We start from the raw sequence: 133670 nt of genomic DNA on the forward strand, positions 1-133670 counted from the left end.
AACACCCCCCCCCCCCCCCCTCAATGTACACAACCGAAGTACCCTCGCGAAAAGACCCCTTGGGCTCGAGCGCGAAAGACAGATAAGAGTTCATCGACGAAAGTGAATGAAATGTAAAAACGTTTGCAATCGTATGATCATCTTCATTACGGTGCTGACCGAGGGTATCTCTCAAACCATGTCTAACTAGCAAATAGAAAACCACCTACGACGAGTTACTGTTGTCCGCGCACGAGAAAGCCGAATCAATCGACCCATCCTTGTACGCGTCCATGATCTGGACGATGACACCGTACGTGCCGCCGATCGTCAGGAAGACCGAAATGCCGATCAAGATAACATGCAGCGCATACATGATCTTCTGCCACCAGTTCCCCTTCCAGTAGCTCTGATGATCGTAAATCCACAGCCACCCAGGCAAGCCCAACGCCAGCGGCGCAAACGCCACACTACCCGCCAGACTGAGCAGATAGTTGAAGATCGGCACGCCGGATGCGATGAGGAAGCTGACAATCGTCATACCCGTAACGCATCCCAGCCACGTCCCCCAGTGAACCGGCGAATTCGCCTGAAGATGTTTCGAGTTCCTCAGTATGCGGACGAAGATATACTTCGCACTAACATGCACATACAAAGCGCCACTAACACAGAGTCCAATAAGACCAATGCCGTACGCGACTTTCTTCACCATGGGTCCTGCGCTGCCGAGAGAAGGCGATGCAACCCATTTCCCGCACCACTTGTACACGACAAGGCTGAAGGAGAGGTACGCGGCGGTGACAAGACCCATGCACCAGTTCACTGCTTTGCTGAATTCGCGTGGGTTGCGCATCTCGGACATGACGGGGAGGAAGGCGGAGGTGCCGGCGCCGGAACAGAAGATCGTGCTGGCGGCTGTGATGCCTGCGGCGAAGGTCGGGTGGCCGATTACGTGGTAGCCGAATTCGTAGGGCCCGGATTGGGGGGCTGCGGCGGGGCGGTCGAGGGTTGTTACTCCGACGCTGTTGGGATGGGTTAGATATGTGGTTTTGAGGGCTGGAGGAGGGTTGTTGTAGAGAAGACTTACACAACGATGAAGACAGCGACGAACACAGATATGAAACCCGCCCACGTAACCCACGCGATCTTCTCAAACTTGCGTACGCTCGCACATGTTCCCACCATAATCGCCGCGATGATGGAGAAGTAGTTTGTGCAGAGGGAGTGGTTGGATAGCGCGTTGAGTGCAGTCGATACGCCCACTATACCCGATGCCGCGACGATGATGAACGCGACGAGGAAAAGGACGCCGGTGATTTCTTTGACAATACGGCCACCGACTAATTGACCCATGTCGGCAATGGAATGACAGCCTGGATGGTTGTTCCGGAATTGGCCTTGCACGAGGGCGCACCAGGTGTTGAGGGCTTGCCAGCCGAGCACGTTGATGGCACCGGGGAAGGCGCCGAGCGTGTACATTGCGCTGGGAATTGTGAGGACTCCTGTCGCGAAGATGACTATACAGTGATAATCGTCAGCGGAACGTTCATGAACTGGATAAGAACGTTACTTACGCTTCAAGAAGATGACTGCGGTGTGAACCCAGGACACCGTTCGGAAGTCCTCGTATCCTTCTCCTCGCTTGAAGATCTCGCCATCGTTCTCGAGGTCAACCTTCCCGTTGATGCTCTCGGAGCTGGTGCTAGAAGCGGGCGCAATGACATCGTCTTGCTTTTCAGCCGACATGATGGCGATGTCGTCAGGTAGTTGTGCTGTCGACCCGGAATGAGTAACGAACAGTTGTTCAACACTTCAAGCATCGGTACTTGGGTCACTGTATATATATCCGTTCATGTACGCATGCCACGCAACGGCCCTATCCTTGCCAGATGCAGGTGCCCTGGTAGAACGTTGATAACCCGCGTGGTAATCAGCACGCCAACGCGGTATCTCTCAGAATCCGGGGCAGGTGTGGATCTTGCCAGCCCGCTCTGCCCCGTTGTTTTGGAGGTTGATAGTGGCGAGAGAGCGGTGCGAGCGTCTCCATCGGCTACGCGATTCAGGCGCAGGGGTGCCTCCAATGGTTACCCCGGTTGGAGGGAAGGGTCGCCTGGGGATCATCATTACTCCAACTGATTGCGGAGATGAGCAGCGAGGGCTTGGTGCGGTGCGTGGATGCTGCACGGCTTGGGAGCTGGGAGGGGGTTGGAGGCGGTGGATATGCCCGATTGCTGGGTGGGGTGTTGTTAGCGTTCACCCTGCAGTGGCTCGTTTGGCAGTTGCCGGTGGCTGCGTATGACGGCGGTTCCTGCGCGGGGCTGGCTTCTAGAACGGCGTTCATGCGGAGCTAGGTGGCGCATGTTCGTGATCTGACCGTACTGTAGATGCCACGTACTAGTGGTGATGTTGTCTCTGGCGTGCTAGTGACAGCTAGCTCGTAGTTCGCATTAGGCACTGCTGCGTTGCGTCTTCGCTACCATCTGCAATGGACGATCTGCGGAAAAAGCAAAGTCGGAAAATCAAAAATGACATCAAATTGTTTAGTTAATCGGGGACTCCTTCAACTTGAGTCCCGCTTCAGATGGCATGAGCGCTCCTTCGGGCGGCGGGTTCTTCTTTCTGAACTCATCCGCCATCTCCTCCATCGTCACAAACTCAACGCCTTCATGCTTCTTGAAGTGCTCGATCAACCTCTCATGCATCAGCAGCAGATGTGGTCGTCCAGATACATCAGGGTGAATTGTGATGGGCTGTGGGAGGATTAGACGAGCCTCTCTGCCGGTTTTGGGATACTTACAAAGATGAACTCGTCGTATTCGCGGTAGAAGTAGTCGAAATGGTCCCTCCATAGGTCCTCGGTATCTCGCGCATTCACGAAGCCATGGCTGTTCTTCGAAGCCTTAATGAACATGTGAGGTGGCAAGTCCTAACATTCAGTGTGAGCGATGTATCAGGGCGTAGTAGAAGTCGTACTTACGTCAAGATACCAGTTTGCTGGGATTTCGACTAGACCAGTCTGTTGGCCTGCGACGAGTGGCTTCATCCAGTCCTTGGCCTTCTTCTTGTAGTCAATTTTGGTCCAGGTATCTCCGGTTCTCAAATAGTAAGGTTGACAGTCGTGGTGGCTCATGCTGTGATCGTACTCAATGCCGTAAGAGAGCAGCAGTTCGGCACCTTCGCGGCTTGTTTCCCACCTACCGAGATAGTCAGCATATCGTCTCCAGCGGTGGTTTTCGGAATATTACCATGGCGCAACGCTTCCTCGGGGAGGCTTGCCAGCAAACTCAGTCAACATGCGGTACGTCTTGTCCAGCACGTGGTGTTGCTGTTCCATGCTCATATCGGAGGGGTTCTCGTGACTGTAACCGTGGAGGCCTATTTCATGTCCTGCATCGCGTACTGCTGCCATGTCTTCCGGAAATGTCTCCAGACTATGACCAGGAATGAACCATGTAGTCTTGACGTCGTATTTCTTGAACATCTTCAAGAGGCGCTGCGTACCAACCGTGCCAGCGAACAGACCACGCGATATGTCGCTGGTGCTGTCTTCTCCGCCATACGACCCAAGCCATCCACATACCGCATCTACATCAACACCGTACGAGATGAGAACGCGCTTCTTGCCCATGATAGCTGTATTGTATGGGAGATGATGAGTTGATGAGGTTGTCAATTGGATCAAACGAGGAGCTATCAGTCGGACGGATTCGTGTGGGAACAGTCAGACCAAACTGCCCGCACGGGACTACTTCCTCTTAATGCCATGATGCCGAACCTGAGAGCTATGGCGGGGTAAGTGGGATGGAATGATGCTGGACCGACGGCGCGCTTGTCAATTTCGTCATGGGATGCGCCAGCTGCCAGCTGCCCCTGCCTCCGCAGCTGCCCCTCGCTTGGCCTTATCGTCGACCCCAACCACCTCCAACTCTCTCAAGCTCATCTCCAACAACACCCGAAAACGGTCCTACGCTCTCCAAGACGCGTTCGCATGAAGTTACGATGACGATAACCAGGGTGTTGAGTGTAATAACGCGGCGCGCACCCTTGAGTACATCCATGGTCAATTACGAACATGTCCGATAAGATGCGCGCAGCACAGATCGTAGAGGTATGATGACGTCATGACACACATGGAATCATATCTAACAAACTCCATCAGTATGAGAAACCGTATCAGCTATGTGAGCGCGCTGTACCTCAATGCGGAGACAATGACCTTCTCGTCGAAGTTTACGCAGCCGGCTTCTGTCACTCGGACCTTCAAGTCTGGAGTGGTCAATTTCCGGCGGCCCTTCCCATGATACCATCGCACGAGCCGGCTGGAAAGATTGTACGGATTGGCGCGAAAGTGCAAGGCTCATGGAAGGTTGGAGATCGCGTTGGTGTTCTCAACTACAAGAATGCTTGTGGACAATGCGCAGGATGTCGACAGCATGGAAGACGAGCGAAACGTCCTGATCCTCGCTTCTGTCAGAACAGGATTGTAGCTGGCTTCAAACACGACGGCGCATTCGCAGACTACATGCTGGCCGATCCAAACACCACTGTGCATCTTCCCGAGGGAGTTTCCTTCGAACAGGGAGCGCCTTTGATGTGCGCTGGCGTAGGTCCACCTTTTGTCAAGATCGTTTGCGAGACATCGTTGCTAATAGCATGAAAGGCGACAGTATGGGGCGCATTGCGAAAGCTTAGTCCCCAGGTTCAACCAGGCGATGCCGTAGCCATAGTAGGTATTGGAGGGCTTGGGCAGCTTGGAATACAATTTGCCAAAGCCCTTGGTTACCGGACGATAGCCATGGACAACCGTGAACAAGGCCGTCGGCTTGCGCTCGACTTGCCCGACCACTTGAGACCTGATCTAGTCATGGACTCAAGCGCTAAGAACGCCGAAGAGAAGATACTAGAGTTTACTTCAGGCGAAGGTCTCGCGGGCATCATAGTATGCACAGATTCGATACCAGCCAACGCGTGGTGTCTTCAGCAACTGGGCAACGGCGGTGTTATGATTCCGCTCGGCTTACCAAAAGACAGTTGGAAGTTCGACTCGGAAGCTATGGTATTCCATGAGCTCACCATAAAAGGCAGCTATGTCGCTAGTGCGGACGAAGTTGAGTCCATGCTCAAGGTCGTAGCCAAGCACGGCATCTCGTCTCATTTGACCGTTTTGAGCTTTACGGAGATACCCAGCCTCATAGAAAGATACCAGCATGCATCTATGAAAGGCCGACTAGTAATCAAGATGAAAGGATAAGCCTCCGTTCGGCCGGGAATGAGCTTGTTTTTACGAGCAGACTTGGAATCTTACGTGTCTTTTACGTGTCTTTTGGACTTTGGTCTGACATTATGAAACTTAGCAATGCAGACCCTCAAAAACGCGAGGTTCTGGGTACTTTCTGGTACGTTATCGAATCGAGTTCGCCACGAGTTGGGGTCATTTGGAGAGCCTCAGGCGTGATCTCTTAGTTTGTTTTGTGGGACCGTCGACCCACTTGCTCACCATTGGTCAAACGGTACGTAAGGACATCCCATCTACCTGAATATGGTCAAAGTCTTGCGGCAGAGTATACCGTTCAGCAAATTCTTATATTGACTTTAGCTATCGTAGTATCCAACTCACACAGCCGCACCTACGTAACCATCATGTCTGTCTTTTTCGACTCGCCTCTAAGGTCAGTACCAAATACTTTACTGTTCAAATGGAGTGTGCGCATATTGACGGTATTACAGTGAGGATCTTGTACGGGTTGGGGACGCAGAATCAGTACTACAAAGCATTGGCATCAGTAATGGCATACCAGCACACGAGTCTCGGGACTACCACCAATTGCTAGCGGCGGTCCACGATGTGGCAGAACACGTACTCCAACTTCCCGACTATACAGCACCTACCGATACCGAAAGATATCCGCGAGGACGAATTCACCGACCATCAGCAGAAGAGCAGGATTTCGGCAATGCTTGGGCTCATAAGTTCCAAATACGTGGTAACCCACAAGGACACCTCCTCCAAGGAAAGACTGTATGTCTCAAAGACAACATCGCAGTGGCCGGAGTACCGCAGTTCTTCGGAACAGATGCCATCCCTGCATGGACACCCGATTCCGACGCCACAGTAGTTATCCGCACATTAGATGCTGGTGCTGACATTGTGGGTACGACCATATGCGAAAACTTCTGCAACTCCACATCGTCATTCACTTCAGCGCAAGGTACCGTTCACAACCCGTATGCGAGAGGGTACTCCGCTGGTGGCAGTACGTCTGGTGGCTGTGCAGTAGTCGGTGGCGGTTTGGTAGATATCGCAATTGGTGCCGATCAAGGCGGCAGTATTCGAGTTCCATCGTCATTCTGTGGGTGTAAGTACACCATGACTATTACGAAGCACATCATGATGTAGTGCAAAGCTGACGATATACACCAGGTGTTGGACTAAAACCAACGCATGGCCTTGTTCCCTACACTGGTATATCCAGTGGCGACGCTGTCAGTGATCATGCTGGGCCCATAGCAAGATCAGTTCGCGACGTAGCTTTATGTCTCGATGCCATCGGCGGAAGAGATGACTATGATGATCGTACACTTGGTGCACCAACTCATGGGTCAAAGCATTACGCAGAACGTCTTCAAAGCTCGGTCGCAGGAATGAAGATTGGCGTTCTTAAAGAAGGCTTCGAGCACCGTCTCGTAAACCAAGACGTCAAATCAACCGTGAGAAAAGCCGTTCAGTCCTTTGAAGAACTGGGTGCTACCGTCGAAGAGGTCTCATTACCCCTTCACCTAGAAGGGCCAGCTATTTGGACTATCCAACAGCGGATCGCAGGTACCTTCAGCATGTTGGGATACGCGCACGGTCGGAGAGGACTATTCTCAACAGCCTACGAAGCGGCGCGACAACCATGGACGAACGAAACATTCCAAAAGCTCTTTCCATCTACGAAGAATACTATGATCAACGGCCTCTCGCTGATGCAGAATTACCCGGGCCTTTACGCGAAAACCATGAATGTGGCCCAACAGCTCCGCGACGCGTATGAGAAGCTGTTTCAGGAGTACGACCTTATCATTATGCCGACAACGCCTTTTGTAGCACCGCCCAACATAGACTGGAAGCGCGGGGAGGATGCGCCGATAGACGCGCTGAAGCCAAGTATGGGCATTACCATCAACACCGCTATTTTCGATGTAACGGGGCATCCGGCCATGTCACTTCCCGTAGGTTTTGCTCCTTCGGGCGTTGATTGTGAGGTCAGCTTGCCAGTTGGTATGCAGTTGGTCGGTGGCCTTTGGCAGGAACAAAAAATACTAGATGCGGCTTTTGCCTGGGAGTCGGCAAACGACTGGAAACAAATCGGCGTGCGACAAGATCAAGAGTCGAAGCATGCTACGAAGCTGTAGAATATGTCGTCATTAAAAATATCCGAAAATGGGCTTCGCTGTTTCAAGCAATATGTCTTGTCATCGCGATATCTTTCTGATCAATTTATCGTGTAGCCACCGTCCACAACCAATGCATGCCCTTGGATGAACGATGATTGTGCCGAACATAAGAAAAGCACTGCATCAGCGACTTCTTCCGGTGTGCCCATCCTCTTCATAGGCGCTATCTCAATAGCCGGTTTCAAGGCTTCCACCATAGCTGGCGATGTGGTAGTCATGGGTGTCTCAATGACACCAGGACAAACGCAGTTTACGCGTATGTCCTCATCGGAGTAGTCGATAGCGTTCGCTCTTGTCATATTGATGATAGCACCCTTTGAAGCGCAGTATGCCGCTGTACATGCTCATTAGCAGATATTTCGCGTTTTACGAAACGGTCAACGTACCAGCACCCGGCCTCGCTACAATGCCGAGCTGACTAGCAATATTGACAATAGAGCCTCTCTGCTTGGGATGCTGATCAAGAGGCTGCTGCTTCAACATGTTTCTAAGCTGCGCACGGCAACTAAGCCATGACCCCTTATAGTTGATAGCATTGAGTCGATCGAAATGTTCGGTCGTCATCTCTACAGCTTTGATAACATCGCCACCGAGCACGCCAGCGCAATTGACTCCATAGTCGAGCCTCTTGAACTTGGAAAAAGTCTCATCGTTGAATGAGTCGATAAACTTCTCATCAGCGATGTCGCCAGCTCGCTGGAAGACCTGAGCGGAAGGGTTGATGCTCAGGATAGAGTCCCTGGTCTGCTCGAGCGTCTTCGGGTTGATGTCGGTGATGGCGATTCGCGAACAGCCTGAACGGGCGAAACCCTTAGCTACGGCCGCACCAATGCCTGATCATCATGAGCATGGCAATTCAACGTCGCATAAGATAACCACCTACCAGTTCCTCCAGCGCCTGTGATGACGGCTACACCTGGGAGCAATCTTGCAAGCGATGCCATACTGCTATCATGTGGCGGTGAAAGCGTGATCTACCGAGATACGCGCCCACTGATTGATTTGATGCACGCATGAATGCACTCAAGAATGGTTAAGGGATAGCGTACCGACACGACGTTCTGCCGGCGAGACGTTCGGCGGCCATCCCGTCGAGTTCCGCTATCTTGGAGTAAGCGTTCCACCTACTCCGAAGATACGCCTTGCGCTAACCACGGCGCTATTTACCCCGCAGACATAATTGGCCGAGGGCAAAACCTTGAAGTAAAGACCAAGACCCACCTCGCTCCAATTCACCTCCAACTCCAACAATTCTCACACCACATGCACGGACTCGCTCACGTTTGTACCCATTGCTCCAGAAGCTTCAAGCGAGCAGAGCATCTGATTCGCCATACTCGTACACGTTCGTGCCTTCAACTAAGTGACTCCACGATGAAGGCGTCGTCAGAACTGATGTCAGCATAGATACCAGAGAAAAGCCGTACTCGTGTCGATGCGGACAAGCGTTTACACGCCGTGACCTGCTTACTAGACATTGGCGCATCACGCACCATGCTGGCAACCCTGATGCAGAGTCGACCACGTCGACTGAAACTGCAACGACAATAGACGCACCCGCTTTGAACGTCCCCAGCGCTGGGGCCGTCGAAGCGCACCTCGTCCCGCAGGTTCACACGAGCCAGCTTGATTTGCAACATCCACCTCCCACCTATCAAGAACTCCAGCCGGCGCCGCCATATCGCGACGAAGGGTTTGAAGATTTCCGTGACTTTGTAAACTTCATCGATGGTGTTGGACTATCCGCCCAATGGACGCCTGAGTACGACTTTGACTGGATGCGACTAGGAGAACCTCGTCAGGAATCTCGGCGGCACTCCCGAGAACCAGAAAATCAGCCTTCCTCCCCAGGTGCAGAGGATATTGGCACACCTTTCAGCACGTGGTTACCATCAGCTCCAGCTGACGATGAGGTCCATTTGCGGTCCAATACGCAGGATGGCGAAAAGAGAACGAGGAACGGGACATACAATGTAACGGATGAGCACCGCAACTTCCTGGTATCGCTGCTCGAGAGCTTTGCTCCTCCCATCGCCGACTTCCAGATCCCTTCCCGACATACCCTTACCAGGTATATTACCGCGTTCTTTGGTGGCTTTCATTCGCACTTCCCGTTCATACATGCGCCAACTTACAAACCGTCATGTTCGCCTCTGGAGCTGACACTGGCCATGTGCGCTGCTGGAGCGCAGTACTGCTTCGAGCGAAGAAGCTCCGAACGTCTCTTTCGTGTCTCGAAAGCCATTGTATTCGAACGCCTACGACAGGAAGAGTCGCATTTCGGGCCACAAACTCTTTCCTTCATCGCTTCTACGAACATATGCTCGCCAGAAGCGCATTTCATTAGCAGACGCACAGGACCGTGGTCGCCTTTGGACATGGCGAAGACCCTACTGATCCTGGTAGGGTTTGCGACATGGGAAAGGAAAGACCTACTTCAGCAAGCGTTCGCACTTCGAGGCCTTCTAGTGCAGTCACTTCGAGATATTGGTCTCAAAGAAGAGGAGCCGCCCAGGAATATATCAACCTCTAGAGCAGCAATGTGGGATAATTGGGTACAGCGCGAGTCATCCAGACGTACAAAGCTCGTGGCGTTTTGTTACATCAACGTGCATAGTATCGCATACAACATCCATCCTCTGCTTTGGAGCAGCGAACTTCATCTGCGACTCCCTTGCTGTACACCGGATTGGCAGGCTAGTAGTGCCGCACAATGGGCTGCGCTACAACGCGACGGACGCGAGGATCACATGCCCTTTCAGCAAGCGTTGTCGATACTTTTGCAGGGAACGACAAATGAGGGTAAGCTACTATCGGAAGAGCTATCGAATGTGAATTAACATACTTCAGAACTAGTCCATCCTATTCCGAGCCCAATCGGCAACTACATCCTTCTCCATGCACTGCTTCAGCGGATCCATGTAGTCAGGGAGCTCTCCTTCCCCGCCACATCACCGGCAACAATATCAGCTGCAGAGCTACAAGTCATTGGTCGCGCACTCCGCGCATGGACCTCTCTCTGGCAACAAACCCCGGAATCAATGCTTGACCCCAACAACGAGAGCGGCCCTATCCCATTCACATCAAGCGCTCTGTTGGTGGTAGCTTACGTGCGGCTTTCTCTCGATATAGGACCATACCGCCATCTGGAGTCGCGCGACACCGACATCATAGCTAACGGCCTAGCAAACCTCCCAGACATTGAGCGCAACGACAACATACTATCAGCCCTGTTGTACTCTACACACGCGCTCAGTATACCCGTCAGATTGGGTATCGACAGGGTCGCGCGCAGCCAAGCATTCTTCTGGAGCGTTCAGCATGCCATCTCAAGCTTCGAGTGTGCCATCTTCCTTGGTAAATGGCTGTGCTCTATTCCTCGTCCATTCCGCGAAGAGTCGCTGTCGCGATCTGAGCATCGAATCCTTCACTGGGTGAGATGTATCATCAAGGAAGCGTATGCGGTGATTGACTTTGAGGATGCTGAAGAGACTGATGGTTTCTTGACTGTACCCAGCGAGCCGTTTGCGCTTGGTCTGGCTGTGCTGAATATTTGGTCAAGGTTCTTTCGCGGTAACACGCAGTGGCAGTTTGTTGTGAATCTCGGGTTGAGCTTAGAGAAATACATCGCCAAACTGGCTTGAACTATATATTTGTTCGAAACCCACAGCCCCTCAGACCTTGTCATTATGCGTCTTCTCATCATGAGCCTTGACACTCTCCATAACCTCACCATCCCCATCAGCAAAAGCCCTATCTCCGAATGCAATCGCGATCTCCTCAAGCGAATGATTCGCCGTCTCAACATAGTAGAAGTGCGCCAGGCCTGCGGAGAAGAGACAGAACCCTGCGATGACAAGGTAAAAGTACCCACCAATACCTGCAAAAGCGTCCGGCGAAACCATGCCGATGATGAAGTTGAAGACCCAGTTTGACGTCGTCGCAAGCGCCATGCCCTTACTGCGGCTGCGCAGCGGGAAGATCTCCGCAGGTAACAACCATGGCATTGGACCCCAGGTGAAACCGTAGACGATGTTGTAGAGCATGATGAAAGCGAATTGTCCGTTTGCGCGGGTCATAATGGGCATGGAAGCTTCTGTGAAGGCGCACACGATGCCGAGAAGAGCGGCCATGAGGACACCGCCAAGGATGAGAAGCGGCTTGCGGCCCCAGCGATCGGCTAGCCACCAGGTTGCGACAGTGGCTGCGGTGTAAGGGAGTGCGTTCGCGGCGGTGTAGAGAAGGGATTTCTCGTCCGAGAAGCCGGCGCTGGAGAGGGTGGAGGGAAGGTAGAAGGAGATGATGTTTATGCCGTTGAGTTGAGCGAACATTTGCACTGTGACGCCGACGATTGTGCGTTTGCGGTAGCGGGTGAACATTTCCATCCATCCAGCTTTGCCGAGCTCAGCTTCGTAGACGACGGCCTCCTGGATTTCGAGAAACACCTTTTGCACGTGCGGGGCGTCGGTATCGCCGCTGGAGTGCAGGTCTGCGACTGTTTGAAGGCTTTCTTGCATGAACCCGTTGTTTGCTAGCCATCTTGGAGTTTCCGGGAGGAAGAATGACATGACCACCAAGATGAACGAGAGGATGATCTGGATGATGAATGGCCCCTGCCAAGATAGCGCGTCTGGAAGCATGAAGTGGAAGCCATAGTCAACCCAGCAGGACAACATATATCCTGCGATCAGGCATGTGTATTCGATGCCGACCATGAGGCCTCGAGCATGGGGTGCTGCAATCTCGGTTTGGATGATAGGAACTGTCATGGACAGGAAGCCGACTCCGAAGCCCTGGATCGTACGTCCGACGACGAAAGTTGCGAAACCTGGAGCGAAAATCTGGATGAAAGCTGAGAGGAAGTATATCAGACCACCGAGACGGACAGTGCGTTTGCGACCGATCATGTCTCCGAGACGCCCGGCGATGAGAGCACCGACAGCGGCGGAGGCTTGTAGGCAAGCAACAGATATTCCTGTGATGGAGGGATTCACAGCTGCTGTGCTACCATCTGCGCCACCGTAGTCGCTGAAGAAACGCCTGACGAATACTGGATTAACCAGTAGGCCAGACATGATACCTAGCGGAATCAGTATTGTTGATCAACATGCAAGTACCCGAACACACCTGAGTTGTAACCAAACAAGGCATCACCAAGACTGCCAAAGCCACATGTTGCAAACAACAAGGTCTTGCCCTTGATAGGGTACCTGGCCGTGATCTTCTTCGGCTTTAGCTTGCTTTCAAGCCATCCCTGCTCAGCAGCGACCTGTCCAGCTATTTGCGAGGCACGCTGCTGAATGTTGGCGCTCTGACTGGCGACTGAGTTACTGCGGGCAGCCATATTCTCAGCCAGTGTAGAGCAAGATAAGAGTAGAGAAGTAGTGCGTGCTATGGATCACACGGAAGGAGATGCGGTGGGATGATGGAGAAATCTGGGGAAGCCTGGCAGCTTTATCGTCCCCAGATCTCCGCAGTGGAGCGCATTCGGCATCATCGCGTGTAGTCAGGTCATGTTACGGTTCCGGTCCTAACGTTGGCCCTGCAGCGACGAAATTTGGTCGGCATATGCTAGTGTGTTTCTCGAGAAGTTGATCAACGCTGTAGCGCTAAGGGATGCTTTGCCAGCCAATCAGAAGCGCTCTTCTCGAAAGCCGCGGAACCGGTGCTGGGGCAGAAAATTCCGGGCTGGCGGCTCCGACTCGTGAGCATCGGAAGGTCAGCAGCCTGCATGAGCCGCCGGAACCGTGCTGCTCTCGCTCTCGCACTCGGGCAAGAACACCTGGCCGGTAATATAGTCAGAGCATCAAGATGGACACACCAACTCTAATCATTGCCGTACCATGTGTTTCGCAGTAATGTTTTCTCCAGCTGATGTTCGCGAAGCGAATAACTCCTCCGGGTCTTTGACGCTGTCAGAGGACCAATGCAAAGCACCGATCAACACGTCCTTCGTCCTGAGCCCATCCAGGGTATTCTCATACGAGCATGGTCCAGTTCCAAGTCTTCCAACTCCCAGGCACATTCGCGTGAGGATTGTGGCTACCGGTCTTTGTGGTTCTGACGTACGTATCGCCCGCTGTGGTCTGTAGTGTGTTCATCAACGTTGACGGCGATCTAGGTACATTACTGGCAACATGGGCAAATCGGAAGATATGTGGTCGAGAACCCGATCACTCTCGGCCATGAATCTGCTGGTATCGTCGATGCTTGTGGATCATCCGTCACAGGGCTGTCGGTGGGTGACCGCGTCGCATTGGAACCTGGCGTAGGATGCAACACCTGCGAGACATGTCGCAGCGGCCGATACAACCTGTGCGAGTCGATGCAGTTTGCTGCCACCCCTCCCTACAATGGCACGTTGTCGACCTTCTACTGTCTACCCGAAGAATGCTGCTACAAGCTGCCGTCACACATATCCTTCCGTGAAGGTGCCCTCGTGGAGCCGCTAAGCATAGCTGTGCATTGTTGCGGACTGGCCGGAAATCTTCAGGGCAAGTCTGTGGCGGTCTTCGGGGCCGGGCCCATAGGCTTGTTGTGTTGCGCTGTGGCACAGGCTTTCGGCGCTGGGAATGTCGTGGTTATTGACGCAGTGGCCCCCAGGCTGAGCTTTGCGACCGACTTCGGTGCCGATGACGTATACATGATGGAAGCTGGGTTTCCAGAAACGAACGCTCAGAAAGTTTGGGAGAAGGCTGGGCTGGCTACAGGGTTCGATGTTGTGATTGATGCAACAGGAGCAGAGCCATGCATCAACTGTGGTGTAGCTGCATTGAAACGCGGTGGAGTCTTCGTTCAAGCTGGGCTGGGCTCTCCCAAGATCGCATTTCCAATCGGCCAGATTTGCGACAAAGAAGCTACGCTCAAAGGAAGCTTTCGATACGGGCCAGGAGACTACAAGCTTGCCATCCAGCTACTAGAGTCCAATCGTGTTCAACTAGATAGTCTTATTACTCATGAATTCGCGTTCTCAGATGCGGAACAGGCTTTTCAGAATGTTGCGGATAGAGTCGGCATCAAGTCGCTCATATATGGACCAGGCATCGATAGGGCGTTCGCAGAGGGTCGCACCGAGCAGCACAGGCGTGTGTCTGATCTCCCGAGGCTCTAGTGTATGATGCGCTGAACACATATCGCAATAATGAGATTGCTCGAATTGAGACGCGTGCCCACCAAAGGATGGTTGTGATGCGACAGCTAGAATTGTGGCTCGTTCCAGACAGAATCCCAGAACCAGTATAGGCCGTTGCCAGTAACATCAACACCATTTTCATCGCTGATCCAGTCCAGCTCGCCTTCGAGGTTGAAGTCTCCGGCGCTAGCATTTGTCCAGTCATTGTGTTCGCTAGGCAGGTGATTCATGCCACCGTCGTTCGTGCCCCATTGCGGGACATAAGCTGTGTCGTCACGGGAGACGTTGTCGAGGGCGGCGGGAAACACTGTGAGAGGTAGGTGATTAGATTGGTACGCAGCTTCGGGAATGCATCAGTCTTACCTCTCTGCACTGATGCCATGCTCTCGTGAACGCGCTGCATGCTGTCTACTGTACTCTGTTGCTGTCTGTTGTGTCCACTCGATGGCAGTTGCGTCGGCAGACGAAGGGTGTCTTCGACAGACATCTGCGCCGTCCCGGTGTGCGATCTTGTCACATCGCTCTCGCCAAAGATGGCATCTGCTTCTCTGCGCAGCAGCATCTGGATGACGTCTTTGAGGACCGCATTACTCTGCATCGAGAGCTGTGTCTTTTTGCCGAGTAGCTCTTGCAAGCGAAAGATGCGTGTGATGGTCCTTTTCACTTCCTGTGCTCTGTCCGAGAGTGGATCAGACAGCGCCAACACAGCCATGACGATGGCAGAGTTGAACAGATTGATAGCCAAGAAAGCTACCAGGTGACTATCAGTGGCTAGCTGAGAAAGCCGTGGTAGTTCGGTCACCTTCGATGTTCTCAACGCGGCATCCCACCATTGCTCCGTGCTCGACATATGGCTTCTGTTGAGCGGGCTGGACCCATGAACCGCATGAAATGGAGATTCGGTGTTCGTAAGACTTGCCGGGGATAGTGCGTTGCCATGCCCGCTTTCCGGTTGCGTCCTGATGAGGTGGTCCACTTGTTTTGCGATTAACGGGCGATTGAAGATGATGAGAAGGTTGTCGAATGTAAGCTGGAGGGACAACGCTTGCAGCTGGTGTACCCGTGCGGTGCGGGATTGATCCATACTGCAGTCAGCAGCCATGTCTAGTAGAAGATGAGGCGGCAGACGTCGGCGCCACGCCCAAAGCTTTTCCGTCACGTCCGTGATCTGATCTGTGTATTGTGGTCCGCTCGGCCGTTCGTTGGGTCCCACCGCCCGCATCCCGAAGATGGTCTCGATGATGGGTGACGCGATAAGGTAGAGTTTGTTGAGCTCTCGTTGGTAGGACGAGTAACATATTGTTAAGTCGGCTTCTGGGGGGTTCGTCCCTCTGAAGTAGGGCGACTCGCATACGTCGATCGGGTGGTGTGTATTGCAGTCCTTCTCGTTGATGCCGATGGGTCGTCCGTACGTGATGGAAGCAAACCTGGTCAAGTTAGCTAATGATGCTACAGTATACGAGGAGGCTCAGACTCTGTACTGAGGTCCTTCGTATCTTCAGGGAGGGGCGCATTACCGGTCCCACGTGTAGATAGTCCACCAGACTCTTTTCCTCTCCTCGACATAGTGAGGGTCGCCTCGTAGCGGCTGGCGGTGGAGGCCGATGGCTTGTGCCGTTCGAATGGTTGCGCCTAGTAACGCAAATGATAGATTAGGCTTCCCATGGTAAACATAGTAGGAGCCGAGCAAGATACACGTCTGAACAGACGAGATGGTACTCTGGTCCATCAGTTCAGCCAATTGGGAACCCGCGCCTTGAACGAGGGACTGCGACCAGGCGTGCCAATCCTCGTCTGGAAAATCCGGATCCACGTCCTTCCTGTGAGACTTGTACCATGCTCCCATTCCCACAACTGTGGACAGGAGGAGGAGGAATGACTTCTGCGACGGATAAGCGAGGCCATCCTTCATAGAGTCGAGTTTTGGCCGGAATCTTGGCTCATAGATGACCAAGCTAAACCAATGCACCGAGTCGAAGTACTCTTCTAAAAGTACTCGCATCATGTGGATTGGTGGCAGAAGATGACCAAGGACTATCGCTATAGGGCGTCTCTGAGTACGATCTAAGCGAGATGTTGGGGCTCTGCCATAGACATTGCCGCCCGGTATAGCTGATGTTGTCCGGCTCAATGTTGGCTGACTTCCCAGTCGGTAGATCTGGTGCGCAATATCCATGGCTGAGTTGGCTTCACCTTCCGCGATACTGGCACGTCTACTCTCATCGCGACTGTTGTTCTCCGGGTCTGTCGCTTGATGCGTGTCATGATGCTCAACCGGTGCCTGTGGTTGCTCATGTGAAGCTTCGCTGGAGGGGCCTTGGGTGCGTCTCCTCTTCGGTGCGCGTGAAACTTCGACATTGCTTACAATGCATTCGACGTTTGCTCGAATGCAGAGCGCGCAAGGGCGCGATGTGTCGCACTTGGATACTCAGTCGGCGGCGCGCGTGACAGGCGGTGGGAGGGCGTGACTGACTCGGCTCTTGTTGCGACGACACCTCTCACACGCCTTGCTGACCCTGGTGGGTAGCGGACGCCCGGCAGCGGCATCAAGGGTTGCCGATGACATTATTTGGGTAGTGCCATGGATGATGTTGTGATGGAACGGGTGAGGGCGCGCACGCGTCAGGCACGCCAAGTCAGCTGCGGAGCTCGCCGAGGTTTGCACGGTCGCCGTCGATGCCGCTGCCACTGCACTCTCGCGTCGTTTCCGCCCACCAATGGCATTTTCATCGCTGTGCGTGTCGCCGAATGCGCTTCACAGGTGATTAAATACGCAGTATTAGACAGCTCGCGCGCCTGATTCCCTCCGTCATTCCGTCTCGATGTTACAGATCCAGCGCTTTCACCAACCTCATTAGGTCAGCAGCAACAACCATCGGATATAGCACTATATCGCTTTCTGACATCACCGAGCGTGATCGCGGTTATGGAACGTGGTCAAGATGGAGACGCGCCATCCGAGGATTTCGTGGACGAACAGCCGCCTGCAAAGCGACGGCGAACATCAGAACAACCTGCTCGGGAGGTGGGCTTGATGCGAAGCGTCCCTGGTGACAAGTTCACGGGTTTCGTGGGCAGTGCCAGCGGCATCTTCTTCATTAGGTCAGTCTATGGTGCGATCCGACGCTCTGCAGTGCCTACAGACGGCGAAACGCCCGGCAGCGACATCGTGCCAGGCGAGGACGACCATCTCTCTCTAGTGCAACCGAATTCCTCCGGACGCTTATGGCGAGAAGCTGAGATCTCTCACGGGCAGACCTCTCACATAACGTTTCGCGACCTGGTCGCTTTTTCTGGGAGCTATTTTGCCAATTGGCACCCGTTCTACCCCTTCGTACACGCCACAACCGTCCTAGAGTACTTCGATTGCTGTGCAAGAAATGGCTTTCCCGATCATGGTGCTTCGGAAGACCTACAGCTGGTGATAGTGCGTTCGATCATGTCCATCTCGCTTGCAGACCATCGACAATCGCCAGGGCTACCGAGTACTCGACATCCTGCCTGTATCGTCTTTCCATCGTATGATGCTGCTGTAGATAGTCTCCGGACGATACTTTCTCGTCCCACGACAATACTCACGCTACAAGCCGCACTCAGTGTGCAGCTCTTCCTAGTCTCTATGCTTCGCTTGAACGCCGCTTCCCGTCTTGGAGGGCTGATTATGCGGATGGCTGTGCAGCTAGGGCTTCATCGTTGCCCAGCCAGGTTTTCGACCTTCACATCAAGCACAAAAGAGCTTCGGCAACGCGTCTTCTGGTCACTTTATGCTGTTGATCGGCTTCTTGCCCAATCCATGGGCCTCCCACTCGGCCTACCTGACGACGATATCGACGTCTGCTTTCCCCTCGCGGAACACCATCTGCAGACGCGCGTCGAGCCTCGTAAGTTAGGTAATGTCTCTTTTGTGCCATATCTCACAACCTGTAGGTCGTGAACTCCACCTGCTGCACCTGGTTGCCCAACAAGCCAGGCTGCGTGGCGAAATCATCGAATTGCGCAACAAGTCGCTACACTACGTCCAGCATGATCCTGACCGAGCGACATCAATCATAGCTAAGCTTGGCCAATGGTGGAACGATGTTGAGGACTACATCGACCCGGATAGCCGATGTGGCGCTTCTCCCTACGCGACTGTAGTGTTGACACTACTTAGACACGAGTTGATTATCTCGCTGTATCGTCCCGTCTTAGCTACCGGTAGTAAAGATGTCGCTTATAATGCCGCCTTACAACAGTGCATCAGTTCTGCGCGTAGCATCATCACTACCTTGCACACCGCTATCCAGGGCAAAGACGGGTCTGAAATGTATCATTACCAATTGGCTCTCCTTTGGCCCTCCTGCACCTGGGCTGTGTGGATCAGCACATTCATCATGTTCTACGCCGCCCACGAGGGCCGCATTGATCACAGCATCGTCATCAGGTAATCAATATCTCGAAATTGTATTACCACTACTAACATGTACAACCAAGATTCGCAGATAAAAGTCTTGACATACTTCAACACCTCACGCTACGCGGCAGTGCTTGGCCTGAAGCAAGCTCGGCGGCCATTCGCGACTTACGGGCTCGAATGCTGCAGAAGTCTGCTCATATGGTTTCTCGATACGACTCAGAGTTCGCTGGAGATGCAGCCCTTTCTCAGAAAGATGGATTGGACATACGTTCAAGCCTGCACGAGCAATCACTACCTACCCGCAACGACCATCCAGATCAAGTCGGAAGCCAAGGGAGGAATGACATCGATCCTCATCATGACGCGCAGTATCCACCATGTAATGCAGCATTCGATTCCAGTGCGACGGGCGACCTGAACCACAATGCTACTTTTCTCGAGCACAACAGCTACTGGAACATATTCGTTGGAACGGAGGGTGCCAACGCTTCATCAACAGAGTACTCCAACGGCCTAGACCCTTTCTCTGGCTTCGACATCCCCTTCTGGTTCGATCAAGAGCAGCATTGGGATTTCACATAGTTTCAAGCGCCAGGATAAATTCGAAGTGCTGGGTGTGGTGGCATGGTTTGAAAGCGGCGGACTTTGTTTGTCCGCGTTCCCCCGCACTTACCCTTATCCAGCGCACCAGTGGCGAGCTCGGCAACACTCCCATCGTCTACGAAGTGTGAATATGGGGTTTCTTAGTCCGGACTATGAGGCTTAAAAGATACTGCGCATAGAACCTCAAGAGATATCAACTCAAGTGCTTACCGCTGTTACGATCGCTCATTAGCCGTTACTCCCTGTCCCAACCCAGCATTCCATCAGCCACCAACATGCGCACACACTCTATTGCGACTATGGGCGCCGATGGCATTGGCCCTGAAGTCGTCAATGCCGGCGTACAAGTATTGAAGAAGCTGGCACAACTTGACGGCACATTCGGACTGCAATTTGAAGACTACGACTGGAGTTCTGAGACCTACAAGAAAACAGGCCAATATATCCCCGATGGAGGATTAGAGAAGCTCAAGAAGCATGATGCAATCCTGTTCGGTGCTGTAGGTGCCCCGGGTACGTATCATATGCTAAGTCTTACGCAATGGTGGTACTGAACTCCTGACAGATGTACCTGACCACATCTCTCTCTGGGGCTTGCGGCTCGCGATTTGCCAGACCTTCCAGCAATATGCCAACGTGCGACCCACCAAGATCTTCCGGGGAACATCATCGCCTTTGCGGAACGCAGAGCATGGCGACCTAGACTGGGTGATTGTGCGAGAGAATTCCGAAGGTGAATATGCAGGACAAGGAGGCCGGTCGCACAGAGGCCAGAAGTGGGAGACTGCTACGGAGGTGTCGATCTTCACCCGGCATGGTGTGGAACGACTTATACGCTTCGCCTTCGAAACAGCCCAAAGCAGGCCGAGGAAACAGATCACAGTCGTTACTAAGAGTAACGCGCAGCGCAACGGCATGGTTATGTGGGATGAGATTGCCGCTGAAGTTGCGAAAGACTTTCCTGATGTCAAGTGCGACAAGATGCTCGTCGACGCCATGACGTGCCGGATGGTACTTGATCCGAAATCTTTGGATACGATAGTTGCAACAAACTTGGTGGGTAACACTCAATGTACAGAGTATTCACCTCGGCTTTAGCTGACTCGTCCAGCATGCGGATATTCTTTCCGATCTCGCAGCCGCACTTGCAGGCTCCATTGGCATCGCGCCCACCAGCAACCGTACGTATTCTTCATTTCCACATGGTTGCATTCGTTGCCCATGCTAAGTGTTACCAGTGGACCCCACACGCCAACATCCGTCCATGTTCGAACCGATTCATGGCTCGGCTTTCGACATTACCGGCAAGGGTGTCGCGAACCCAGTCGGAACCTTTTGGACAGCGTCTGAGATGCTAGCATGGCTAGGCGAGGAGCAAGCGGCAAAGAGATTGATGGACAGCGTGGAGGCTATCACGGAGCGAGGCATTGCCACGCGCGACCTGGGAGGCAAGGCGTCGACAAAGGAGGTTACTGACGCGGTCTGCGCTGAGCTAGAAAGCATCTACGGTAAGAGTCAGTAGAAGCCAGGGTCGTGATGGGGTGGGCCTGATGATGCGGCAACGTTAGCCGCTGGCTCCAACCTGGTGGAGCGGACGTTGTCCGGTGCAAAACCTGACTCGTAGCCGATGCGATTGTCCTTTAGGCCTACAACGCCATGTGCGAGCCATCACGATAGCTTGAAACCGCCATATTGTTAAGTTCAGAGATCAGCAACACCCGTCCACATCCGCGCATGTCGATCGTGGCTACGTTACCTCTCATGAAGCCACCACTGCCACGAAGCCATTGTTGGGACCTTATGTGAAGTTTAAAGCAGAGCCTCTGCCGATCTCTTGTTTCCCCTATGCGGTCGCACACCCAAAAGAGGCGACGATTGACAGCATCTCCATCGGTCGCATTAACCCGAGGCATGCTGGCATCACTAGCCGTCTGCAACATGAAGCAGTGGATACCTGAGCGACCAACCCAGAGCTAGCCCCCGCATCCTACCCATCCTTCCCCGCACACCACCGAATCATCATTCCCTGTATGCAGTCGCCCAAGCTCAACTGCCGTGGGATTAAGGCATCCCCCACCACCACCACATTATAGTGTCCGTTGCATCTTCGACAATTTAGGATTGCTTCCACGCTTCTTCCATCCATCTGCTGTGCGATCTAGATTGCGTCTTTGCATATCGTTTATCCTTCCACGTGTGCTCCCTTGCGCTACCATTCCAATCACACCGCGGACATAGAGTTACCATGCCTCTGGGTATACTCCAAGACTACAAGCTCGAACATGTCCCTGGGACAGCTCCGTTAAGCGAGCTTGGTCGCATTGATCTCGAGATCACGAACGATGTTGATCGTGGGCTGCTGAAGCATGATCCTACTGGGCAGATTGTGCTGGTGCCGCAGCCTTCTGATTCGCCGAACGACCCCTACAATTGGCCAAGATGGAAGAAGGAGATGTTCACCGTCGTCATCGCATACGGATGCGGTGCTGTAGGAGGTAGGCTCGCGACATCCAAACACCAGATACTGAACTAATCGCATGTCTTGTAGCTGTCGGTCCGCTGCTCACACCAGCTTTCGTGCCCCTGGCAGAACAATTCAATGTCCCATTACAGAGGTTCACTCTGGGTTGCAATGGATCCTGCATCGTCGCCATCGCAGTGGGCAGTCTCATCTGCAACACCTTAGCCGTCAAAATCGGGAGACGACCAATCTACCTCGCAACCACAGTTGGCCTGGCGGTGTCCTGTTTCTGGGCTGCGGAAGCTACCAGCTTTCCCTCTCTGGCGGCAGCCCGAGCGGTCCAAGGTCTTTGCATGGCACCGTTTGAGGCACTCATCCCAGCATCCGTCGGAGACATCTGGCACGTTCATGAGCGCGGATTCCGAATGGCCATCTTCAACCTTGGTGTCCTCGGTGGTATCAACCTAGCGAGTCCAATCGCTGGATCCGTCATCCAATACGGCTCTCATCGCATCGCATTGCACGCAATGGGCGGTGCTTTTGTCATCATGCTCATCCTCATCATCTTCTTCATGCCCGAGTCCGCCTACCACCGCCACGACGTCATCAACATCGACACGAGCTCCAAGAATGTGGAAAGTGACGCGGTTGAGAAGGAGAAGTCCGCCGAGCGCGTCGAAGACTATGCGGTCCAGTCGTCCGTCTCTTCCGAGGCCCCATACCCTTACGTCAAGACTCTCATGCCATGGTCCGGTTACTGGGATCATGTCTCTTTCTGGCGCACATTCCTACGCCCCTTTGTGGTGATCGTGAGCCCGGTAGTCATGTGGGCGACTTTGCTCTTCACCATTTGCGTATCCTGGCTTGTCTTGATCTCAATCACGTTGTCGCAGATCTTCTCTGCTCCGCCATACAGTTTCTCAGTGAGCGCGGTTGGCGCAACGAATCTGTCCTCATTCGTGGCGTCGTTGTTAGCCACGCTGGTAGCCGGTCCGATCATCGATGGTGTGGCGAAGTGGATGTCGACACGCAACAAGGGCACTTTCGGTAAGTGCAAACGATCCAAGCTGTGATTTTCAACAACTAACAATGCTTTAGAACCTGAGTTCCGCCTCCCTGTTATGATAACCTACCTGATCTTTACCGCAACCGGCTTCTTTGCTTGGGGCCAATCACTCCACAACCGCGATCCGTGGCCCATCCCAGTCATCGTCTGCATGGGTCTGATTAACCTGGGTGTTCAGTTAGGAACTACCGCCGTCGTAACCTACGTCTCCGACTGCCATCGCGAGCAGGCCGCCGAAGCCTTTGCCATCATGAACTTCGTCAAGAACCTTTTCGCATTCGGCCTGACGTTCTACGCCAATGACTGGATCGCAGTACAGGGTGTGAGGGACGCGTTCTATGTTATTGGTGGAACCACTGTTGCTGTTACGCTTTGCACGATTCCGATGTACATTTACGGCAAGCGCGCAAGGAGTTGGGTGAAGAGGTGCGGAGTGCTCGATAGTGTTCTGAAATCCGAGTAGAGGATCAATCGTGCCACGAGAAGAGCCCACGTGTCTCGTGAGCGTTTCCCGGTGTATTCCAAACTCTAGAATGTATTACCGTAGCAATATTTTCCCAAGTTTTCGATCGTGTCATACGTCCAGTGCCGACCACAGCGTGATGAATGGCCAGCATCGCCTTTTGAGCGTGTGCTGGTCCTGCGGCTGCCGACGATCGGCAATTTTGGTGGCTGACTCGTGTGACTGAGGACGAGCCGCCTACCTGACTCAGCCTCACTGGCATCGCAGCAGCATCTGCCAGGCACTCCTCCCGAGTTCTAGAAGTAGTTTTCTTGCCATCTTGCTGGATCAGTGGGTGCTCGCTGCATGTTCGGTGCTATAGGCATTTCGCAGTCTTTCAGTTGCTGCAGGACTGACACCGGTGGGGATGTATCGCTGGGTATCTGGCGAGAGGGGCGCGCACCACTTTTCGGTCGACCTTCGGCTGCCCTGGATGTCTTGCGCGCTCCGTCGTTATCAGGGACGGAATTGCTGTGTCTCGACGGTAATACTTCCGGGGCTGCCGTCTCGGAATACTGTGCTTGTAGCCAAGCTGTCAACTGCTCGGTCGTCCGCAAAGGCAGGCGCTTCCATTCTTCAAGCTTTTCTGCTTTTGAACCTTGTCGCTTTGGTGCGTGCGATGATGGATCTGAAAGCCCAACGTCGTTCAACCGTATTAAGTCTTGGTTTTGGACGACAGTGAGTGTTGCGGAGAGTGCAGCCTCGGTGTCTGCCAGCCGCTTCTCAAGAGCAGTGATGTATGCGGCTGGAAGACCTCGCTTACCACCCTCTTGATAGTGGCATGGCAGCGATGATGTCTGGCATTGAGAACAGCATGGGCTGTGTTGGTTAGATGAAGTTCTGCAGCTGGCATGCGGATTACCCACAGCTTCCGATCGCACTTGCACTTCTTCGATCTGCAATTCTCGCATGCAATGGCGTTCAGCTGAACCTCCAGATCGCAATGTCAGTGTATTTACCACAGTGCTGGACGAATTCGCGCACCGCTTCAGTCATAGTGGGATGACGATGGAAAGTGTTGGAGTTTGAGGAGGCTGGAGCTATCCGGAAGGTGTGGCTTGGTGATCTGTGCGCCACGAGGGGCAGGCGCGTCAAGCCCTTCACGTCATCTCTCCGACGCGACAGCATCTACTTCAGAGTTTGAAACGGCATACATTACGAAGAGCAATGCTGCTGAGCAAAATGCGCATCGTGGATTGGTGTAAGCTCCTGTTGAGACCCGCCTGCGAATCGATTGCCGTTGCGGCACTACCGCACAATGTTTTCCGCCTGAAGAATGCCCGGATTTTTGGCCCGCCAGTCCAGCCTCTTTCGCACTTTGTCGCCCAGATCAGTCGAGAAGTTGGCGACACTGTGCGAAAGAACTTGTGGAGGGGCAGGAGAATTTCCCCCGCATTCAACCTTACCTGTTGTACCACGGACCGCGCCATACACGGCTAGTGCTGAGGTCCATGTCGGGCATCGGGTCATTTGAGTCCAGCCCTGCATACACATCCACGGACCTGAGTACACGGTTTTGATATTGAAGCTGACGGTATTGAGTAAGGCAGACTATCATAACACGGCATTTATCCGCACGGCAGAGAGAATTAGCCTCATATTTCCAGGTATGGAGCAATGAGACTTGGTGGTGGTTGTATCGTCGCAAGACAGGCATTCGTATTTCCTTTGATCAACGGTCATGCTTCATGATGAAGGATGCGTCAACCGTACCACCGGGCACAAACCCCGCAAAGCCAAGAAGAAAGCGAGGCAGATCCAGCATCCCTTTGTCGGTTCGACGGTTTCTTGAACCGGTGAAGTGCTTGGCTTCGAGTATGTAAGTTGAGGAAGTGCCATCCTGACGCTACACTGAGTACCTATTTCAACCGGAAAAATCATGGCACCAGCAGTTGCAGGCCCTGGCGACGGTATCATCGAGCGCCTCGTCGCCGCCGATACGGTACGATGGTGGAACAAGCCAAACCTCCGACGTCTCTACCTATTATTGGTACCTTTCTGCTTCTTCATTGAGTCTACTTCTGGATTTGATAGCTCCATGATGAATGGAAGTAAGTAGATACTACTACGGAGTTCCTTGAGATGTGATACTGATCAAGTATGACGCTTTCAGTGCAAGCTCTTCACTACTGGCAAGAATACTTCAATCATCCAAAAGGAGGCCAACTCGGATTGCTTGTCGCCTGCTACAACCTCGGCGCTATATCGAGTATTCCGTTCGTTTCCATCGTGTCTGATCATCTTGGGAGGCGGAAGAGTATCGTCTTGGGGTCCACGATTATGATCATCGGAGCAGTAATGCAGGGCTTGTCGCAGAACCGTGAGTACCTTCAGCATGCTTATCGCATTCAGAGATTCTCGCAACTGACATACATGTAGTTGCAATGTTCATCTTCAGTCGAATCTTTCTTGGCCATGGTATTGTCTATGCCATCATCTCCGGTGCAGCTCTTCTCGGTGAACTAGGTCATCCCAAAGAGCGACAGTTCTTAGGTAGTCTCTTCAACGCATTCTTTGGAGTAGGCTCAGTTCTCGGAGCGGGTATAGGTGAGCAATTTCCCTCCATGAAAGGTAGATGAATGCATACTAATCTCGGCCCCGATGTATAGTCGTGCGTACGCTGCTCATCCCAAGCGATTGGTCTTGGCGCCTCCCCTCTATCCTCCAAGCAGGCCCTTCTGTTATCCAGATCATCTTTGCTTTCACGGTCCCGGAAAGCCCTCGATGGCTGGTTTCGAAAGATCGCAGCGAAGAAGCTCTTGAGATCTTGATCAAGTACCATGCGGAAGGCGATGCATCGGCTGAGCTACCTCACCTTGAGATTGCCGAGATCAGGAAAGCCCTGGAGTTGGAGAACGAATCGCGACAACGTGGCTGGGCCGAGCTCTTTCAATCCAAAGGCATGCGACACCGTGCTCTTGTCGCCGCCGGCCTTGGCATCTTCGTCCAGTACAGCGGCAACAACCTCATCAGCCAATACCTTGTGCCTATCCTGGAAAAGATCGGCATTGAAGATAGTCATACCCAAGTGCGCTACAACGTCGGATCAGAAGCATGGGGCTTCCTCATGGCGCTTGTCATGGCAACTGTCACACCCCGATACCCACGTCGCAGGATGTATCTGCTGTGTGCGAGTTGCTTATTGTGCGTGTATACCGCCTGGACCATTGCTCAGGCTCGTAATCGCCAGACTGGATCTAAAGAGACAGGCTATGCGGTTCTGGTCATGATCTTTCTCTACAAGCCCGCCTACAACATCGCCTACAATGCCCTCACATATGTCTACATGGTCGAAATCTTCCCCTACTACGTCCGAACCAAGGGTCTCTCATGGTTTCAACTCTTCAATCGTTGCTCCGTCATGCTTGGATCCTTCACCAATCCCATCGGACTGGAAGACCTTGACTGGAAGTTCCTCTTCGTATACATCGCTTTGCTGTGTTGCGAGATTGTGTTCATCTACTTCTTGTTCCCGGAAACTTACGGAAAAACATTAGAAGAGCTTACTTTCTTGTTTGAAAGTGAAAAGGATGATGCCGATGCGCTTGCTGCAACCACCGCCAAGGTCATGGGTCAGGATAGCAACGCCATCGAGCTTCATGAAGCGCCAGACAAGAAGGCCTAAGCCGCAAGTAAAGTGGTGGCTGGGACTGAGGTCGATGGATCTTGCAAATGACGTTGCATTTGGCGCTCACAAGGCGGGTTTTGAGGCCGCTTGGAAGTGAGCCGCATTCCTTCGAGCGGGTATGAAACGGTCGTGAATGAAAATAGTGGAGATGGAGATGCATAATTTGTGGCTGTTCAGCACAAGTCAGTATTGCTCGCGGTCGTCTCCGGTAATGAATCATAAACTAGTCCTCCCTTTCTCGGTGTAAGATTTTGCATCGCTCATTGTGGCTCGCAATGAACATTTCGGGGTTGTGCAATATTAATGAAGCCATGGCTGACATCAGCTCAACACCTTTGTAACGTTGCCCGTCTGCGCGTTCAACGTTCCGAAGTAGTATGCGGCGCAGCAACATATCAAACCAAAGCTTGCATACAACGCCTGAAGAGGCTGGAAATTGCGCGGATCTCCACTTCCATCCATAAGTTTGTTTGGACAACACAACGCACCAATGACTCGCTCTTCTATGCGACCATGACACCGATCAAGCGACAGCGGCTACAGAAGACAGATCTCCGACTGATCGGGACCTGTGGGGTATCTTCCGAACGAATGGGAATCTGGCGGCTTTGAAACAACAACAGATGGGCATAAGCTTGGCCAGTGAGGGTACGCAACGATCGCAATGCAGCCTTGATAGCCGCGACCCGGCAGACTGGATTTAGCGTACGCTGGTGTTAGTACACGTGTCAGTACTAGAGAACACCGAATCGCATGTTCAGTCTCAAGCCACCGTAGTATCAAGTCAGTAAGCGAAGTGTTGGATGTAGAGGGAGGGCTACCTAGGTAGCTAAGAGGTGTCAGACGGTGGTCCATCATAACACACCTGATATGCCTCGGCTACTCCAGAGGATGGCAGTTGTCAACTCCTGCTTATCACTGGGAGAAGCCGTCACGTGAAGCCTGCTTCATGCATGCATGCGTTGTTTGCTTTGCACCGAGATGCCAAATGCACGATAGACGCGACGTGGAATATTCGAAAAATAGACGCATGGCTAAATATTCCGCGGCGCTGATAGGTGGCTATTAATAAGTGGGGTTATCGGCCCCGCGCTTAACGATAGCGCGACCCCGCTATCTGAACCCCCAAAAATTCGTCGAAACATCCCGAGGCCGTCGTTCCCACCACCTCCACAACCACCCACGTCGCGCGAGTTCACGCGATACCTCCGAGGCTGGAACGCGACATCACCATTCGCTCACCGAGCGAAACCAACATGTTTCCCCAATCCCGCGCTCCTTACATTGGCTGCAGCGTCCGATGAGGCTCGAAGCGCTTATACGACTGTGCCTCGTTGATGCATCGTCATCGAAACGTGACCTCATGGAGGGGCCAAAAGCTAAGAATACGCCTAGCTGCATATGTTTTAATACCACAGCGGCAACGAAAGTACGCTAGCCTAGCCATGCGGCCATCCCAGCGGTTATACACATGCTCTGTACGGCTACACTCACAGCGGTGACCCGGCTTGACAGCTCCCGACGCCCGCGCCGCACGTAGGTGTCGTGGAAACGGCCTTCAGCCGCCTTTCTTGGCATGCTTTTCTGGAGGTTGGGTCTGGTCCTTGCGGCTAGCTCGTGCCGTGAATGGTGCGTTTGCTCGGTAATGCACCAGTTTCCAGAACGAAGGCATAGTTTGCATGTACGCCGCAGTAACAGTGCTGTTTGATGTTTCGAGCAGGCTCCAATCATGGAAATGGCTTGTGGAGGCTTATACTGCAGCTCGATGTTGTTATAGTATGGTGATAGACACCGATGGTAAGTACCTGGTATCAGTCTACTGCTTCTCTCCAGTCTGGCACTGCTCTACTATCTTGTACGAAGCAACACCTTTCCATCTTTCTCAACTATCTTCGTACCCTAATTCGTATTCACGTATTCTTTTAATGCCTTACCCGATATCCACATCCGGCTACTACCCCAACATGTCTCGTTCTCCACGTAGTCCCATGCGTTCGCCTGCTTTTCCTGATATCCCAATTTATCTGGATACCGGCGATGAACGCATGACAGCGAAGACATATGGCACAACACCTACGACCCCAACTACACCAGACATCATTCCTCCTCAACGCCCGACACACCTGAGCCCGTCACATATCAATGCGCCACCCATCAGCCCGGCCGAGCCGAGTCCTACAACCACTATCGAGACTTCTAGTTGTCGGTCAATAATCTGGCCAATTCCTGAGCCACCACCCGAGATTCAGCAGCAACAAGACTCACGTCGACCAACCCTTCGCTTCTTTCCTACACAACGCCCAAGAGTCCGCCTCGACAATGTTCACTCGCTCCAGATTCCACCACTTGACGAGAAGACACCCATCAGCGGTCTTCACCCGGGGCTTGGTATCATGAACGGGCCACCAAAGCCACCTTCTATTGAGATATCAGCACCAAAAGAAGAGGATATTGAAGAGGTCCCCAATATCGCCGAACGCATCGAGAAGCGACTATACCAATACAGCATCTCTGGTAACATCATCAAGAGATGGCTATTCGAACTCATCAGCTGGGCTTTTAGCGCTCTCTGTATGGCCGCCGTCATCGGTGTCCTTATCTCTTACAAGGATGACAAGCTCTCCAATTGGTCCTTGGCCGACAAGACTGGCTTGACTCTCAACGCGTACATCTCAATTCTTTCGAAAATGGCCGGTGCAGCCCTGATCCTTCCAGTATCCGAAGCTCTTGGTCAATTGAAGTGGAGCTGGTTCCAGCAGAACTCCAAACAAATGTGGGACTTCGAAATCTTCGACAATGCCTCTCGAGGACCGTGGGGCTCTCTTCTCTTGCTCATGCGTACTAAAGGCAAGGCACTCGCAGCACTTGGAGCTATGATAACGCTATGCATGATGGCTCTGGACCCCTTCTTCCAACAAGTCGTTAGCTTCCCCGACCGTTGGGCTTTGGAAAAAGAGCTTACAAGCAAGATACCAAAGACTGTGAGGTATGACCCTGGCGTCGGCATAGAATACCTAAACGGCGTCGAAAACATGTCGAATGACCCCGATCTATATCATCTCACGGAGAAGTTCGCGTACAGCAACGGGACGCAGCCTGTCCCTTATGCGAACGGCACCAGGCCTGATATCCCGCTGGTAAGTTTAGCCCGTCTTGTTCAATATCCCAGTGCTACCGACGCACTCGGTTGAAACATAAGTATGTCTTATGCTGCAAGCTTCAGTCTGCTGACATCTGGTACCAGTCTTGTCCCACTAGCAGATGTACTTGGCCACTATATGAGACCTTAGGGGTCTGTAGCCAGTGTGCGGATGTATCTAGTCACCTCACCTACGCCTGCCTCGAAACTACGGTAGACTGGACCCACGAGCTGCATGGAATATTCAACCTGCAGGAGCCTTACCCAAACGCAACCATGTGCGGCTACTTCCTTAACGCCACGAGCGATACACCAACAATGATGTCAGGTTATCTTTTCAACCCAAACGACTCCACCAAGGGCGAGGCGCTTCTCACTCGCATCCTACCCTTAACAACACTCGACACACGCGAACCTCTGTACGGAAATGGTTCCATCATGTTCAAGCACTTACGCAACACGCTTGCGGATGTGCTGATAGTATCAGCCGACGGAGGAACTCCGGATACGGTGTACCAGAATCGACGACCGCTTGCACAGGAGTGTGCTCTGTCATGGTGCGTGAAGACTATCAATTCTTCGTACGACATGGGTCAATACAGCGAAGAGGTCGTTGCGACATATCTCAACACTTCCTCAGGGTCTTTTCCGTTCGAGCAATTCCCCGCGCAAGACGAATTTGGCAACTACACCGACGTCTTCTACATGCAAGATATCAACATAGACAACGGCACGACTCCCGATGGACACAAGATCTCTGGATACGGAACTTCGAATCGTACCACTTCCTACATCATGACAGGGTTTGCCGACATCTTCCCATCGTACACCACGGTAGTCGATGAGTCTGCTGTGCCAATCTTGCGATACAAGACTTGGAGAACTGGGCCGGCTTGGAACAGGATGCTCGATTACAACCCCTGGCTTCAGCCGAATGTGTCAAAGCACATGGACAGGTTCGCAACCGCGATGACGAACGTAATTCGGTCCGCCCCGAGCAAGGAGATGGTTTCTGGAGAGGCGTTCAGCAGAGAGGCCTACGTTTCAGTTCGCTGGGAATGGCTTACACTGCCTATTGGCCTCTTGTTCATGAGTTTCATCTTTCTTTCTGCTACAATTTTCAAATCTGCCCTGGAGAAAGAGCAACTTGGCGTTTTGAAGAACTCCGCAATTCTGACTCTGTTATACGGCGTACCCGACAACATGAGGACACAACTCACTAGATCCTCGAGTAGGGGAACACCACGTGCCAAAGCCAAAGAGCTGAAGGTCAAGTTGAACCCCAACATGGGTTGGAGAGTATCAGGAAACCTCTTCTCTCCTCTCACTCCAAGGCCGCCACAACCTCCACCGGGCTGGATTTGAGGAGCAACAGATTTTATTAAAGAGAAATATGTTAGGGTAATACTACAAAGTCGACATGTCTGCAACAAAGAAATTACTTGCCTCCTTCGGGTTCTGTGAACTGAAACCTGCAGAACAGAACCAACTCAAGATAGGCTTTCAGGAACTTCCACCCCACCTCCCTGGTACGGCTTCGCGACGGCTGCTACCACCCCATCTGCCCGGCGCAGCATCGCGACGCACGCTACTACCACCGAATCTCGCTGGCTCGGCTTCACGGCGACTGCTGCCACCCCACCTCCCCGGAGCAGCATCGCGACGCACGCTACCACCACCGAATCTCGCTGGCTCAGCTTCACGGCGACTGCCACCACCCCATCTTGCTGGTTCAGCTTCGCGACGGCTGCTGCCACCCCATCTGCCCGGCGAGGCATCGCGACGAACGCCACCACTACCGAATCTCACTGGTTCAGCTTCACGACGACTGCTTCCGCCCCATCTACCTCGCGTCTCAATGGGCTTGGTCTCGATACCGGTGTCAACAACGCTTCGGCTAGTGCCACCCCATCTCCCTCGTTTGTCGATAACATCATGGAGTTCTTCGGGTTCAGCATCGCGTCGACTACTGCCGCTCCACCGTGTTCGTGCTTCGATCAAGGGTTCGATATGGCGACGAGGGCCAGCGAGTGTGAAGGTTGCCACATGCTTATCCTGAGAAGACAATAAGTCAGTCTGCCATAGGTCGGAACAAGTATCAGCGTTACTCACTTGTGTGGTCGGCAAGGGTGCAGCCAGAAGAGACAGAGCAAGAGACAGGATGACAAGAGCAAAGCGTGCATGCATCTTGCCGGAGATGTTGCAAGTTGCGTGGGCGGATTTGTTACGACGACAACCGAGTGCAGGTCAAGCTTGTATGGTTGTTGCTGTTGAAGAGTTTATGTCGACTGTTGATGCTGGGTTATCTTGCTGATGAAACACGGAGCATGGAGGGGGAAGGACAAGGCATTTATCCACAACAGCGATGCAAGACGACGACATCCGATAGAGCAGCATACGACAAGCTCATTTCCACCGTACGCCCACGGCGCTTCAGCCCGCTATCACCCTTCCAAGGTCTCGAAGATAACCGCCTTTGAAGCCACCCACGCGACGCAGGATGCATGGGATGAGCGCACATGCTGCCCATGCTATGCGGAGGTCGCACAGTCATTGGGGGAAGGCCTGGAGAGGCATAATCGTCGGGCTACACACCCGGCGACCTGAAACGCAAAATTCGCAATGACTGGAACACAAGGCGTTAGGCTGGACCTCGTAGATGCCCGGCAACGCGACGTGACGAATTCCAAGGTGCCTGGCAACTTCGTCACACGAGCTATCACACCCCAAGCGCTGGAAGGGCGTTCAGCGAGGCGATCTGTCAACATACGATTTCTGTAAGTCTGAATGTTTACCAGCATTTTCTGCTGCCCGCTTCATTGCTAGAACGATTTCTGACCAATCGAAAGGTTTTTTCGATGTGATGTGGCTTGGCGGCGTTTTGGACTTACCCCTGGGGTCGAAGCGATTGGCTCTACATCTTCTGTACCTTGCGCCATTGAACCGGCCTCGCGGCCGTATCACACCTCACCCGCACACGTGACGTCTACCGGCGTTACGCCTTCTGCGACTTTTCACGATTTCTGTAGATATTCAATAAAGTCTGATTCAAGAGAGAGAAAGCCACGTAAAAAGAAAGTGTTCTAGAGTGCTCTTCGTTCCGAAGCAGCATCCATCCATAATGCAACTGACACTGTGTAGCGACGCAGCCCAGCGAATTGCGATCGAATGCGCAGGGGATTGGTTTTTCTTGCGATTGTCGCAATGTCGGTTTTGCGACTGCCCAGGTGCGATGAAAGTCTGGGCAAAGCGCTGAATCGCTCATTGTAGTGAGCTACTAGATACGGGTAGTACACATCCAGGAACTTTGCGACTGTGTAAGGACATCAGACACTCGATTCATGCCTAGGTTGAGTAAACAAAGCAAGTTCCCGGAGGACGAGAAAGCGACGCAAGTCTTTGTGGCCAATAGCAAGTACTTGTTAGCCGCCCAGAGCCAGCATTGACGTCAAACCACTCACCCTGGCACTCTTCAGTAACCTTGGAAGGGTCTCGGCGCCACCTACCACACGCATTCAAACCTTATCGGAAATACCTAGGTACTGATGCTTTCGCCATGCCAGCTTCGCCAGGGCATGCGCCAACCCGGCACACTTTCACTTGCATCAAGACTATGCATGCAGCCAGATCACAACCCGGACGCCTCTCGCTCACCGATGCCTCATCTCATCTTGAACTCAGACAACACCGCTGCAGTAAGATATTCAGGCCAGCTCAAGATACAGGTACATTGAGCCTGTGCCTTTGTTTGCCGGCCTCCTTGCGACGGTCTATGGTGTTCTATGTGATCGTATCTTTGTTGAGAAGTCGCAACATTTCCATGATTGTTGATCAGACCGGCCGGCTAGACATCGCGACGTACTTTCCTCATGCGCTCACCCTAAAACGTGACATGCAACTTTGGAAGAACACGCGTCGAGGACTCTCAATTTGTAGTCTTGACCTTACAGCGACGGAAGTAGATCATCCCGAGCCCATGTTGAGTCTCAGGCATGGGATACTGTGGATGCAAACTGCGACTAAGCTGACGTTATTAGCTTTAGTACACATACTTGGGTATAGAGCATTGTAGCTCCGGGATGAGACTACCTAGGAGGTCTAATCTCTAAGTTACTAACAGTCAGAGAGCTGGGTATTCATGTCAAATGCCGTATGACTGAGACCGTCTGTTCAAGGTCACTGAATCTTCAAAGCTTCCAAGGTTGTGTACGAAGCGGCTTCCCATTGATTCTGCTCTCGCCTGCATAGTGGACTAACTGCATCTTGAACTTGCTCGCACTCTTCTAGGTATTAACGTCTGGATGTATGAGCCAAATATTGTTCAAAGTTCGACGTATAGAATAAGGGGTTCTTCTCATGGTCTGGGGATCGGTGACGTCATGGTTCTTCGCGTATGAGATGAGATGGCTAGTGCTGCGAGTGGCCGCCCCATCGCATCAGCTACGCCACGCGAGCGCGACCTTCCCACCCTCAACGACACACCAACCCCCACTTCACGAGTTATCTTCGAAGCACCCGCTTTGTCCGACAAAGGCACCGGGAGTATGCGAGATATTCAGCATCGCGCGCCGTACATCACGAGCTTGACCGCTGGACTCCGGACCCGTGCCGCAGCGCTAAACAGGAGTCGCTGTTCCTGCTGGCGCTAAACCATGGCTACCCAGAGGCTCAAGAGGCTGCTATCTGACAAGTCTCCATGCTGGTGCTGATAAGCTCGCGACCTGTAGCATCTGGAATAGCTGAGCGACTCATTGTCAAGTCGAGCTTTAGCCGCCCAATCTTTGTGGGAAAGCTTTAATCCCGAGCACACGATGTAGAACATCAGTCGAACTCCCTCCGAGCCCGTAAGAAACACAAGCCAGCGGCTGTCTCCACAATCGAAACCATAACGGGAAGCCATCCAAATGTCAGCCGTCGCCAGACTCGCACCGTCCTACATCCCCAACCCTCATAACAGGGACACCACTCCGCCTCCTTCGTACCGTGCGTCGACTCAACACAAGCCGTCGCTAGACTTATCGCAACGCTTCGAGAGGAAGCTCGCTGAATACAATGCATCTCAGAACATCCTAAAGCGCTGGTTATTTGAGATTGTCAGCTTAGCCATCAGCGCCATCTGCATGGTATGTAGTGCCCTCGACATACAAGGCATGGAGCATGTTCAGATCAGCACTGACAATTCGCTTTTAGGGCTTCATAATCGGCATATGCATCTACACAAAGGATCAGCCACTCCGCGACTGGCCACGAGCCTCGACCATCCAAAACGTACTATCCAAAATTGCCTCGGCCGCCCTTATACTCCCAATCTCGGAAGCCATAGGTCAGCTGAAATGGATTTGGTTTCACGGAAAGAAGTCTAAAGATGCTTTCGATTTTGAAATATTCGACAAAGCCTCTCGAGGTGCTTGGGGTTCGTTTATGCTACTTTGCCGCACGAAGGGCAGGTCGCTTGCTGCATTAGGCGCTCTTTTGACGGTCTTGTTACTCGCGGTTGATACTTTCTTCCAGCAGGTGACTGACCTTCAGGATCGTTGGAAGCTTCAGGGCAACAGCTCAATTCCGCGCAGTTTCCAATATACTCCTTCTGTGGTGCTTGCGTACGACAGCACTTGGGACAATACACCCGCGGCCATGATGAACGAAGACCTTCAAAAAGCCCTAGATCCGTTCTTCTATGACCAGAATGGGACGCATCCCTTCCTCACCGAGAACGGTCCCCAAGCCGAGATACCACTTGTGTGCCCAACCAGTAAATGTGAATGGCCAGCCTACCAGACTTTAGGGGTCTGCAGTGCTTGCGAGGACGTGTCGTATCTTCTTGAGTATGATTGCCTTGCTATGAGGATGGACTGGATCAGGAACTCCACTGGTCCCGGCACGGAGAATACGTATCCCAATGGTGAGTCAACCCTCCCGTCAACCACTATCAGTCTCGGCCATGCCAGGCCATGCTGTCGGCCGATCGTCTTCCAGCGATTTCTATCTAAACAGCACTAACGATTCGTCGGTTCAGGCACTGCTTGTGGATACTTTCTGAACGTGACGAGTATAGAACCGGTCCTTGTGTCTGGCTATCGGGTCGAGAACAATACAAACTCACCTTACGGAGAAACCCTGCTCATGCGCACGCTGCCTCTTGTCACAAACCCTCTCAGGCAGGCACTATACGGAGGGTCTATAAACTTCAAGAGCATCAACTATCCCATCCTGAACGCGCTCATTGTAAGCGCGGCAGACGGGTCTGCAGAAAGCGTATACCGCAAAGACCTCCCAGTTGCTCATGAATGTATGTTATCTTGGTGTGTCAAAACTCTTCGCTCCTCATATGCAGGAGGTGGTTACGAAGAGCAGGTGATCGAGACTTACACAAATACAACGCCGACCGACAACCCCTGGTTCAGTGAGCAATTGCCGAATGGTTCCACCGACCAGACCTTCGACGAGGACATCATAATAACAGTCCCATCAAACGACCGCAATCCGACCACTTTCGGCGTCTCCAATGAAACGTTCATGAGGACCGTCTTTGTTCTGGATGAGGTATTCCCCTCCCTAATCACTGTCTCGAACCCGTCAGCAGAGCCATATCTCAAGATCAAAACCAGCTTCACCGACCAGGTCAAGTTTCGAGAAGTACGCTTCAATCCATGGCTTGCTCCCAACAATGTCACTCATCATATGGAGAGAATCGCACAGGCTATGACCAACGTCGTCAGGTCGGATCCTAGCAGCAATGAGTTCATCGTTGGTAGCGCCTCATCACCAGAGACCTACATGATAGTTCATTGGGGTTGGCTTACGTTCCCTTGTGTCCTGCTTCTCCTGAGCATTCTTTTTTTGGTGGCCACCATGATCAAGACCTCAAGACACACATACGACGATATCGGCAACTGGAAAACTTCCGCTATGCCAGCTTTGCTATATAGTCTGCCCAAAGACTTTCAGCATGGGCTTGGAGCGCCGGGCACATCAAGGCGTGGCTCGACTAGAAGGTCGAAGAAGATTAGGATCAGACTAATGCCACAACAAGGCTGGAGGGTATCTGGTGCCGTTCAGCCTACACCGACTGCGCCACCCGGCTTTATATAGCTGCAAAGTCTGGCTCGTTGTACGCACATGATAACGATGAAGATTGTCAAAATGTGCGCCAAACTCTGTCTGTGATTTAGTCGTGAGCAACAGCAATGTGAGGCTCGGCACTAATCCCTCATGCAGCCGATATATTCGATTAACAGGGTAACAGCGCAACCTGACAACGAGCCTGGCATGAGCGCGTCTGTGTCGCGACGTCAACTTCGCATGCGCAGTCGGCGTCAAATCGAGCGGTAAATCACCCGGTGTCATTGGCTCACACCGCCAAGCCGCACGCGGGATCAACATGATTAGACATACAAGTCTGCACGACCATGGACTCGCAGCTACCCAGCGCCAAATCAGCGCTCTAACGGCTTTTTCACTCCGCTGGCAGCTTCAGCTTGCACTCCGCGGCTGGATATCTCTAGATTTTTAGTGCGTGCGATCGCCGCATCGAGGAATTGCCGAACCAAACCCCATCCCCGCTGAAAGCTCGGACGGTATGGGGGGTTTATACAAGAGTATGCCACCAATGCGACCATACGTTGTATTCATTTACTGGCCGGCAGTTACTCCTACCACATGTTCCCAATGAGTGAACCATCTAGTTACACATCCGCAATTTCAGAGCACCCGCACAATCACAAAATCACCTGCACGCTTCCCCAACACCAGTTCTCGAGACACCCGCCACAAAATGTCCACACCTTTACACGCAACACACCGCCATCGGTCGATTCCGAAGAGAACGAGAAGAGGCCACTAGATCTTATACAACGCTTGGAGAAGAAACTGGCGGAATACAACGCGTCCCAGAATGTATTCAAGAGATGGCTTTTCGAGATGGTCAGTTGGGTGGTGAGCGCATCTTGCATGGGTGCCATCATTGGTATCTATATATCAATCAGCGGAGAGGAGATGACCAAGAGCGAACAATTCCTCACCATGGCCAACATCTTAGGCAAGGTGGCATCCGCTGCCCTTATCGTACCGACCTCTGAGGCACTCGGACAGCTGAAGTGGCATTGGTTTCACGAGTCCAAGGCGATGTGGGACTTCGAGATCTTTGACAAGGCATCCCGCGGCGCCTGGGGTGCTGCGCTACTCCTATTCCGAACGAAAGGAAGATCACTTGCTGCGTTGGGGGCACTTCTCATCGTGCTACTACTTGCCATCGACACATTCTTCCAGCAAGTGGTAACTTATCCGGATCATTGGGCTATGCAGAACTCTTCCGCTTCGATCCCAGTCGTCAAGCAGTACCGTCCACCTCAACTCAAGCTATACCTCAAAGGTCAAGAACTGTTGACGTACGATGAGTTGACTGCTGCTACCGTTAAGAAGTACTTCTATGGGAACGGCACGCGATCTACACAGCTGGGGCGAGGCATTCGTCCTGAAATTCCCTTGTCGTGCCCTACTAGCAATTGTATTTTCCCAGAGTACGACACTCTTGCAACGTGCAGCAGCTGCGCGGAGGTCTCTCGCAGTCTAAACATTACTCACGCATGTCTCAACACTACGATCGACTGGAGTGCCAACTACCAAGGCCCGATAGATAGTGTTCCATATCCAAACGGGACCGTGTGTGGGTATTTCCTCAACATCACATCGAGTACACCGCTCCTTCTCTCGGGATACGTGGTACAAGAAAATGGAACGACAAACACTACTGGCGAGGCTCTGTTGATGCGCACAGTTCCTCTTAGCGACTTCTGGACTCGAGACCCCTACTACGGTTCGGGTTCCGTCGCCTTTAAAGACATCCGTTATCCGATATATGACGGTCTTATCTCTTCCGCGGCGAATGGTCTTGACAGTGTGTTCCAGCACGAGCCTCCTGTAGTTCACGAATGCGTATTATCGTGGTGTGTTCAACGTATGCGGTCATCTTATGAATCGGGCATATACAGTGAGAGCATTCTCTCAACGCATCTGAACTTAGCGACCGGCCCAGCACCATGGCCTTGGATCGTCACGAAAATGGAGGCTGGTACGGATTTTGTTTACGCACTCAACGTAACTCTCGAGGTGCCATCGCAAAGCTTGCCAGGTTCGACTTTGCCAGGCCCCAACGTTACATATTCAGTCTGGAACGAAACCATCTCCAATGTCAACGCTATCTGGGACGACTTCTTTCCGGCGTCTTACACAACCAATGATTCAGCGACGCAACCTGTACTTAGATTTCAGAATTACGAAGCAGGCCCCTATACCCGGATTCTGGAATTTAATCCCTGGCTAGCACCTAACAACGTCACCCACCATATGGAGAGGCTAGCAACAGACATGACTAACATGATTCGGTCCAACGCTAATAGTAACGAGATGATAGCCGGAAAAGCATACAGTATGGAGAAGTTTGTCCATATTAACTGGCTGTGGCTCATCTTTCCGCTTCTACTACTCTTACTTAGCTTGGTGTTCTTGGTTGCTACTATCGTCAAAACGTCCAAGGACACCGAGACGGGTATATGGAAGACTTCGGCGATGCCAGCATTGATATACAGCCTCCCCAAGGAGACACAGAATAAGCTCAGCCCGGAATCAAAGTGGAACGACGCCCACGAGAGCAGCAGGAAGGTTCGGATCAAACTGCAACCGAACAGGGGCTGGAGAGTCTCTGGCATCAGCCACGTGAGCACTTCACCACAGTTACCACGGCCAGCTGTCCAGGCACCGCGCGGTTGGATATGAAGCGGGGTGTGTATGATATATGACATTGAAATCACTTTAGCGACAGAGCGGAGTTTCCCTGCTGAATGCATGTCGTGAACTCTAGGCGTATGTCAATGTATACTAACCGATCTGAGGCGTGAAGCAAAATGTAATGAATTTATCCAGACGTACCGGATAAGTCGGTGCGGCGAAACCCGGAAAAATCTCTTGATCTATTGCGGCGCGGTCGCAAACCACCACAAACCTACGGCCTGACACCTTGTGTTCCGACGCTTCAGTCTTTGCGTTTCAGCTTGTCTCTTTCATCCTCTAGCCATCATGCTCTGTGTTCTTCCTCCCAATGACCCCACATCTGCGCGTGATGAGCACCTCGTGCGTGCTTGTTCCTTGCATTTCGCGGCGCGTCCACGGCTACAGGGCGGCTATCATCATGATGGTGGCAGTAGTTTGAAGCGCCGCGGGGGGGTAAACCAAAATGAGTACGTTGTGCGAGACCTTGGAAGTCATTGTGGCGTGGGTGTCAGGATCGAGAATATATGTCATGCTGCAATTACCACACTCAGGCTGCATACCGAAAGTACACCACTGTCCAACTTCTCTTTCCATAAGCACGTCGACCTTGAAGAGCATCAATACTTTCTTCGTAGCCATCACGCTGCATATCCTCGACTGCCACCATGTACGGGCACAAGATCCTCCTCTTTACGTCCCTCGTGCTCCCCATCTTCGCCGTACCCCTTCAAGGCTCTACCGTACGTCTCAACCTCCAGTCGCTTATGGAATATACACTAACACCCGTACGAGATTCTGCAGGAGAACGCCGTAGTCGAACGAAGCCATGACCCTGTCGGAGACGCTATCCTTCCCAGCCTACCAAAGCGAGAGCCTGTCATTGACCTGGTGGAGCGGGAAAAGCGTCCTGGTGGTGGTGGCTTTGGTCCTCAAAACAGGTCAATTGAGGAAGTCGAGAAGCGAAAGAATCGTTTCAATGGTGTTGGTTTTGGCGACCCTAGAAGGCGTTCAGACAGCTTCGAGACTAGCATGGAAGATGACGAAGATGAAGCTCGCCCCAAAATTGGAGGCAACAAGAGAGGATTGCAGCGTCCTGATAATGGAGGAGGTGGCTAGAGAAGCTTGACTTCTGGCCGTGCAGAAAGTAAGTGAGCGCACGAGCATCGTTGCTTGTCGGGTAGTAAATGAGTAGTTGCAGTTCCCTTCAGTGTTTTGTTCACGTTACTCCCGAAGCAAAACTGGATGTTCTTAGTTTCTGCTGGAGGAGGCTGGTCTGGCCCTAAGTTAGATATGCGAAGGACGAGAAGAGGTTGTCTGACATTCTACACCCTTGATTTCCTTGTGATGTGGCCTTCAATGCCTTAGCAGTTGCTCTTCATTTGCTACGACTATTCATATGAACGAGATCTATTAAGCTAAGGTGCTTGCCTTAAATCACTTCCTCTTCTGTCGAAGAACAGTAGGTCGTGGAACAATGACTGGCTAACTATAACCCACGATCAATGTTAGACCTTTGAGAGGAGCGCATATTTCTTAGCCAGGCGATACGCATGGAAACCAGATCTACAGAAATACTTTCTAGCAAGCCCTCGGGGCGCTTGAAGTGTGATGAATTGGTGTGATCAAAGTTACTAGGAGCGATGGGATGCATTTCGGTGCGTTCTCGGTCTCGTGTGCCATGCCGCTAAGCGCCATACGTTCCCACTTATGTTGGTGACTGGGTTTCAGCCTGCCGAATTTGGACCAACCATTATGCTCGCTTAGCTCTCTTCCAATCGTTGTATGGATTACCCAAAACAACATGGTATTGCATGCCTAGACATTGCAATATAGCCCGCATCAGCGGCCTCCAATGCGATTATCAGGGTGAGGCGTAGTCGCGATTTGAGGCGCCAATATCCTGGATACACTTATACTTTGTAAGCCTGATTCATAGATAAAGTCATAGGCAACTCCGTTCGCTCTGGCAATAGCTTCATCAACAGCTTCATCAACAGCAGGGCCTCCAAATCTCCTGGGCGTCTAAGTCTCAGATCGATCATCTTCATCCACGCATATATCAACACAAGCATCCAAGATGCGCGTACTCGCAGTCACCGCTTTTCTTTCCTTTTCTCTTGCTGTTCTCGCGGTGCCTGTCGCGAACGCTGAGGTATGTCATCCTGCAGTCATATCACCAAATATTTGCTTACAGTGGTATAGGCAACTCTCATCGAGCCCTTGGAAGCACGCAGCCAGCAAGTTAACCCCGACGTTGGTCCTGTAGGACGGTCGGTAGTTGATGAAGAGGCGCCTATCAAAGCTCGGGGTAGAGTCAATACCAGTACAGGACGACCGAAACGAGAGGCCGAAGCCGTGGCTGAGGCTGGAGTCCTTGAAGCACGCGTGAGGATCGGGAGTAAAACGGGTAACAGTGTACGGGACGCAGATGAAGAACCCATCAAGCGAGATATCGGGTTTCCAGAAGGTGGCTCGACATCAGACTCATCAGACTCAGGTGGCTCGACCGGGATCAAGTTCAACAGCCCTGGTGGTCATCGACGAGATGCGGATGCAGACACCGGCAGCGTCGCTATACCGAAAGAGGCACTGGCCGAACGTGGTAGACTTGTGCTATTGGACCCGACAGACGACTTGGTCGAGCGAGAACGCGGCTCGAACTGGGGTGGAAGCAAGCGCGGCCTTACCCCAAGTCCCGGCGGCAGCTACCGACGTGAAGCTGAGCCGATCAGGATCAGTGGCTCTCGTGGTAGTCACCGACGTGAAGCTGAGCCGATCAGGATTGGTGGTGGTCACCGACGTGAAGCTGAGCCAATCAGGATTGGTGGTGGTCACCGACGTGAAGCTGAGCCAATCAGGATCAGTGGCTCTCGTGGCAGTCACCGACGTGAAGCTGAGCCGATTAGAATCAGCGGCTCTCGTGGTGGTCACCGACGAGAGGCCAAGACCGTTGATCAATCTATGAAGAATGCAGGAGGGGGGCCCAAACGCCGCGATGCTGCTGCCCAGCCTAACAGAATCGGTGGGGGTATAAGTGGCGGTCGACGAGATGCCGATGCAAAGGCCATCGAGGCCCGCCAGAGGATGAGCTCTAGCACTGGTCGCGGCCGCCGAGACGCCATCCCAGGATTCGTTCGTCCAGGTGGAGGGACCCGCCCAAGAGATGTCACCGCAGAGACAGTCGAGGCTCGTACGAGGCTCAGAGGCAACAGCCATCGTGTTTGACCGATGGTGGCTAGAGGGTTTGATCGGAAAACTTCCATTTATTTTGTTGTTGTGAGCTCTTTTTGTACGACAAGATCGGCTCGGATATCTCAAGGACCTGCTGGACATCAGGCGGAAGGTATCCAGCTATCCTGTATCTCTTTTCAACAAAATATACATACCACAATCTACAATGCCTCATCGCTGAACTCAGCACGGTGGCGGTTATTCCCGCGGTTGTCGTGATGTCAGAGGCAAGTAAGACGTTTCCAGAAACCATGCAGCTCATCTTAGGGTTGAGTGTTACATTGTGCTCTTTCACTCTTACTTTGGAGTGGTGGTGCTGCCCGATAGTATTCTCCAACACATGGCTAGTTTGTTCGCATTTACGTCACGGGAGAAGGTTGAATGGGTACATATTGTTTCGAGATTGTTCAGAGACGAGCTATGAGTACATGAAACCGGCATACACCAGTAGTATCAAAGACCAGCGCGCAGCTGATATGGGTTATCGCAGCAGCGATATGAATAGACCACACGAATGCAGTATCGTAGACCAGCAGAGCCAGTATGGTGACCAGCAGAGCCAGTATGGTGACCAGCAGAGCCAGTATGGTGACCAGCAGAGCCAGTATGGTGACCAGCAGAGCCAGTATGGTGACCAGCAGAGCTAGTATCGGGGACTAGACGAATCTAGTATTGTGACTGGTCCGAGACCAGTATCAGACCACTACCAGCGGCAGAACCTCGCTTATTGATGCTGACGCGAGCTTAGCTCCGAGCAGCAGCACCATTCAGAGTATCGAAGGATCCATTGCCCAATTCCTTCGTGGGGTCAAATGTCTTCGCCGAACTATCTGTGCGTTCGAAGGCGTCGAAGTGGAGTCGAATTGTCGGATTCGACATATTCTGTGCTAAAGCTTGGTGTCTTTGGTCGATGGAGCCGTCCTATAGGCGCCGGCTGGCAGCCTAGCAGCTTCATACTGCGACTTCAATTGAACATCTCGGGAAAGCGGATCGACCAGGGACGGATCAAGGTTCCGGCTTGATGAATTGGCTATTGGATGGAACTTTTGTCGAAGTCTGGCCAGGTTGCGTACTGCTCTGCTGCAGAGGCGAAGTCTGGTTGTGCTCATTCGCAGGCATGTTCGCACGATTGCCGATCAAAATAGAAGCTGACGCTTGCTGTAAGATCTCTGCGATCTGCTCACGCACTATCGAGGTGATCAGGGCTCGGAGTTCTGGCGTATCGAGGGGAGTGCCAGTAGTCGTATTCGAAACAGGTCCGCTGGCTTGTTGTGCAAGGTACTCGTTCACCTTTCGCTCGGCTTCCATATAGATGTTGTGCGAATCCTCGAATTCGTTGACTTGATCGACTTGCAAAGAATACAAAGGAATAAGCTCTTCACCATTTCTGATTATCTCAAAGGTTGTGTCACGATAGTCGCGCGCGAGTTCCATAGCCATATCGTAGTCAATCTTGTTGAGTGCATTGGGAGTGTAAACTATCTGAATTAGTATTCCGTTTTTACTGAAAGAACGAGCTGACTGACATTTCCTCTTCTTTCGCGACTCCGTCCCCATTGAGTCCTGCGCATTGTACGCTCCGTATCGCGTATTACTGCTGGTTTGGTGAGAGTAGGAATAAGCTCCGCCACGTTGCGAATTGTTGGCGAATTGGCTCGGATTGGCATGTTGGTTCGGATTGGCGTATTGGTTCGAATTGGCGTGTTGGTTCGAATTGGCATATTGGTTCGGATTGTTTTGATAAGGGCTATTGTGGCCCCGGTTGGGATAGTTGTTTTGGAAACCGAAGTTTCCGCGACCGGCCATTTCACTATACAGGTCAGCGCTCGTCTGCGAAAACGGAATGTGGGGGTTGCTTACGTTTTGTGTGAAAAGACAGGGAGTTGGAGAGGACGAGGAAGTTGCGATGAGATATACAGCTCTGCCTGCGCTAGTGCTAGCGTAGGCAGTCGTGCCAAGGCCAGGCGTGGACGCTCGTGGAAAGAGGTGAAGGAGCGGAAGGAGCGACCTGATGAAATCTATGAGAGAAAAAACACGTCTCTGCGATATTGATACTGATGCGAGGCTTACACAGATAAAACTGTTTAGCCCTTTCGCCCATGCGGTCTTTGGACGGGGTCGGTATCTGGAAGAAGACAGTGGGAGACACGAAAAGTCGCTTACAATCGTGAGCCGCATCCTTGAATAGGATACGGTACGTGTTGGGCACTCGTTTAGCATAAGGGTACAAAATTAGTTTCAACTGTATACTAGTTCGAAAGGACTTCCACGATATTGTCCCAGAAACCCAAGTCATACACGTTTTCCACTGCCGCGAGGTTCCACACCCGCTCAAAGCTATCTTCTCTAGCTACTGACTGTATGCGGCTCGGGAGTGTTTTGGGCGGTTGTCCAGTTCGCGTGCGGATGAGAATGTGTCTGCTTTCCAGCGGCCAGGTCGTTAGCGGCTCTTCGTCTTCTGGCGGGGTTTCCGGAGGAGTCGGGAAGGGTGACGTTGACGAAGAAGAATGTGCGGAGGCATGTATGTGTTGCCGTATAGGTGCTGCTGAGCGATATTCCTGCATGGTATCCTCCCGCCTATGGCCTAGGAAAACGACGCCATCGGCCATGTCGTCTCGCCAGTCCGCCCACTTGGCGCTCTCGTTCGTAGTCATGCCGGCCCAGATCAGGTAGACGTGGTATGCGAGCAGACCCAACGGAAGCGGCCATGTGAGAAGAGCCAGTAGTCCAACTCCAGATCCGCGCACACCGCCCATGTCGAGGTAGATGGTTGCGTAGATGAGAAAGTAGTGGGTCTTCCTGTCAAAGTATCCAAACCAGCTCTTTGCGTTTACGCCTTGCTTGGGGCTGTATCTGTACCATCCTTCGTACTTCAGGTAGTGTCTGTGGACCAACGGCGAAAGGCTGTAGTAAGCCAGGTATGCGCCGTACGCGATCAGTATGCCCGTGGATAGCAGCAGGGCTAAGAACCACTTGTAGTTGCCCCGCCCTAGGCAATTGTTGACCCATATGCAATGATGGTCCATCCTCGACACGCATGTCTTGCATATGCTGCAATGCTTGCTCCGCGCTGGCTTTAGGAACTTGCACGTCCGGCATGGCGTGCCTGGATAGTACAGCACCCTGTCGTATGGGTAGTGTCGCATCTGCTGGGCATGATTGAGCGTGGTGATGTATGTCTGGCTGTTGCTTTTCGCGCTGAGATATAGGAAGATGTACGGCTGCGGCAGCAGAACGAAGGCTAAGAGCTTGTGATGCGGTCGGATGAGGTGCCAAACGGTGGGCAGGAACAACGTCGCGCATGCGGTTACGAGGCCGAGGAAGAAGATGACGACCAGCGGGTGCTTGTCGTGCATGAGGTAGTTGCCCAAGCGAGCGCCGCCATTGGTGATGCGGCCATTGGTGAGGGCGAGGTCGAGCTTTCGGAAGGTGGAAGGGATGTGGATGAGGAAGAGGCGGTTAAGGAAGCCTATGGGAGTGTTTCTGGGAATGTTAGAATGGATGATGCGAGCAGGAGGAACGTAGATACCTGAAAGCCGGCAGTCGTCCGAAGAAAGCTACAAAAGTCACCAGCGACACTGTGATGGTGAAGATGATGATGGTGCGGGCGACGGTCATGGTGAAAGAGACCAGCAGGCTGCGACACTACGCATGGCGGAACAGAATGAAGACGCGGATCGAAGCTCTATGGCATCACGTCGCGCTCTGTCTGTCAGTTCACAGAGGTGACAGCGCAAGCGTCGGATAGGGCTGAGCAGCCGCGGAGGCTAAGCGACCCCGCGTGAATCATGCGTCCCATGTGAGCACGCGTCGCGCCTGAGCCAACGCGTCATTCACCACCACCATAACCCGACAACACCACCCCACCATGGCTGGGCCGACCGTATACACCGACGTCGCCGAGGATTTTGATTTCGCATCGGGCGGCCAATTATTCGCCGGCAAAAAGTTCTGGGTCGCGCAGCGCGTGGCGTCGCGCAAACGGCTGCTGGACGACATCAAGGCCAACGGTGGAGAGATCGTTGCATTGGAGAAGAAGGCGGACTACCTCATCGTCGACCACGCTCGGAGAGACTGCCCTCCCGGATCAACATCGTATGAATTCATAGAAAAGTCCATCAAGGAGGGAGAACTCCAAGATCCCGAAGACTACACAGCCGGACCGCCGTCAGGTGAGGCGCGAGAGGCTGGTTCCATCCACCAGCCCACGAAGAGCGGAAGGACAGCGTACACAGCAGAGGAAGATAGGACACTCTCCAAATGGGTGCGAGACGCCCAATCAAAAGGCGCTTCCGTCAGTGGGAACGAGCTATACAAGCAGCTCGAAGCCAAGGTATGCGCCAACAAAGAAAACGCGCGTGGGAGTGGTCGCTAACGAACGACAGTACCCACGGCATACATGGCAGTCATGGCGCGACCGATGGGTCAAGACACTTAGCAAACGTCCGCTCTCGGCCTTCACAATACCTGATAACGCTCCTCCGTCTCCTCCTTCCGATCAGTCGAACGAACGTATGCCCCCAGTTCCAGCCCCCTCCAAGCCTACAGAACAGCAAACACCTAAAACAGAACAGGCTCCGAGTGCGACCAATCTCGATAACAAGGGCAAAGCAAAAGCAAACCGCGACTATAGTGTGGAAGAGTTAGAAGTTATGTTCAGCACAGACGACTGGCTGGAGTGCTATGCTTTTGTACCGATCATCGATGGCGTGGAAGGACAAGACGACTGGATCTCAGCTTGGGATGGGTGGGCTGAGAATCAGGGGAACCAAACTGCCGAGCAGTGGCGGCAGTATTACGAGAAGGTAGTCCGTCCACAGTGGTTGCGCGATCCGGTATCAAAAAGGGACAAGATCAGGAAGAAGATGGAACAAAAGCACGATGCCGCAAACGCAAGGCGGAGTCAGGCGCTCAGTCAGCATCCAGCAGAGATCGAGAAACCAGACGAAATACTGTCACAACCTTCTCCAACAACACGAAATAGAGTGGAGCCGGTACAGCGGTCAGCCTCTGAGGGAGCGAACTCTGAGGAATTACCGCAACCCCGAAACCCACCCAAAATCGCGTCAGAGCCTAAGATGCCGTCATCATCCACCGCTCGCCAAGAATCTCCGAACTTTTATGATGAGCAGCTTGCCAGGTACACTAAGCGATTACGCGAAGACAACTTTGTGAAGCAGGAAGATGAGGAAGAACTCGCTCCTCCCACCAAACGTCGGAAGAGCGGAAGCGCGACGCCTATCCAGGAAGAGCCAATGCAACCGATCAAAGCCGAGGGCACGCAGAACCAGCCCGTGGAGATTTCTTCCGCTGCGAGTTCCCAGACTAATTCGACGTCAGAAGATGCCGAGGAGCTGATGCAAGAGCAAATCCTGTCTCAAGAACCCGACGCACTGGATGAAGATGCTGCCATCGTGAACATCGACGAAGATCTAAAAGAAGAAGAGGTGAGAAGCATAGAGTCAGATGATTTCCCTGACATTGATGAGCTACATCCACTCTCACCGCCACGAGAACAAGACTCGGTATCTGGCGATGATCTTCCCTCAAATACATCTACACCGCGTGCCACCCGACAAAAGATTTCTAATTTCGACACTCAAGCCATCCTCTCGTCACCGACACAAGACGGGTTCTCAAGACCACAAGACTTTGTTCCCAACATGGCTCCTCGACAACCGCAACGATTCTCATCGCCACCCGAACAACCAGCATCCGACGCATCAACCACCCAATCCATGGAGGAGTTCCGCCGCTCCCTTCAAGAAGAAGGCGAAGAAGAAGACCCCGACCAAACCCTCTACTCACAGCATCCCCCTCAACCCCTCGTCATATCCTCATCCCCAGCCCCTTCCACCTCATCCACAGGCGAAGAAGACCCCGACCCACCTCTCACCGGCGACGAAATCGTCGATTTCTACACCGAGCTGAACGAACAAAAATGGTCCGACGAGTTCATCAGCAGTGCATTGAAACGCACCGGTCTGCGTCCGGACTTGGCAGAAAAAGTGCTCGATGCATGGAAGGTTGGCAAGCCTTTACCGATGGAAAGGGGGATTTGGAGTAAAGAAGATGATGACGCTGTTGAGGGTGGTGATGGGTATCAGTTGGCATTGTTGGAGAAGAAACATACGTTGGATGGGTGGGGTGGGATTGTGGAACGGTTGAAGTTTTTGGACACGTATCGGAGTCGGTAGTGAAGGTTGGTTAGGGGGTTTGGTGTGGTTATTTCTATCAGTACTTTCGGGTTTGAAGAGCACAAAGTTGGCTCTTGGAATGGCGTTTCGCAAGATTGGATTGGACGTTCGTATATACCCTCAGCGCGGTCTTCATGGCCTCCCTGTTTACGAAGAAAGCTGGAACGATCATCTCGTAATCTACGCGTAGAAGAAGCTCATCTCATCACCTCCCCCAAGCCTCAATGCCCAACCCAAGCCCGGTGCGCCTCCCCATACCTCTCCCCCTCCGGCTTCGCCTGATCAACAATCCTCCTCATCTCCGCCATCTCCTCCGCCGTCAACTCCACACCCCTACTCCCCCAATTCTCCTCCAACCGCCCCACCTTCGTCGTCCCAGGAATCGGCATCATCCCCTGACCACTTACCCAAGCCAGCGCAATCTGACTCGTCGAACACCCCTTCTTCTTCGCCAACTTCTTAATTTCCTCCACAATCGCTTTATTGCGATAGAAATTCTCGCCTTGGAATTTCGGGACAGTACGCCGGAAGTCGTCAGGCGCAAAGTCGTCGGGCGACGCGTAATCGAAGTTGTCGACGAGCCAGCCGTGGCCGAGGGGTGAGTACGCGATGTATGATATGGACAGTTCGGCGGCGGTGGCGATGAGGGAGTCGGTTTCGTGGAGGGTTTCGAAAGCGGAGTATTCGGCTTGGATGGCGTGGATTTTGGCGATGGAGTTTGCTTTTCGGAGTGTTTTGGCCGAGCACTCTGAAAGACCGATGTACTTGGTTTTGCCTGCCTTGCGGCATTCGTCGAGTGCGGGAATAGATTCCTCTAGCGGCGTTTTGGGGTCGATGCGGTGGAGGTAGTAAAGGTCAGGTGTAAACCCCAGCCTCTCAATGGTACCATCGATGTATTTCTTGATATGAGCTGGGCTGTTGGTTACGCCTGACTCGCCATCGAAGCATGCGACGCCGCACTTTGAGGCAACTGAACATAGGCTGTCAGTGATACTGCCAGTACGAGATCTTGATCTCTAATCAGGAGAACTTACTGAACACCTTGTCGCGGACGTTGTGCTTCCGGATGAAGTCTCCTAGAAGCTTTTCGTTCACACCAGCCTGGTACACGACGGCAGTGTCCCAGAAAGTGCAACCGAGTTCAATGGCTTTGAGGAGAACGGGCTCGGCTTGTTCAAGGCTGAGGTTGCTACCCAGTCCATGACTGAGGCCCATGCAACCAAAACCTGGAGATGGGACTTGGATGTCCTGGAACTGGAATGTCTTGACCATCTTGATGAAGTTGGACGTGTCGAGATTGGACGGTTTGAGGTAGAACTGAAAGCTGTCGAGCTGGTTTGATAATGCAGAACTTGCCCACAGAGACCTCTCTTATAGGTTCATCCATAGGAACTTGGAATATGTTCGGTGATACAGACTTTGCGAGTGTCAGCCAGTTGCATTAGCGGACCCATGCAACTTCGTGGATAAGTGATGTTGAGTCGAGTATCTCCGCTAAAGCCGCGTTACCCTCATGTCTCACGTACTCCTGATCCTCACGTGCTCCTAACAAGAACAGAATTTTGTCGGTGAAGAATCTGACGTGATGTCCACATGGTTGTTTCAATTGGCGTACTCAGAGGCGTTATGTCCGTTACCGCCAATGTTGCGACTCACATTCACAGCGAGAGTTTGAAGTATCGACATCTCGTCTATGCCAATTTCACAGGTAAATCTTACCATAAAATAGCTTACGAAATTATTTGTTAGTATTACGGCAAGTGCATCTGAGCAGTGTGAGCTGCATCGTCTAGGTAGAGGTGAGATATGTGGGAAGATCGCAGCTAGCACGTCGATGTTGATGAGGACGTTCAGCCACGCAGCCACAGCTTCAAGCCACTCATTACCAGCAATGACGTCGCCCAAGATGTGGATGCTGGAACCCTGCTTGTCGCGTGTGCCTCCTGAGATCTGTTGAAGTGTCGACACAACTACGTCTTCGCGTCTCCGTGTATTACGCCGCGATCCGACCCCCCCGGCCATTGCATCATCCCTGTGCCGACAATGAGGCACCGACTGTCAGCGCTGGCCTCGCTCCCACGCGCCTCAACATTCCCGACCGCTCGATGCGCGCCACTTTTCACACGCACTTCTCCACGCATATCAATACAGCTTAGGGCAACCTCCCAATTCAGATGCTACGCGACCAAGCCCAGAGGCCTGGACAAGGAGACTGACAAGTATGGAGACTACAGCAACTCCAATGCGCGGCCTGCGGCAGACCTCAATGAGAACATCACACAGGAAGAGAAGGACCACTTCGCAAAGAAACTGAAGGAAGATAAGGGCAAGCAAATACGAACACCATGGCACAGGGAAGGAAGCGACCTGCCGCCTGTCGCGCGACAGAGGAGCGCTGGAGCCATGACCAAGGGTATGCCTCTCTTATTGTATGAGGACTTGATCACTAACAAGAGACAGGTAAACTTCTCACTACCCCGTCGCGGATGCTTAAGATCATTCTGCCACTTACGACGAGCGATATGAACACCGATCGCAAGGATGTCGAACCGCTAGCACTCCTCGTCCACCCACAACAACCCATCTCCTACCTCGAACGCCTGATACAAGCCGAGCTACCCACAATCAAGGACAAGGAGGGCCGTGATCGCCAGCCGAATGTCTACTTCCGCGCCGAGGACTCAATGCAGCACGATGCCGAGCCGGAGGAAGTGGAAAGTACACCAGTCAGTAACGAAAGCGAGAGTCTCAGTGAGAAAGACGGCGAGGAGGACTTTGAACAGGTCGACGAGATCCGTATCGATGGAAAGGTTCAGAAAACAGGGAAGCTCAACAGCCAAGATCGGAAGACACCTGAGCAAGCTGAGCAGCTGCGAGGTGGGCCTGGAAAGGGAGGTGTCGAGTCGTACTCCGGACAGGGCCAGGAAGCACCAGCAGACAAGCAGGGCGAACGCAAGTTTGTGCGATGGTCTTCGTCAACCGAGATTGGCGACTTTATCCGCGATGCTGCTCGGGGGCAGGAATTCGCGATTGAGATTGAAGGTGCGCCAGAGGAGATCCGTGTCGGTGTGCCCAGCTTCAACGACAGGACCTACTATCTACGAATGCGTCTGCGCAAGACGTCGAAGAAGATCAGCGAGATGGCGAGCGTAAAGAAGGAATGCGACGACCTGGCGCAGGCGGCGGCAAAGAACGTTGCCAGGGCTGGTTTCGTCGGAATCGCTGGATGGTGGTGCGTTGTCTACTACCTTACCTTCCAAACGGAGTTGGGTTGGGATGTCATGGAGCCCGTCACGGTAAGTTTGATCAGTCTCAATTCTGAATCCATCTAACAGTTTCACAGTATCTGGTGGGTCTCTCCACTCTTATCGGAGGTTACGTATGGTTCCTCTACCACAACCGCGAAGTCAGCTACCGGTCTGCCATGAACTTCACCGTATCTCGCCGACAGCAGAAGTTGTACGCGCAACATAATTTCGATTTGCGCAAATGGGAGGTCCTGATCGAGGACGGAAATGCCCTTCGCAAGGAGATCAAGGCTGTTGCCAACGAGTACGATGTTGAGTGGGATGAACTACAGGAAGAGAAGGACGAGAAAGTCCAGGAAGCACTCAAGAAGGACCGCAAGAAGAAGGAGGAAAAGAAGAAGTCCAAGGACGACGAGGATGACCCGGCACCGGAACCGAAGAAGGACGACTAAGCCACGTGAGCGGTAGTTTGTTGGACCAGCTCATACATGTTTTGTAGGTTGAGCACTTGAGCGAGGCGTTCATGGGCATTTTCGGTAGACAGCGCTTGCAGCATGGTACATATTGCTGCCACATGTGGTCCTGCACCACATATACATATTTGCCATTGAGCGTCACTTCTGATCATCTGATGGCGCGCCGGCTGATTTAATATGATAAAGCATCATCAGCCGGGTTTGGACGCGGAGAACGCCCTGCTGTCATCTATAACGTGGTACTGTGCCGCCACTATACATGACCGCGTCTGGGGCTAACGCGCTGTCAGACCTGGGTCTAGGAATGCACGATTGCCGAAAGCCGTACTACGGCCATCAGCATGCAAGCAATCGCTTCCTCCCACGGTCATCTGTGTGCCTTTTGTCTCACACCTCAGTCCATGATAGGATTGCGACAGCACCACCAACTCATGAAGGAATGTGCATCATCATGTATAATCGGTAGCAATGTCCACGTATGCGATGTCTGCGACAAATGTTGTGTTGCGTTATAATTGGACTTGTTGCCTCCTCGGCCAGCGAAAAGCAACTCAGCACCAAGACACTTCGAGATGGCGGTGCATGGTGGTGTAGAGATTTAGGGCCCGGGTTGGGGTGGGCCGTTGCGCGTGTTGGAGTGGGCCCACAGCGACTATTTATATCGCCCCGTGTGGGGATTTCTTCTTGGATACCAAGACGAACACCCCAACGGTCGCATGTCGGACAGGACGATAAACGTGTCACGAGGCTGTCCGAACTTCGCCCGGAATACCTCGGCGGTTTGCAGCACATCTGGGATTGATAGTGCTTGTTCCGAGAGGTGCTAGACGGGCGCAGATATGGCCTGAGGATGGCGACCGTGTGGTGCCTGTTCTTTACTTAGCCGCCGACGTCTGGTCGCGGGCAGGGATGGTGCATAAGGTGCATGTGGGCGTATGCATGAGGCGGCGCCCATTCGCTGGACAAGCAAAAGTCAAGCCTCGCTACCTTGCCAAACCTCCGTCGTCGACGCTGCATCGAGTCTAGACGTGCAAGCCGCGTGCCCGACATGATCGACGTCTGCTTGCCCGGCGTCGAATTGGCCGCCTTCCCTTCCATCCTCATCGTTGACCGACACACAGCATGACCCAGCATCCTTGCGCGCCTCGGCCTCTGCGTTCGCGTGCTAGGTGACAACGTCGAGAGTGGTGCAGCGACCAACGCCGCCCCATCGCGTCTCCGCTGCTGGATTCGCCCGTACCACTTGGGAGCCGCCAGCCCTAATTGACATCAAAGTTGATAGTGGCAGCCATGGAGCACGCCTACAGTCCCGCGCCGCCGTCGCCCCGACTGCCTCCACCACCGCCCTCACCGCATCCCGCCCACCTCCAGGCTCCGCAGATATCTCCCCGGCGCTTCGCTGTGCAACCTCCCCTCCTCAACACCACCCTCGCCCCGCCCCATCACTCCCCCCACGCGTACCTGCATGGCTCCTCGTCTACGCCGGGGACTTCCTCATCTCTGAGCCTGCCCTTCACGCCTTCCCCGACGCCCTCGACCTATGCGCCTTCCCCCAGCGCCGCTGCTTCTCCCATGGCCATGAGGGGCTCGGGTTCAGCCGTGCCATACAATCCCCAGCAATGGACGCGGGGAGGGAACGTCAGCGGGCAGCATGTCCAGCATAGCCAGACCTCGGTGCCTACGAGGCTCCAGGATGTGACGGGCATGGAAGGTATATATCACTTCCTACTTCTTCCTCATCTCATATCATACGTAGTAGATTGGATAGACTTCCTTTTCGTCTTCGCAAAGCATGAATCTCTGTGTGCCGAAGCCTTGTATCAATTGCGCAAACCCTCGTGGAGATATCCCGCGCATAATGAGATGTGATGCTAATGGCAACAGCGTCGATGCCCTCTCCACCGCCTCCGTACTCCCCCGGCCAGAATCCGAACGTGTCGCAATCCCTGAGCAGCCATAGCAACACCTCGTCGCCTCAGATGTCGGCCGGCGCGTTTCCCCATCCCCCACCTCCCCCACCGCCGAGTAGCACCCCATCGTCGGCGCGACCCATCTCTGGGTACCATAGCCGACCCGGATCTATGGTCATACCCTCTAGCGCGACGAGCATAACATCGAATCCGCTATTCCCTCCTCCACCGCCCAGAAACGGGCCCGGTCGGTCGGTATCGCGCGACAAGTTGGCTTCCAAATTTAGTCTGTCGTCGTTTAGGAATCGGAACAATGACCATAGTCCTGGCCCGAGCAACATCGACTCGCTTCATATCAGCACTTCCGATGCAATCCAGCGGGCGCCAGCTTCTCCTGGGCTGGTCGCACAGAGGGCTACTTCCAAGTATGTCAATGTACACTGTAGCACGATCCGATACTGACTTCGTTACAGTTACATTGCAAATACGTTAGAACGGCGGTACAGCCCCGACACACAGTCGCCTATTCGAGCACCAACCTCTCGCAGAGCTGCATCTGCTGGCGTACCAGGCTACGAGACCCGAACGCCTATTGACGAGTCGCCCATAGTCCCACCAGGAGGGAGCTGGAGTAGAAATGCGCCATTACCCCCGCCTCCGCCGGGCCCGCCGCCCAGCAGCTCAAGATCGCAAAGTATGGGCCCTGGAACAGAACCGCCAACAAATCGTGCGCCTACGTTACCCTCAGCACCTCCAACGAGGAGACCGGGGCAAACAACACTGACACCGATTCCACCTACACCTCAGGGCTGGCAGGAGGAGCAGGCGAATGTGCGATCGAGGTCCCCCGCGGCACACGGTCTACACATCGATACAAGTCCTCGCGCTGTTCATTTGTCAGATCCTGCGCCAACGTCAGAAAGCGGAAGCGTTTCGATATCTTCAGGGCCAACAACGATCACATCGGGTTCCGGCAGCACTCTCTACCGCGCAAACAAACGGGAGACGAGTACCAGAGGCATCCGTGAGCGAAGGAGCGAGAGTCGTGCTGCTCGAGAGCTACGGATCGAGCCCAGCAACAACCCTTGGGCGCAAGATTTGGAAGCAGAGTCAGCAAAGCCTGCCAATCTCGACTTGGGAACGCCTGAAGGAGGCTTGACCCGTCGTGGTGCCATCACCAAAGGTACACCGAGGAGTGGTGGCGCCCTACGATCGCCCAGGAGCGGACACCTCTTTGAAGACCCTGGGTCGTCCCATTCCACGCCTCGGATGGACGTGAACGGAAAGGCGGCATCTTTGTCCGTCGCAACGCCACCTTTCTCGCCAGGTATGGAACATCTCAGTCGTTCAGCACAAAAAGCACCCGTCTCCATTCCCTCGAAAGCGCTACCCACTCCACCGTTGCGTATCTATGGTGATGATGGAGAAGCGGATCTGACGCGACACTCAGAAGCTGCAAACGAATCGGCTACGCAAACACCCAACACGTCGAAAATGGGTGTACAAAGCTCAACGCTGAGCACCCCGAAGCCAGCAAACGTCCACGCTTTTGCGACTGCCTCTATGGAGCGACATCGACAGTTCATTGAAAAAGAGATGGCTGCGGAAACGGACCAAGACAGGCTGGAGTTGTTTGCCGAGTTCATTGTCACTGAGTCGCGACTCCGCCGTGATCGGTACTCCGGAGCTTTCGACGCAATGGCCGGAGACATTATGGATCTGACAAGAGACTTATGGCGCTCGTACGGCAATTCTGGACGCAGATCAGCTACACCTAACACTCAGGCCACGCCTGTAGGTCATAGTAGCAGGAGATCTCAAGGTTCTGTAGCCGGTGAATCCCCGGATACACGCTTCTCCTCGATGCCAACGACCGCTGCCAGCCCAGCATCCTCCATTGGCAACTTCACTCCGCATACCGAACCAGCCTCTCCTTCGAGCGCATCTAGCCAGAAAGCTCGCGATGCTTCGTGGGCAAACAATTACCATCCTTCCCTCTCGCCTATTCCAAGCATGGCTATGAGTACCATTCCTGATGAGCAAGATTCGCGGGGACGCTCAGCAAGTCGCTGGTGGGAGAGCGATGGCGGCTCATCTGGTGTTGGGGGTGGCAGAAGGGTGGAGCGGAGTAAACGGGAATCCAAGTACATGAGCTTGTTACCGAAGGAGGCCCGCGAGAACCAACAGTGGGCGGGTGAAGATCTGTCTACTCCAAGGCAACGAGGCGAATCCAGCAGTCGACCAGCTTATGGAGCCAATGAATACCCACCCGAGAAGGTCGGACTGCACGAAGACAGTCTACAGCCATCGCAGCAGCAGCCTTACGGTTACTATCCCAGGTCTGCGACGGCAACGCCCGACCCACATAAGCTGGATGTATCGCGACTAGTCACTCTCCCGCCATCGTACCCACGTCATCACCCCGCAGTCAACAATAGCCATCCCGATTTGGCAACTATCCGGACTAGTCTCCGGACTCTATCTGAGCTCGACGACGTAAAGAGTACGAAGGCGAAGTTCAAGACGAAGATTGAAGCACGAAAAGAGCAAGAAAATGCATCGCTGTCTGACAGAAGAGCCCAACTGCGATACAACATCCAGGACAATGTCCGGAATGGAGTCATGTCGTTTGCGGAGGCGGCGAAAGCAGAAGCAGACTTTGAAGCACGAGAGCATCAAAGAGCTCAGGACGTAGTTCAGTGGGTGTTCGACAGCTTTCAGGCTGAAGTCGCCAATCCACTGCACGCCATGTTCTGCGAGCGCATCACCAAGGCCACGGCATCGATGGAGCATCTCAAAGGGCGTTTGAGCAGCGAGGCGCAGGAGCCCAATCCGAACCAGATGCAGGAAGAGGGTGACGAGAAACCAGAGCTCTTGGAGATGCTTACCCTGCACAAATGGCTCTTTGAGGCCCGGGAGCAGCTACACAAGGAGATGTTCGACCTGGAAGACGAGCGCAACGATCTTTACAGAGACATTATTGTCCTGCCGTACGTCCAGACCAAGAACGAGCAGAAGGTCAAGGAAGCTACGACCTTCTTCCAGCGCGATGGCCAGGATCGCAAAGTCACCTTCGAGAAGGAGACATTGAAGCGCTACGAAGATCTGATGAACGTCATCGAGCAGAACGTGACTCGGGGTGTCGAAGCGCAGCTGTCAGCTTTCTGGGACATTGCGCCTGGACTACTAGAAATCGTGCAGCAGGTACCCCGCAACTTGCATGGCTTCGGAGTTCTGGTCCCACCGCAAGAGTATGCGGAAACACCAGCATACCACGACTACCCTCTGCAGTATCTCTACACTTTGTTGGCACACGCCGGTCGCTCGGCGTACCAATTCATCGAGTCGCAGATCAACCTGCTCTGCCTACTGCATGAGGTCAAAACTGGAGTTATGACCGCAGGCTCCCGACTTCTCGAGACACAACGACTCTTGGAAGGCGAGGATCTTACGGGTGTGAATCAAGAGATGAAAGCCATCAGGGCAGACGAGGAGCGGCGACTGACGGACGACCTCAAAGAAAAGGTTGGTCTCGTCGAAAGCCAGTGGAACGAGGCACTTGGACAGGGTCTCGAAGACTGCAAAGCACGCGTAGAAGACCACCTGACCGAGCAAGGAGGGTGGGATGATACTCTCAAGGAGTAGTTCAAGTATTTGTTGATGACGATGACGTGGTCGGCATTTTTAGCATTTTCGCACCGTATCGATACCCGTTTGAATATCTACCCAAAATACCATCTCGTAGGTTGTCGTACTTGACATGGATACGCCTTGGAGGCGTGATTGCGCTTGTCTCCGAAGACGGTTGTCTAGCTTGCAGTGCTTGTGCATGTATGTCGTGCGTCGTCTTACAGAGATGCACCTTACCCCAGGATAGCTGGTCAGCGGCCAAAGCTGGCTTCGATGCGCACTTGATAATCTTGCTTTGTCTTGTCTCTCGAGTATTGATCAAATCGGTACAGTCCTGCACAGAACTGGCAACAATGCATGATCGCGACTGCAGAAACTCTTCTGTTCCATCCCTCCTCATACGCCTACTCGCGTATCTGACATGTGATACGCACAAGGTCAGGGTCCAGTATCGCGGCGGCTGTTACGCTTGTCTGCTCTTTCACAAACAAGAACACTGTAGTGAAGCCACTGCCCCCGGTCCTGTCAGCCGACTGCCTTCCTATTTGCTCACCCATCGCCATTGTCTGCCTGCCCAGGGCTCTTTCATTCACCGCCCTGGTTGCGCCGTCTATAAGAAGCTAGCGCGGCGCCCGGACCACCCAAAAAATCACACACCTGCGCATAAAGACTGGCAACCTCGTCGTGTCCCTCCCCCCCAAACGCTTAACCACCCCCAACTACACCCACAGCTCTCCAAGCCCTCGGTTCCCAGTGGACCGTTCATAACAGAAAAAGAAACAAAAAAATACAGAAAACAACAAGAAAAGCCCGTCCGACGACCACCGCCAACCCTTCGTCTCCCACTGTCGCTTGCACCCGACAGACGTCTTACTTGGTCTCACCTTTTTCGCACGAAGAAGCAACCAGCGCGCCCGCACAGCCCGCGCTCCCGGTCCCATACGCCGACTCTGTTACCCCGCACATCTGCTGTTGCAACTTAGGTGAGTGCTGAAACTTTTTGCGAAGCGAGCGCACTGGCACATGTCGACGCTGCTCGTGCCCGCAATATTAGGACCCCTCCGCTAACCTGCGACCCCGCAGATATACATCATGTCTGACGTCGCCAACTCTACCTCGCCCGTCCAGGACGGTGCTGCCGCCAACGGCGCTCAGGTCGACACCAACGTCGCTGCCGCCCAGGGCGAAGCCCCCACCCCCACCACCGCTGCCCCCGCGAACAACCAGAACTCCGCGTCGCTCTATGTTGGCGAGCTCGACCCCTCCGTCACCGAGGCCATGCTCTTCGAGCTGTTCTCGTCGATTGGCCAGGTCGCGTCTATCCGTGTCTGCCGTGACGCCGTTACCCGTCGCTCGCTCGGTTACGCCTATGTTAACTACAACAGCTCTGAGGATGGCGAGAAGGCCCTCGAAGAGCTGAACTACACCGTCATCAAGGGCAAGCCTTGCCGCATCATGTGGTCCCAGCGTGACCCCGCTCTGCGCAAGACTGGCCAGGGCAACGTCTTCATCAAGAACCTCGACCACGCCATCGACAACAAGGCTCTCCACGACACCTTCGCCGCCTTCGGTAACATCCTCAGCTGCAAGGTCGCTCAGGACGAGCTTGGCAACTCCAAGGGCTACGGATTCGTCCACTACGAGACCGCCGAGGCTGCCAACAACGCTATCAAGCACGTCAACGGCATGTTGCTCAACGAGAAGAAGGTCTTCGTCGGCCACCACATCCCCAAGAAGGAGCGCATGAGCAAGTTCGAGGAGATGAAGGCCAACTTCACCAACATCTACGTCAAGAACATCGACCTCGATGTCTCTGACGAGGACTTCCGTGAGCTCTTCGAGAAGCACGGTGACATCACCTCTGCATCCATCGCGCGCGATGACCAGGGCAAGAGCCGCGGGTTCGGCTTCGTCAACTACATCAAGCACGAGGCCGCCTCTGACGCCGTCGAGAAGCTCAACGACGTTGACTTCCGTGGCCAGAAGCTCTACGTCGGCCGTGCCCAGAAGAAGCACGAGCGCGAGGAGGAGCTCCGCAAGCAGTACGAGGCCGCTCGTCTCGAGAAGCAGTCCAAGTACCAGGGTGTCAACCTCTACATCAAGAACCTCAACGACGACGTTGACGACGAGAAGCTGCGCGACATGTTCACTCCTTTCGGTACCATCACCTCCGCCAAGGTCATGCGCGATGCCATGCCCGCTGAGCGCGCCGAGAGCCCATCCGACGAGAAGAAGGACGAGGCCAAGGAGGAGCCCAAGGAGGCTGAGAAGACTGAGGAGTCCAAGGATGAGTCCAAGGCTGACTCTTCTGACGAGAAGAAGGACGAGAACGCCAGCGGCGAGAAGGTCACCATCAAGGGTGAGAAGAAGATCCTTGGTAAGAGCAAGGGCTTCGGTTTCGTCTGCTTCAGCAACCCCGACGAGGCCACCAAGGCTGTCACCGAGATGAACCAGAAGATGATTGAGGGCAAGCCTCTCTACGTCGCTCTTGCCCAGCGCAAGGATGTCCGCAAGAACCAGCTCGAGGCCACCATCCAGGCCCGCAACCAGCTCCGCATGCAGCAACAACAGCAGCAGCAGTTCGGTGGTATCCCTCAGATGTTCATCGCACCTGGCCAGCAGCCTATGATGTTCCCCGCTGGTGGCCGTGGTCAGATGCCCTTCCCCGCCGGTATGCCCGGCCAGCAAGGTGGTCGTGGCGCTGGTTTCCCTGGCGGCATGCCCGGTCAGCAAGGCGGTCGTGGTGGTCCCAACGGCCAGCAGATGCCTCCCATGTACATGCCCCCCGGCATGGCTCCCGGTGCCTTCCCTCCTGCGTACATGAACCAGCAATACATGCAGCTTGCTCAGGCTGCTCAGCAGGCTATGGGCGGACGCGGCGGTCGTGGCGGCCCCATGGCTCCTATGCCTGGTATGCCTCAGGTCCCGATGGCTGGTGTTCCCGGCATGCGCGGTGGTCAGGGTGCCTTCCCTCCTCAGGGTGGTCGCGGCGGCATGCCCCAGGGCGGCCGATCCGGTCAGTCCCCCATGCCCGGTTACCCCCAGGGCGGCCGTGGCGGTCCCGCCGGTGCTGGCGTCGACATGGGTGCTCTGAGCGGCGCTCCTCCTGGTCAGCAGAAGCAGATGCTCGGTGAGGCTCTCTACCCCAAGATCGCTGAGATGCAGCCCGAGCTCGCCGGCAAGATCACCGGTATGCTCCTCGAGATGGACAACAGCGAGTTGATCACCCTGTAAGTTTCCCACTTTCCGTCGCACTATTTTCCGTACTGACTCTCCTAGCACTTCTGATGAGTCTGCTCTCCGCGCCAAGGTCGACGAGGCCATGAGCGTTTACGACGAATACGTCAAGAACAAAGAGGGTGAGCCTGAGAAGGAAGCCCCCAAGGAGGAGACCAAGGAAGATGCTTAGATCTCTTTCTAGTTGCCACTGAGTAGGATTCGGTTCGCGATTCTCTCGAACGGCAACAAGTTACGATGGTCGCATGATCTTTCTGAACGGCGAACGGCGCACGGGTAACGGTTTTCATTCACGACACGGGACGGCTTTCATGACCCATGCACCCAAAAAGTTTTCACGATTCGATGTCCTCTTCTCAGTTACCTACTACGATACCTCTTTCCCCGGTGACTGACTCCTTCACTGGAACGTCGGACACCTACAGCACCCAAACTCGCATCTCGAGAGTTTGGTTTTCCCCTCATGTTTTTTCTTTGTTCCCCGCTTTGTGCATGTTATCATAGACGGCGCCCCGTCTCGAAACGTCATGATATGGGTATGTGTGGATGGATTTTCTTTGCGCAAACAGTATGATACCTCACGAGCAGCCTTACGATACCAAGCTGGCTCCCAATGTTCGGGTTTTCGGCGTCTCGATAATTCATGGTAGATGTGGATAGGATTACGGGTTTGAAGCATCTAGTCCGTACTGGATAGCTTTGCTGTGGAGAGATGAGCAGATAAGATCTTAGGCATGTAGTCAATACTCCTAATAGATCTTACAATATTCACGACTGGCTCTTGATGTTATGACTTCCCATTGTGTCTGCTTGGGTGTTGGTGTCCCTAAGGTCTGTAACCACGCATACAACCATATCATCACGATCTCAAGGTCAGACACCGTCATCATTACACGAGCATGACAAAAGGAGAATGAAGAAATGTCGAGATTGGTATCGTCATTCAATAATACTGCGTCGATGTCGTAAACTCGAGTCTTGACCAGCAAGGTATCTGCTTATATGCCCGCGATAGCCCAATTATACGCCATCCCACGTTCCAAGCTATCCACAGACGCCTATTTCTTGTAGTTCTTGTGCGCATCGATGACCTTTTGGACCTCGCCTTCCGAGCCGAGGAAGATACCCGATCGGTCGTGAATGTGCTCGGGAACGACTTCGAGCATACGGTCCATCTTGCTGTTTACCGCCAGACCGCCAGCTACAAACACAGAAGTTAGCAAGAGTACATTGTGACAAGAAGAGAGGACGTGAGCTTACCATTCTCAAAAACCATAGCCATAGGCGCACACTCATAAAGAATCCTCAACTTGCCCTTTGGCGTCTTCTTATCCGCGGGGTACGCAAAGATACCACCATAAAGCAGCGTGCGATACGCGTCCGCCACCATGGAACCAATGTACCTCGCACTGTACGGCTTCTGTCCCTCAGCAGGGTTTTTCAAGCTCTCACACCACTGCTTAACAGGCTCTTCCCAGTACATGCTGTTACCCTCGTTGACGGAGTAAATGCTCCTCGTCTTGGGGACGCGCATGTCCGGATGTGTGAGGATGAACTCGCCAAACGCGTTGTCGAGCGTGAAGCCATTGACGTTTCCGCCCTTCATTGTAAGCACCAGCTGCGCGGACGCGCCGTACATGGTGAAGCCCGAGGCCACCATCTCGGTGCCGGGTAGAAGCATCTCTTCTTTTGTGCCCTTGGCGCCCTCGGGCAGTTTGTACACGGCGAAGATGGTGCCGACGGCGACTCCGGCGTCGAGGTTGGAGGATCCGTCGATGGGGTCGCAGGCTACGGCGTAGCGCGCGTTGGGGTGCTCGTTGAAGACGATGGCTTCTTCTTGCTCTTCGGAGATGAGGAGGCGCACGCGGCCCGAGGAGCGCATGGCGCTGATGAAGAGCTCATCGCCGATTACGTCGAGTTTCTTTTGGTCGTCGCCGGTTGTGTTGGATGTGCCTTGGAGGCCGGTGAGCTGGGGGTGTTAGTTGCGCTCTCGTGTGGTCTGTGATGGTTTGCATACGTTGATCAGTGTTGCTCTCCGGATGTAGTAGGCAATGCTCTTGAAGGCGAATTGCAGTGCGTGGCATAGTAGTCTGGTAGGACTAATTAGTTCTCTGTTCCGAGTGCTTTGATTTTGGTACTTACGTGAAGTCTCCTGTTGCCTCCGCGTACTTGGTCTGCTCTTCAGTGAGGAATCGCGTAAGGGTGATGATATCGGTGTTGATCTTCTCCTGCCCGGCTGGGCCTCCTTCGTTACCGTTGGAAGCCATGGTGTAAACTTTTGGTAGAGTTCAATTCACAACGTGTAAAAGTGGAAAGACGAGCGAAGCGACAAAGCAAGTTGGTATCAGCGGTGGAAGGGAAGATGGGAAAGCAGTATGGGGAATGGGGAAATTTGGAGAGAGGGATGGTGAAAAAGCTATCAAGCTCAAAGTTCAGCGAAAAGCGGAGCTGGCTATCGTTATGAAGTCAGGGTGGGTAGAGTCGGGCAGGCGGACCACACTTCTGTGGCATTTGTTTGGCAGGCCGCTGGGAAGCTATAGCCCTCGGCAACTGGCCGGACGTCACTGGCAGCTCACGATGCTCCAGCCGGGGCGGCGGTCAGCGCGTGTCACTGCGCCAGTTTCTCCGGAGCAAGCCCGAATTTCGTGGAAAAATTCCCGAGCGAAGATGCTCGACATGGTTCTGGCCCGCGAGCTGAGGAGGGCATCCAGAGTGTTGCGGGAATTGACGCGCTTTGTTGCGGGAGCGCGTGGGTGGCAGGCTATGATGCAGGTGCGGAGACGGAAAAGTGGAGGGGCACGAGGGGTTGGCGGGGCGCGACTGAAGCGCTGACGTTTGCCCGACTTCTTCCGGACCGCGGACGTAGAGGCATCACCATCACGCTCGTGCTATATACTCCCGTGCTTCTGAAGACTATTCGTGGTTTAATTGCGCTATGCTGCGTTTTCCTCTCTGGGTTTCCGCGTCTGGAGAGCAACCGCGACTTTCTCAGTCAACAATTTACTCGTGTTCGGCGCAAGCAGCGACAACAATATGCCCAGTCCAGTAAAAGCGAAAGACACCAGATAAACGGTCTTGAAAGCTTGTGACAGGCCCGAATGATATGCCGATACCGCAACTGCTCTAATCTCAGGGGTTAGTCCTTTTACCGCGGACCATGCCGCAGGCGTTCCCAACGACAAGGCTGAGAGGATCGAAGCAGTGCTATCTTTAGGCAAGCCAGCGCCCAATACGGCGGGTACAACTGCAGCAGGCACCGTCGTCGAACGCCTATTCGCCAGCACGACGTTGTAGACTGCTTGACATGTGCCCGCAACAGCGGTGCGTACTGATGCAGCAGCACCGCCAGCAGCGCCAATTTCTCGTTGATCAGTTATCGTGAGAATGGCGTTTCCGAGGGCGATGTCCGCGACGTAGCCCATCATCATGACGGAAAAGAAGATTAACGCAGAAGATTGGGCTTGGTTGCTTGGGTTTGCTGTTGACACCGCTGTTGTCCCCGTTAGTATACAATACAGTGTAGATGCAGGGATAAAGTAAGACTTACACGCAAGCAGCCCTCCACCTATAGCCATAGCCACGGTAATCTGCCAATTCTGATAACCGATCGGTCCAGCCAGGCATCCTCCCACGAAACCGCCTATCAGGATACCTAAATTGGCTAACGAGGAAAGGAATGCGGCATGCATAAGGTCGCCGTTGGCGTAGAAGTTCTGTGTGATCTGGGGCCAGATGACTGCGGGCAATTAGCTGCCATCCTAGCATGATTGAGGAGAGTATACTTACTCGCGCCAGCGTAGTACACTCCAGCCCCAATACCCGTGAGTATTGCCGATACAACCCATGGCCGGTGGCGGAAGAGGCTCATGGGGACCAGAGGCTCCTTCAAGTCCATAAAAAGTTCCCAGCATACAAAAGCAACAAGACAGCCGAAGCCGATGAGGATGAAGGACAGCACCTCCGCCGACGTCCAGCTATACTTGGTGCCGCCCCATGAAAGACCAAGCAGGAACATAGTAAGGCCGGCGGCATAAAGCAACGTGCCAACGTAGTCGAACTTCTTAACAAAATCCATCTTTTTCTCCCTCTGACCATGCTTCTGGTGGAAGTTGGGAGGATGATAAAAGACGCAGTAACAGATCAAAGACGCCCCATTGACGGCAGTGAGTAGGAAGTATACAGCTCGCCAACCGACTCGAGTCGCAACTAGACTCTGCGCAACGACGGGGGCAAAACCCTGCCCAGGTAGATTCCAGACGTTGATTGCGCCAATCATGAGGTATCGGTACTTGGATGGGATGAGTTCGCCGATGGTGTAGTAGCAAGATAGCTGTGTCGCAGCTGCGAGTGCCTTGATCATGGATCCAACGATCAACATGTTGACGTTAATGGCGAGAGCACTGATGAGCGTGCCAATCATGGCGAGGAATGCGCCCACGATGAAGAAATAACGACGACCGAAGATATCGCTTAGTCTTCCTATGATGGTCTGGTCGAAGTCAGTGATGAACGAGTGGAAGTCAAGATTGGTCTTTGTACATACCATACCTACGGACAGTCCAACTGGATGCACAAGTGCGACCCATTGGATATTGGGATCTGGTCCAATGTCCGCATTGATGGTACCCAGAATAGGTGCAGCATAGGCAAAACCTGCATTGTGTTGTTTAGGCATCCTCTCATGCGATTCACTAACCAGTATACTCACCAGCATTGCCAGCCCAAGCACCAAAACCCACCGCGCAGCAAGTACCGAGGAAGAAGGAGCTCAGATAGTAGCCCTTGGGCAGATTTTCCACATCGCCAGCGAAGCCATCGGCGTCAGTCTGAATCTTGTCTTTGTCCTCCATGTCTTTGAGAGGTATGCTCGAAATGTCCTCAATCGTAGAGATATCGGGAGTTGACTTATCGGTTGCGGCCATTCTGATAGCTGTTGTGGCCCCAGTTGTTGTTGAACCGGACATATGTCGGAAGTGGATACAGCATTGATAGCAATACTTATGGTGTGGGATAAGACTTGATTCATACGCGAATCACGCAGTCCCGTCCTTCCCGACTTTGTGGCTGCGAATGTCGCGATCTGTGTTGAGAATTACGGGAGTGGATACATTTCTCCGAAGCCACCGTTTTCAGCTCAGCACACGCCATGAGATTCGTAGAGTCTGATGATTCGAGAACAAGACTGTGCTATGTGACTGTGGTCAGGGTACATAGACAAGCATTGCGGGGTATTTCCACGTCGAATGACAGTTCTCGTTCCGCCACGTAGTTCGGTGGTGAGTCTCGCCGCCCATGATGCGATATGCAATGTCAGTGTGGTGGCGTACGAAAGCGGACGCTAATGCAAGGTCATGCTAGCGGCACCATGTCGTTTGCGGTTATAGCGATTTCGCGGAAGCCGATATGCGACCGTATACTTTCGATTGGATGAAACGAATACGGATGTCGTTGCTCAAACGATGTCGGTCGTGCCGCAATTCCGCGTAATCGACTTGCATGACATTGCATTGCAGAGTTCATGTCGATCAGAGCGTGCACCGTTGAAGTGGAGATGTATCTGGGCAGTCAAGTCTATCCTGAGTTCAAGCCAGCTCAGAGTCGCTTCGAAATTGATCACGACCTTACGTTGTCTTCGAAGTCGTACACCTCCAAATTTCACACAATATGGTAAATCGTCAGCGAAGCCCCGTCAAACCAGGATGGGATGCACAGACGGCTGTTCAAGAAGTCGACGAAGCGACACCCTTGTTTCCTGAACTGACATCATCATACGAGGTGAGCTTCTCTCATCCCAAAATTACCTTTTTTGTTAGCTAAGTTTTTGTAGGCAGTAAATGGCGCTTCGCAGGATCCTGAGCGAGGAGATGGGTCCGCGAAAGACCACTCAACGCCGAAACGATCGCTGGTGACGACCATTTCTATCTTGTTGATCGGTGGGTGCCTTTACTCTGTCGACACAGCCCTCCGCTGATCGTAGCAGGTGTCTTCATCTCCCAAGCGGACACATCGCTAGTGTTAGCCACGTATGGCAAGATCTCGTCCGAATTTCATGACCTCGAGAGCGGCTCTTGGCTCCTGTCAAGCTACATGCTAGCCATGTGTATATCGCAACCACTCTTCGGAAAGCTGAGCGACATCTTTGGGCGAAAGTCGTGTTTGCAGGTGGCCTATGTCCTCTTCGCGATCGGAACGCTCGGTTCGGGACTGGGCCGGTCAATGGCTCAGATCATCGCTGCTCGTACAATTCAGGGTGCTGGGGGCGCTGGTATGGTGTGCATGGTGTCGATCTTGTTGACTGATCTGCTGCCCTTCCACGAAGTCGCACTATACCGAAGCTATGTCAATGTGGTGCAGACAGTAGGAAGAAGCTGTGGCGGCGTGATTGGTGGGTTTCTTGCTTCCACGATTGGCTGGCGCTGGTAAGTCCTTAGACGGCAGTTCCTTTGTTACGCACACAAGTTACTGATGAACTCCGCAGGGCCTTCTTGGCACAAGTTCCTCCAGTCATCCTTTCGATTGTCTTAGTCCAGTGGAAGTTGGACGTTCCGCAGAAGACTTTCAAACCTGGGCACTGCGAATCCACTCGCGACAAGTTACGACGTATCGACTTCATCGGAGCGGTGTGCATGAGTATAACGATCTTCACTGCGCTATTTGTCCTGGACACTGGCGGCCAGAAATACGATTGGAACCACCCCGTCATCGTCACATCCGCTTGCGTTGCTGTTGTCGGCGCTGGAACGTTTGTTGTATACGAACGGTTTTTCGCGAAAGAGCCAATCTTTCCAGTCCAACTGCTCACCCGCTACGTTGTTGGCACGTCTTATGGAATCCTTCTCCTGCAGAACTTTTCTCAGACCGCAGTAAGACCCAGCAATTGTAGCTGAAAGATGGAAGGCTAACTTAGTGCCAAGCTAATGTTCATCATCCCCATCTACTTCCAGGTCACCAATAATGCATCGACTGGCGAGGCCGGCGCCTACCTCATACCCTCTGTGGTCGGAAATACAGTCGGTGGCCTCCTGACGGGGGCATGGATCAAGCGGTACAGTCTTTCGTTCACGTATGTAAGATGACGAGCTAACACAAATCAGGACTGGAAGTTACAAAGCTCCTACCATACTAGCGAGTGCCAGCTCGGCACTGTCTTTCACTCTCTTGCTCCTATTGTGGCATGGGCATACCACAGTCTGGGGATCGCTCCTGATATTCCCCGCCGGCTTTGCAACAGGCATGGCGCATTCGGCCGTCTTCGTTGGATTGACATCCGCAGTGGCGGAGGACGAGGTAGCTATTGCTGGCTCTGGATTGTACCTGAGTGGTAACGTGGGGGGCGTTACAGGCGTCAGCGGGGCTGCTGCAGCCTTTCAAATCGTCTTGCAGATGGGCCTGAAACATGCCCTTGAGGGAAGAAATGACGCATCGGAGATAGTCGAGAAGGCAACATCAGATATCGCCTACATTCAGCATGTGGGTGATGGTCTTCGCGAGCTGCTGATGCCGGCATATATACACGCCACGCAGCATGTGTTCGGTAAGTAAAGAAAGTTCGAGGCCTGACTTTTCTAACTTGTGGCAGTGCTTGGGCTAGTCGCCTCCGTCATCGCATTTTCCATCGCACTTATCACGAAGGAGAGAAACCTATTGAGAGCAAACGCGGCCGAGTAGACAACGTATCTTGCCCCCCTTTCTTTACGCGTGAGAGTCAATAACTTGGATGGCGCAAGGTGTATGACGTCACCCATGGGCAGCCTGTGGTGGAATGGTGTAGCCGGGACATATAGCCCGAATTGCTACAAACGATCAACAAACACCGTATAGTACAATGAAGTCTTGCATCAGCTGCGGCGCTGACCAAGTCATTCGACGCATGCGTGATCAAGGCGTAGTCGGAATGCAGTCCAAGTATGGGAATGTTTCCACCATGTCGGGCCCGACTTTCCAGTGCTTCAGCTGCCGGACGTGACTTTCGAAGTCCGGATTGAGCTGCAGCTCACTGTTCGATGCGACAATAAGGATACTAGATATGTCGTGAGGCCAATGGATTGACAGCGAATTGCCCGTGATCTCCCGTAGCTTGGAGAACTCCCGCCCCTCAGACAAGTCCATATACTGGAGTATGCGCTTCCGTGCTTCAGGCCTTCAACTATATCGTCAGTAGTGGTACTCAACCTTTGACCGTAAGCTTACCAAACTATCGTATCAACCCAAATCGGATGGGGTATTGTTAGCTGGGCTTCTACAGGCCTCAAGAAGTCTGGCATGGCTTCATAATTGCGCTTTGTGGGGGACATGAGCCAGCGTAGCAACAGGCTCATATAATACAAACACGCAACCCTTTCGGCTGAGCCCTTGACTGCCATACTTATCTTACCATGCTGACCTAGAGCATCCGAAATCGGATTCTGCGAATTGCGGGTAGCAGGGTTGAGCAACGACCGAACGCTAGGGAAAGACTTTTCTGGAAGCTGCCCTAAATATTGCACGTGCTGACGGCTGGTAACGATGATCTCGAGCAATACAGAATCGAGCCGACAGGTGGCGGATGCATGAAGCGGCAGTCGCTCCCACGGCGGAGGCTGTGAAGATGTGCCAGCCACGTCTAACAACGGGAGCTCTGGTGCGAAAGGCCAATCCCCTGGGATGCCGACACCGTCCTGGGCTGCATTCGCGCCAAATAGTGACAATGAGTATGTATTGTTCGCGTCTGGTTCCAGGTCTAAGGATTTAGCTGATATCCGATCAGTTCACGATAGCGAGACTTACTCGAAGTGCCATCCCACATATTGAAAAGAGACTCGTCCGCACTGATAGGCAGCTCTAGGCTCAGCCCAGTATCTGCATCTCTCAAAAGCACACCCTCAGTCGACGTTGCGCCGTAAGCTGAAGCATCGATAGTCGCTGAGCCATCGCTCCGGCCAGCAGATAGTGAATGCGATGCGAAGTTCAACGTTGCACTGGCCCCAATATTATTCGAAGGAGATATTGAGGTTTGCGACATGTCGAGCCCGGCCTCGGCGAAGGATGGGTCTGGGACTGCTCCAGTCGATGGTGAGGATGCATCTCTATCGAATGGTGAGACTGTGTGGTGATCGACCATCTGAAGGGACACTCGCGCCGAATTGATGATCTCTCGAAGGCATGTTTCATTGTTCTGCAGCTGTTTGACGAGGCCTTCCGAGCGCGTAAGGCGCCGCTTCAGATCAGCGACCTCTTCTTCTAGCTCTGCTATACGCGACTTCTTCCGCGCTCTCGCAGCTCTTTGGTTAAGTCTGTCGAATGTCCTCTTTCGGTACAATTGTTCGGTACTCATATTTGCCACTGTCCTGTCCATGGCTGCGTGTCTCGTCGGTGACGAACTTTCCACATGGAGAAGCCATGAGAGGAGCGCGCCGGCATTTTCGGCGACTTACTAGGAATCGCCGCGAGAGGATTGGCGTTTGCGGCTTGCTGCGTCGTAGCCGGGCACGCAATGCGGAGACGATAGCACGAGGGAGACATTTCCCGCGATGGCTGGTGCCAGGTGTGGGGTGAGGCTCGTGCTCGAGGTTTAGCGTCGCGCTACGTGACAATGCATCGACCCATGAACTCCACCCGCTTCCTGCACTCACGCGTCACGGCGCCGGCCTCGTCTTCAAGTCCAGTAACGACGCGTGAACATCGACCATGAACATGGCTCTGTTCGAACGCGGGGAGAGCGCGTTCAACCGCATAATGCCTTATAAGGGCACAATTCACCCAGTCCAGTCGTCAGCTTCGACAACGGCCTGTCACCATGAAGTTCCTCAAGCTGTTCCATTATGCAGTGCTTCCTTCGGCACTGCACTGTGCAGCAGCGAAGCAGCCGAACATTCTCTTCATCTTGACAGACGATCAAGATTGGCATATGAAGTCACTGGTTCGTACATCTCGCGCTGCATCAAATGACATTGACTCACCAAGAACAGGAGCACATGCCTTTCTTGCAAAAGTATCTACTCCATGAAGGTACATTGTATGCGAACCATTTCTGTACGGTTGCGCTATGTTGCCCGTCCCGCGTAAACCTCTGGACCGGAAGAGCTGCCCACAACACGAATGTGACTGACGTCTTTGCACCCTACGGTTAGCAGACATCTCCGCGTATACTGTCAGCCTCATTAACGCGTCTCAGGTGGCTACCCAAAGGTCGTCCGCGAAGGTATCAACGATGACTACCTCCCAGTGTGGATGCAGAACGCTGGCTACAACACCTACTATTCTGGCAAGCTCTGGAACCACCACTCTGTTGACAACTACAATGCACCCTACGCCGGCGGGTACAACGGTTCCGACTTCATCCTCGACCCCTATACGTACGAATACTACAACGCGCACATGAGTCGCAACGGTGGGCCACCCATAAGCTACAAAGGTCAATACTCGCCTGATGTGACTGCAGAGAAGGCGTATGACTTTCTCGAGGAAGCAACGCAACACCTTGAGCCTTGGTTCCTTACCATTGCACCTATCGCGCCTCATAGCAACGTGAAGCTCGTGCCCGCCGAGGAGTATAGCGCGGATCTGCCTCAATATGCAGAGAGACATGCCCATCTCTTCACCGAGTACAAGATCCCACGCGATGCCAACTTCAATCCCGAGAAGCAGGGTGGCACAGGATGGGTCAAGAGACTTCCACTTCTTAACGACACAGTCATTGACTACAATGATGAGTTCCAACGCTCTCGCCTTCGCGCCCTTCAGTCAGTAGATGAGATGGTGGAACAACTTGTGAAGACTCTGGAGCACAAGGGTCTTCTAGAAGACACATACATCATCTACACCACCGACAACGGTTATCATCTAAGTCAGCATCGCCTACATGCCGGCAAGGAATGTGGCTACGAGACTGATATTCACATACCCCTCATTGTGCGCGGGCCAGGTGTAATGAAGGGCCACACCACCGACATCGTCAGCTCCCACACTGATCTTGCACCCACAATCATGAAGTTGGCCGGTCAGACTCTACGCGAAGACTTCGACGGCTCGGTCATGCCCCTCACCAAAGAAGACACCCTTCTCGCCGAATCCGCAGAACGTCAAGAGCACATCAACATCGAGTACTGGGGCCGTGCCATTCCCGAAGGCATATGGGGCCACTACGACAACCCGGTGAAAGAGATTCACCCGCCCGACCAAAACTGGGGTGGATACCTCCACTCTGTACGCAACAACACGTACAAAGGCCTTCGCCTCATCAGCGAAGACTACAACATCTACTACTCCGTCTTCTGTACAGGCGACAAGGAGTACTACGACATGCGCTTCGACCCAGGCCAGCTCGAGAACTACTTCGACGGCGAAGACGCGGACCTCATAGCGAAACGTGACACCTACCGTATCGCAGGTCGCTCGTTCACCGCCATCATCGACCGCATCGACGCGTTGATGATGGTCCTCAAATCATGCAAGGGCGAAGCGTGCAGAGATCCCTGGGGCGTGCTACACGGTAGTGACAACAGGGTCAAATCACTCAAACAAGCACTATCGCATCGCTATGATACTTTCTACGCAGCGCAACCCAAGGTCCAATTTGAGGACTGTGCTTTGGGCTATATCCGTGAGGTGGAGGGCCCGCAGCATGCGAATGTGTGGGGTAGTTGGGATGACGGAGAGAGGTCTGAGCTCAAGGCACGCAGGAAACCGAGTTTTGTGTATCAGGGGAATCCGCATTTGCTTACTTGAGGGTGTAAGTGAGCAAAAGTCAATGTGAGATGCAACGCATGCAGAAGACAGGATAATGTATGAAGTAAAGAATTTTTGTTCAGACTGTCATTGAAGTACATCTAGCTTCCACGACAGCACACGAGACTACACGCTGTAAACATACATATCATGGGAATAAAGTAATGCAATCAATGACCAACTACCCCTTTCCACTTTTCAGCCAGCCTTCACTCGCCCTTCAAGTGGTCCTGCTTTACGGTGAAAGCCATATCTAATAGGGCCTTCTCTTCGTTCTTGTGTGACACCTTAAGTCCAGTGGCCACCGACGCACTAGGGTTGCGGCCAGCGTACATCACGTGACGCCTGTTGTGGTGCTCGGTTTGGTTGAGCAGAGTCTCGATTCTGGGCTGGGTGAATGACCAGGCGCCGGCGTTCAGGGGCTCTTCCTGGCACCAGATGATGTTCTGGGCGTTGGGGTACGAGTCCAGGTTGTCCTTCAGTTGTTGCCAGGGGAAGGGGTTGAGCTGCTCGATACGAGTGATGGCAACGTCCTTCTCACCGCGGGCCTCACGCTCCTTAACAAGCGCAGCGTATACCTGACCTGTGCAGAGGATGACACGGTTGATGCCCTCATGCGACTCAATCTCGCCGCTAGCGTGCGCGGGGTCTTCGATGATCCATTGGAAGTGAGAGTCGCCAGTGAACTCCTCAATGTTGGAGCGAGCGAGTGGGTGACGGAGTAGCGACTTGGAGAAGAAGAGGATGAGAGGCTTGCGGAACTGACGGTTCATCTGGCGACGGAGGAGATGGAAGAGGTTAGACGGCTTCGTTGTGTAGGCAATCTGGATGTTGCAGTCCTGGTGCTGACGGTCGAGCTTGTCGGGCGAGGGGAAGATACGGGGATCCTCATTGCAGAGCTGTAGGTAGCGTTCCATACGTCCAGAAGAGTGCTCGGGACCTTGACCGTCGTAACCGTGGGGCAAGCTCATGACGAGGCCGGAACGTTGAAGCCACTTGACTTCACCAGAGGCAATGAACTGATCGATGATGACCTGGGCAGTGTTGGCGAAGTCACCGAACTGAGCCTCCCACATGACGAGGGCGTTGGGTGATGATAGCGAGTATCCGTATTCGAAGCCAAGCCTACAGGTGATTAGTTACGGCAAAATACATCAAAACAGCATGAACTTACACTCCGTATTCGCTGAGCGAAGAGTTGGAGATGGTGAATGTTGCTTGGTCCTCGGCAAGGTTCTGGAGAGGTGTGTATGTCTTCTCAGTTTCCTGGTCGTGGAGCACGGCATGGCGCTGAGAGAAGGTTCCACGCTCGACATCCTGTCCGGAGACACGGACGTGGTGGCCTTCCATGCACAGACTTCCGAATGCCAAGGCTTCCGCGGTAGCCATGTCGATGTTCTTGCCGTCCATGACAGTCTTGGTGCGGCCAGCCAAGATACGCTTCAAGTTCTTGTGTACATTGAAGTCCTCCGGCGCACCGCCGATCTTCTCAGCAATGTGCTTCAGTTGAGTCTCCTCGATGGCGGTTGGCAGATGGGGCAGGACCTCTTCCGCAAGCTCCTTGGGCGACTTGAAGCCGTTCCAGGCCGAAGTAAGCCATTCCTTGGAGTTTGGTACGTAGTCCTTGCTGCGGTTGAAGCTCTCATCTAGCATACCCCAGACCCAAGCCTTGTGCTCGTCAATGTCCTCCTTGGTGAAGGTCTTCTCGTCGAGCAGCTTCTTGGTGTAGATGTCCAGTGTTTGGGGTTGTTCTGAGATCTTCTTGTACATGAGAGGCTGGGTGAAGAAGGGCTGGTCAGTCTCGTTGTGACCCTGCTTTCGGTAGCAAACCATGTCGATAACCACATCCTTCTTGAACTCGGCGCGGAAGTCAGCTGCCAGCTGGCAGACGAAGTTGAGGGCCTCGACATCGTCACCGTTAACGTGGAAAACGGGCGCATCAATTGCCTTGGCGATATCAGAGCAGTAAGGAGTCGAACGGGAGAACCTAGGATCCGTAGTGAAACCAATCTGGTTGTTCACGATGATGTGAATAGTACCGCCAGTGTGGTAGCTGGGGAGCTGGTGGAAGCCCATAGTCTCGTATACTATACCCTGACCGGCGAAAGCGGCGTCACCGTGCAAGAGCAGACCCATGGCGCTGGAACCTTCCTTCTCGTCATTGTTGTAGTGCAGAATGGCGCGGGTCTTTCCTAGTACGACGGGGTCTTCGGCCTCGAGATGGGACGGGTTGGCGACAAGAGACAGCTGTACGCGCTTTCCGGATGGGGTGGGGCGCTCGAAGTTCATGCCCAAGTGGTATTTGACGTCACCAGAGCCCTCTTCGTTGGCCTCGGCAGTACCGGCAAATTCACTGAAGATGGACTCGTTGGGCTTTCGGACGACATTGGAGAGCACGTTGAGACGACCACGATGCGGCATGCCAATGACGATGTCCTTGACACCAAAATCGACACTTCGGTCGATGAGGGCCTTCATTCCGGGAATCAAACTCTCACCTCCCTCAAGACCGAATCGCTTGTCGTTGGGGTATTTGGTGGCCAGGAAAGCTTCGAAGTTGGTACCCCAGATCAGGCGGTCCAGAATGCGGCGCTTCTCGTCGACGGAGTACTTGAAAGGTGTGGGGACCTCGATGCGCTCACGAAGCCAGTCGCACTGCTCCCTATCCGGGATGTGGATGTATTCGACTCCGTAAGAGCCGCAGTAGAGGCGTTCGCAGGCGTCGATGATCTCCTTCAACTTCATCTTCTTGCGGGACTCGGTCTTGAAGCGTGGGAGGATACCAGGACCCAATTCAATCTCTTGTTCCAGGTCCTTCTCGGTGAAGTTGTAATGTGACAGTTCGAGTTCGCGCGGCTTGCTGTATCCGAACTGCTCAGCTTCGGAGCGGATGCCCAGCGGGTCGATCTTGGCCTTGTGGTGACCGCGGGCCTGGTAGGCTCGGACGAGCAGTTGCACCTTGAGATGGTTCATGACGTCGGTACCCTCGGCGGAAGCCATGCCCATGCCGGGCCTGTTCGCGGCGCCGCCCTGGGGCGAGCTCATGATGTTTGGCGGCGGTTGGAAGGCTTGCGACACGGGCATGTCGCCGGACTCCATGTTGTGGAAGTAGACCTGCCATGAGTAGTGGACGCTGGCGGGGTCCTGCTTCCACTGCATGTACATGGCATCGATGTAGTTGGCCGTGTTGCCCTGGAGGAACGAGTCGTTGGGGTCCTATGCCGTCATTGTTAGCTATGGGTCGAAGAGTTTGAGGGTCTGGCTGGGAGGCACGCACAACGCCCTTGTTGGTGTCTTCCGACGACACGGCATACTGGCGGCGCTGCGTCACGGCGAGCGGGCGGCGACATGTCGAGAGAGCGGTTCGAGAGGGCTGTGCGAGGCTCGAGAAGGATGCTCTCGCCGGGGCGCACTGGAGCTGGCGGGAGCAGCACTGGCGCAGGGTGTTGCGCAACATGACGGGGATTAGATTAACAAAGCGGAGGTAGGGATGGGTGACATCCAAACGGACGACGATGAGAAGAAGAAAAGCCTCAGCTGTAGCAATGTGCAGTCGAAGTTAAGCGTCGCACGCAGTAGAAGTTGATGCAGCCAGGACAGGCCCCGTGTTCCGGCCTAGCGCGTATCATGGATCGCGGGATTTCTGACCGGTCACCACCCACCACATTCAAGGGAGCGACCGAACACCGTGAAGTCTATGTTAACACTGCATCTTCTCGTCTGCTTGTTGTTCTCCAAGTACAGTCTGCAGACCTGTGCAGGCTTGCAGTGGTACTCTTTGCTGGTCCCGGCGGCGCTGCGATATGACGAAGTGGTCGCTCATCCAGTGTTCTCGCACCACCAGCCAATAGCAGGGCAGGCCTTATGTAACTCGCATGCAGCCTCTGACGGCTTCTGACGCTGCATGGCACGGATATGTATCCGTTGCGCCTGATGTGTTACTTCTCTTGGCTGATGCGAGCCATGCGCCATGTTTGCAGACACGCGTTCTGAAGTGGGCGAGGAGATGAAGAGGCCACATGGCCAAACCCATCAAACAAAAGATGCATTCCAGCTGAACGTTGAATTGAGTTTTGGAGTAGGGTACAGCCTTGCCTGAGCCTCAGCGGCTGCCATGCCGTTCGCTAATGCGTAGTCACGTGCGACGCGTGAATCTGGGGAAGCCCAGACAAGCTAGCACCGCGTCAGCCTCAAGCCAGGCACGCCTCACTGATCGCCGCGACCTTACCCCCCGCCATCATGGCCGACGCCGCTGCCCAGTACAAGAAGGATAACGGCAGGGTCGCCGTGTCTGCGGATGGCAAGACGGTGTCCTGGAAGTCGACCAGTGGCGCGGCCAATGCGCCTGCTCCGTGGTCCATAGCCATAGCAGATATAGGCAGTACGTCGAGGCCTCACGAGAAAGACGCTATACACCACTGACACTCTCTAGACCTCCAACAGACGCCCGCGACCGCTGCCAAGGCCTCCATAAAAATCGTCGTACCCGAGCCAGCGCCCCTAGCTGGCAACCACACCCTTACATTCACCTCCGCTACCGCTCGCGACGACCAGCAGAACATAACCAGTCTATTGCGCAAATGGATCGAGGCCTCCAAACAGCAGAGCGCTCCGTCTCCGGCTCCTGCTGCTGGTAGCAAGGATGGTGGGGACAGCAGCGCCTCAGCTGCCATCGCTATGGCGCAGACTGTGACTGCTGGTGGCAAAGACAACGAGGAAAACTACGATGACGCGAAGCTGCTTGCGGATACAACGCTTCAGATGTCGCTTCTCAATTCAAATCCAGCCCTTCGTCAACGCTTCGACCGAGCGCTTGCGGAGAAGCCTGATTCCGTCGGTGTCTTGCAGTTTTCTATGCAGTTTTGGTCTACACGCGTGCACATGTTGAGATCTCACGCAACGGAAAAGTCGCAGGCTACAGGAACTTACAACGTGCTGTCCGTCATCAAATCAAAGTCTGTCAACGGCACCCTCATGCTAAGCTTGACTAAAGAGCAGATTGAGCTCTTGTTCAGGCAGCATCCAATCGTCCAAAAGGCTTACAATGAGAACGTGCCCCAGTTGAGCGAGGGTGACTTCTGGGAGAGGTTTTTCCACAGTCGCTTGATGAAGAAGCTCAAGGGTGAGCGCATCCAAGAAAAGGACGTGCTTGATCCTAAGCTCGACAAGTATCTGTCTTACGATGAGACAACAGACAACCAGGATCTGCTTGCAGCTTCCATCCCTAACTTCATCAACATCGAGGCAAATGAACAGAACCATAGCCAGAAACAAGGTAACCGGCCCGATTGGACCATGAACCCGACCAATTATGAGAAGGCGCCCATCCTCCGAGTTTTGAATCGCATGAGCGAGAAGATGATGAAAGAAGTGCCACCTTCGGATGGAGGTCGGCATGGACCCGTCGGAGTCGATGAAGAGACATACAAAGAGCTGCAGTTGCGGGATCTACAGCGTGCAGATGACGACAACAGGGTCGTTCTCCGCGTACAGGATCAAAGCCGGTTCTTCTCCGCTGGCCAGAGCGTGCACACCTCAACCAGTGCTGCGACCTACACCAAGCGTACTCCTGCACAGGCCCTCTCGACGTTACAGCAGGATCTTCGCAAGTTCGGCGGCGACGGCCAGCTTTCGCGCGTTGATCTCCATTCTACGATCGATATCGATGATGAGAGTAGTAGTGACGAGGAGGAGTCGGTCCCCAAGAAGACCAAAGTTGGCAGTAAATCCTCGCGAAGTGCAGCATCCTCGCAGATCATTGCGGCTGTGAGGAAACGCCATCTACACAACGATGACTACACGTCATCCAAAGCCATTCCCACCAGCGAGCGAGCAAAGGAGCTTCACGTATCGGAAGGGGTTCTAGAGAATCTCACCATGACCCATAACACGACGGTCGAGTTTTTGCACTACTTCTGGGCCGTGTTCTACTCAGGAGACCCCGACCGCGCGGGCGAGATTGCGCGTCTCATCGAGACGCTTGACAAATCGCTCGACCGTATCAAGGCGGTAGCCGATATGGCAGAAGCAGAGCGCGAAGCAAGAATCGAGCATGCACGGAAAGAGAATGAGTTCGCCAACCAGCGAGAGAGGAAGAAGAGGAAGTTCGACCCCGGAGCTATCAGAGGAGGCGCGAAGGCCGTCAACCAAATTGTGGACCCTTTGATTCGAGCAATCGACGCTGCGCGGAGTCAATACAAAAAAGCTCTCCAGGAACAAGTTGCACGCAGCACAGCGGCCGCGACTGCTTGATCGCATGTTCGTGCTGTACTTTTAAAAAGCTGAAGATCCTTCTGATTTGCATAGCGAAGGCGTTTGGGAAACAGGGCTTGTGCCGATCGGACGACCGCTAGGTATTTTCGTGAAACAATTGCAGGCCATGCTTTGAAATACACAGATTCTTTCCGGAGATACATGATAATTGTAGTCAGTGAGGCAATTGATGTTGGGAATGCCCATGTCTATCCAACAGCCATCTACGTCGGTTATTGCGCAAATCCGCAATGATCTACACGCGCTCCACGAAAATGGTCCGCCATGACCGAAAGTGATGCTGAAAGCTACAAACCACATGTGTGATCAATACCTCATCGGGTCGGAAGGTGCATAGACGCCGACAATTTTCGGATCATGTATCTTAACACGAAGTAATATCAGCAGAATCTCTACACCGCTAACTGAAGGCTCGCAATGCTTGATAAGTGCACAGTACCGCCGGTCCATCGCACCTGCCAAAGTGAATGTCTTCTTACCAGCCCGGGCTGCTTCGGCAGGCACTGGACCCCTGACCTGGGAGAGGCCCCACTTATTGAGTAACTCGACGAGGCACATTTCTTTCACAACCTCATCCTCACTTCGTTTCTTTGCGGTATGATACGGCGCAGCTTGGATGCAGCAACTGAGGGCATGAATATTGGGGTAACATGAAGACATGTCGCGCATGCAGAAGAGCACGCAAAGCAAGAGAGGACGTCATCAATTCCTGAAACGCAGGAACAACTGCGGCCAACAACAACCGAAATTGGAATGAGCGTTTATTGCGACCAGCAATACCGAAACATCGAAACTCGAAAGGAAAAGTCTTAACCAAGTATTAAAACCAGAAAACGAAGGGCACGGTTGGATGAAACACACCCGAAGAGCAAACAGATCCTCTGAGTAGACCGAAACCGCAACACCTACATCATCCAACATGGACCGAACCTACGCGACACCTACAACATCTACAAAAACAGATGCCGTCGCAAGTATACGTGTTCCTGGTGTTGAAAGCTAGGGCTGTCGTCCGTTGTAATGGTCGCGTGCGGGATCATAGTATGGTTTGTTTCCTACTATCCGTTAGTTAACCTGCACCAGATACCGAACAGAACATCTATTCATCGACTCAAAAATATACGTACCGTTGTTATTAGGAACTCGCTCCCTCGGTCGGTTGTCTCTGCAAAGATCAGTGTCGAGCCCAGCTGCACGACAACCTTAGTCGACCTACCTGTAACGGAAGCTATGCCAGAGGTACCATCTCGCGACCCAGTTCTCTTCGTTGACATGAAGCATGTAACGACCGATGTCATAATACGGTCTTGTTTCCGCGCAAGCATCGCGTACGATCATCAAAATATGCAGATGTTTCGACGTTTCCGACAACTCGTCCCATCTATATGGTTCTGCTACAGAGGGGTCTGCCCTCGATTGCTCGGTCAAATTGTAGCGGTTTGAGCTCAATGCGTTTCTGGCAGCGACAGCTTCGGCCTACGGAGGGCGTGTGGGTTAGCGGACGGCCTTCTATTGTCAGGCGAATACTTACGAGAAGCAGTCTGTGTGTACTCTCACTGAGTTTAAGTCGATTGCAAAGCTCGCTCTTGCTGGCGCTCTGGGAAAGAGGCGGCTGGGTCATGGTATGGCGACGTTCCCTAATAGGATCGTTCATCACGCCAATGGTACGAAAAGAGCAGCTCAGGTGAAATTAGATATGGGAAACAGAAAGTCAGGTCTCTTTGTCTTATATCTGGGGTCGACAGCCGTGCAGGAAGATCTTATGGAGTCGCTGTCATGTGACAATCAAGGTCCGTCCCGTCCTCTTTCCTTCCGCTGTGACACGGCGCATACGCCACATTATGAGATAATGGAGATCTGATTCGAGAAATACCCATTTCCCACCCTTACTCGCCTGGCCCCGGCGCCATGCTCTCGAGGTGGCTTCACATGCAGCTAGCGAATCTTAGGTGTTATGCCTGGCCAGCGCCGATCTATTGACGTGGACAGGGTGGATCACATGGGTCTCGCGTATCCTCCCGTGCAGCAACGGCAGGTAGATGCGTCGAAAACCGCTGTTCTGATTTGCTGCGAGGACATAGCTTCAGATCCATGGGCGTGCAGCGATTCATAATGACCTGTAGATCTCTCCACATCATTATACCCTCCTGTTGGCGCTAGCTAAATCAGCGATAGTGTAGCTTAGCCTGACGACAAAACAACATCCGCACTGCGATCATCGGGCCGGTGAGTCGAGGACCTGATGCAATCCCGAGAATCAGGTCGACGGACTTGAGCGCTGGTCAGACAGGAATACGACAAGCATCCACGGTCGGCAGGGAGATGGCTGCTTCGAAGACTTTCTGACCAGCCAATGCCACCCAAGCGCGGAGCACGACTACATGGCTCACGAGCGTGGCGCATTGGGCGGAGTGAATGGAGCTCGGCTCGTCACGCCCAGCTCCTGCGGACCAAAGGCGCTCGAAGAAGAGCATCACACTTGGAGAGCGTGGGTGCAAGAAAGCACGGCCCGAACTGAGTCATGTCTCTACGTGAGATCAATAATCCACTCCATTCTACAGGTCGACAAATCACACCCTAGGCTAGACATTCAAGTTACTTGAATTCTCAAGATGAACAAAGGCCATCCGGCTGTCAACAACGGCCCAGCGTGATACTTATTGTGTCCGCCCTCAGCTACTGGAGGTAAGGATCGCCGTCAAGTGCAGGGCAACGGACAGAAATTCAATGTGATCAGTAAGCCTGGCTTAAGGGCGTTTTCCAGGGCTCGATAACACTCACCACTGAAGCATGGAAGTTGACTCAGCACAATTGACCGGACAGGTGTGAGCAGTCTCACAACCGTGTGTCTAGACTGAGAAAAATGCACATTTCGCTGCTGGGCGGATCTTGTTCATCGAACATGTACCAAATCGTACAGCTTCTGGAAGCAATGGAAGGCTTTGCCGCGTCGTGCAGCCTCCTCTAGCCCGGCTAAGCCCGAGCCAAACGAGTCTACAGCGAGCGCACGGCTGGCGACCACCACGAATTGAACTTGCCGAAGGTCAGTACCGGTCAGCTACCTGGAAAAGTTACCCCTTGCTTACCGTCATGATGCTGGCTCATAGGTTGACGACAACGAGACGCATCCCGTGTCTATTTTCAGTATTCTCAGCGCACTCGCACCGACCGAATGGATCGCATAGGTGACATATCGCTTGTTACCTTCCGTTACATCGGTGATGGATAAACGGCGGCTTTTCCGTATCCAATCTGCTGCTGCAGTAGCTCTGAGAGCTCGTGGATGGTGTGAGCTGGAAGTCGCTTCTGCAGTTCAATCTTGCCAGGCTATCCTGGGACTTTGTCAACGATGGATGAAGGTACATGGAGAAGAAGACGTACGACAAGCCACATGTGCTCGGAACAGAGCTCTATAATTGTCACGACCGTGATAGGTTACAAGGTCCATGGTGAACCTGGCCAACTCATCGCTACCCCAGCCTTAAGTACGTCGCTTGTGTGGAGACTGCGTCAAACTAGCCAGCCTGCTTTCCGTATCGGCGAACCTGGATTAGTGCACCGTTTCGTCTCCCAACGCATTGTATACAATGTAAGCGGCACGACCCACTTGATCCCGTCGCCGGCCTGATTGTACGGACCCGGCTTGTTTTGCCGATCATTAGACTCTGATTGTGCAGCCTGTGAACAGAGGCTATGGAAGCTATGCAAAACCAGCATTCTTGATGGAGCCATTTGCGGCATGCGTAGGTGATCTTCGAATCCTTCGCTAATCACCTGCTTGTGCAATCAATTTTGGATGAGCACTTTGTCCATGAATAAGGGTCATGACCTCACAGCGGCGTCAGCCAAAGATAGGCAGGCTGGGGCATAGGGTCTGCATGCAGGAGCAACCGCCACGAGCAAGTTGGAGCGATGTACTTGCGTACGGGAGGGTCCGACGTTGAGGTCGAAGAAGCACAGCAACAGTTTTGCTTTTGCGCATCATCGCCAATTCCAGGAAGGGTCGTGGGGCTTAGGGGCTGCGAGTACAGAGCATTTTGATTGGATGGCCCTCCGCACACAGCCGCGTCGAACATGTTCCCTTCGCTAGGACAGAAAACACTGGAGCTGTCTCCTAGGCGGACTGCAATGGTCATACGATTCGGGAGACTTTAGTCGGCGAATACCATGGCCGTGGTCATGCCCTCCGAGTGGTGAATGAGCCGCCACGAGATACGACAGGGCGGTTGCACAGGAGCAGGTCATGGCTGCTCCTGCCTAAACAATACAATCTCGGAAAGGGCGCTGCGGAAGGCCTGCTACTTCCCAGGATGCCCTGCGGCGCACAAACAAAGTTGCTCTGCTATCAGCAGGGTCCCACACTCATGCACATTATGATCTAGCATCGATCGGATCTCATCTTTGACAATATCGATGACAGGACATGAGCATCATGCCTACAGCACAGCCCCGCGACGCCAGTCTACTAGACCGCAGCAACGGCCAGGAACCAATATGTGGTCCAGCTCCATCAGATCCGTTGAACGAGACCCACGCCACTCCGTCCTTCCGATCGACCCATGCCATGCAGCCGGATCCGTTCGCCTATTACAGAGCTTTCCTAGATACGAGCTCGTCGCAAATGCAACCGCAAACGCAAGGCCAAGGGCGCGATCGGCATTACATCGCACAAGATCACGATGATTATGCCTGCCACGATATTACCGGGACCGGAGATATGCAGCACGCCATGGAATATCAGCAGCAGGCCAGAGCTCGAGGCGTTCCCTACAATCTTGCCGTTCGGCTCGCAAATCGCTCCAATGGCGCGCCTCTAGCCACTATTGTGGAGCAAGGTTCTTACTCGACGCTAAACTCACATGGCTCCCTCCTCAGCGTGGGCCGCTTCCCTTCACTCCGTGTGGTGGAAAATGCCTCGCCGACGCGCTCGTCACACAGAATCTCATACACACCAGAAGAACATGTTCTCCAGCGCATCACAGAAGATGTGCAGCGAGGGCATCTGTTGAAAGCACCAAGCAATACACACAATGTGCCCTTGTGCAAGGATTACAGCAACTCGTTCCGGGCTGATGATGCCGCAATCCCATCCGCGTTTCCCAGTCTTAAGCCATCGCAATCTATTACCCATCGGAATGGCAAGGCCGACTCCGACGCTAATACCAGCAATGTCAAAAGCTTCTTTCGTGGCGTTATACACAATGTTCGAGCTGCCTCGAGAACCCGGTCTAGGTCGTCCTCGACGCAGATGTCGCTCGTTGAGAACCATAGCGATCGGCCGGGTGCGAGCGAGGATAGCCTACAAAGTCAATTGCAGGCATCTGACATGTCTCAACTGGGCGATGACACATTTGACACGCCATATCGTTTCCCTACTGCATCCCAGGCCCTAAGCGCGACTAAAGCGTTAGCTTCAGAGAATCAGGCCAGAAACGGGCAGTCATCCATGGCTGATCCTAGTTTCTCAGCTCATGCGATAGTCCCCAATTCTGACGTCGACCCGTATACGCTCGAGTCGCAAACGGCATTTGGAGCCGTGTCAAAGCTATTACCACCGTCGGCTACAGTCCGCCCGCGTGAACGGTCCTCTTCTGTGCGTCTTGTGTACCCGGAAGCACGCGATGGGGCGCACGATGGCGGTAGCGCTAGAGTACCAACGCTGTCAAACGAGGCCAACAACACTATCTCAGCTGGACACACATTTTATGGTGCAGGTAAGAACAGCCATTCACTCACAGAGCATGACCACGCGACTGAGGCTAGTCACAATGCGAGCTTCTGTAGTACCATGTCCACTTCCTACTCGGGAACAGTAGTTGGTGTCGATGTCGACCTTCAGCACGACTTCCCTCATCCAGTGCGTCCCTCGCGTTCGCCCACACCTATCGCGCCAGTATGGTTCACTCCGCAGATGGCCGAGCTAGAACGGCAAGCTTCACTCTCTGAGTCACCTCCGGAGCCGGATCAAGTTGCTGAGGCAGAACCTACGCGTCGCTCAATCACCTCATCCGCATTGACGTCTTTACTACCAATAGCTGCAGCATCGGGCATCGTTCGCCCCAACTACGACACACCGAAGATTTCATTCTTCTCGCCGTCCGGCAATCTTATCCAGCCAGAGGGTAGTTTGACGCCAGGCACTACGAGCGCTTCGGACTTCAGCGGCTCACCCACTGCAACCACATCGTACTACGATAACAAAACCACACCTGCAACCTATCGTGCGTTCCCGACAACGACATGCCTGCCACCCCCAAGGCCCTCTTTGAGGCCAATGACCACACCACCCACATCCTCGGTTCCGCTCCCTATGCACCTACGTTTCCATCACAACTACAAACGCCCTGAGCAGTCGCAGATCGACTATACGGTTGGCTCCATAGACTCGTTCATCTTGCCTGCACCGTTAGTTCAAGGCTGTGACGGCATAGCGCAAACCGAAAGTCTTGCGCCTTGCTCCAGACCGCGTCATTCGTACGAGAAGCTGAATGTACGCCCGCGCTACAAACCTCGCAGATCAGCTCGATCATTCGCCGAGGACCTCAAATATGAGGCGAGGTTCCACAGAGCCCGATTGATCACGGCCATCATCGCAAGTTGCACCTCGTCTGGAAAAGGAAGGGTCCTTCGCAAGCGAAAGGCTGCGAACCGTAGAGCCGCAGCAACCGCATACGTTAGCATGCCCCGAAGCTGCGCAGGTGAGGCTACAGCCAGACCTAGAAAGAAACGAGTACACCCCCGTCAACCCACAGCTCGGCGCGAAGTAGGGGTCCTCGGACCGCTTGCCGGGCACATACTGCGGATTTGCTTCTGCCAGCCATACGACGGTGCAGGCAAGACGACAGCCAGCGGCGCTACCAACAAGACGTGCATTGGCAAGAGCAGCAACCGCACAGCAAACACGCAGAGCGTATCGAAGAAGGAAAGCCCTCGCTCCAACGCAAACGACGTCGACGTGGATGCAGCCTTACCCAACGCGCGGGTCGTGACCGGAACCGAACGGAAGGTCAGCAATACCGTACGCCAGCGCACCACAGTCCGCAAGGAGAAGAGACACTCGTCCACCGGCTCAAATCACCACTCCAGAACGCGCAGTGACAGTGCCGTCAGCGTGGGTGTGGCACCTAGCACCGCTACCGCGCGTGGCTAAGCTGACGGGCTAGACCGCATCCGCTGTGACAGCTGCCACACAGGTGTGGGCGGGTACGTGGTTGTTCAGTTCGGTACCGATTGTACCACAAGGAAAGCGGGTCTTGTCACATCTCATCAGAAACAGGCATTGCGGTCGTCGCTGGAAGCGGTATAGCTTGGTAGTATGCTCGTTCCCCTTTGGGAACCTGCGAAAGAAGGAAACGGTCACATTCGTTACTGCTTTTGGATACAATGGAAAGTAGGATTACGCGATATGGTTAGACGTATGTTGTTAGTTGGCTCGATGGAGGTGTGTGTGGGGATGGTAATGGGGTGGGATCGACAATGTTACCTTTTTTTCTGAAAGGGATGGGTTGTTCCACCAATGATGCTTGCTTTGCAATGACTCAAGAGTAGTTCTTCTGGGGACTGGAAAGTGATGTTGCTTTTGCGTTTCGTTCATGTGTTCTTCTGAGATGTGAATGATGTGCATGCGGGTGCAGTATACGCTATCATGATAGTGCTAAAGGACAGGGGCGGCTACTCCACTACCCCACACGGAAGAAGCAAACAACAATACTGGTCTGACGTCTTCTTTGCTTTGATCTTCGAACGGGATGCCGCGCTGCATATCGGCAACTTGATAGTGCATACGCAGATAACTTCAAGCATCACGATCGACGTCAGAGTACAGTATCTCACGCCTGACGAGTAGAACGCACCAATGTAAATTACTCACGAGCTTCAACAGTACAAACTCGTATCGAGAGCAACCCGCCAAATCCCGACACTGGTGACCCAAGCATCACCGCACGTGTATTGTTGATAGTGCTGAATAAAATGAAGCAACCAGTGAGACGTTCCGAACACTATGAAAAAGGCGAAGTAATTGGAAGAGAGAGACCCGGATATCGGCGACCTACTCCAAGTATCTGAAGCCGCCAAGACATGACAACCACAACGCAGCGGTGTACTCCGCTGCCGTCTGTCATCCGTCATCCACACATACACATACATACACGCGAGGTGCTGAGAAAGCGGTATGCACACCGATAACCAACATAATTTGCTCTCTACCTCGGCGCATGTCTACACGCTAACAGGCTGTCGGGTTCGTGTAAGCTCTACAACGCTTGGCTATAGAGTAGGAAAACGCATGGAAGTACCGCCTAGAACTGCCGCTTGAGCGACCCGAGAAACCATATGCAGGTACTGCCCGGTTGAGTAACAATGCATCCGAGCCGAGGAGCTGAACCCGGTCAGCTCAACTAAGCACCGTCTCCTTGCGTATATCAGAGACCAATAGTTGGCTAAACGCGACCATCGAGATTCACGCATGAAAGTCGCGTATTAAGCGTATCCGAATCCGAGAGAACGTGGTTTCCCGGTAAACAGGTTCGAAGCAACAACAAACGCCTCACTTTCTTCTCCCACGTAGGGCGGACTCGCCGAGCTCCGCGGACTCATGCAGCTGACGACAGATTGGGACATTGGGTAAGTCGCGAAACCCCATGGATGCGTCTTGTTGGTGTTTGTTGTGGTGTGGTGTACAGCCGTAGTACTTCATCCAACCCCCCTGCCCGTCACGGCACTCCCGACGCCTCACGCCTGCGTTATCGACCCAGGGCGTCGGTAGCGGGGGGCACCGCTCATTCCGGGTCAAAGGATGTAGATCCGTCCCCATTCGAAAACACGTGCATATGCCCATGACAAGCACCGAACAAGAACTTGAAAACCTGGAAAGTTGGAGCTGATCACTGACTTCGAGGTCGCTACGAAGGATTACAGCCAGGGATAGGCGAAAGCGTATGTGCGTGTCGATCATGTTCCTCTCTCTCGATGTCGTGCAGCAAGGGCGCGGTAGCTACATTCAACGGTGGGCGAGTGGGTTTCGAAAGGACACGGTGACGAGAGGTTTCGGAGTCCGCGGGCATGAGGATGCGAGGATCGGGCTTGGTGGTGACTGGCTCAATAAGGGTTGCTGGACTTGTCGGCCCAGAGGTCTTTCCAGAATTGGCGGAACCCATACTGCTTCTCGCGGCGCTCATCTCGCACGCGAACTGGCCCTCCAATGATGTTGTCGAGCACGCTCTTCTGGCCAGAGCTCTGCCAACTATCTGCTTTCTTGGGCGGTTTGCGTGCGCGTTCGAGGATGGCCCCGGCGAGTTGGGGCGCGACGTCGGCGAAGCAGGAGTTCAGCTCGCGCTGCAGATTGTAGTAGGGTCTTTTTGCTAGCTCGGGTGCGAGAAGGTTGTAGCTGCGCGCCTTGTCGTTGAGGTCCTTGATAGCGACTTTCCAGTAGCCGCCTTCGATACGTTCCCAATCTGGGTCGCGGAAAGGGTACGGTGCTGGTGCGACAGTTGGTTCGGGAGCTTGAACAGGTACTTCCATGGTTTCCGTGGTTGTTTCTGTTACGGTAGCTGCTGCTGGGTTCTGCGCTACAGCTTCTAGGGAAGCATCAAATGTAACCTTTTTTGCTACGACTTCTTCCGTGACTACTGGCTCCGCGTCGGATCCTTGATCTGAGTCTACCTTCAGTCCTCCAGACAAGGTAATTTGTGACATGTGCCCGTCATCGTCAACAGTGGTGAGGGTCTCTTGTTGTTTCCTTCTCAGAGGGTTTGCAATCAGCTCTGCCTTTGCGAATGCCTCAGCTGTCTTGATCTGGTCGAGTAGCGATCCGCCCTTGCTGGCTATCACGCGCGCAGCATGCCTCTTCCAGTCCGCCCGTAGTCGAGTTCTGAACTTGCTTGCAGCCGACGTAAGCTCCTGCTGCTTTTCGATCCACGGCGGTACAATCTCTTGCTTTTGTATAATCTTGTTCATGAAGTATTCGGTCGTGTCGATGAAGGGGCTCGATGCGTTGTAGTCTCTTTCGATATTGGCCTTCTTTCCGCGCGGGATGTTCTTGAACTGGCCGCGAGCGATGGCATCTTCGATTCTCTTATTCGCAAGAGACGCGATCCCTTGGATGGAACCAGGGACGATGGTACGCGCACCTGGTTCGAAGCGGTCTTTGAGGTCCTGCAACCGCTTCTCTCGGTCGAAAGCCTCTATACTCTCGTCTTCATTGATGGAAGCGTAGACGGTGCTCCTGTCGCGTGCGTTGGCCAATCTCACGCCCCGCCCCTCCTTGCTCCGAGCATGTCCGGTATCAATGGACTGGGGTATAGGGACGCCTGGCATCTTGGCTGGTCGCCCGAGTCGCAGCGGCTTATGGGTGTCGTTCAGCATGCGCAGGCTCGCATCGTGGATGGACTCGGTGCCGGTCCAGGCTTCTGTGGTGGCAAGCTCGCGTGTGTGGCGGGAGGCGAAGGCGGGCAGTTCTGCTTCAGACGACCGGAGGTTTGCAGATGCGATTCGCTGTTCGAGCTGTGCCTTGAGGTCTGCACTGAAGCCTGCCTCTTCCACAGCTTTGACGGCGCCATGTCCTCCCGACTCCAGCGCGTCTTCACTCATTTCCCGCATGCGTCGTGTGAATGCGCCTTCCTCCTTTTCGGCCTCGGCGCCTGACCCATTGCCATTGTTTCCTGCGTCTTCCTGCTCCTGTTTCCCGTCATCCTCATCTTTGCGCTGTGTTGCCGTCTGCCCGTATCGCCTCAGAGGCCCTGCCGCCGTGGTTCGGGATGGAACGAAGACATTGGATCTTCGATTCGTGCGCAAACAGCGTGCGCAGGTGTACTGTCTCGAAAACGCAAATGCGGGCATACAGGAGAGTCGGCGAAGGGAGATGGGGTGTTGGAGGAGTGGCGGCGTCGAATTCTTAGAAATGGCCATCTCCCACGTCATGACCTCCATGTTTAGCGCATCGCTTATCGATAAGTGACATGCGGCCGAAGCTTTCCCAATCCCCCGACAAACTTCCCACTCAGATTGTATGAATACATTGTCATGATTTTATGACGGACACCTCATAGTACATCCAAACTAAAGTATATGTTCAAGAGAAGCCAGCCATCTATAACTAGCCACCCGCACCACCTTCAGCAACATTCACCAGCAAATCCAGCAAAGTATGTCTCTTTTCCTTCTCACTCTTGATCATACACATCGCAGTAGCCACAAATACCTGATACAACCTACTCCTCTTCATCCGCAAGATCCTCGTACTTTCCGCCTCTTCTTCTTCCGCCCCTTCCTCACTTCGAAGTAGCATCTCGGGCGCATATTCATCAACCAAACGCAAGATGGCAGCATCGAAGAACTCCAAAGTACCACTCTTTCTACTCGCAACAGACGACGTGTATACTCCCAAACACACCTCATCTCGCCTCTCTTTCTTCTCTTCGGCCACAGCCAGCCTAGCGACTAGCTTCAGATGGTTAAATCGCAACAAAGCACCACAAGTTCGAGTCTCCTTGGTAGTACCTGTTCCTTTCCAAAAGAAGTCGATACCAGCATATTGAAAGTGATAGCATCTCGTGTGGCGTGAGAGAGGGTTCTTCCACCGCAAATACACCACTTCTTCGGCCGTCGCAGGCTCTTCTGACTTGCCATCCGTCATCGTATTCACATCGGGATCTCTTCCTTCGCCAGTCTTACGGATGTTTTTCACGGAACGAACGTATTCCTTGCCCGTCTCACCCCACAAACTCCACGTCCGGACTTTGTACCCTTTGAGCTTGTGGTAATCGTGCTTGAGGGCGTTCTTGTCTACAGCGTTGTAGCGCCATGGTACTACGCCGCGTGGGTCGAGTATGCCGAGGGTCGATGGGAGGAGTTGGAGCCTGTACTCTTTCCAGAAACAGCCTTCGTGTATCAGGATAGCTGGTTGCGCGGTGTATTTACTGCTGCCAGTATAAAGTACGTGAGGTGGTACGTGGAAGGCGAGATATGGTCGGTGAAAGAAGAAAGCATTATCGTCTTGTTCTACACTAGGTACTCCAGCGTCTTGACGCTCTTTCTTCTCCTTGCGTGTAGTCTTCTGTTCTTTGATCGTTGGGCCAGACCGTCGTTCCAGAGTAGGATCGAGGACTGGCGTAATGCTTTTATGACACTTATGCTTCTCGTAGATGTGGAAGATCGACTTGGTCTCGGTGCTAGGTGGTAGCTCGAGGTCGTCTTCCATAGGCAGGCGAGTGACCACAACACCTTCAGCCGGGGTTATAGACGTTGTATTGGTTGCAGTGCCCTGATCATGTCAACATCTGTCCAGCGAGAGGCTGTCGGTATCAGCACACATACCTTCGTACTGTCCGCTCCGCCAAGCCTGATTGTACCATTGTCCTCTGACTCTCTGACAGTCGCCATAGCTCTTCCTCGCGATCTTCATTCTCCTAGATATGGAGCCTGGCCCGTGAATCTGGCTAGCCACTCCCTATATGTGGTGGTTTTGGTGGTCACCAGATAATGCGCGAGTGTCGCGCCAAGCACTGTTGTGGAGGCTGAGCCGCTCGCATTGCTCGTGTTGATGCCGGCTGCTACATCGTCCAATTGGAACCTTGTGCCATCTGTATGAGATAGTACGTGATGGCTCGATTGGCCACCGTTTTGCTAAGATGTTGTGTAAGCACATGCAAACTGCTGAGGCAGACTTAAGGCAGAGTCTACACAAAGCTGCCCAGGCGCAACACTTCTCAATCGCATGCGTCGTGCACCAGAAGTTTTGCGCATGATAATGTAATACTTTTGTACTTTCCCGACAATGCAGTATGCCATTCCATGCTATTTACTGACTCTCAAGCACCCTCTTCGCGCCATCGCTGATGCGCTTAACCTCCTCGTGTCCCTTCTTCACCACCTCCTCCATCTTCTTCTTCGCCTTCTGAAGGTCATCTGGCAGCACATCGCGATTTAGCTCAAACTTCCTCAGCTTCTTGTTGTGTTCCTGACGCCCTTGTTGTATCAGCTTGTCTGCTCGCTCAGAAGCTTTGACGGCCGACTCGACGGCTGCGCGACGCGACTCTCCTGTCGGTGGTGGGAGCGGGACTTGGATGGTGAGAGGATTGGAGGGTTCGGGTGTGAGGGGTGTGAGCGAGTGTGGAGAGGCGGCGATGGCGCTGGTGACATGCTTGACGTGCTGTGTAGTGTTAGAACACTTGGTGGTGTTGTTATAGTAACGGTTTTACTTACCGTGTCTTCCCCGCAGATGACATTGAACATTCTCCCTCTGGGAACAACCTGCGCGATATCTCCCAGTCTCACGGTCTCTTTGTTTCCTGCCGTGCCCAATTGCACTTTCAAGTTCTCCACGATTTCGGGGTTCGTCTTTCCTCCACTGCGCAACTGACTAAGATCGTGTGTAAGCTTCTCCAGAGCCTTGAGGATCTGTGCCTCCAGGCCTGAGACATCGTATGCTTCGTCGGTAGGCGTCAATGGGCCCGGGTTGCTGACGGGAGGTGCGGAGTCGGTTCGCGCGTGGGCCTTATTCGCTTTACCGGCCTTCTTCTGTAGTTGTGTGCTTACGGAGAAGCTTCGGATGGCGTGTGACGAGCATTGTGGTGTTGGGCGCAATATAGGCCTGGTGGTGTGAGCGGGGAAGTTTGCGCAAAGCAGCGATTGAAGCTTACAGACTGCGGCTCGGCGCCTCAATTGACCTCGAAGATGTGCATAACGGGCTTCTTGAGCTAAGGCGTAGTGCAGCACGTGGTATGGCGGTGCGAGACATGGTTGCTGGTATATGAAGGTGATGGCTTGCTGGTACAGCTGTTTACGCGGGCGGAGGCACGGACAATCTTCCGCACGCGACAGGGACGTCATCGCGTTCCCGAACATAATCACTAATCAAGCACCCATCCATGGACGGACTACACGTAACTTTCGGTTCTGACTTTCGGTCCTGACTTTCATCCCCGCATTGCTGACAGGCAGATTCCCGGTTCAGATCATTGCTTATCATCAAAGCCTAACTACAAGAATAGATCACGGCATGTCTCTTGGAGGCATTTCGACAGGCCTGTCACCCGTCAAAGGGTCCCGATACCAGTTCTCCTCCGGGTCATCCAAGCATTCCCCTACCCTCACCAGCTTGTATCCATGCGCCCGTGCGTTGTCAATCATGAACTGTGTGTATCTATGCACGGTACCTTCGTGGGTGTCGTGCGCCAGGCCCAACCAGGCCCGAACCCCGTTACGGTTCTTGCCCTTGATCTTCTCCATGAAGTTCTGTTCCGTGTAGGTGTAATTACCTTCCCAGTCCCGTCCATCGAGATCGGCTGCAGTCTTTCAAAAGGTTAGTCCCGCTCCTCTACGTTGCTTCCTGCGGACTCACCACGTGGTAACCGAGCTCTCCCATCTCTTCCTGGCATTGAGGGCCACAGATGTTGAACGGCGGGCGCATGTAAGTTGGGAAGAAGCCCAGAATGTCATTGAGGACAATCTCTGCTTTTATCTGTTCGTCTCTGCGTTGCTGCCGAGTCATCTTATCCAAGTTCTTGTGGCCCCAGGTATGTCCCGCGATTTGGTGTCCTTCGTTGTATATTCTTCTGATAAGTGTAGACCTCTCATCGAACTTGTGAGCTATCAGCTCCCAGTACAGGTTGATTGTCCTGATATAAAATGTCGCTTTGACGCCGTTGGCTTTCAAGATGTCCAACAAATCCGCTGTCCACTCTCGAGGACCGTCATCGTACGTGAGTGCAAGCGTATTTTCCACTTTGCAGTTGAAAATCTTCGTTCCATAGGGAACATCTCCCAGCTTGGGCCGAGGCGTATCTGATGTATTGAATCCTGGAGGCCATTGGGTGCCATCGCATGCTAACCCATAGTCCCAAAGACACGCATGTTGACCAGCAAAGTTTGGATGTGTCATGCGAATGCCCTGTTTGAAATGATGAGTAAGACGGCAGTTGATGTATCAAAGATCTCAACTACTCACGTCTTTCGAGCAGCAACGGCTACACTCAGGTTGCTGAACTCCTGGTCCACATCTTCCGTAGTTGATCGTCTCAACGTTGACGAGTGGATTTATCACCGGGCATACATTTCCCAACGGAGTGTAGTAGAATGGATGGTAAGCCCCCAATGCACTATTCATGATGAATTGGATATCTGGATGACTGATGCGGCGCTGTCCAGCTTTTCTACATCCGTTCCCATCATAGCAAGGCCGTAAGCCGGTTGCACAAGCTTCCCTCACGTCTGTTCGCCGCGTGTTTGAGTTTCCATCGGTGGTAGTGCAACAGCTCACCGCTCACATCCGAACCTCAGGGGTCAATGCCCCAAAGCGCCGGTATCGACTAAATAAACGCCCGTTAGGCCCGATCTCCAAATGTGCAGACAAAATTAGCCGGTCTTAGACTTGGGTACCGAATGCAAAGACCGGACGATCACTTCCTCGGGCCGATTACGAAAGATGGCGTGTATTACCATTAAGTAGACGAAAACCGTAATGTACAGAAGATGGCCAGCCAAGCAACCAATAGAGCCACTTTGCGAATGCGACTGAACATGTGTCGGCCTCTGACGCCCGCGTCAGCTATCATCGGTTCCAGACTTCAATCCGCACATCTGCCAAGGTTTCCAGAACTGTGTAATCTAAGCCAGGTTGTTTCGCCGCTACGACGATGGCGTCAAACGACCTCAAGACGTCAGGCTGCCAAGAACCTTCTTCCAATCTTGATACTTCGGGTATCGCCTCCTGGTTCACCAGAGGATCGCAAAACATGAGATCTACCTCTCCCGACTGTCGCACGTAGTTGAGCAACTGCAGGCCAGGCGAATGTGACAGGTCCGACTGGCCAGGCTTGAAACCGACACCGACGACAAGAAGCCTGGGGCGGTGTGTCGAACCATGATTTTTGTGGCACTCGTCTAGCATAGTTGCCAGAAGCTGGCTGGCGATTCGCGACGGCCGCGACATCATCTTCTCGTGTGCTTGTTGGAGAAGCGGCAGATTGCACGTCGACATGAAGTAGATCGGGTTGACCGGGATGCAATGACCCCCGATTCCCAATGAAGGGTACATGGGCAGGTACCCAAAAGGTTTGCTGGCGGCTGTGCGCGCCACTTCGAACGGGTCGATCCCAAGTCCCTGGCAAGCGTCTGACATCTCGTTGGCGTACGCAATGGCTATCGTCCTTTGGCAGTTCTCGTACAACTTTGACATTTCCGCGACTTCGGGTTTGCTGACAGGGATCACAGTATCGAAGACCGTCTCATACAGACGTACAATGGCGTCCAGCGAGCCTGGGGCAATGTCGTCGAGCCCCGAGACAACCTTTGGTATTGATTTAGGCGGCGGATCGATTCGGCCTGGGTCGATTCTCTGGTAGGTGTCAGCCAGTCCTCGTTCTTTCGGAGCAAAAGGTCATCCTACCTCTGGTGACATCCCGGCAAGAATGCCGCGCGATCCGGCCAGCGGCCCAAGCAGTGCTCTTGTCATGCCGACCGCAACGGTACTCTCTATGACCACTATCGACTTGTCGGTTGCGTAGCGTTGCAGCATGTCTATTGCGCTGCGAACATGTGAGGAGTCGACTTGGCCGTTCAATCCCAGGGTGGTCGGTACGCAAACGAGAAAGTGTGCCGCGTCTCTCAAATCAGTCTCATCGCTTGAGAATTTGACATTGTCTCTCCGTGAGTGCTTCAAGCGCAGTCTTTCTATTCGAGGAGCCGAGACGTCGTACCCAATAACCTGGTAAGCGGAAGAGAAGACTTCCATGAGATGTTCGCCAACATATCCCACTCCGATGATCGCAACAACGGAATTCTGATCGTACTTCTCCATGGGAATTCCGTAATCCAGTGATGATCCGTGGTCGTACAAATTGTGATGTACGAAATAACAAGCTCAGTAATCGAGAAGTCTCAGAGACGACATGGTTTAGGGACGAGGTATATATTTGAACTCGCTAAATTACTCCTATCTTGCTACTCTACTGGACGCACAATCCCACTGAGACATGCACGTATTGCGATGGCAAAATTTCATCCGGTATTGATACACTAGCAGCGAGTCTCGCTACGCGCCAAGTCTTAGCTTCGGTACTACCAAGTATTCCGAAGCGGTCCGTATGTTTGGACTCACCGGTGTACCTCCGAACTAATGCGTGTTCAGCATGAAAAATCGCCACAAAAATGTGTTTTAGGAAAGCCACGCACGCAGGCACAAGATGTTACGCCGCCTGGAGGTACCTCGGTGATCAGCCCTGTCACCGTCCCTGGCGTCCCTGCGTTACACCGCCTGAAACTGTATCGCCTAGCCGGCGTTCTAGAGATTAACCAGACTTCCAATGTGGATATGCTTAGTTTGACGCTCGTACCCTGACACATTGACCCTGAATTCCAAAAGGTACATGGCGTTTGTACAAAATACTAGAATAGCATCTTTCGCTCCTGCAGCACTCGCCGTTCACCACAACACGACAAAGGAATCCCTCGCTTCTCCATGAAGATGGATGTCCTCAATACAGCGAGCTCGGGCGCTCAGATTGCAGGCAATCTCAAGAAACGATCGCGCTTTTTCTCCTCCAAGGTTTTGAGCAGCGCTATCGAACATCTTCCAGATGTCAATACGGATCGTCTCAGGATTGAGAAATATGTAATATGGGCCATCTTAATACCATTCAAGTACGTGGATCAACGCCATCACTCCCCAATGCGCAAGACACGAGTTGCTAATAGATCTACTCAGCCTTTTCATAATGTACATGTTCGCAGACTGGGCAAAGTATTCCTGGGTCCTCTTTCCGAACCTTATTCTTCGAGCCGTTGTGGACATGATCGAGATCACCATGGTCATCCATGCCCTCATTCGAAAGCGATTGAACCCACCTAAAATCACGATCCCCGCAACACCGGAGAGCCTGGTCTACCTACTTTGCTGCTACAACGAGTCGTATGAAGAGATGATGAATTCGCTGGTTTCGCTGGCTGAGCAGCAGTCGCTGGATGATCACAAGAAAGCTATTGTTGTAGTTTGCGATGGTCGCGTTAGCTGCAAGGGCATGACCAAGACGACTTCCGCCCATCTCAAAGAAGATATTGTTGAGCGCCCGACTAGCACTTTCATGAATGAAGCATATACGGCCTGGGACGACGGCCCAATGGACATTGAAATCATCAAGGGTGAATTCCGAGGTCTTCCAATCATCTGCGTTATCAAGAACGAGAACCGCGGCAAACGAGATGGCATCATTCTCATCCGGACGTTCCTGAACAAATTTAATCAGCGCAAGGCAAACCCCGATTTGAAGATGATCTCGCCCAAGCTCTTTGCCGAGCTCTCAGGCTTCCTCGAGACCCAAGCCATCCAGAAAGTGGACTATGCTATCGGAATAGACGCAGACACCCGATTCGACACCAAATGCATTCACAGCCTGATGCAGACCGCAAGAGAAGGCGATGAGATCGTGGGAGTAACCGGCTACATCCGACCAGACCCGATTGCTTTGGGAGGCTGGACAATTTCGTATCTCTACCAGAACGCCGAGTACATGGTTGGCCAGCACCGGCGTCGCCTGCGCCAGAGTCTCACAAGTGGAAAAGTGACGTGCCTGCCTGGCTGCTGTCAACTACTGCGAGTCTGCGAGGAGACAATGGGCGACTTCATCCTGGGGAAATTTGGATACTATCCCAAGGCTTCTGATGGTCTGTTTCGAACCGTCCGTTCCATGATGAGCGAGGACAGAGATCACGTCTGTCTCGTCATTGCACACTACGCCCACGTCCGGACGCGTGTGAACCTCAGTGCGCGAGCGTATACTACTGCACCCACCACGCCTTCGGTCTTTGTCAGTCAACGCCGTAGATGGACGCTGGGGCCGCTCACAAGCGATAGTCTCCTCCTCAGCCGCAGATCGACGGGCTGGATGGAGAGAGCTTCTGCTTTGGCTTCCTTGACGCATTGGGTGCAGAACCCAGCGCTTCTTATCTCGAGATTCTTCCGTACGTACCACTCAGCCTGTGATTCTTGAATCTTGCTAACATCAGGTTAACAGGTGACCTGGACGATCGGACCATATTTTACATCGTAGCTTTCGAGTACTACCGACGCGTCTTCGACTTAATGGTCACCCTCATATCGTGCGATTCGTTCATCGATGTTGTCCAGACGGTCATTGGCTGCGTTGCCTATACCTGGTCCGCGGCCTACGTCAACGTCTGCACGCAGTTCTACACGCTGTGGAGGATGGACGATTTCCGGTGGGGCAAGACGCGCATAGCGGTTGCGGGCAAAGAAGAAAAGACGCACACTGGGTAAAACCGGGCTTCCTGGACTTGACGATCGCGAACACAAAGAAGATACCAGGCTTCCTGGAAGAAGCGGATGGGGAGATTGGAGAGGTTGGGCGGTTTCTTTGTTCCTCTGCCTAAGGGTTCTCGGCCCCTGGCTTACCTAGGTAGTTTGCGCCCTAGCGCTTGCAGCCAATCGGGTCATAGATCGTACGTCACCCTCCGTAATGTTATCATAGATATAGAAACGACTGTTAGACAAACTTTCGACATCCGCATGCGTGTTTCATGGCTTTTTCTGCTTTGCTGTACTTTTGATGCAGCCTCGTTGGCGTGACAGGTTGGTGGAATCGTCGGATGAGATCATGCCGGGCATATGAGATCTTGGAACAACCTCTTTGTTCCTTTTGCGACAGTATGACATCTTTCCTCATTGCCATGGCTTACATTGTTTCCAGGCACGGTATTGATCGCCCCTTCATTGCCGTCCTCCGTCGTACAGTTAGTGTGCTTACACCGATCGCTCCTTGCAGTTCGCCCAACACAGATACTACGCGCGAGGTTCGCTGACTGCTCGCCCTCAGGTAGTCGAAGTCAAGTTGACCGCTACTGCAGTAGCTCTTACGAATGCGCGCCCAAATGTACTACTATGTACTACTGAAATGAGGCTCAACAGACCTTGGCGTCGAGTCAGCGTAAGGTTTTCGCTTTCGTCTCAGGCAGATGAAGGCAGCCCTGTCAACCACAGCCACGCCTGACATCACTGCCGATCAACAGCGCATCACACCAACAACACCCGGCTCCGCCTATTTGCTCCGTCGCGCAATAAGACGTCTGCGCAACCTAGACTTGGTGCGCAATATGTTTGTCAGAATTTAGAGCCGCGGCATGTCCGTCGCGATGGCAATGCGATCATGTGTTCCGTATTTCCGTGGCCAGCGCGAGAGGCTTACTGCGGCCAGCAGCCCTGAAAGCCTCGCTGTGCCCACCCAGCCCAACCGCCTTGTTGCCGGTCCCGCCACATTGGAAGGGCGGCAGAGGTTTGTATGAACGTTACATTTTGCTATAACGTCTACCCGAAAGCCGGTTCTGCCACTCTATGTAAGGCAGCAATACCCCGGGTTTCTTTCACGCCTCTTGCTGCCACTCACCCGTCTTCTCGCCCACGATCGGCCCCACTTTGTCGACGCGCTCTCACTTCATACGCGACGTGAGTGAAGTCGCCTTACATGGCTCCGGACTCAGCTTCGCTCTGATCTGAGAATTGACAAGAAACAAAAATGGCACCGCTCAGCACCATGGCCAGCATGGCCATGGCGAAGCGATTCCCCGGAACGGCTACGACGCGTACTTCGCCACCAAACAGAGAGAGCATGACGACCGAGGGCGGCTTTCTCGAGGCATGGGCTCAAGGATACAACGTCGGCGCTCTGATCATCCTCATCTTGATCGTCTTCTGCAACTACCGCTCTGGCATGTGGCTTCACAAGCTTATTCTACTTGAGGTGAGTCTCGCTGCTGCCCTCAAGGCGAATGGCTTCATTGTACATCTCAATTACTAACCCACTCAGCTTGTTCTTGCCATCTGGCACGGCACCTTCATCTTCGTCGACGACCCGAGATATGGCTGGTACCTCAGCGCGACTGCAACCCTACTCTTCATATCATATTTCCTCCATAACGTCGTCTCGTGGCTCAAGATCCGACCCTTCTTACCACTCTGGGGATCTCGTTTCTTCATCATATCGCTGATCTGTGTTCAACCTTTCTGGATAGCAGAGGCGTGGTCGAACTTTGCCTACTTCAATCAACTTGCAAACGGATCCAACATCAACCCTCGCATGCGGCCGTTTGAGGCTCTGCTGCGCGACCCCTGGTGGATCTTCACAACATGGAAGCTCATACATGCCATCAAGAAGACCTACGCCTTCAGTCTGTGGACTCTCGTCGGTATCAACAGGAGGTTTGGCGTCATGCTGGCGTGCATGCTACTCTCCATTGTCTTCCTGCTTACCGACGTTGCCGTCAGCGCTGCTAAAGTCACGGCCAGTAGCGGCATCAACCCATACTGGCGGTTCGCCCTCGTCTTCAAGTGCGCATCCGACACCATCTTCCTCGATGACTTCAAATCTATCCTAGACGATATCGTCGCCCGCAAATTCAGCTCTGGCGATGACTCAGGGCGCCGCCGTTCGATAACCGGCATCAGCCGTCCGAAGAGCTCTCGCTCAACCTCTCGTAATGATGAGTTCATCGAATGCAGCAACCTTGAGCGACCCGACATGCCGTCACACGGTTTTCAGCCCAAGATGACGGCACGGTCGAAATATCGCTTAGCTTTCTCCAAGAACCACAACGTACCAGAAGTTCCGACCATACACATACAACATGCTGAGACCGAACAGCCACGGAGCCCAAGTCAGGATAGCTGCGATAGCCAAGGTCCTGTGTTGCCAAGGCCGGCGCACACGGTTTATCGCAACCCGGAGTTGCGGGCGAACGAAAGCGATGGTAGCTTGCTTATCGGCAGACTCGTATGATGAGTCTGAGGCCTGCAAGATAGAAAAACACACATTGGGCGTTCTTATGAGCCTCCTCATACCCTTCGAAAGCGAACGAGGTGTCGCGTTCCCCACCGACCCAATCAAGCATGCTCTTGGGTATTCAAAAGTTTCTGAAAGCATTGGATCTTCGAGCACTTGCATTCATGATGCACTTCTTGTTTTTGGAGCGAGTGATGGCACAAAGTAAGTCTCAGTTAATCTTTTCGCAACATGAACACAGCTAACACTTCTTACTAGAAGCACAGCATACAGCAAACCTGCAGGTTACAGCATTGACCCTGTGGCGCGCTGGGCGCGATCATGAATGATGCCCGTGAGAACGGCGGCAAAAACGATATGAAGACGAGAGATGGAAGAGACATGGCGTTCTGAAGCGATGATTTGCATGATACCCTGGCATGACTATATTTATACACCACGACGGTAATTCCATGATACTTATTCTTTAATCATGTCTATACAACCTTTTCTTTTCCTCTTGTAAACGTATTTGGAGGCCTTCCGCTTACACCCATGATCGGTGCTAAGACATTCGGTACTGAATGATTGGTCTTACATGAGCCAAGCACTGGCTTGCTGCTATGGTAGGGCAGAGTCGGGGGACACAAACGCCTACTTCAGCTTTTTATATGCTCATCGGAGGGAATGGAAACCCTCCGCGGGTGGCTTGGCACATCGGAACGGATGCCAAAACTTCCTCGGAGGGTTTGCCAAAGAAACCTGCACGCCATTTTGCTTGAAAGGGGTTTTATCTAGGCACGAACGCGTGTTGCCGCGGAGCCTAATGCTTGGAGCGTTATATCAGCCCGGGTAATGCTGCGTGGACGAAAAGAAAGAGGTGTCACGCGCGGAGCATGACCACATAAAGATGTTCATGGTGCTTTTGCCACCTTTCTAACACATTCGCTTTGATACCCCAAAACAGACTTGACATTTACCAGTCCGCTGTAGCAAGACGATCTAGTAACTCTACCAACCATGTCGTCGTCAACAGCCCCATCCAGCACTCCCACAACACCAGCCTGCATCACCGCCATCCCCGACTCAAACGGTCACGTCCCACCCTACGCCTGCAACGCGCTCTACCAATACAACCCCTCCCTCGCCGCCGCCATAGTCTTCGCCCTCCTCTTCGGTCTCCTCACAGTCGCACACATCGGACTCGCAGTCCTCCACCGCAAGCGCTTCTGCTGGGTACTCATCACAGGCGCGATCTGGGAGTTTGTCTCCTTCATACTCCGCGCGCTCGGTACGCGAAACCAGCAGAACGAGGCGTTGGTTATCTTGTCTACACTGCTCTTCCTGCTAGCGCCACTGTGGATCAACGCTTTCGTGTATATGACTGCGGGCCGGCTCGTCTACTTCTTGCACCCGCGGAAGAAGCTATGGCGTATCGAAGCGGTCAAGATAGGACGTTGGTTTGTGGGGCTTGATATCTTCAGCTTCATCGTTCAGGCTGCGGGTGGAGTGATGATGAACCCGCAGGCTGGTGCTAAGACCAACGGGTATGGCAAAAATGTTTATATGGTCGGTGTGGGTGTGCAGCAGATCTTCATTCTGATGTTTCTGGCGTTGATCGTTAGGTTTCATCTGGACATGCTGAGGGTGGAGCGCCGAGGTCGAGAGGATACGGAAAGTGACCGACGGGCAGGTACGGTGCGTTGGAAGTGGTTGACGTATACGCTGTATGCTGTCCTTGTGCTCATCACCACGCGTATCATCTTCCGGCTCATCGAGTTCTCGGCTGGAGTCAAGGGTGCGACAAACGTTCTCGTGGGCACGGAAGGGTATGTGTTGGGACTGGATGCTGTACCGATGGTGCTGGCGCTCGTATTGTTGGCAGCCGTACATCCTGGTAGCATTTTGAAAGGACCTGGAAGTGAGTTTCCGTCGCGCAAAGAGAGGAAGACGGCGAAGCAAGCAAGAAAAGCCGAGAAAGAGTCGCGTAAGACTGATAACTACCTGGTAGCAGAAAATATCCGTATGGATGGCGCGACAAGTCACGCATGAAAGTATCTTGGGTGTATATAGGCCTTTTTACTCGAATCGGAAATGGTACCATATCTCAAAGCCATCACATCATGTCCATTTGCTGGTTCATGACAGCGTACTGTCGCGAAAAGCTCATAATAACGTAACGCGGTTCTTAGAGCGGTCCTTAGAAGATATCATTAGATAAGTATGAAGCCGCCCTAATAACCTGTTGTAACGGCTTTAGCTAAGCGCGCAAGAACAACGCCTTCTCTTTGCGAGAGGCCTCGTTCCGCGACCATTCCAAGGTTGAAAGAGATCGCCATGTAGAAAAGGTCGGCCTCATCGGACTGGTGTACGGCCTTATATCGCAGTTATTGCAGTTTCAGTCCGACGGAGATGTCGTCGAAGTGTCTCAGGACGTCCTACACGGATTAGACGGCTCGGATGAGAGCTGGCTAGCAGCCCTCGATTTGTTCTCAGCACTCTTAGCAGCAACTGCGCATCTCAGCATATGTGTCATTGACAGCCTCAATAACCTCGCATTTAGCGCTAGTGTGCAGTAGTGCGATGCGTTCCTACGAGTACTGTTCGAGCACCAGAAGGCATCAGCGGGCGTCTTCAGGATTCTTCTCACCACTACCGGACAATCACGGGTGCTGCAGGATTATGTGAAGATATCGGATCGAGTGTTCACTCAGACGGAAGCGCGGGAAGTAATTCGGGGTGGGCTTCGGTACACGAGTCCAGAAAATTGAGGTGGTTGGATGCGTGGTGTTCGCGACGGAAGGTTCATTGGCGTGTTCTTGTGCCTCGGCGATAAAGGCTTGGCACCGGTGGAACATGAGGTCATTTCCATTGTTCAAATTCCCGTCATGTACCACATTTTGTGACCATCGTGGATGGTCGTTTCCAGATTTCCAATGTTCGACGTGGATGTATGAGCTAGCTACATCTACCTGTCGATGGGCTCGCAATATGTCATCCAGATGTCTATATCCATTATCTCCTCGTAGACTCACTACTTCTGTCGCTGTATCTTGTTTGAAGCCCTGTCACATCCTTCCGTTATCGACCTCGCGCAACATGGCCTCTGCTTCAGCAGATCAAAAGGCATCACGTCTTTACGATGGTAAACCTGCCTTCATCTACGGTACTGCTTGGAAGAAAGATCAAACGAAGAGGCTAGTCAAGGAAGCTCTCGCTCAAGGCTTCCGTCGCGTCGACACAGCTGCGCAACCACGACATTACCAGGAACCTTTGGTTGGTGAAGCGCTTCGTGAGGCGTTCGCTGAGGGCACACTTGAACGCAAACAGCTATACGTAGGTTCAACGGAGACCTGGTCTAGTTAATGCTTATGCGTCACAGTTACAAACAAAGTATACCACGCCTGCCGGCCAAGATCTGACCAACATGCCCTACGACCCTGAAGCGCCGCTATACACCCAAATGCACACATCCGTCGCATCATCATTGAGAAACCTACGATACAACGAGTCTGATGACGAGTCATACGTTGACTGTTTGCTTCTGCACTCTCCACTACCTACCATTGACCAGACACTGCAAGCCTGGAAACTATTAGAGTCTTATGTGCCCGACAAGATCCGCTCCCTCGGCATCTCAAACGTCAGCCTCCCCATTCTCCAAGCCATCCACGAGAACGCCACAATAAAGCCGTCGGTCGTTCAGAATCGATTCTACCCTCAGACGCGCTACGATGTACCGTTACGCGCCTTCTGCCGAGAACACGACATCATGTACCAGTCCTTCTGGACTTTGACCGGCAATCCTTCTCTAATCAGATCCGAGCCGGTTACTGCGTTGGGTCAAGTAGCGGGTGTCGGACTGCCTGTTGCGCTTTACGCTCTGGTCATGGATCAAGGAGTTGTGGTGCTCAATGGAACTACTTCGAGTGATCATATGCGGGCGGATCTGGAGGGTGTTGAAAAGGTGCGTGACTGGGCGCTGTCACAACCTGACAAGTTCAAGCCTATTAGCGAGGCCTTCAGGTCACTGCTCGCATGATAGGAAGTGTTTTCATGAATCAGAGCGTACTACACGTGCAATGTCTGTCATCCAAGAGCAAAGTTACCTCGAGTCGTCAAACGTATGTCGCACGGTACTCGGTCTCAACAAGGCGGTCTAAGCCATCATGTTGACCGCTCTATATGGTGCTCAACAAAAGGCACCCACTCTCCTCCTCCGAATCGCCCTGGAGAGTTGTCGCAGAAGAGACACGTGACTCGAGACTTAGTTGCCTAGACGATGCAAACAGCTGCCAGCTCGGTACGCACTGACCCCCACTGACGACTTTGGTCAAACAAACGGTCGTTGAGCTTTTGTCAACCTTTGCCGCAAACCAGAACCTCTGACTACTGACAGTTGCCGTGACGAAGGAGATTGAGCCTACTAAACAAGCAGAACAAATCTACTCGACAAGCAGAAAAAGTATGCTCAGCATATCGACTCCACGGTGCAACGCCGATGATGATCCCAGTCATGCATACATTTTCTCCGTTTTGGAGAAACTGTAGCGGCTGGTATCATCATGAATTTGAACCTAACGATTTGAACTAGTACCAAAGCTCCAGAAGCAAGAATGCGAGCCGCCGAGTCGCGCAACGATGTGGAACGTCGAATGTACCCAAAAGGAGTCCACTACCAGTCGTAAGACACAAGTCATTACATCCATAAGGAAGAGAACTAACATACAACAGGTTCTTGAGACTCGTATGTGACGACGCCAGCCCAGGCTGGTGCTCGGAGCTCACCTCGAAGATGGTGCACCAGTTACCTCGGGAACTCCGCGATATCATCTACACGTACATCCTCGAGAGCCGTGATAGCAATCGTCAGCATCAGGTGCTCATGGTCGATAATCCCACGGCCTGGAATCTTGCAGAGTTTACCAGCAACCCCACGCAACTCGGTATCAGGAGATTTACCATCAAAGGCGTTGAGATTCCACATTTCGCAGTGTACGAACACGTCCACGAGACCTACCGAATCGAGTTAGCCGAAACCCTATACCGCACCAAACTGCTCCGGGTGGCAAGCATGCACGAGCTCAAGTTCACACTGAACTACGATGTTTTCGCGACTAGCTGCGATCCGAAGGAGCATATCCGCCACATCCAAATCGAGCTTAAATTCGACTGTGGCACCAAGACTCAAGCTCAATACGCCAAGCAGCTTGAACCCTTGTGGTACCTTCGTCATCTCAAACACCTCAAGGGAATGAAGGTGGGATTCATCGTCCACTTCATATACGATGACGTTCTCCCGCTTCTGGAGGAAGCTACAGCACCATTGGTTCAGCATTTGGCATCAGAAGGTGCGAAAGTGGGTTGGTACAGGAAGGGAAGGGGTAACGATGCGCCAAGCAAAGTTGAACATGGCGCCGCATAATGCAGCAGGGAACCTATGATTCACCTTTCCGCGTCAAAGTAGGAAGGAATTGAACACCGTAGAGCCTACATCAGCTTCAGCTCACCTACTTTGCATGTTTTCAATCTTGATGTAGTCTACAAACCTGTGTAGGGCTTTGCCTACATCAGGTATTTCTTAGCATGAATGCGGCACTTGATCGATACCTAGGTAGCTAGAAGGCAGCCGGTTGTGTATTCAGACCCCTCCGCCCCACCCCAACACAACATACACTATCAGACCCAATACTGCATCCCATCCCAGAGCTTTCACTGCGTATCCGCCATTTACTAATGCTCCCACGACGCTGCCAGGAGTGAGGTCCTTCCTCATCATCGCCGCATTTGCAACCGCAAATCCACCAGACACGGTGATACATTTAACAACATCTGCATCCCTCAAGCTCATAGCCGAAAAGTGGGGAAGCAACAACACGGCGCGAGTTACAAGAAGTAGACCGCTGAAGACTGAGTTGGATCGCAGAGCTGGAAGTGCGAGTAGAGCGGCGTTGAGAAGAATGTTCGGGATTTGCAGCGTTGCTATCGGCTTGCGACGTTTGGTCGTAACAGCGGCTTTGGGTTCTTGTTTTGCGACTGCAATATCCGGAGATGAAAGATGGAGTTGGATCAGGAATAGCGAAACTGTAAAGGAAATGGGTAGGATCTGGCCGAGCAGGATGTACGTGCGCACCACCGACGTGTCGTATCTGCGCGTTCTCGCTATATGTACGTTAGTACCTTCTCGCGCGTGTGTATCGAGCATTACCTACCCTTTTGCGCCATATAAATATTCCAAAACCACGTCGCCAGAATCGCAGCCTGCGTCCACACCGCGTTCGGCGCGTCTTTGACCAGATCCTGCGCGAAATCTTGGAACAAAGTCGACTCCAGCATCCATCTCTTCGCCTTCCCCACGCTGACATTACTGAAGTTCCTGCTCTCATCACCGCTCCATTCCAGGTAGTGCGCGATCAGGAACATGAGCATGTGGTAGGATAATGTCGCGAAGCTGATCGAAGCGAGGAACGCGTAGATCTTGATGTGGCGCGCTCGCGCTGCTTTTGCTGCATTGAGCTTCTCATCTTTTGACGGGCTAGAAGTGTTGAATATGGCTGTGTATTGAGCGTAGAGCGAGTAGCTGATCTTGATGGTCGCGTAAAGTGCCGCGACGATGTAGGAGAGGAAGATGGTGGTGCCGATGTAGCTGTTGGGTGGTGTGGCGTAATACACCAGCGCGTCGTACCCAGGGATTTCCATCTTGCGCGTTTATGCTGGCGAGGTATTATTGCTAGAAAAACAGTACCAGAGAAATTAATGGGCGACGTATATATCATTGCGGCCAGACGCGAGGTTTCAAAAGTGTGCGATGATGCCTGACGTCATGACACAGTTGGTGTCTGAGAAATCGGGCGACGCGACACTTCGGCGTCTCTCTCCTCCGTCAACCCACACGCGCGACATCACGAAATGCGGTCGCGTTCATCTTTGCGCGCTGTGTAGGAGTCATCGTCCCAGCCATCTCTCGCGTTGCTTGATGGTTGCGCCGGGCCGCCCCCAGAATCTAGGATGCCTGACTACCTAGTCCAGGTAGCCGTGGAGGCTGCAACGCAGCACAAAGTAACAACTCAACGATGTTATGCGGCATGTAGCCGTCAGAGTGTGGGATGCGACTCATTCTGCGAGCTTTGAAAATCTCGAATGGTCGAATAAAACAAGTACTGACTGTAACGTACTTACCAAAAAAAGAGAAAGGCTCGTCAATGGGAACAGCTTCAAACGAGTTATGGGGCTCTCAACACCGTGATCCGGACCCTTTTGATGGTACGACCCCCGCAGTTTGTGACTCATGAGCTCGAAGTTTGGCACGACCATTGGGGGCCTATCATACCTCTGTGGTAGGAACTTCCCCACCCAAGGTTGTAACAGGCAGCAGCCGGCCGGTCAAGTATATCAGGAACGTACGCGCTGTTTCTTGACAGACACCAACAACTTTTCCTCTCATCCCATCAATCCTCGAACAAGAACAGCAACGATGCGCCACGTGTGCGGTTGTTACATCTCCCATCCCGGAACGCGGGAGCGAACGTACCTCCCCCAAATTAAGGTTGACGCCCACACGACGATCATCTCCACGGCCGCCCGCACTACCTTGACGCAGACATTCGTGAACCGGTCCCAGGAGTCATTGGATGAGATTCGATATGCCTTTCCGTTGTTCGACGGCGTCAGCGTTGTCGAGTTCTTCTGCCAAATCGGCGAGCGTACCATCTACGGCCTAGTCAAGGAGAAGAACGAAGCCAAGAAGACCTACGAAAAGGCCAAGGAGAAAGGCGAAGCCGCAGCGCTCCTCGAACGACTAGATGAGGCGGCGGATGTCTTCTCAACTGCTATCAGCAACGTTCCCGGAGGCGCATCTGTGCATGTGTCCATCAAATACATCCAAGAGCTGAAGCACGATGCCGAAGTCGATGGAATTCGTCTTACCATCCCTGCGTCTATCTCGCCCCGTTACGGATCCTATCCCGGAAAGCTGCAAGAGACATCGGCCGAGATTGATTCGAAGGGTATCTCCATTACCGTGGATGTCAAGATGGCAGAAGGTATTCCTATCAAGAAGGTCATCTCGCCATCACATCCCATCGAAGTAACGCTTGGATCGCTTTCAACAAGTACCATAGATGAGGAAGCCTTGCTCTCGCAAGGTTCAGCCACGCTTTCCCTAGGTACTACAGGTCTAGACAAGGACTTCGTATTACAGGTGGTTGCAAAAGACGTCGGCGTACCTCAGGCGATCCTGGAGACCCACACAACGCTCGCCAATCAGCGAGCATTGATGACCACACTGGTACCGAAGTTCAACCTCAAGTCGCAAAAGCCTGAGATCATCTTCATTGCGGATCGATCGGGTAGCATGGGCGATCAGATCCCCACGCTGGTGTCGGCACTCAAGGTCTTCTTGAAATCGATCCCTATCGGCTGCACGTTCAACATCTGTTCATTCGGTAGCAGTCACTCGTTTCTTTGGAAACAGAGTCAGTTGTATGGCCAAGATACACTGGAGGAGGCTATTCGACATGTAGAAGCGTTCGGGGCCAATTTTGGCGGGACCGAGACCCTCACAGCGGTCAAGGCCTGTTTCGAAGCTCGCAACACCGAACTTCCTACCGAGCTCATGCTACTTACCGATGGCGACATTTGGGCTCAAGACCAGCTGTTCGATTACATCTCCAAAAACACGAAGAATGGCAACGTCCGTGTCTTCCCCATCGGTATAGGCGGAGGTGTGTCTAGTGCGCTCATTGAAGGCGTCGCGAGGGCCGGAAGAGGCTTCGCTCAGATGGTTGCAAATAACGAAAAGCTTGATAGCAAGATTGTTCGCATGCTGAAGGGTGCACTCACCCCTCATATCCAGGACTACCGTCTCGAAGTCAAATACGAAGATGACAGCGTCGAGTCTGTTGCCGACAACCTTCGTATTAACCTTCACCTGGACAACGATAACGACGACAAGCAAACCAAAGCCCCAGACGCCGACGCGAAGCCCATCTCGATCTATAATCCGGACGCAGCGGAAGAGCATCCCAAGGACGGCGAGTCAAAGGACATCTTCGCGGGCCTACCGGAACTTAAGCGCCCGACGCTTTTGCAGACACCTCACGAGATACCAGCGCTCTTCCCGTTCAATCGCACCTGTGTCTATCTCCTCATGTCTCCAGAGTCATCACATTTGCAACCAAAGAGTGTTGTCCTCAAGGGCACCTCACCCCAAGGCCCGTTGGAGCTCGAAATTCCGGTCGAAGTCCGCAAAGAGACTGACGAGATGATTCATCAACTTGCTGCACGTAAAGCAACACAGGAGCTCGAAGATGGTCATGGATGGCTATCCGAGGCTACCGTTGGCGATACTGACGTCCTGCTCAAGAACAAATATAGCTCCCAGTATCTGTTGCTTCAGAGACGAGAGGCTGTTCGTCTTGGAGTCGAGTTCCAGGTCGGCGGCAAGTACTGTTCATTTGTAGCTGTAGAGTCTAACGAGGCCGAAATCGTCGACAAACGCCAAAAAGCTCTGGAATCGACAATCAAACGGAGTGATCTAGCGGATGACGATGACTGGGAGGTCGTGGAGCATGGCCAAGCATGCAGATCACCAGTAGCCGCTTCTTATGGTGGCGATACCCGATTTGGCAGTGGACCTGCATCCGCGTCGGCGAGTTCTGGACCCTCCCCTATGTTCCGTGGAGGCTACGGCGGCGGTCCCTTTGGCCGTACTGGCGGCGGGCGAGGCGGGCGAGGCGGCGGAGGCGGACAAGGCGGGCACTTCCAAGCCAGAAACATGGCTGCTGGCTCTGCACTATTTGGTATGAATAACGCAGTGGACGATTCCGACTCTGACCAAGACATGGGTTTTGGATGTTTCGAGAAAGCCAGTGCAGCACCCATGGCTCATCCTGGCCAACCGTCAGCGCTGCGCACGTTATCTCCCGCGCAAGTATTAGAACCAAGGGGTCGGTTTGGTTCGTCGAAACGGTCGAGTCGGTCGGCCATGGGCCCCTCCTTCTCTCCACCACAAAGGCAGAAAGTACAGGAAGAGACCGGCACCCTCCTTCAGCGCCTCATCGCACGGCAGTCCTTTGAAGGGTCATGGGAAGCTATCGATAAGCTTCCGTTTGATGAGATGAAGCTCGACCGTGACGCCGCTAGCTCATCGAAAGCCAAGCTCAACGGGCCAGAATCAGAGCAACTTCTGGCTACTGCAATCGTAGTTTTGTTTCTGGAGAAGAAGATGCAGGGTGAGGAGGACACTTGGGAGTTGGTTGTTGAAAAGGCGCGCGCTTGGCTTGGAAGCGAGGTGGCGGAGGAGGTGCTCGCCCGGGTATGGCAGCTGGCTGAGGGTGTTGTTGCGAAGACTTCAACAACACCTCAGAGCATACACAAACGTTGGGTTGACTAAATTGTGAGATCTTATCGTTATGTAGGCTGCAGGCCTGTTTAGTTTCATGGTATACAAAGTAAAACCTTTAAGGCAACGTGCTATCGCTCTGGCTGTCAGCACTGTAGCTAAGCTTACAATAGAAGCATGCTCCATCGAATTCATTCCATCTGATTCGCTACTACACTTAATTTATCGATGTTTCCTCTCGCTCTTTGTGAACCATCAACGTGGAGCTAGACATGATGTCTCGTGACCCATCCTCTGTATACGCCTCATAGCGTCTTCGCAGCTTTGCATTCCATTCTTCCACCAATATGTTGGCCCATCTTTCTGGTATTACGGGTACCGCTAACGCGATAAGATACATCCCAATGCGCGCGAAGTAGTTGTCGCGTAGTTCTCGATAAGTCGCTGCGCAGTGCTCCATGTTCAGTGCGAGAACGATGAGGGGAATGGAAACGCTGAGAGAAATGCCGACTGTGGGGATGTATTAGCGAGAGGAGGCATAATGAAAGCGCCAATGGGGAACGTCACTTACATAATAACCCAGTAACGATGCCGAGCGGCCAGTTGGTCTCTCCAGTGACATTGTCCTTGGGAAAAGCGGCAATGCCGATTGCAAAGAAGGATGACATGAAGGACAAGGGAAGAAACACTATGGTCACGATCGTGAATACCAAGATCGTCTGCAAATTGTGAGCCGCGGAAAACAAAACAATATGGAGATTGCTCACATTTCCTTGTTTACTCGCCGCAACTGTTGTTTCACGAGCTTCTCGTGCTTCCCAGGCATTTGCAGCCTTTTGTTTGAGGTCCATCAAAGTATTGATCTGTTGTGACTTAGCTCGGTTCTGCTCTTCGCAATGTCCGCCATACCTTCTCCTGTATTGTGCGACTGTGACCTTCAAGCTTCTTGAAGTCATCTATGTCGGCTTTGATGAGAACCTCTGCAGCTGACGAGCCTAGGAAAGTGAATCCTTCCGCCTTCCGTCGCTGCTTGATGACCGTCCGTTGTATGTCTAGTACCGAAAGAATGATGTTGATCTCATCGAGGATGTCCTTTATCTCAACTAGGAGCTTCACCTCCTCGCGGATATCCAGAAGATCGACGAGAAGTTTGTTCTTTTTCTCTTCGTAGTACTTGTTGGTCGCTTTGAGCTGCATAAGATGTGTGGATCCGCGTTGGAACGCTCGAAAGAGCCGACTCTCATTGTCGTCCTTCTACAGTCAGCCATAGTGAGCAGAGTATTACTTTCAAAACTTACTATCGTTCCAACACTCTCTTCGAACATCTGGAAGAAGCGGAGCGGCTCCGCATCTAGTAGTCGATCAAAAACACTGCAGCAGGTCTCCAATATGCGTGAAGTAAGGTCTTCCGGTTTACGGATGGGATATCGTTTGCGGTGCGTCGGATCCAAGACTAGTAGTCTAAGATCGTCCATAACGCGGTGCGCATGCTGGCCCGTCCCTGTTCTGCTTGGGAAGCAAGATATGACGTAGTGGTCCTGAGGCTCTTCCTCCAGAGAGCTTCCATTTTTCATGCCCATCTGCTCACGGTTTGTTCGAATTTCAGACGCCTTGTCTTGAGCTTTGTATGGGGACGGTTTCTGATGAGTAGACCAAAGCCAAAGTTGATCCACCATAAGAATGTTGTGCCGAGTCTCGGATTTCATCTGTTTTGCCCATCGAGACACTACCTGGTCCATGTCGCGCTCTTTCGTGTTGTCAAGCATATGGTAGTAGTACTGGTCCAACGTCCTGCATCATTAGCAGATATACTCAAGCAAACGAGTAGCAACTTACCGTCGGATATGCAGAGCTGGAGGGTCATGTAGGTATGCGGTGACCAATGCCTTTTCTTCTTCTTCCAGATCATCAGGATCGTCCGCGTCATAGGTGTCTGAGAAATCGGAGTCACAATCGTCAGATGATGGTTGGAAATTCAGACTGTGTCTGACAGGTACTTGTAGAAGTTCGGGTTCTTTTGACGATAGTTTGTGCGACATATTGCGTAGGACTTCCATTGTCACTGATCCTGCTATGTTCGCATCGGTGGTATTTTGCAGTGAGTGCTGTTGGTCGACCTCATGAACATATTCCGTCCGTCTTTCGTGTCGCATGTTGGCTTCATAGCTCAAGAAAGGGATCTAAGCACGTCAGCACTACTCATCAAAAAGCTATGATACGAAGCATACAAAGATTGAATTATGATCACTCGTTCCGATGTGAGGTGTTATGGCTCGCTGTTTTATTCAGTAAACGTGGGAACAGCTACACACGTAACGCACGTTGCTCAAAGATCCTGTAACAGATCGCCTCGTTTCCTGCCATATAGCGGGATGTAGGCCTAGCTTCGAAAACAGATCCTGACCTAGGTTAACGCTAGTAATCGGAATCAACACGCTACATACCTCGACCCAAACCATCTGTGATAAGTCAGCGATGTGCAAGAGGATTCCAGATGGGCTGTGAACCTACGTTGTTTTCTGGAACATGCACCCAAGTACAGACTGGTACTTTCGCGGCAAGCTCTTTGGGCCTCACCTGCCCAAGGATATCTTTCAAAGGGGTGCTTCCGTACAGGAGCGCTTCGACAGAAATGTTCACACTCCAATGCTTGTCGCTAGATTTTGACACATACACTTCCGTGACCGTGACTTGATAATTCTTGCAGGCTAACTTACCTTCTTTCGAAGTGGGTGGTCGACCGTTACCAATCCTCTGGGCGCTGGGACGATGATCTGGTCCTCTCACCACGCGACTACGCAACATTTTCGCTATGTGCCTACGGGATTTATGTCTCTCGGCAAGGGCTTTTGGCGTTCGCTTGTGTGTGTTTTCCACTGCAATATCTGCGCCATGGTGCAACAAAGCCGTGATGATCGTCTCCTTTCCGTTGCGGACTGCGTGATGGAGTGGTGTATTCAGCTGGCTATCACGTACGTTGACATCCAGCCCGTCGACGTTGAGAAGGCTGTGAACAAGTTTCTCATGATTGAGTCGTACGGCAATTTGAAGTGGCGTTTGGTGCCTATTTGACATGATCAGTTATTACTCAAAGTGCATCTCATGGAGTGCACCCGGCTTACTAATATGTCCCAGAAGACATACTTTGTAGCACGGTACAAGGTCGCACTATATCGACTCGAAATCCCCGAAGCTAAGAAAGACCTGTACACTTACAGCCTGTCACGCAGATTGGGGTTGACACCCTCTTTGAGTAGGGCGTCTACCTCCCTTGGGTTGTTGTCGATGGACGCTCGCAGAAGACCAAACAATTGGACATTGGCCTTCATTAGCATTGTCAATCGCATGAAGTCCACGTCGTCGAGAGCGGCAAACTTGAGCACGTGTGCCGCATCCCGGGAGAACATCAAGGTACGGGTCGGAGTGCCCAAGAGTTCGCTAATTGAGCCCTGACCAGTCCCTTGATCATCTCCTTGGGCGTAAATCTGGGTTATTGGAAACCCGATCGCGATATTCTTGATGTTTGATGAACTCTGATTCCCACGTAGTAGACCTCTAGACGCGTCTTGTTGCCCTTGTCGTGAAGATACTAAGCTGGTCTTAGCCTTCTCGCGCATCTGGCTCATGGAAGCGCTGCTGAGGAGGTCATTGAAAACCTTTCCATTGGGCTTCACTTCATGGATCTTGGTAAACGATCGAGCGCACTTTTCAGGACCAGAAAGTGAACAAGAGAAGAAAAACACTCCCGCGGTATGGGGTAAGACGTTCGAGGCCAAAACAGGGCTAGGAATAAGCGATACGAGCGCGTGCAGTATGATTAAGCAGCCGAATGAGTGACCAAGAAACACAATGGGTGCTTGACGCTGTTCTCGTAGTTGACACAAACGCTCATGGAGTTGCTGCGCTGCAGCCTCGAAATCAGGTACGGTAGAGAGCATGGAAGACAAGTCAAAGCCGACAGTGATAACCCGGCTGCCAGGCAATCGTTTTTGCAGCATGTTCTCATCCTGTATCCAGCTGACGGGTCGAGGATTGACGCTCTCAAAGGTTATGCGGTTTTGGGTGTTCGTGAAAATGGTCGGCAAAACTTGATGATGCATTTTTCCAATATCTGTTCGTGCACGGCGAATCGGCTGCGTTGGAGCGTTACTAAGGCTTGCCACGTGAGGCTTGGCTTGGTGTCGGAAAGCGTCTAGGTCAATATCGGCGTCCGTAGACGTGTCACACAAGCCGGAGTTGTATAGATAGACTACCACAATATCGACGAGGTGCCCGCTCTCTGGCCAAGGCGAACACCGTGAACGCATCTTCCATCCACCTTTCGGGCCCGCGTCGATGCGACTCCATGGCTGTGGTGTTGGGTGGACCTTTGGCTTCGCGAACGCGTTCAAATTTGGCTCCCTGGTGAGGTCTTGTACGGAGACATTACTAAAGCTATGTCGTCGTAGACGGATAGCGGGCCTCAGTGTATTCTCGAGATTATTCACCGGCGCGAAACGTGCCTCCTGCCCTAATGGAAGTGCTTTCTTCAACGATGGTTTCTCGGTGAAACCTGCAGACGCGTTGGATTCGTCTGGCTGATGAACAACGATTTGGGGTACCGTGTGGTCCGTCAGCAGCTCATCACCAACGTCAAGTTCCAGTTTGTCGTCCTCGTCTCTTGAAGAGGCGCCGCAGATTGAGTCTAGCTCTTCCGGGCGAAAGAAATCGACCTGAGAGATTGGGTTGGCTTTGTATCTCTCTTCCCAATCTTCAAGAACCTTCCTCGCAGCATCCCCCCTCCCCGGGCTAGTTCCATATTGGCGATGGCCATCGTAGAACAAAGGTTCAAGATCGATGCGCGGTCTTCCCGGCGTGTTGAGCTCATCGTGCGATGTGACTATGATGTCAGGAAATTCGCTAATCTCATCTGATCCCCGGCCTGCTGGAGTCTCATTAGCCCCGTTACAATTTGGGATGGACGCAAGCTACTAGGTAATACTGCGCTATCTGAGCAATCCTTACCTGAATTGTACTCCATGCTGACAGACATGTAGAGTGTATACAGCTCGAATCGATGGAACGCGAAGCATTCTGCTAATACTCCCCGTGCCGTGCCGCTGCATGGAGAACAATTGGGGGCTGATTTCCTGTTGCGTCACTGGACGACTGGCGCCACAATCAAGCAGGATAGAGTGCGATCGGCGATCGGCGGGGCATATCAGGCTATGAGAATACCGAAAGGAAGTCTCGCGGGATGAGAGAAATGCACATGATGAGGCATGAGAGATGATTTGGACCTCAAGGTGTTCAGCGTTGAAGCCAAAGGGTGTGAAGGTGGAATGCGCTCGCTGGGCGGTTCCGAGATCGGAAGTCTTCGTTCCGACGCTTCGGGCCGCACCTTTGGTTGCAGAAGCGCCGCCTCCTCGTCACCACTATCGCAATCTACCAATACTAGAACAAGGATCGACTGCCGAAATGATATCAGGTACCCGCCTGGAAAGCTTACCGGACAGGAGGCCGTCTGCACCTACTGCAAAACTCCGAGACGCAGACGTACGCGCCACCTTTCCTTCACTCCTATCCGTACACCTTCCTCTCCTTGATGCTAATACCAACGCCCTTCATCGTACACTGAAACCAACCGCCAATTTTCGGCTCTCCCGTCACCTCCAAATCGCATTGCATAACCAAACGAGCCAATGTCTTGACAACGAAGAACCTCGCGAGATGCTGTCCAGGGCAGCTTCTACCTCCACCCCCGAATCCCATCCACATACTGTCCATTCTGCCAATCTCCTTCATCTTGTCCTTGCTACCACCAGGAAGCCATCTATCTGGGTCAAACTTATTTGGATTTGCGAAGACCTCAGGATCAAAGTGTGAAGCCCAGAGGTTAGTCCCGACCGTAGTCCCGGGTGGAAGGTAGGTATCGCATAGTGTAGCTCCGGAAGCGGGCACGAGGCGAGGGATGTACCATCCGAGCGTAGGCCAAATCCTCATGCTTTCTTTCATAATGGCGAGGAACAATGGTACCTTCTGGATCATTTCGGAGTATTTGGTATTCTTTGAGATGCCCTGACTTTCCATATCTTTGCGTAGGCGGGCGAGAATGGCTGGCGACTTGTACGTATGGTAGATGACCGAGGAGAGTGTAAACATGAGTGTGTCGTGTCCGGCACCGAAGTTGGTAAGTGCGATTGAAAGAACCCAGGAAGGAGGGAAACGCGCTTCTTTGTCATGATGGAGGCGCATCAAAGTAGCAAGCATATCCGTCTCTTCAATGCCATCCACGTGTTGCTCCATAGTCTCCGTATCTGTCCCTTGGTCATGGAAGAGACCTGGACGGTCACCAGGGAACTTAACATCTCTCGTGCTTTCCAGTGCTTTCAACCTCTGCATGATGGTCGGAGCAGAGAAGCTGAAGACGGGCCAAACCTTCGGTAGTCTTACACCCAAAAGTAGCGACGCGGGTAGGACCAGCAACATGCCGACTTTGGGAATCGCATGCATCAGGTTTACGAACCCTGGGAAGATGCCAATCACAGTGAAGCATTGCCATAACGCATCGCTGGCATCTCCGTTCCCTTCGTCACTGCCCTTCTCCGTGTATCCTGGTCTCTTGCCAAGAGTGAACTGGCTCATAGACTCCAAGGAGAATATATGAGTCCATTCCGCAAGATCGACCTCTTTCCCTCCAAACTCTTTCAGCCTGCCAACGAACTGATCGATGTAGGCATCAAGTAATCCCTCATGTTTTTCTAACCCCGCAATGCTGTAGGCCGGCCCAATGGCTCTTCTTTGCCTGCGATACTTCTCCATGTTGGTTTCTGTCAGCATATCGAGAACCTCCTCGGCGGGTTTCCGGCTTTTGTCAGGTGCGCCAGCTATGCGGTACCAATCCCCTTTCGTGAACGACGTCGCTGCTCCATAGACGGTTTTGATGGCGTTTTCGTCACACACTAGGACTTGGTCGGGTGCTATGCGCACAATCGGTCCATAATGCGCGTGCAACTTGGGGAAGTGGACGTGTGATTGTCCTTTTCGGACGTGCCATGCAAGCCATAGCTTACTGAATCGTGCAAAGAACGGACCGGGAACGTTGCGTAACGGGTGGAAGAAGATTCTGTAAGTCGTTATGTAGACAAAGTATGCCAGTAACAGAGATTGCACCAAAGAGGCGGCAGAGAACATCTTTGCGTTCTACGAGCCCGTAGTGTAGCACGACATTCGCGGGGAAGCTGCGACGCTATATAGCTGGAGAGCTTGATAAGCATCAACGCAAGCTTTAGGACACCCACGCGATCCCTGTTGGTTGACGAAAATCTTCCCTAATTACCAAGCAATTGTTGGAATACTGCCGGCGGTACCTCGCGATGGCAAGGCTGGTGCTTGAATGGCCATACCGCTGGGCGCCTTGCGCAATTGCTCGCCTTACGCGGGGCTTGGAGATGACGACGCGAGCCGCGACGTGCAACGTTCTCTTATTGATCATCACCTACTCTCCTAATTTGGCTGGGCGTGTTTATTGTCATTGGAACTGCCGTGGCTCTGAAACGGCGTTGACGATGTGGTTCGGAGGTCGGACTGTTCACTGCACTGAGGTGTTGCTCCCGAGGTTGGGCGTAACCCGCTCTGAGACCTTTCCTCTTTGGGAATGGCGCCACCGACAGTCACTCCAGGGCTGGAACGCGCCTTCCCACCTGCACCAAGAATGCATCCTGATCAAACTTTGCTTCGATGCTGATACCCATACTCTTCATTAGTGACCACACCGAAGCTTCAAAGCCATTCAACCTAGTGCCGCGAAACCGCCGTGAGGCAACGCCACCTCAGCCTTTCACTAGAATTCCCGTGCTTCCCTGCGAACTCACTAGGATCATACATTTGTGCAGAAAACGGCCAATCTACTACCATGCAAAGGTCTCATCACTGCAATGAATACCAGGTGCATGAACGCTGGACCAACGTGGCAGATACTGAGTGGGCGGGGTTGGCTGCGGTTGCCCTCCGTTGTTACACAGCATGGAAGCCTGGGCAGGTATCACTAGCAGCCCGTCCCGCCGCTATCATTCATACTCAGAATAACTTTTGTTCCTCCTTGAAAGCAAAACTACAGTCTTTGATTCCACGTTCTTATCGTCGATAAGAAAACGTCACTCCAATGGCACCAAAGAAGAGTTCCAAACCTGCTTCATCAGCATTCAAATGTACTTCTTGTACAAAAGCATTCGCCAGTGCCATAGCCTTATCAGATCATTCTAGGTCTAAGCATGCGGTACCTACCACTGCGAGTGACAGCGCTTCTACTCCGGAGGTGATCAATCCCCCAGGCACGATTTCTCCGAAGAACGCCGAGTTCGAAGCCTCTCGTGTCGGGATAGCAACGACAATGGCTTGGACTACTCTCGCAACAGACACTGAGTCTTCATGTCATATAAGGATACCTTCGTGGTCGAATGCCGAAGATGTGTCCTCCACGCCGCGACCATCCAAACAAATTACATTCATCAAGGAGCGCACCCAACAGAGAACCACACCACGACCAAAAGCCTCCAAACCACTAGTCCCCAATCCAAAAGCTTCGAACCCAAAAGCACCCCAATCAAAAGCTTCCCAGCCAAAAGCTCCCCAGCCAAAAGCTCCCCAACCAAAAGCTCCCCAGCCAAAAGCTCCCCAGCCAAAAGCCACCACACCAAACCCGCAACCCCCCAAAACACTCCCACCTCCAGATTGGACCGTCATCCCAGACATCAAACAATCCGCAGCACTTACAGCACTCATCTTACACTGCCACGCCCGTCCAGCTCTCACAGCCAATGAATATAAATTCGGAACAACGCTACCTATCCCTTACAAAACAACTCCAAAGCGCGCGGCCATATGCATCGACTGCGAGATGGTTAGCATAAACCCGAACAACACATCCTCATTAGCCCGCATCTCAGTAATCGACTACCTCACCAACGAGGTACTCATCGATACGCTCGTTCAGCCAACCGAACCTGTCACAGACTGGCGGACGAGATACAGCGGGATCACTAGACAGGCTATGGCGTCTGCGGTGTTGCAGGGGAAAGTCCTGAAAGGCTCGTCTGAAGCACGCGCGGAGCTGTTCAAGTACGTAGATAGCGACACTATCCTCGTCGGCCACGCATTACAGCATGACTTGTTAGCCCTGGGCATCCGACACGACCGCATCGTTGATTCAGCAATACTAGCCGCCGAGGCCGTAGGTCGGGGCGTGAAGAGACGATGGGGACTCAAAGACCTATCCAGTCAATTACTCGACATCAAGATTCAGGGTGGCGACAAAGTAGGCCATGATTCCGTTGAAGATGCGTTCGCAGCTAGGGAGGTAGTATTGTGGTGTATTGAGCAGCCGAATAAGTTGAGAATGTGGGGGCAGAGGAAGAGGAAGGAGTACTACGGCGGCAAAAGCAAGAAGACTAGTGTTAAGAAAGGGGTTAGTTCGAAGGGGTTTCGTCCGTCATCTTCGAGACCGGGGTGGTGTGGGTGCCTTGAGGATGATGAAGACGTGTTGACGTGGTCGGATGTAGCGGGGGATTGTGGGGATAGGAATTATGATCCCTGGTCGGACTAGACTGGTGGTAAGAGGCAGATCTCGCGTTGGGACGTAACGTTACGATCATTGTTGACGATGCCAAGACAACTTTGATATGTCATGTCGCGTAATCAAAGAAAGGACAGGGTACACGAGCTTGCAAGATATATATTTCAAGCTCACAGACGACACCCATCGTCCAAGAAACGACACACCTTTTTATAATACACTTATCTGAAAGATACCAGTCCTTAACAATGCCCACTATTCTCATCCATTTTCCCGTTGAACATCGAAGGAGAAGAAGGAGAAGACGCCAATGCATGCCAATTAATTTTGCCAGACTCGAATTGACTGAGAAACTTCGCACTCGCATTCGCACCGATTTCGCTCATGACCTCTGTAGAAACCGGGATTAACAACATGCTCAAAACGGGTAATGAGGTTACCTGTCTCCGAGCAGAGGTTGTGATTCGTGGCTGTCGCCAGCACCACCCTTCTTCTTCTTACCTCGCTTCTTCCTCTTCTTTTTGCTTGCGCCTTTGCCGCCGGCATGCGAAGACTCGGCTTCAGAGTGCTTCTCTCCATCCTGACCATCGACTTGGCTGCCGTTCGCTTTCTCCTCCGAGTCGCTGGAACTGGTAGTCTCCAAGACGATCTTCTTGATGCCATTGACATCGACAACGTTCTCAGAGATGCTACCGCTTCGAGCAGTGTGTCGCTTTTTCAAGGGACTGCGCGAGCGCGAGCGCATCGAGCGCAGAGAGGCAATGGTGCTGACCGAGCGTGCCCGTGACCTGTTCGTCTCGCCGTTCTCGTTGCGGTTGTCGACCAGGAGATGGGTGTTTTCGTCGTCTTCGTTCGCACCACCCTTTGGAGACGTAGGTTCTTCGTCATGTTCCCTCATACCCGAGCGACCAGATCTCCACGACATTCGGTCGCCACTTGGAGCCATGGTGCCATATCCCACGGCTACGCTGTGTACGCCGTCGCTGGCTTCGCGACCTGCCGATGCTAGCAAGCCCTCGCCAATACCACCCTCAGGCGCATGAGAATCCTGGGTTATTACACCCTCAGTCGGAGTTGCCTCGGTTGGGGCCTGGGAGTCTTCCGGTATCGTCTTGGGAATGTCAGGGGTCACGGCTGCCTGGCCGGGCTTGATCTTGACAGTGTTGATGCGAGTCTGCTTGGGTCTAGTCGCGACATTCGAAGGGCCAAGATGCTTCAGGTGCTGCATAACGGTCGGATCATCGCTGCGAAGAGGTGAACCAGCCCCTTTGCTGCCGCTGCTACGGCGACGAAGGAGAAAAGAGGGCTTGGGGTGGCCTTCAGGCATTTCGGGTAGAGAGGTCTTGCGTGGCGCCGGCTTGCCATTCTGCTCCGCGTCTGTTTCGGAGTCTACAGCTTGTGCTTCGGAAGGTTTGCGGGGAATATCGGTGACGACTTTGCCTCGAGGGACGCGGGCGCGAGGGGCGGGGGCCATGCGTCGGATCGCTTTGTGCACGTCGATGAATACGTCGGACTCGTCGATAATTTCCCTGGTCTTATTAGTACAAACTTGGTTGGAAGATCCGGCGACAACGTAGGCGCCAGAGTATTCTTCGAGGATGCACGACTTACTCTCCGATCAATTCTTCGATAACGTCCTCCAGAGTGACCACACCGACGGCACCGCGTGCCTCAGCGGGGAATTCAGAGACTAGCACCATGTGGGACTTGCCCTCCTGGAAGAAGTTGAGAATGTCAAGGCAGCTCGTTTCCGGGCGTGTCTCGGGTAGGGTGGCCAAAGCAAAGTCGCGTACACGTAGGGCATCCTCGGGGTCGTATGTGATGAGCATCTTGACCAGAAGCATACCAACGAAGTTGTTCTCGTTCTCAGGTGTATGGATAGGAATGCGGGAGTAGCCAGCGGAGAGGATGTTGTCCATCATCTTTTCGTCCAAGATAGTGTCGGACGACATGGTAAAGACGTCCTTCATGGGCGTCATGATGTTGCCGACAGCCTTGGCCTTGAGGTCCAGCACAGCGGTGATGATGGTGACTTCGTCTTCGTTCAGGCGCTCGTGCTCGAGTCCGAGCGACTGGTGCAGGCTGACGAGTGTCTTCAAGCCACCCTTCTTGTAAACGGTACCGTGGTCTTCTCCGAGGAGGTAATCGAGGAGTTTGGCAGTCGGCCAGGCGACGATGCCCATGATGTACATGAGGCCGAGGACGATGGGTGCCATGATGGCGCCGATTGGCAGACCATAGCGCACACAGATGGATTGAGGGACGACTTCACCGAAGATGACTGAGGCGTGTTAGACGTAAACAGAGTAGGTGAGAGAGAGGGTGCGCATACCAATGAGGACCGTGGAGCTGACAACGGCAGGCCATCCTCCGCCGAGGGACCTGTCCAGGACTATAGGAAGGGTTTCGTTGGTAATGACGTTACTCAGGAGTAGCGTTACCAGAACCCAGTGCTTGCCTCGCTCGAGCAGCTTCAGCACCTTGGCCGCGTTCTTGCGCTCGTGCTTCTCGCCGGATGAAGCAAGGACTTGGAGATAGATTTCGTCTTGGCCCATCAAGCTGGAGAGTCGCTGTTAGCGCGTTGTGACTCGACGGCGGGACTGCGATGTACTCACGCAATGGTTAGACCTGCAAACACACCACCGGCCAAGACAAGCGCGACGGCGATACCCAGGAGAAGCCAGCGCTCTCCATCGTTGTCCGTTGGGACCTCCTCCCCAGCGGTCTTGAAGGTCGCGTCGCCAAAGGGCATGGGCAACGCGGTCACCATGGGCGCGAAGGCGTGGAAGAGGCCGATGAAGGCGAGGCGAGCAGTCCGCATCGAGCCATTGGCTGCTGCGCGAGGACGAGGGGCGCTCATGGCCATGGGAAGCACCTCAGTGCGGGAAGATGAAGAGTGTCCGAGTCGGGGAGATGGACTGGCGAGAGAGGTGGATTCCAAGGTTTGTGGTGGGCGCGCAAATAATGATGCGGAAGCAGCGGTTTGGTGGGTCTGCGCACGGCCGGGATCTAGACGTATGATGCAGCCTCCCAAAGGCGACAAAGGCGCGTGCAGTCTTATTGTGTCAGACCTCAGCCCGTTGTATACACCCAGCGTAATTAACAGCAGCCTGTCCTTCTACCACGCAATAGCATCTGCCTCTGATCACAGCATGTGTACGCGTCTTCGGTACAAGGGGCCGGACACAAAGTTGACCCCGGGGCGAGGCTTCTTCCCGCTAGCCTGTATTGCTTTCCCCAGGCTCAAGACTAGGCGCCAAGTCCAACACGGTGCCGTCTTCCTACGATCGCAGCCGTCTTTGCCATACTCTGCAGTATACCCAAATGAAAGACAATCGCAAGCCCTGCGTATCACAATCGCACAGTGATTTAGGAGATTTGTCGCAAACCATCGAAGTTTGAACGCGCTAGTCTCCACCTGCCGTGCGAACCATTCTGGCGTCAATCGTCATTATGCAGCGCCTCCAGCCTTGGCAAGCTCCAAGTCACGTTACTGGCAGCCACATCACGTGCCTGCACCTTCCTCTCTCGGCGCTCGCCCGCTAAACTCCGCAACGTTTGAAACCTGGAGAGCCGCTGGTAGCCGCGGCATACACCCGCACAACCGTCGGCTCACATGTTTGTGCCCAGCATGACTTTATTGCATGTACCTTTTCTGGGGTTCTGGGGAAACTCGTTGCTCTCATTTCTATAGACATGGCTGGTAGAACACCATCAATCCGCGCATTGTCGCGCTATCTGCTTCGCCCGCAAGCACCACTCCGACCCCGCTGTCAACACCACCTTCAACGCAAACAATACTCCTCTGCCGCACCTGGCGCACGCCTCAATGGCACAGTAGAGTACGATGTAACCCCCATTCTCCACCACACCGCCAAATCCTCACTTGCGAATCCCGAGTTCCCTGCAGAAATACAGAAAGGCCAGACGAAGCGCATAAACCTCTATACCGCCGTCAACGAAGCCCTGCGATATGCATTGCAAACAGACGAACGCGTCATGGTGTTCGGAGAAGACGTGCAATTTGGCGGTGTCTTCCGGTGTACCATGAACCTCGCTGGAGATTTCGGCACAGAGCGCGTCTTCAACACTCCCTTGAGCGAGCAGGGACTCGTGGGATTCGCTATAGGAGCAGCTGCAGAGGGCATGAAGCCGGTGGCCGAAGTTCAGTTCGCAGACTACGTCTTCCCTGCCTTTGACCAAATACACAATGAGGCGGCCAAGTACAGATACCGGTCGGGGAGCACTGGCGTCAACTGTGGGGGACTAGTCATCCGCATGCCATCAGGCAGTGTCGGACATGGCGCACTGTAAGACATCAAAGTATTTTATACGGACTTTCGCTGACACGTCACTAGCTACCACACACAATCCCCAGAAGCCCTCTTCACTCACACGCCCGGTCTACGCGTCGTCATACCCCGCTCACCCGTCCAGGCCAAAGGCCTACTCCTCTCCGCAATACGCTGTCAAGACCCCGTCATATTCATGGAGCCCAAGATACTATACCGCGCTGCTGTCGAGCACGTACCCGTCGACGCGTTCTACCTCCCGCTCGACAAGGCTGAAGTCCTCAAAACAGGCAAAGACGTAACGATCGTGTCGTACGGCACACCATTATACACATGTTCAGCGGCGATAGCAGCAGCAGAGAAGGACTTTGGGTGCAGCGTTGAGCTGATAGATCTGCGGACAATATACCCTTGGGACCGAGAGACGGTCCTGGAAAGCGTGAAGAAAACTGGGAGGGCGATTGTGGTACATGAGAGTATGATGAATGCCGGTGTGGGGGCTGAGGTCGCTGCTACGATCCAGGAGAAGGCTTTCCTCAGATTAGAGGCGCCTGTGAAGAGGGTGACTGGGTGGGCGACGCATACCGGGCTTATGTTCGAGCAGTTCGTTATTCCGGATGTTACTAGTGAGTTGCGGCGTATTGACATGTGGGTGCTCTATTTTACTGACATTGACAGGGGTCTACGATGCGATCAAGAAGACTATAGACTACTGAATCAATCAGTCTTGAGGGAAATTGACATGCGAAACTGCTATCATTGACGCAACGCTGATACGCCCCTCGTATACACCCCACCCACTTTGAACACTGACGAGTTACATCTTAGTCATATCCGGGAGTCTGTTCTTTCCTCACTCAGGTGCAGAGATAGGCGCCTGCTGTCAGACGCGGCCCGGACCTCTCATTCGTTGAGAATTCAGCCTTGTTCATGCACCTTCGCTTCAGCTACAGGTGATGGTATATGATCTCTCAGCCTGAGCCCCGCAACTCTCTTTCATCCTCCCTCTTCTCAATCAATACTCCTCTGACATCCCCAAGATAACACTGGAAGACATCCAGGCTTCAACCGAGGCAACGCCAACTGAAGGCGGAATAACCCAGGCTTCTCATGCGCCTTGCTGACAGAAGTGTCATGCTCAGCCTTGCGGCATTTTTGTTCTGCGCAATAACTCAGCTGCATCTGTCTGTCTATAAGTCAGGTCCTCGCGCAGTTTATCCATACCCTAGCTGTCTTTCGCTGTTTCCCTATACACTACTATCTTCGTCATGCCTCCCACCGTGACTACTTCGACCAGCAGCGGCACACCAACAGCAATACCGATCATCACCACGCCTACCCCCTCAGACGGCTTCAATGGCGAAGACTTCATCAACAACCTCGGCAGCGATTTGGCGCCTCTTTTGACGCTATTCGGAGAACAAGTTACCAAGCAATTTCTTAGCATGTCGCTTGGCTGGGCCGATCACATACTTCTCGCTGTCGGTCCACTGGGAATAATCACCACGGTAGTCTCCGCGATTCGAGTTTCAAACATCACAGTCTTGAAGGCTATAATTGGTCGGTAAGTGACTCCGATACAAGCTGGTAGCCTCACTGACGTTGATCAAAAGTGCGCGAGAGAAACTCGCAACAGCAGAGCTGGAACTACTCTCATCGACATCATATGCAACGTCGGAACTCTGGACTGATGAAGGGGTCGTGCGTCAAGCGGGCCATGCTAAGATCCTCGAGATGATTGTGTATGAACCAAAGTCTACCAAAAAAGTCTCAAGCCAGGATCAAATCGAACTCAAAGCTCCTAGCCAGGTTCGCATCGGCGACCTCAGTGAGGCCTACCACGCAGGAGTTCTTGAATCGGCGGATGAAGGCCGTTCGAATATGTTCACAGACGTGTTTGGCAGACTGAGCTTCAAATCGAGGAAACCATCACAAGTGCTCGCTCGATCCCGAGTTTCAGAATTGCAGGCTCGGATCAGAGATGATCCCGTGAGGCTGGCCATAGAGCCACCGAACCTTGCACTCAATGTGCACAAGGCCCTTCCAACTAGCTACGAACTATGGACATTTGCCATAGTTGGTGCCGCTCTGCAACTTGTTGCTGTAGCAATACCTACCGCCATGACATATTACTGGAGAAAACCAAAGGGCATGAACCCTGTCCAAGACTACGCATGTCCAACCTTCCTTATAGGAACATGCCTACTCGTGCTGAGTATAGCACTATGCTCGTATATCATCGAAACAACGACTGTCGAGCGGAGTTTCATACCGAAAAATGATTCTGATGTGAAGAAGATCTTCTGGTTGCAACTGCGACAGAATATGGGCGACCAGCCCTTCTATGCGTACGTCATAGTGAGCCATGCTGAAGATAAGAAAATTCGCACTTCAAGATATGATCCAAGAGAGATAGCTGCTATTTCACCGCATCTAAGACATCAGAATCAGGAACGAAGAGTCATCGTTGCGGTTGCCCTTTGCTTCACTGGATTCATTTGCCAATTTGTCGGACTACGAGCACTCCACTGGTCAGCAACAGTCATACAGCTCAGCATCACGCTGTTGATGACTTGTATTCGGGCTTGGATTCGCAGAGGGATCGCAAATCATCCGATAAACTTTCATCTGGATCCGGACTTCAATTCCATAGCTCTTTCAGTCGGAGATGCTTGCAATAATTCATGGCCCACTGAGGGTGAGCATTGGCCAAGAACACATCCTGTGAGATTCCATCCATGGAATTTGCCAGGCGGCCCAGGCAGTACGCCCAGCACCGGTCCGATAGCCATCAACGATCCCATGATCGACCTGCGAGTAAGGCTGCAATCGTTGTCGACTGAATTCGATGGTGATCTCGATCCCCTCTCGAAGAATCTCTCTCGCGCCATAAGAGAGGTGTTCCGTAATGTCGACCCGCAATTTCGACACTCAGCAATAATGTGGGAGCACGTAGTTGAGACTAGGGGTCCCAACGACAATGAATCACACTGTCGCCGCTTGAAGCTCGAAACATATGGTGTTTGGCTTCCTGAGAATGTGGTGCATACTTTACTAGCATTGTGGAGGTATAGTGCAATGGCTGAGACAACCGAGATATGCGTTGCAAAGGTATTTTCTGAAAAGGACTGGAAAGAGAAGGTGGAGTTCCTCGAATCCTACATGCGAGTAAAAATATCGGAACTATTCCTCTCGGTCGATGGGGGGGGTAGCACCGCAATCAGAGGGCATTGCTCATCGTCGGTATCCAGTTGGGGACTCTCGGGAACATCATAGATACAAATATACTGGGCTGAGTCTCGAAAACATGCAAGACCCCGGTACGTCTCATGGGGCCGGTCAGAATCGTCCATGTGGTTACCTTGCCATCCCGGTAGGCAAGCCGGAAGCCCATTTCGCTTTTGAGTTGCTTTCTGGCTTCATGGATGCGCTCTGGCAGACGGCGAAGCTGAAATACAATGCAGAAGCCGAGAACTGGTCTGTGGAGTCCGACGGGCATGATAAAGAGGTTGATGTAGATGGGATCGTTGACATTCTTATGGGTACTGGGCTGGTGCATAACGAGAAAGATGCCCAGGTTTTGGTCTATTCCTCGCTTGCCCGATGCACAGTATGGAAAGACCCACCAGAAAGAGATGGGTCTACTTCCACGGCCCATCAGCATTCCGATCCGCCCCTATCTGCGGGCTTCACTACTCATAACGAGAGCCCACGAAGGAGTCAATCGAGACCCACCACCGCTGGAACAGCGCAAGCGGATGAGAATTTGCAAGACGACGCTGCAACCCCCAGCAATCCCGAACACCGACCCGTTTCCGCACCAGTCATACCAATATGCAGCGTGTCTGAAGGATTGGAAGCAGAAGATAGCTTGAAAGCGGGCGCTATAGCCTCTGGAGCTTCCGCATACAAGCCCACTCCTACAGCAAGCACGTCATCACCTCATGCCTCAAAAGCTATACAATCACCGGATGACAAGGGCAAACAGGCGGCAAGTTCGCACGTCTCTGTGGATCAGTAAAAGCAAAAGTCCTTGAAAATCAGCCGGAGAAAGCGTCCATCCTCATGATGTACCTATGTGTGCGGCTTCGAGCAATACGCGATCTCCCCAGATCTCGCTTCACTAGCGGCGGGAGTGCCTTGCGCTAGAATCCACCAAGCTGGCTGGATGCAAACGTCATGACTTTGAGCGCCGCGAGATCGTCGCGTGGACGTCACAGCTGTCATAGCTCCAGATTTCTTTTCGTAGAGCTTAGGTAAATCGCTCAATCTAGCCCTGGTATTTTCAATCTTCCGTCTCGGACATCTACAAATTCAATCCGCTCATCACCCTCACACGCAAACCTCAATTCATACACAATGGCTAGCAGGACTTTCACACCAATGCTCCGCAATGCGGTTCGCGTCTCGCAGCGGAATGGCATGGCGGCATCTTGCCGTCGCTTCTTGAATACAGAGACGGCACCGAGTCTTTACTCGGCAAAGGCGCACGTAGTTGGCGCACGCACAGGGTACGATGAACTATTCCATTGAACACACGAGGAAACAAACTGACACATCTCCAGACATGTAGACGGCGAGAACCTAAAGGTCGACCTAACAATGGCCAAAGCCCTCGGCGGCCCCGGCGATGCCGGAAAGACCAACCCAGAAGAACTGTTCGCAGCCGGCTACGGCGCATGCTGTACGTTCCTTTTCATACACCTCTACCCATCCCCATTCACTGCAAACACCCCAACTAACCCCACTAGTCCAATCCGCCATGAACGCCGTCGCCCCCTCCCTCGGCGTCAAAATGCCCTCCACCCCCGAAGACTCGATCGTCGAATCCACCGTCGAACTCGTCGGAAGCATGAAAGACCTAGACATGGGACTGCGCGTCCAGCTGCTCGTCAAGGTACGTGGGCTGGCGAAGGAGGATCTGGAGAAGGTTGTGTACAAGGCGAGGCAGGTGTGCCCGTATAGTCGGGCGACGAAGGATAATGTTTATACGACTGTTAGGTGTGAGACTATGTGAGGCGTGTCGTGAAGAGGACGGCATGGAAGAGAATGTAGATGATGTAAAGAATTAACGAATGAGTTATGATTTCAAAGACGAGTTTCCTGAGAGCTTTCAACGATAGCAGCCAACACCCCCTCAGCCACATCCTCCCCATCCTCCGCTTCAGTGACCCAAGTCACGCGTCCACTACGTGGACTGCGTACTTCTAGCTCCATCTTCATTTGTTGGACTACACATATAACGTCCCCTTCCTTCACCACGTCACCCTCGTCCACCAGCACTTCTACAAGCTTCCCTGGGAAGGGGATGCTAATATGCGATGGATCAGATGGGTTCCCGCGCCTGTGATGCGACGTCGCTGCTGATGCGCTCGCAGAGGTTGAAGAGAGGATTATGGTATAAGGCGTTGTTTGGGGCGTGGTAGATGAAGCTGTTGAGGGCGTGGTGAAGAGAAGTTCTGCGCTGAGAGACGTGGGGAAGTCGTTTCGAAGAACACGGGTGAGTTCAAGGTGGTGTGGCGGTGGTTTCTCATTGGCCTTCATGGTGGGGGTGGAGATCGAAATGGACCAAGCGTCACCTTTTCGGAAGAGGGTGTTGGCTGTTGAGACTGAAGCTGTCGAGGAGGATGGCGCAATGTGTGTGAGGGTATTTGGGCTGGCTGAAGCGAGGTTTTGGCTTGATTGGAGGAGCTCAGTTTGTTTGCTTTCTAGCCATTGGGTGTCGCATTGTCCGTGCAGGAAGTCTGGGTGTGCGACGATGGCTTTCAACATGTCGATGTTTGTCTTTACTCCGGCGATTTGTGTATCATCCAACGCTCGCCGGGCTTTGCGAACGGCATCTTTCCATGATGACGCTGTTACAATGACCTTTGCGATCAGACTGTCGAAATCTGCGGATACCACGGCGGGTCGGCCGCTGATGAGATGCGTGTCAACCCGAATGCCGTTGCCGGACGGGAACTGAGAAGATGTAATCTTGCCAATTGACAGTGACCAATCACTCTGAACATTCTCCGCAGTAACGCGAAGTTGGATCGAATGCGCTGGAGGAGGAACTTCCGGGTTCCTCTCGGCCACTGGTAGGCCGCAATCATCCAGAGAAGCACCCTGAGATAGTAAGAGCTGTGCTTTGACGATGTCGGTCATAGAGATTGACTCTGTGATCGTGTGCTCAACCTGTAAGCGAGGGTTGACCTCCAAGAAATAATACTCTTTTGTTGATGGGTTCATGAGGAACTCAAAGGTGCCGAGAGAGAAATATTGTATCTATGCATATATTAGCAAGACAGAAACGTGATTAGCATTCATACCTACATGTTTCGCCATTTTCAGAGCGTTTTCAATGACTTGTGCAATCAGTTTGCGGTCAGACACAACGCTTGGTGCCAGCTCAACGATCTTCTGGTATCTTCTCTGGATGCTGCATTCGCGTTCCCATAGATGCGTCACGTTTCCAGTACCGTCCCCAATGATCTGTACTTCGATATGCCGGAAGCCATCGACTGCAGCCTTTTCTGCAAAGACTTGCTTGGACGGGCTTTCCTCGACTGCTCTTTTTACTAAAGAGGCAAGCTGGTCTTCGCTGCGAATGAGACGAATCCCACGGCCACCGCCTCCATCTACTGCTTTGACCATGATTGGAAAGCCGACTTCAGAGGCGAAGCGCTGAACATCTTCGACTTTGTTAGTCGGTTGCTGGAGTGCTAGAGATACTGGGACGTCGCCTGTTTTACATGTAAGTAATCTTGCAACTCTAACGCGCCTGTTCTCTTACATTGTTCAGCAAGCTGTCTCGCCTTGAGTTTGTCTCCAGTATTACTCAAGATACCCCACCCAGGGCCGACAACTGCTGCGCCGGTTTCTTCCCAGATTCTCTTCGAGAATTCTTCTGACTCTGACAGAAAGCCGTATCCTGGATGTACAGCATCGATTTGGTGCTTTTTGACGATGCCGATAAGATCATCAATACTCATGAAAGATGAAGCTGATGATAGTCTGATCGCATGGCTTGCTCGGACGGCATGCGAGTCGTCGCCTGATACGTAGATTGCGAACGTCTCAATGTCGAGTTCTCGCGCTGAAGAGATAATTCGTGTTGCTATCTCCCCCCTACAGACAGTTAATCACGCTCACCAGGACACTATTTGGCCACTGACCTATTCGCGATAAGAAGTCGCTTGATGGGTCTTTGTGGAGGTCGCGTCATATTGGAGTCCAGCCAGCAGTATGGATCGGTCAAGCAGTACATTCGTGGGTATACCTAGGTACCTATGCCACTATACCATCAGTGTAATGACTCGAGTGGACGAGTCGTTGGTTAGGTAAGGCGAGATCACGCTGTCCGTCGTCAAGGAGGCTTTTTGAGAGCTGGAATGCGATTCGGATTATATGTCAAAGCTGGACGCTCGTTGAACATTCGATTCATCCACAATGACATGGTCGCGGTTTGGTGGAGTGCGATGGAGGAGGGCAAGCGCGGGGAGCTTGAAGATGCCTCGGTTCCCCAGCTCTACCCCAACATTCCACCACGACCATCCCATCTTGGTCCGCATCATCGAGATGTGACGATTTCGTTGTTGCTCCATCACTGGAGCTCGAAAACAACCTTATTTACCCTTTTGTTAACGATCATGGCTGGCGAAGACCCAAAGCCCGTGCCCAAAGACGCGTCGACGTCATCCGAAACCGCCAAAGAC

The 133670-nt window shown here is 53.0% G+C and overlaps 48 protein-coding genes across 48 annotated transcripts in view; 27 read left to right on the forward strand and 21 right to left on the reverse strand.

Moving 5' to 3' along the window:
• Window positions 1-205: 205 nt before the first annotated feature.
• On the reverse strand, window positions 206-1725 carry J4E84_010556 (uncharacterized protein; the record flags this gene model as incomplete). The annotated part of the gene is made up of 3 exons (XM_049393111.1): window positions 206-1001; window positions 1067-1496; window positions 1554-1725. 3 exons carry the CDS (start codon window positions 1723-1725, stop codon window positions 206-208), a joined length of 1398 nt encoding a protein of 465 aa, XP_049239103.1.
• Window positions 1726-2519: 794 nt separating this feature from the next.
• On the reverse strand, window positions 2520-3607 carry J4E84_010557 (uncharacterized protein; the record flags this gene model as incomplete). Its single annotated transcript, XM_049393112.1, has 4 exons — window positions 2520-2729; window positions 2777-2905; window positions 2957-3173; window positions 3225-3607. The coding sequence occupies 4 exons, from the start codon at window positions 3605-3607 to the stop codon at window positions 2520-2522; spliced, it is 939 nt and encodes a 312-aa protein (XP_049239104.1).
• Window positions 3608-4051: 444 nt separating this feature from the next.
• On the forward strand, window positions 4052-5230 carry J4E84_010558 (uncharacterized protein; the record flags this gene model as incomplete). Its single annotated transcript, XM_049393113.1, has 3 exons — window positions 4052-4087; window positions 4139-4582; window positions 4640-5230. 3 exons carry the CDS (start codon window positions 4052-4054, stop codon window positions 5228-5230), a joined length of 1071 nt encoding a protein of 356 aa, XP_049239105.1.
• A 389-nt stretch (window positions 5231-5619) lies between these two features.
• On the forward strand, window positions 5620-7374 carry J4E84_010559 (uncharacterized protein; the record flags this gene model as incomplete). Its single annotated transcript, XM_049393114.1, has 3 exons — window positions 5620-5648; window positions 5707-6335; window positions 6401-7374. 3 exons carry the CDS (start codon window positions 5620-5622, stop codon window positions 7372-7374), a joined length of 1632 nt encoding a protein of 543 aa, XP_049239106.1.
• An 80-nt stretch (window positions 7375-7454) lies between these two features.
• J4E84_010560 (uncharacterized protein) lies at window positions 7455-8360 on the reverse strand (the record flags this gene model as incomplete). The annotated part of the gene is made up of 3 exons (XM_049393115.1): window positions 7455-7750; window positions 7803-8249; window positions 8300-8360. 3 exons carry the CDS (start codon window positions 8358-8360, stop codon window positions 7455-7457), a joined length of 804 nt encoding a protein of 267 aa, XP_049239107.1.
• Window positions 8361-10166: 1806 nt separating this feature from the next.
• Window positions 10167-11060, forward strand: J4E84_010561 (uncharacterized protein; the record flags this gene model as incomplete). The annotated part of the gene is made up of 2 exons (XM_049393116.1): window positions 10167-10218; window positions 10267-11060. 2 exons carry the CDS (start codon window positions 10167-10169, stop codon window positions 11058-11060), a joined length of 846 nt encoding a protein of 281 aa, XP_049239108.1.
• Window positions 11061-11090: 30 nt separating this feature from the next.
• Window positions 11091-12760, reverse strand: J4E84_010562 (uncharacterized protein; the record flags this gene model as incomplete). The annotated part of the gene is made up of 2 exons (XM_049393117.1): window positions 11091-12496; window positions 12544-12760. 2 exons carry the CDS (start codon window positions 12758-12760, stop codon window positions 11091-11093), a joined length of 1623 nt encoding a protein of 540 aa, XP_049239109.1.
• A 1853-nt stretch (window positions 12761-14613) lies between these two features.
• Window positions 14614-17114, reverse strand: J4E84_010563 (uncharacterized protein; the record flags this gene model as incomplete). Its single annotated transcript, XM_049393118.1, has 4 exons — window positions 14614-14855; window positions 14912-15975; window positions 16066-16967; window positions 17022-17114. 4 exons carry the CDS (start codon window positions 17112-17114, stop codon window positions 14614-14616), a joined length of 2301 nt encoding a protein of 766 aa, XP_049239110.1.
• Window positions 17115-19822: 2708 nt separating this feature from the next.
• J4E84_010564 (uncharacterized protein) lies at window positions 19823-21069 on the forward strand (the record flags this gene model as incomplete). Its single annotated transcript, XM_049393119.1, has 4 exons — window positions 19823-20060; window positions 20113-20603; window positions 20659-20728; window positions 20786-21069. The coding sequence occupies 4 exons, from the start codon at window positions 19823-19825 to the stop codon at window positions 21067-21069; spliced, it is 1083 nt and encodes a 360-aa protein (XP_049239111.1).
• Window positions 21070-21792: 723 nt separating this feature from the next.
• J4E84_010565 (uncharacterized protein) lies at window positions 21793-23537 on the forward strand (the record flags this gene model as incomplete). Its single annotated transcript, XM_049393120.1, has 3 exons — window positions 21793-22042; window positions 22096-23055; window positions 23107-23537. 3 exons carry the CDS (start codon window positions 21793-21795, stop codon window positions 23535-23537), a joined length of 1641 nt encoding a protein of 546 aa, XP_049239112.1.
• Window positions 23538-25455: 1918 nt separating this feature from the next.
• Window positions 25456-27201, forward strand: J4E84_010566 (uncharacterized protein; the record flags this gene model as incomplete). Its single annotated transcript, XM_049393121.1, has 4 exons — window positions 25456-25627; window positions 25690-25896; window positions 25956-26123; window positions 26186-27201. 4 exons carry the CDS (start codon window positions 25456-25458, stop codon window positions 27199-27201), a joined length of 1563 nt encoding a protein of 520 aa, XP_049239113.1.
• A 1991-nt stretch (window positions 27202-29192) lies between these two features.
• J4E84_010567 (uncharacterized protein) lies at window positions 29193-31708 on the forward strand (the record flags this gene model as incomplete). The annotated part of the gene is made up of 2 exons (XM_049393122.1): window positions 29193-30341; window positions 30509-31708. The coding sequence occupies 2 exons, from the start codon at window positions 29193-29195 to the stop codon at window positions 31706-31708; spliced, it is 2349 nt and encodes a 782-aa protein (XP_049239114.1).
• Window positions 31709-35247: 3539 nt separating this feature from the next.
• On the forward strand, window positions 35248-37435 carry J4E84_010568 (uncharacterized protein; the record flags this gene model as incomplete). The annotated part of the gene is made up of 3 exons (XM_049393123.1): window positions 35248-35466; window positions 35534-36084; window positions 36394-37435. The coding sequence occupies 3 exons, from the start codon at window positions 35248-35250 to the stop codon at window positions 37433-37435; spliced, it is 1812 nt and encodes a 603-aa protein (XP_049239115.1).
• Window positions 37436-37922: 487 nt separating this feature from the next.
• On the forward strand, window positions 37923-40117 carry J4E84_010569 (uncharacterized protein; the record flags this gene model as incomplete). Its single annotated transcript, XM_049393124.1, has 2 exons — window positions 37923-37929; window positions 38049-40117. The coding sequence occupies 2 exons, from the start codon at window positions 37923-37925 to the stop codon at window positions 40115-40117; spliced, it is 2076 nt and encodes a 691-aa protein (XP_049239116.1).
• A 457-nt stretch (window positions 40118-40574) lies between these two features.
• On the forward strand, window positions 40575-41227 carry J4E84_010570 (uncharacterized protein; the record flags this gene model as incomplete). Its single annotated transcript, XM_049393125.1, has 3 exons — window positions 40575-40578; window positions 40844-40851; window positions 40913-41227. 3 exons carry the CDS (start codon window positions 40575-40577, stop codon window positions 41225-41227), a joined length of 327 nt encoding a protein of 108 aa, XP_049239117.1.
• Window positions 41228-42188: 961 nt separating this feature from the next.
• J4E84_010571 (uncharacterized protein) lies at window positions 42189-43336 on the forward strand (the record flags this gene model as incomplete). The annotated part of the gene is made up of 2 exons (XM_049393126.1): window positions 42189-42194; window positions 42314-43336. The coding sequence occupies 2 exons, from the start codon at window positions 42189-42191 to the stop codon at window positions 43334-43336; spliced, it is 1029 nt and encodes a 342-aa protein (XP_049239118.1).
• Window positions 43337-44347: 1011 nt separating this feature from the next.
• J4E84_010572 (uncharacterized protein) lies at window positions 44348-44899 on the reverse strand (the record flags this gene model as incomplete). Its single annotated transcript, XM_049393127.1, has 2 exons — window positions 44348-44820; window positions 44869-44899. The coding sequence occupies 2 exons, from the start codon at window positions 44897-44899 to the stop codon at window positions 44348-44350; spliced, it is 504 nt and encodes a 167-aa protein (XP_049239119.1).
• Window positions 44900-45591: 692 nt separating this feature from the next.
• J4E84_010573 (uncharacterized protein) lies at window positions 45592-46960 on the reverse strand (the record flags this gene model as incomplete). Its single annotated transcript, XM_049393128.1, has 2 exons — window positions 45592-46825; window positions 46872-46960. 2 exons carry the CDS (start codon window positions 46958-46960, stop codon window positions 45592-45594), a joined length of 1323 nt encoding a protein of 440 aa, XP_049239120.1.
• Window positions 46961-47210: 250 nt separating this feature from the next.
• J4E84_010574 (uncharacterized protein) lies at window positions 47211-49539 on the forward strand (the record flags this gene model as incomplete). The annotated part of the gene is made up of 2 exons (XM_049393129.1): window positions 47211-47675; window positions 47728-49539. The coding sequence occupies 2 exons, from the start codon at window positions 47211-47213 to the stop codon at window positions 49537-49539; spliced, it is 2277 nt and encodes a 758-aa protein (XP_049239121.1).
• A 221-nt stretch (window positions 49540-49760) lies between these two features.
• On the reverse strand, window positions 49761-50811 carry J4E84_010575 (uncharacterized protein; the record flags this gene model as incomplete). The annotated part of the gene is made up of 2 exons (XM_049393130.1): window positions 49761-50509; window positions 50574-50811. The coding sequence occupies 2 exons, from the start codon at window positions 50809-50811 to the stop codon at window positions 49761-49763; spliced, it is 987 nt and encodes a 328-aa protein (XP_049239122.1).
• Window positions 50812-51582: 771 nt separating this feature from the next.
• On the forward strand, window positions 51583-53239 carry J4E84_010576 (uncharacterized protein; the record flags this gene model as incomplete). Its single annotated transcript, XM_049393131.1, has 3 exons — window positions 51583-51952; window positions 52000-52835; window positions 52883-53239. 3 exons carry the CDS (start codon window positions 51583-51585, stop codon window positions 53237-53239), a joined length of 1563 nt encoding a protein of 520 aa, XP_049239123.1.
• Window positions 53240-55344: 2105 nt separating this feature from the next.
• J4E84_010577 (uncharacterized protein) lies at window positions 55345-58818 on the forward strand (the record flags this gene model as incomplete). Its single annotated transcript, XM_049393132.1, has 2 exons — window positions 55345-55598; window positions 55647-58818. 2 exons carry the CDS (start codon window positions 55345-55347, stop codon window positions 58816-58818), a joined length of 3426 nt encoding a protein of 1141 aa, XP_049239124.1.
• A 1077-nt stretch (window positions 58819-59895) lies between these two features.
• On the forward strand, window positions 59896-62212 carry PAB1_2 (Protein phosphatase PP2A regulatory subunit B; the record flags this gene model as incomplete). The annotated part of the gene is made up of 2 exons (XM_049393133.1): window positions 59896-62033; window positions 62083-62212. The coding sequence occupies 2 exons, from the start codon at window positions 59896-59898 to the stop codon at window positions 62210-62212; spliced, it is 2268 nt and encodes a 755-aa protein (XP_049239125.1).
• Window positions 62213-63098: 886 nt separating this feature from the next.
• On the reverse strand, window positions 63099-64307 carry J4E84_010579 (uncharacterized protein; the record flags this gene model as incomplete). The annotated part of the gene is made up of 4 exons (XM_049393134.1): window positions 63099-63241; window positions 63301-64009; window positions 64058-64130; window positions 64183-64307. The coding sequence occupies 4 exons, from the start codon at window positions 64305-64307 to the stop codon at window positions 63099-63101; spliced, it is 1050 nt and encodes a 349-aa protein (XP_049239126.1).
• A 666-nt stretch (window positions 64308-64973) lies between these two features.
• Window positions 64974-66962, reverse strand: J4E84_010580 (uncharacterized protein; the record flags this gene model as incomplete). Its single annotated transcript, XM_049393135.1, has 4 exons — window positions 64974-65530; window positions 65588-65776; window positions 65827-66693; window positions 66749-66962. The coding sequence occupies 4 exons, from the start codon at window positions 66960-66962 to the stop codon at window positions 64974-64976; spliced, it is 1827 nt and encodes a 608-aa protein (XP_049239127.1).
• Window positions 66963-71815: 4853 nt separating this feature from the next.
• J4E84_010581 (uncharacterized protein) lies at window positions 71816-73746 on the forward strand (the record flags this gene model as incomplete). Its single annotated transcript, XM_049393136.1, has 3 exons — window positions 71816-71938; window positions 71988-72027; window positions 72194-73746. The coding sequence occupies 3 exons, from the start codon at window positions 71816-71818 to the stop codon at window positions 73744-73746; spliced, it is 1716 nt and encodes a 571-aa protein (XP_049239128.1).
• Window positions 73747-73955: 209 nt separating this feature from the next.
• On the reverse strand, window positions 73956-77203 carry KGD1 (2-oxoglutarate dehydrogenase E1 component; the record flags this gene model as incomplete). The annotated part of the gene is made up of 3 exons (XM_049393137.1): window positions 73956-74871; window positions 74921-76962; window positions 77024-77203. 3 exons carry the CDS (start codon window positions 77201-77203, stop codon window positions 73956-73958), a joined length of 3138 nt encoding a protein of 1045 aa, XP_049239129.1.
• A 782-nt stretch (window positions 77204-77985) lies between these two features.
• Window positions 77986-79998, forward strand: J4E84_010583 (uncharacterized protein; the record flags this gene model as incomplete). Its single annotated transcript, XM_049393138.1, has 2 exons — window positions 77986-78127; window positions 78179-79998. The coding sequence occupies 2 exons, from the start codon at window positions 77986-77988 to the stop codon at window positions 79996-79998; spliced, it is 1962 nt and encodes a 653-aa protein (XP_049239130.1).
• A 9120-nt stretch (window positions 79999-89118) lies between these two features.
• J4E84_010584 (uncharacterized protein) lies at window positions 89119-90939 on the reverse strand (the record flags this gene model as incomplete). The annotated part of the gene is made up of 2 exons (XM_049393139.1): window positions 89119-90796; window positions 90935-90939. The coding sequence occupies 2 exons, from the start codon at window positions 90937-90939 to the stop codon at window positions 89119-89121; spliced, it is 1683 nt and encodes a 560-aa protein (XP_049239131.1).
• Window positions 90940-91114: 175 nt separating this feature from the next.
• Window positions 91115-92400, reverse strand: J4E84_010585 (uncharacterized protein; the record flags this gene model as incomplete). The annotated part of the gene is made up of 2 exons (XM_049393140.1): window positions 91115-92281; window positions 92392-92400. The coding sequence occupies 2 exons, from the start codon at window positions 92398-92400 to the stop codon at window positions 91115-91117; spliced, it is 1176 nt and encodes a 391-aa protein (XP_049239132.1).
• A 418-nt stretch (window positions 92401-92818) lies between these two features.
• Window positions 92819-93757, reverse strand: J4E84_010586 (uncharacterized protein; the record flags this gene model as incomplete). Its single annotated transcript, XM_049393141.1, has 3 exons — window positions 92819-93169; window positions 93223-93610; window positions 93660-93757. 3 exons carry the CDS (start codon window positions 93755-93757, stop codon window positions 92819-92821), a joined length of 837 nt encoding a protein of 278 aa, XP_049239133.1.
• A 254-nt stretch (window positions 93758-94011) lies between these two features.
• J4E84_010587 (uncharacterized protein) lies at window positions 94012-94900 on the reverse strand (the record flags this gene model as incomplete). Its single annotated transcript, XM_049393142.1, has 2 exons — window positions 94012-94311; window positions 94361-94900. 2 exons carry the CDS (start codon window positions 94898-94900, stop codon window positions 94012-94014), a joined length of 840 nt encoding a protein of 279 aa, XP_049239134.1.
• A 669-nt stretch (window positions 94901-95569) lies between these two features.
• Window positions 95570-96817, reverse strand: J4E84_010588 (uncharacterized protein; the record flags this gene model as incomplete). The annotated part of the gene is made up of 2 exons (XM_049393143.1): window positions 95570-96355; window positions 96407-96817. 2 exons carry the CDS (start codon window positions 96815-96817, stop codon window positions 95570-95572), a joined length of 1197 nt encoding a protein of 398 aa, XP_049239135.1.
• Window positions 96818-97483: 666 nt separating this feature from the next.
• J4E84_010589 (uncharacterized protein) lies at window positions 97484-99292 on the forward strand (the record flags this gene model as incomplete). Its single annotated transcript, XM_049393144.1, has 3 exons — window positions 97484-97659; window positions 97724-98976; window positions 99030-99292. The coding sequence occupies 3 exons, from the start codon at window positions 97484-97486 to the stop codon at window positions 99290-99292; spliced, it is 1692 nt and encodes a 563-aa protein (XP_049239136.1).
• A 1270-nt stretch (window positions 99293-100562) lies between these two features.
• Window positions 100563-102136, forward strand: J4E84_010590 (uncharacterized protein; the record flags this gene model as incomplete). Its single annotated transcript, XM_049393145.1, has 3 exons — window positions 100563-100769; window positions 100836-101682; window positions 102066-102136. The coding sequence occupies 3 exons, from the start codon at window positions 100563-100565 to the stop codon at window positions 102134-102136; spliced, it is 1125 nt and encodes a 374-aa protein (XP_049239137.1).
• A 670-nt stretch (window positions 102137-102806) lies between these two features.
• Window positions 102807-103838, forward strand: J4E84_010591 (uncharacterized protein; the record flags this gene model as incomplete). The annotated part of the gene is made up of 1 exon (XM_049393146.1): window positions 102807-103838. One exon carries the CDS (start codon window positions 102807-102809, stop codon window positions 103836-103838), a length of 1032 nt encoding a protein of 343 aa, XP_049239138.1.
• Window positions 103839-104885: 1047 nt separating this feature from the next.
• On the forward strand, window positions 104886-105828 carry J4E84_010592 (uncharacterized protein; the record flags this gene model as incomplete). Its single annotated transcript, XM_049393147.1, has 2 exons — window positions 104886-105122; window positions 105169-105828. The coding sequence occupies 2 exons, from the start codon at window positions 104886-104888 to the stop codon at window positions 105826-105828; spliced, it is 897 nt and encodes a 298-aa protein (XP_049239139.1).
• Window positions 105829-106581: 753 nt separating this feature from the next.
• On the forward strand, window positions 106582-107211 carry J4E84_010593 (uncharacterized protein; the record flags this gene model as incomplete). The annotated part of the gene is made up of 1 exon (XM_049393148.1): window positions 106582-107211. One exon carries the CDS (start codon window positions 106582-106584, stop codon window positions 107209-107211), a length of 630 nt encoding a protein of 209 aa, XP_049239140.1.
• Window positions 107212-107427: 216 nt separating this feature from the next.
• J4E84_010594 (uncharacterized protein) lies at window positions 107428-108485 on the reverse strand (the record flags this gene model as incomplete). The annotated part of the gene is made up of 2 exons (XM_049393149.1): window positions 107428-107948; window positions 107999-108485. 2 exons carry the CDS (start codon window positions 108483-108485, stop codon window positions 107428-107430), a joined length of 1008 nt encoding a protein of 335 aa, XP_049239141.1.
• A 775-nt stretch (window positions 108486-109260) lies between these two features.
• Window positions 109261-112179, forward strand: J4E84_010595 (uncharacterized protein; the record flags this gene model as incomplete). The annotated part of the gene is made up of 1 exon (XM_049393150.1): window positions 109261-112179. The coding sequence occupies one exon, from the start codon at window positions 109261-109263 to the stop codon at window positions 112177-112179; it is 2919 nt and encodes a 972-aa protein (XP_049239142.1).
• Window positions 112180-113001: 822 nt separating this feature from the next.
• Window positions 113002-114167, reverse strand: J4E84_010596 (uncharacterized protein; the record flags this gene model as incomplete). The annotated part of the gene is made up of 3 exons (XM_049393151.1): window positions 113002-113382; window positions 113427-113919; window positions 113965-114167. The coding sequence occupies 3 exons, from the start codon at window positions 114165-114167 to the stop codon at window positions 113002-113004; spliced, it is 1077 nt and encodes a 358-aa protein (XP_049239143.1).
• A 1173-nt stretch (window positions 114168-115340) lies between these two features.
• On the reverse strand, window positions 115341-119301 carry J4E84_010597 (uncharacterized protein; the record flags this gene model as incomplete). The annotated part of the gene is made up of 3 exons (XM_049393152.1): window positions 115341-115832; window positions 116496-117052; window positions 117888-119301. The coding sequence occupies 3 exons, from the start codon at window positions 119299-119301 to the stop codon at window positions 115341-115343; spliced, it is 2463 nt and encodes an 820-aa protein (XP_049239144.1).
• A 2816-nt stretch (window positions 119302-122117) lies between these two features.
• Window positions 122118-124547, reverse strand: J4E84_010598 (uncharacterized protein; the record flags this gene model as incomplete). Its single annotated transcript, XM_049393153.1, has 4 exons — window positions 122118-123210; window positions 123293-123962; window positions 124014-124240; window positions 124297-124547. 4 exons carry the CDS (start codon window positions 124545-124547, stop codon window positions 122118-122120), a joined length of 2241 nt encoding a protein of 746 aa, XP_049239145.1.
• An 830-nt stretch (window positions 124548-125377) lies between these two features.
• J4E84_010599 (uncharacterized protein) lies at window positions 125378-126689 on the forward strand (the record flags this gene model as incomplete). Its single annotated transcript, XM_049393154.1, has 3 exons — window positions 125378-125991; window positions 126040-126599; window positions 126652-126689. The coding sequence occupies 3 exons, from the start codon at window positions 125378-125380 to the stop codon at window positions 126687-126689; spliced, it is 1212 nt and encodes a 403-aa protein (XP_049239146.1).
• A 552-nt stretch (window positions 126690-127241) lies between these two features.
• On the forward strand, window positions 127242-129994 carry J4E84_010600 (uncharacterized protein; the record flags this gene model as incomplete). Its single annotated transcript, XM_049393155.1, has 3 exons — window positions 127242-127537; window positions 127587-128321; window positions 129250-129994. 3 exons carry the CDS (start codon window positions 127242-127244, stop codon window positions 129992-129994), a joined length of 1776 nt encoding a protein of 591 aa, XP_049239147.1.
• A 581-nt stretch (window positions 129995-130575) lies between these two features.
• Window positions 130576-130990, forward strand: J4E84_010601 (uncharacterized protein; the record flags this gene model as incomplete). The annotated part of the gene is made up of 2 exons (XM_049393156.1): window positions 130576-130657; window positions 130725-130990. The coding sequence occupies 2 exons, from the start codon at window positions 130576-130578 to the stop codon at window positions 130988-130990; spliced, it is 348 nt and encodes a 115-aa protein (XP_049239148.1).
• A 71-nt stretch (window positions 130991-131061) lies between these two features.
• On the reverse strand, window positions 131062-133222 carry J4E84_010602 (uncharacterized protein; the record flags this gene model as incomplete). Its single annotated transcript, XM_049393157.1, has 4 exons — window positions 131062-132240; window positions 132289-132698; window positions 132749-133083; window positions 133131-133222. 4 exons carry the CDS (start codon window positions 133220-133222, stop codon window positions 131062-131064), a joined length of 2016 nt encoding a protein of 671 aa, XP_049239149.1.
• A 382-nt stretch (window positions 133223-133604) lies between these two features.
• The window catches only part of J4E84_010603 (uncharacterized protein), a gene marked incomplete at both ends in the record, with an annotated part of 1852 nt that continues 1786 nt past the window's right edge, over window positions 133605-133670 (forward strand). The window contains one exon of the mRNA XM_049393158.1: window positions 133605-133670. This exon is cut by the window's right edge and continues 331 nt beyond it. Within this exon, the coding sequence (XP_049239150.1) occupies window positions 133605-133670 (66 nt within the window).

Source organism: Alternaria hordeiaustralica (genome assembly GCF_023758085.1).
Source record: "Alternaria hordeiaustralica strain BMP 2776 chromosome Unknown scaffold_43, whole genome shotgun sequence".
Taxonomy (NCBI): Eukaryota; Fungi; Ascomycota; class Dothideomycetes; order Pleosporales; family Pleosporaceae; genus Alternaria; species Alternaria hordeiaustralica.